The sequence below is a fragment of the Cervus elaphus genome, chromosome 19 (genome assembly GCF_910594005.1).
Source record: "Cervus elaphus chromosome 19, mCerEla1.1, whole genome shotgun sequence".
Classification (NCBI taxonomy): domain Eukaryota; kingdom Metazoa; phylum Chordata; class Mammalia; order Artiodactyla; family Cervidae; genus Cervus; species Cervus elaphus.
Window position 1 is genome coordinate 61516474 of NC_057833.1, and position 144179 is coordinate 61660652.

General features: G+C 42.4%; 1 protein-coding gene across 1 annotated transcript; it reads left to right on the forward strand.

Annotated features, from left to right (window-relative positions):
• The first annotated feature begins 7377 nt into the window (after positions 1 to 7377).
• EFHB (EF-hand domain family member B) lies at positions 7378 to 67539 on the forward strand. The gene is made up of 13 exons (XM_043874513.1): positions 7378 to 8298; positions 23988 to 24050; positions 25795 to 25938; positions 28326 to 28506; positions 30701 to 30811; positions 35396 to 35525; positions 45742 to 45825; positions 46418 to 46485; positions 50687 to 50841; positions 58036 to 58243; positions 60715 to 60927; positions 62719 to 62900; positions 67206 to 67539. Exons 1-13 carry the CDS (start codon positions 7378 to 7380, stop codon positions 67377 to 67379), a joined length of 2634 nt encoding a protein of 877 aa, XP_043730448.1. The 3' UTR covers positions 67380 to 67539.
• The last annotated feature ends 76640 nt before the right edge of the window (positions 67540 to 144179 follow it).

Consider the following 144179-nt stretch of genomic DNA (forward strand, 5'->3'; position numbering starts at 1 on the left):
TCTGGGGAGAATGGATACACATATATGTATGCTGAGTCCCACTTGAAACTATCACAAACAATGTTAATTGGCTGTACTCCAATATAAAATAAAAAGTTAAAAAGTGTTTCACTACAATCTCAGACACCAGGCAGTCTGGGCATCTGAAACCAAACAAAACAATATAAAATAAAAAGTTAAAAAGTGTTTCACTACAATCTCAGACACCAGGCAGTCTGGGCATCTGAAACCAAACAAAACAAAAATCCTTTTGGAATTTGGTAGAGTGTTAAATTGATTTTTCCTCAGGCTGAGGGATGTTTTTTTCAGTTTGCTGTTTATTATTTATAGCCCTGTTGTGAGGTCATCAGTATTGATTGCCTGACAGCTGGGATTAAGGACAAATCTTGCTTCAGTGCCACCTGTATTCTGGAATTGGTAGTTTAGGGTCAGGATATGTACGATGTAAGCATTCTATTATACAGTGTGTGGTACTTGACAGATACAGAACTCCCTTATGTATTGATTTTTAAGGAAAATAAGACGAAAGTATTTTTAAATAAAAGTTCAAGTCTCTCACGTTCCAAAGTTAGCACCACTGTGTTCATTTTTATGCCATCCACACGTTTCACATTTTTATTTTGTCATTAGTTTGTTCTTGTGAATCAAAATTCAAATGATTTATGTTGAAAAGTCTCACTTCTATCTTCTGACTACTTAGTTCTTTTTCCAGTTTTTTTCCCCAGAGGTAGGTAGCGTTAACTTTGTTTTTGCAAAGTTACTGTTAAATTCAACTTTATATGTTTTCTCCATTTTATGCAATTTAAAACGTATCGGACTCACTGTTACATATTTTTTTCTCTTTATTACTGTCCCAGTTATCTATTGTTCAGAAACAAATGACTCCAAAGCTTAGTCACTTAAAACAATTATTGTCTCTTGGTTCTGGGGGTTGAGTGGGCTTAAGTGATTTTCTGATGTCAGGGCAGGGGGGGGTCAGTCCTGGGGCTCGAGTCACCTCAGCATGTCTGGGTGCTCAGCTGGGGCTGTCGGCCAGAATACCTGCATGCGGCCTGCCTCCTGGTCTGGGTTCCTCGCAACATGGTGCTGGGTTCAAGCATGAATGTCCCCAAGATACCAGGCAGAGGCTGGGTGGCTTTTTATGACCTACCCCCAGAATTTCACAGAGATAGTATCAGTGATGCTCAAGTCATAGGCTTGTACCGATTTGAGGAAAGAAAGCCAGTGTCATGTTTTAACAAGAATATGCATGAAATCTTGTGGCCATCTTGGAAAATACACTGATTTTTCGAATCATTTTATGAAAAGTCCTCATTTTTCTTGGCTATTTCAGCAGTCTATTGAATGAAACATATCAATAGTTTTATCAATTCTAGTTTCAGATTTGCACAATTTTATATTTTCGGGTGTTAGTGCTGCAGTGATGGATGAAGCACAGATTGGAATCAAGATTACCAGGAGAAGTATCAATAACCTCAGATAAGCAGATGACACCACCCGTACAGCAGAAAGCGAATAGGAACTAAAGAACCTCTTGATGAAAGTCAAAGAGGAGAGTGAAAAAGTTGGCTTAAAGCTCAACGTTCAAAAAATCTAAGATCATGGCATCCGGTTCCATCACTTCATGGCAAATAGATGGGGAAACAGGGTAAACAGTGACAGATTTTATTTTCTTAGGCTCCAAAATCACCAAGGATGGTGACAGAAGCCATGAAACCAAAGACGCTTGCTTCTTGGAAGCTCCTTGGAAGACAATCTAATACCTAGACAGTGTAGTAAAAAGCAGAGACATCGCTTTGCTGGCAGGTCCATATAGCCAAAGCTATGGCTTTTCCAGTAGTCATGTATGGATGTGAGAGTTGGACCATAAAGGAGGCTGAATGCCAAAGAATTGATGCTTTTGAACTGTGGTGTTGGAGAAGACTCTTGAGAGTCCCTTGGACTGCAAGGAGATCAAACCAGTCCATCCTAAAGGAAAGCAACCCTGAATATTCATTGGAAGGACTGATGCTGAAGCTGAAGCTCCAGTACTCTGGCCACCTGATGTGAAGAGGCGACTCATTGGAAAAGCCCCTGATGCTGGGAAAGATTGAAGGCAGGAGGAGAAGGGAATGACAGAGGATGAGATGGCTGGATGGCATCACTGACTCGATGGACATGAGCTTGAGCAAGCTCCGAGAGATGTTGAAGGACAGGGAGGCCTGGCATGCTGTGGTCCATGGGGTTACAAAGAGACAGACACGACTGAATAACTGAACAACAAAGTGCTGCAGTGAATAATTTAATACATAGTCATTTCTCATGTATTTCTGTAACAAATTTCTCCAAGTTGATTGCTGTTAAAAGTTCCATACTTTGTAATTCTGATACATTTTTCCACACTGCCCTCCAACCAGCAATGCATGAAATGTCTGTTACTCTATTTTACTAACTCACGGTAGTGTCCTACTTGTAGATCTTTGCCGTTCTTACATATATTGATCTCTGCATTTTTGGGGGTACATTTTTCACATAATAGGGGTAAGGTCAATCATTGTTTCCATTTTCTGTGAACTATAACTTCATGGTATTTTCATATAGAATCATTTGCCGTAATCATACTATTGTATTTGTTTCATTTATTAATCCAGATAAACTCTCTGGATTGTATTCATATTTATTTTAGAGATCCCCTGGAGTAGGAAATGGTAACTCACTCCAATATTCTTGCCTAGAAAATTCCATGGACAGAGGAGCCTGGTGGGCTACAGTCCATGAGATCGCAAAGAGTCAGAAAAGACTGACTGACTAAGCATGCACACACGCACGCATGTACTTGGGCTAAGGTACCCTGTGGGTGCTCAGGCAACATTTTGCAATGAAGGTAATTTGAATCCTTGAGCAGCCAGTCTCTCAGATCAGCTCCCCAGTTACTAACCCTGAGAGCATTATGTGTCACGTGTAAATGGTGTCTCTGGCACTTTATCCTCAGGGGTGGTTCCAATATGGTGTGTTAGTCATGGTGATACCTGTTGAACAGTCCTGGGAAGAATCAGGAAATAGGATATGTCATATTAATTTTGGCAAGTCAACAGTATGTCTAAAACGAGAGCTATGCATCCCAAACCTGCTTCTGCTTGATGACTGGTATTCACAGTCTCTGTCACCTAGACCTGAAAAAGAATCATTTTCAGCTCTTCATTGTCCTTTCTATCACCCAAAATTCTCTAATCCCCAAATCTGAACTATATTCCCAAAGACTTGGCCATGATAGTATTCATATAAACTGGAGTTAATGCACACTCCTGCCTTTTCAATCCATTTTTTACCCCTTGGCGAGTCGCGCCTACTCAGAAACATTCAGTTGCTAAACAGAGTTTAGCAAAGTTCTTCAACTCTGGTCCCAGCCCATGTTTCTTTCATTCTATTTCTAAGTCCTGCCCCCTACCCACTACTTGCCTTGTGCCCTAATCATACCAATCTACTCTGTGATCCACAGTGTCACCATTTTTCGTTTTGGCATCTTGGATCACTTTTTTCTCTGCGTCTGGAACACTATGCCTTCTCATCACTGAAGGTCTCATCTTGGCCAGGTTGCAGGCTCCTCTGGATGGCATCTGAGGATTCTTCTACTAGAGTGATCTTATTCCTGTAATTTCATGATACTTTACTCTCTATAATAGTTCTGATATCTATCTGCCTTATTTTATAGTTAGAAAGTGTCTGCCTAGCCTTTCCTCCTTAGGCTTTCATTCCATTAGGATTTTAAGGTTCTTAAGGGCCAGGGCCATAATTTATTTGTGATTTCAATTCCTCCCAGAGGAACTTTGATTGATATAATAGGGACCACCAAAATATTTGTGAACTTCATTACTTTTTTTGGCAGTGCCATGTGGCTTGTGGGATCTTAGTTCCCCAACCAGAAATCAAACCTGGCCCTTGACAGTGAAAGCACAAAGTCCTAACCATCGGACCGCCAAGGAGCTCCTTTAGAATGGTGAACATCTGACTTAAGAAGACCTTGCAGGTAATACATGGACGCCGAGATTTATTCATTGATAAGGAATTCCCCATCATTGTTCTATGCTATAGCTTCCTTATTCATTTCTTTTTACTGATTTTGTCTATTAACTCACCTCCTTCATGAGGGAATTTCCTGGCATTTCCAGTCATCCAGTCACTACTGGGGCCCATGTTCAATGGTCGGGGAACTAAGACCAGCAAGCCACAGGCCACGGCCAAAAAAAAAAAACAACCAAAAAACATCTCACTTCATTCATGAATACATTCCATAGTATTTTATAGTTTAGCCACAATGTTTGACTGGGGAAGTGCTGTTCAGTGGCTGGTACTTCAAAGATGCAGTGGTAATTTTGGAGAGCTGGAAATGCCAGAGTAAAGCTTTGCCCTTGTACTACCACTCACAGTATGCTGTGTCTTTTCCTAACCCAGGATACCTGAGGAGGACAGATAATTGGATACATTTTTGTATCAAATGTAAGATCCTATCAGTTGATAAAATTTCTTAAGGAAGCTACAAAATGGATGAAGCCTAAATACAGGCATACAGAACTCAACACAGCATTCAAGGGCTGCCTTTGCCCCCAGATCTTGTAAGCACGGACTGGAGAATTCCCAGTACCTTGCATCTCTCACTTGATCTTAGCCAAAAGGCCGAGAAGCGATACCTTGCATCTCTCAACCACCCACAACACTCTATGTCTTCTTCCTTCTTCTCCAGGAAATCTGTCTTCCCTTGATTGTGTAGCTGAAGAATGACTCTTTGCATAGATAGTGATGAATGGTAACGTTTGCTTTTAACTGGGACAATTTGGAGAAAAAAGGAAAGGTAATTCTGACAGAAGGAATTGTAGGCCTGGTGGCAAGGCAGTGAGAAAGAGTGGGAACCTGAACTGGTCAGGTTTCAAAAGCTTGTGTGTTTGCAGGGCATCCTGCAGCCTCTCAGCTTAGTGTCACCCACCAAAGGGATTGCTAAACCTGCTGATTCTAAAGGAGCTTCCCTCTATATCACAGTGTTCCATTTTCTTCATAACACTCTTCACTCATCTTGTGAAATGACCTCATTCATTGGTTTACTTGATGGTTATCTATCCCTTATTGTACTGTGGAAAATTCTGAAAGAGATGGGCATATCAGACCACCTTACCTGCCTCTTGAGAAACCTGTATGCAGGTCAGGAAGCAACAGTTAGAACTGGACATGGAACAACAGAGTGGTTCCAAATAGGAAAAGGAGTACGTTGAGGCTGTGTATTGTCACCCTGCTTATTTAACTTATATGCAGAGTACATCATGAGAAACGCTGGACTGGATGAAGCACAAGCTGGAATCAAGATTGCCAGGAGAAATATCAATAATTTCAGATATGCAGATGACACCACCCTATGGCAGAAAGTGAAGAGGAACTAAAGGACCTCTTGATGAAAGTGAGAGAGGAGAGTGAAAGAGTTGGCTTAAGACTCAATGTTCAGAAAACTAAGATCATGGCATCTGGTCCTATCACTTCATGGCAAATAGATGGGGAAACAGTGGAAACAGTGTCAGACTTTATTTTTGGGGGCTCCAAATTCACTGCAGATGGTGATTGCAGCCATGAAATTAAAAGATGCTTACTCCTTGGAAGGAAAGTTATGACCAACCTAGATAGCATATTAAAAAGCAGCGACATCACTTTGTCAACAAAGGTCTGTCTAGTCAAGGCTATGGTTTTCCAGTGGTCATGTATGGATGTGAGAGTTGGACTATAGATTAAGCTGAGTGCCAAAGTATTGATGCTTTTGAACTGTGGTGTTGGAGAAGACTCTTGAGAGTCCCTTGGACTGCAAGGAGATCCAACCAGTCCATCCTAAAGGAAATCAGCCCTGGGTGTTCATTGGAAGGAATGATGCTGAAGCTGAAACTCCAATACTTTGGCCACCTGATGTGAAGAGCTGACTCACTGGAAAAGACCCTGATGCTGGGAAAGATTGAGGGCAGGAGGAGAAGAGGACGACAGAGGAAGAGATGGTTGGATGGCATCACTGACTCGATGGACATGAGTCTGGGTAAATTCCAGGAGTTGGTGATGGACAGGGAGGCCTGGCGTGCTGCGGCTCATGGGGTCGCAAAGAGTAGGACACAACTGAGCGACTGAACTGAACTGAACTGAATTGTGGTTGTTTAGTTGAAAAGTCATGTTTGACTCCTTTGGGACCCCGTGGACTGTAGTGCACCAGGCTCCTCTGTCCATCGGATTTCCCAGGCAAGAATACTGGAGTAGGTTGCCATTTCCTTCTCCAGAGGATCTTCTCAACCCAAGGATCGAACCCAGGTCTCTTGAATTGTGGGCAGATTCTTACCAGCAGAGCCACCAGGGAAGCCCCCAATTTATGTAGAACATGACAAATATTCAAATACACATTCATTAAAACTTGAAAGAGTTTAAAGAAAATCCCATACGTAAGTTTGAGTTTGCCACATTATTTTAAAAATCCAATATTTGGGGCTTCTCTGGTGGTTGGGAGTCCATCTGCCATTGCAGATGACACCAGGTTCGATCCCTGATCCAGGAAGATCCTACATGCCTCTGGGAGGCTAAGCCTGAGCCACAACTACTGAGCCCTGGAGCCCGTGCTCTGCTACAAGAGAAGCCCTCGCAATGAGACGCCCTCACATCGCCACTGGAGAGTAGACCCCACTCACTGCACCTGGAGAAAGACCGTGCACGACGGAGACCCAGCACAGCCAAAGATCACTAAATAAATTAAAAAATCCATCATGCATTATTGTATAACTCATTCCAAGCTTTAATATATTTACTTGACATGCTCTTTAAAGTATAGTTACTGACGTGTAAGTCACACTTTTAAGATGGTCCTTACTGCAGCTGCCAAACATAACTTCACAGATTTTTTTAAAGGAGTTCTTAAGCACTGAAAGAAATGCAGTTTGCAGGTACTTTCACAAGCCAGGACGTAAAACTGGTGCTCACCACCAGAGAGAGGGTTATTTATTCCTTGAACACCAATGAAGTTAACAGGCCCGCAGCAGGGAGGAGGCCCCTGGCTGAACACACTCTGAGTGGACCGCCTTGTTTGGGAAACAAAAGAGAAGTTGGGCATCATTTGCTCTAGAGCCCAGAACCACATATTTCAAGTAATTTTCTTGCCCTCCAGTCTACAAAAGAGGGGTGGAAGGAGAGGATAAGAGAGTAGGCAAAGATAAGGGAGTAAGAAAGAGGAGATGGGGGAGAGAGAGGAGGGAAGAGATGGGCGTGGCTCGCGCGCAGCGCTCCGCTCCAAGCCCCGCCCCCGTTTCCCAGGTAACCGGTAAACAGACCTCGTCTCCTCTTTCCTGTGAACCCCGCTAGGTGTTGAAGGGGCAGGGACTCAGGGTGGAGATGTGCTCTTTTCTGAGAGTGCCGTCCCCCAAAGGGTTGGGGCCCTCCAAGAGGTTAGGAGCTCCCCTTCAGCCCGGTACAGCTTACCCCTCAGAGATGAGTGCCCTTGGACCGGGAATGGCGGTGTCTGGGAGGAAATCTCCCCTGAGCATGGAGGTGGAACTCGCCCTGGAAGGAAAGAATGACTTGGAAGAGAGGAGAGTCATCACGGGAACAACATCTCCCACGGAGCTGGGACTCAGAGTGGGCTTAGGAAAAGATTTCCCATGTAGTAAGACATATGAGGAGAGGATGGCATCACCAGAAATAAGACCTCCTTCGAGCAAGGGGCTTGAACTGAGATTGAAAAGACAGAATATTTCTAGGACTTTCATGGATGGGAGTAATTTAGGAGACAACAGGATCTCAGCCTCACAGGAAACAAAACCTCCTCTGGGTGCCTTGCCCGGAAGAGTGGGTTTAGAAAAGGAGAGTTTTCTGGCAGGGTATTGTCCTGGAAGGGTAACACAGCCTCCGCTGGGCCGGGTGTGTGGAAGTCCACAGGCTTCAGGGGGCAGGAGATGTCCTGTGACTGGTGATCCTGAAGGGTTCGGGGCGTCAGTGGGCAAGCTGCCTGCTCTGGGGATGGAGGGTAGAGGGGAACTGGGAGGAGAGCCCACCTGTGTGGTGATGAAGCCCAGTGCAGAGACGGAGCCTCCTGTGGAGGTGGACATGGGGCTCACCCGCCCAGGGGAGCTGGCTGAAACGGAGCCTCCAGAGCCTCAAATGGGCTTGGTGATAGAACCTTCTGAGTGCCAGTTGGCCCAACAACCTGAGGAGCAAAGGGAAGCTGAGAACGCTGAACCAGGAGCAGAACCTCCAGATCGCATCAGACCCATATACTCTGGGAAATTTTTTGATCGGATGCCGTGCTGGCCAACTGTAAGTTTTTTCCTAACACCTTCCCCCTTTCTTCTTTGACTTACATTCCATCCCTCAGTCTGCATCTTTTCAATCTTCTTTCTGCAGTACATGTTGTATCCTAGTATTCATGTAACTTTTTTCAGAAACATTTTTCTTTTTCCATTCATAATTCTGTGACTTATTTATTCTTTCAGTTAAGACTTGTGACCATTATGCTGGGTCCAGGGCACTAACAAATGAAAAGTGCATGGTTCCTAACTCTGTGGGTTTAGGTTGTCACTCCAATGTTGAAGACGATAACTAAACAAATATTATATAGATGTCTAAGTGAATAGAAAACAAATGTGATTCTTCCTTAATAGAGGTACACTGTAAACATGGAGCTCAAAGGAAAATTTAGACAGTTTTGTTTGGAGGAGATGGGAAAGTCTTTACAGAGCCAGTAGTACTTGAGCTTATTTAGAAAGGTGTTAGGGGACTTCCCTGGCAGTCCAGTGGTTAAGACTCTGCGATCCCAATGCAGGGGGCATGGGTTCCATCCGAGGTTGGAGAATTAAGATCCTGCATGGACTGCAAGGAGATCAAACCTGTCCATCCTAAAGGAAATCAGTCCTGAATATTCATTGGAGAGACTGATGCTGAAGCTGAAGCTCCAATAGTTTGGCCACCTGATGCGAAGAACTGACTCACTGGAAAAGGCCCTGATGCTGGGAAAGACAGAAGGTGGAGGAGAAGGGACGACAGAGGTTGAGTTGGTTGGATGGCATCACTGACTTGATGGACATGAGTTTGAGCAAGCTCCAGGAGTTGGTGATGGACCAGGAAGCCTGGTGTGCTGCAGTCCATGGGGTCAGTTGAACATGACTGAGTAGCTGAACTGATGCCTTAAAAAACGTGTCAGTATTTGTCAGATGGAAAAAAGGGTTGAGGCATCTTGGGCCAAGAACAGCATACAGCATGGCCAAAACTTCTTGAGTTGGGAGGTATAAGCAATTCTGTTTAGCCAGCATAGCAGTAGGAGATGAAGAGGAAATCGAAAGGTCCACAATGCTGGAGTAAAACATATGGGTAGAGAGCAATGGTGGATCTTCATGAGGGAGGAAATAAATACAATTTGCCTTTTGAAAAGATATATATGTTATCAATAATAATGGTGGACTGGAAGGGGAAGATATTGGATAGTTAGAAGGCTATTTCAGGGTAATGATGGCCTGAAATTAATGCAGAGTTAGAAAGAATGGATAGGAGAGAGCCATTCTGAGAAGTTTTTAGGAGATGGTATTGTTAAGAATTGCCATCCGGTTGTGGATCTACGTGGTGAAAGACAGGGAAGGTGATGGACAACTTAGGAGTTTCTCCGTTGATAATGAGACATCTGGTTTGGTGGCCCATGAGTATCTGATGAACAGCTGGAGCTTGGCCTCCTGAGTGTGATACGTCTGCAGGGTACCAGATGAAACAGCCAGAGCTCTGGGTGCAGGTGGGACGAGAAGGTCTAGGCAGGAACCTTGGGGAACACGTGAGATGGTCAGAAAAAGAAATGTCAGCTAGGTAATTATTTTATTTTTTAATTTTTTAAACATTTTGGCCTTGCCGTGTGGCATGTGGGATCTTAGTTCCCCTACCAGGGATTGAACCTGCTCCTCCTCTAATGGAAGCGTGGAGTCTTAACCACTGAATCACCAGAGATGTCCCAACTATGTGAGTTCTTGAGGACAAGGATTTTCTCGTATTTATCGCATAGCTTCAAAGCATATCACAATGCCCAGCTTACAGTGGCCATTCAGTAAACATATGTTTGATAAATAGAGGGAGGGCTGGATGAGTGAGTGGGATAGAATAAAAAGGTGAGTTGAAGAGGGTGGTATTGAGGAACAGAAAGGGAGCATCATTAAAATGTTCCGGGAATAAAGGAGAGATCGGAGAACAGAGTTTCGCTGAACTGGTCACAGGGATTCTGCAGAATTTTCTCTTTTTGCGTCTGCAGACTTCTGTTCCCCTTGGGGCTCAGGGCGTTCTTTTGCCTCTGACCCCCTTACTCTCTGGTTCCCTTGTTGGGTTTCCCCAGCCACTCTCTTCTCACTTGACCGTGCCTGCTTCTCCTTTCTGGATGGGTTCTGCAGTCTATGGCTTCAGACCCGACCTCACGTAGGAGCCGAGACCAGCTTCCGGTTTCCGATACAGGCAATTCTAAAACCCCTGCTTCCTCCTACCTTTCACATCCTCCTTTCTAAATGTGAAAGGATAGGGAAGAGAGCTTCAAGGAGAAAGTGACCAGCAGTGTTAAAAAAGTCTTCGATAGGGGAAATAGAATAAAGATAAACCTGCTTTGGATGTAAAGGGAACTAGTGACATTGTTAGAATTCAGATTCCAATATACTGAAGAGTGAAATTAGGATTAGAGAAAAGTATTGTGATTTTTTTTTTCCTCTGAAGAAATGTGACAGTGAAGGGAATGGAGTAAAGATTCGTTTAGGGATACCTTTATTTAGTGAATCAAGAGGGGAGCTTGAGATAACTCCAACGAGGTGATGAGCGGAACCAGACCCTAGATAGGCAAGAGGGAGTGGAAATGGGATCACAGGCAAGAGGAGTGATGAGCTAAGACTAGAAATGAGGCTCTTTTTAAAATACACGTGTAAATATTAAAATATCTGGGACTTGCTTGGTGGTCCGGTGGTTAAGATGCTGCCTTCCAATTTAGGGTGTGTGGGTTCCATCCCTGGGCAGGGAGCTGAGATCTCACTTGCTTTGTGGCCGAAAACCCAAAACAAAACAGAAGCAGTATTGTAACAAATTCAATAAAGACTTAAAAAATGGTTCACATAAAAAAAACTTAAAAAAATTTAAATATCTACTTTCATTATAAAACAAAGATAATAACATGGAAAATTGAGAAAACAGGAATGAAAACAACACATAATCTCATTACCCTAACTCTATGCCTACTGGCACTTCATTGCGTTCACATCAATTAACAGTTGTTGGTGGTTTTACTGTATCTACAGTGCTACCCCTGTTGCTTTCAGGGATTAACTCCTTACAGGTGATGAAAATGAGGCAAATTAGATAATCTGGCCAAAGTCTTTCAGCTAAGAAGTGGTAACCCCAGGATTTGAAGTCACACATCCAATTTAAGAGTATAAGTTTTTGTGGCTTCCCTGGCAGTCCAGTGGTTAAGACTCTACCCTTCCAATGTAGGGAGTGAAGGTTCAATTCCTGGTCAGGGAACTAAAGTCGCACATGCCATGTGGCATGGGTAGAAAAAAAGAATCTGAGCTCTTGACTGTACTATACTTCCTGGAACATTTTTCTCCAAATTCATTTTCATGTAGTTGTGACAGCAAGCATTAAAACTGTCTTTATTTTCACTTATTACTATTTCATACATTTTCAGAGTTGTTACAAAGAACTCAAAGAATTTTTTAGTGATAAAAACAACATTTGTTTAAGTTGATATGTGATTCTTTAGCTAATCCCTTCCCTCTCTTTTTGGACAAAAGATTATTTCCCCACTAATTTTCTGTAAAAATAGTCTATAAACTTCTTCAGGTATTATATGTCTTAGAATATTTCCTTAGGATAGAGTTTCAGGAGAAGTCAAAGGATGAATCTTTTTCTAGTTATTGCCAAATCACTTCCTGTAAGATTGTACCACTGAATTTTAAAAATTAATAATGATTTGTAAGGCATTGTTTTAATTCACATTTATTTGGTTTATAATGAGACTAAAAGCTGTTTCATATGGTTGTTTTCATTTTTTTTTGGTTTTCATTTAAAAAAAATTCTTATATCTGGTCATCTTGCTGAAAACTCTGATTAGTCTTTATCGCTTACTGTTTCTCTTAGATTTACTCGGTAGACAATCGTATTGACCCTATGGTCTTTCCGTCTCTGATGTTTGCAATTCTCACTTTAATTTCCTATCTCACCGCATTGCCTATGATCAATAATACAATATAGAAAGTCTCTTTTTAGACTTTAATTGGAATGATTCTAATGGTTCACCATTAAGTATTATATTTGTAATATCCATTCCCAGTTTGCTAAGTATAAAATCAGAAATAGAGCTTGAGCTACGAAGAGCTTTCTCTGAGTTTGTTGAAATACATCTTTTCTGAATTAGCATGGTCAATTTTCTAATAGTGAACCATCTTCATATATTTGGGCTAAGCTCTACTTGGTTGGGATACATTATTATTATAATATACTCTTGGATTTTATTTCCCAGATATTTACTAGGCTTTTTGTATCAATTGTTGTTCAGTTGCTAAGTCATGTCTGACTCTGTGACCCCATGGACTGCAGCACTCCAGGCCTCCCTGTCCATCGCCAACTCCTGGAGTTTACTCAAACTCATGTCCATTGAGTCAGTAATGCCATCCAACCATGTCATCCTCTGTCGTCCCCTTCTCCTCCTGCCCACAATCTTTTCCAGCATCAGGGTCTTTTCTAATGAGTCAGTTCTTTGCATCAGGTGGCCAAAGTTTTGGAGCTTCAGCTTTAGCATCAGTCCTTCCAATGAAAATCCAAGGTTGATTTCCTTTAGGAGGTACTGGTTTGATCTCCTTGCAGTCCAATTGGACAGGGTTTTCCTTTTTGTGTTATCTTTCTCTAAGTTTGGTGTTAAGGTAATGCTAATATGTGAAAAGGATTGGGAAGCCTTCCATAGTTTCATTTTCTTTATACTTGCGACAGTTTAGAGATTATGTGTATTGTCTACTTCTTGTAGACTTGGTAGAACTCATGTAGCTGAAAGGAAAAGAACAGGGGATCCCCAGTGTGTTCCCCCAAGGGGTGGGATGGTGAAGCATTTTATGCCCTTGAGTTCATCCAGCCTCAGAGGAGGGAGGAGGTGCATGTGGGTGGGGTCAAAACCCATGTTCAAGTTTGGCAGTGAGGACACCTCAGGTGGAAATATCTAGCACTGAATCTGCTGAAACCACCCCCTGAGGACACCTGCTTTACATCAGGGCATTCCAGCATCCAGGGGACGAACGCGTCTCTTGTAAGGACTCCCATCCTGTGGCTGCAGGCGAAGGTCTGCCCTGACGGGTTACGAGACACCCGGGGCCTTCCTGTCCTGAGCGACTAGTGCACTGAGCCCGAAGCACAAAGAGGAGAAAGGAAGGAACGTGTCAAAGAAAAGTTTAAGCAGATTCTGCTGTCTATGAGACTAGACAGTAAGTTAGGTGCTGAAGTGAAGTGAAGTCGCTCAGTCGTGTCCAACTCTTTGTGACCCCATGGACTGTAGCCCACCAGGCTCATTGGTCCATGGGATTTTCCAGGCATGAATACTGGGATGGGTTGCCATTTCCTTCTCCAGGGGATCTTCTCGACCCAGGGATCGAACCCAGGTCTTCTGCATTGTGGGCAGACGCTTTACCGTCTGAGCTACCAGGGAAGGTGCTAGGGTTGTGCAAAGATGAGAAATGATTCAGTACCCACTTTCAAAACATTCTTATAATCCAGAGACTTGTGACCAACAGACCAATGATTTTACACTGTGGTGAATGTCATGCAGAGAGATGCCTTTTTTCCCCTCCTTGTTCTACACTAAGATAAAGTGAAACTGAAAGTGTGACTTGCTTAGTCACATCTGACTCTTTGTGATCCCATGGGCTATAGCCTGCCAGGCTCCTCCCTCTGTCCATGGAATTCTTCAGGCAAGAATACTGGAGGGGGTAGCCTTGCCCTTCTCCAGGGAATCTTCCTGACCCAGAGATTGAACCTGGGTCTCATGTGTTGTAGGCAGATTCTTTACCATCTGAGCCACAAGGGAAGCCCCTGATGGCTATTCAGGGAGTGGGTAGAGGCAAAGGGGTCACCCATTTGTAAATTTTATGAGACCCTGATAATCATGCAAACCCTGATACTCAAAAAAGAGTCACAGGGCTTCTCTGGTGGCTCAGTGGTAAAAGAGTCTGCCTGCCAATGCAGGAGACACAGGTTTGATTCCTGGTCTGGGAGGATCCCATATGCCATGGAGCAAGTAAGCCCATGAGCCACAACTATTGGGCCTGTGCTCTGGAGCCCAGAAACTGCAGCTACTGAACCCATGTGCTGCGACCACTGAAGCCCCCAGCGACCACTGCAGCCCCCAGCGACCACTGAAGCCCCCAGCCTAGAGGCCACGCACTGCCAAAGAGAAGCCTCTGCAGTGACAAGTCTGCACTGTGCTAGAGAGTAACCCCTGCTCACTGCACCTAGAGAAAAGCCCAGCACAGCCAAAAATAAATACATAAATAAAAATTTTTTTAAAAACTCCCACTTTTTGTCTGAATTTGCAAAGAACCAATTTGGGCAAAATTCTCAGAAGTGGATGGTTTCATTTGCATAATGGCTTTAGGGTCTAATGGGCAGAGAGATTGATGCTATCACTCCTCTTTTTTGATGAGATGTTCCAAATTAAGGACATCTATGCGTAAAACAGTGATCTTGACCAAGGGGGAGATGGAACCTTTGTGTTAGCCTACGCTGCATTTGGAGAGTGGACAGTTATGGGCTGGTGGATCTTTCACAGCTGAAAATGGTCTTGTATCAACCTTTCTGAGTTGACTTGAATCTTGGGAACCAATGATGTGAAGTGAGAGGGGGACTTGGTCCCTGAAACTTGTGTTTTGAGGGCTGACTGACGAGGTGGCCAAGTGAGGTGGCCCAGGTGTGGTGAGGAGGGAGTGCGGAGCTGGTCAGCGGGCTGGGAGTTTGTTTGCACACAGAGGGCCTGAGCAGGCAAGTAAAGACAGGATGGTAGGAGGCTGCCAGGCTTCTCACTAGCAGAGAAGACATTTACAAATACAAAGAGGAGAAGGTGGAAGGAATCCTGCTGTGTGAATTGTAACTGGACATATCAGTGGAAACTCATGGTATATCTGCATATCTATATCTAGATAGCTCTACATTTATAGAGCTTTATTTATTTATAGGGCTTCCCTGGTAGCTCAGCTGGTAAAGAATCCGCCTGCAATGCAGGAGACCCTGGTTCGATTCCTGGGTCAGGAAGTTCCCCTGGAGAAACGATAGGCTACCCGCTCCAGTATTCACGGACTTCCCTGGTGGCTCAGATGGTGAAGAATCTGCCTGCAATGTGGAAGATCTGGGTTTGATCCCTGGGTTGGGAAGAGCCCCTGGAGGAAGGCATGGCAACCCACTCCAGTACTCTTGCCTGGAGAATCCCCATGGACAGAGGAGCCTGGTGGGCTACAGTCCCTGGGGTTGCAGAGTTGGACACGACTGAGTGACTAAGTACACACTACAGTTATGTCTGTATCTATGTCTATATCCTTGTCGATATCTAAACTAGATACATTGAGCTGAATAGAATATTATAGAACTGATATACCTGCAAGTGTGTGGGGGTGTGTATATATCACACATTTCCTAACTTCATCCTCTAAGAGGATCTAGAAGTAACGTTTATTTCGTAGAAATGAGCACACCAGAACCTGGATCTTGATTTCTAATGAAAGGGAATCAGGACTCTGGGGGAATCAGGACTCTAGGGCTGGTGTATTATAATATGAACTTGGAACACTTTTGAGAGCCAAAAAGTAAGAAAATGCTCAGAGAATATTGCAGATATGTCAAAGTGGTGCGGAAACAAGTCTGAAAGGGCTCCTGGAGGGGTTCCACCAAACTATTACACTTTGAGCATTCAGTACCACTGCCGTTGAATAAAGGGGAAGGGGGGAGGGATAACTTCGGAGTATGGAATTCAGATACACACAGTGCCATGCATAAAACAGGTAAACAAGGACCTGCTGATAGCACATGGAACTGTAGTTCAACACCCTGTAATAACCTATTATGGAAAACAATGAAGTGAAATTTTTATATAAAAAAGAATTTATTGAAAATTCCTTTATGAATTGAAAATTCATAAGCATTTTATGAATTGAAAAGAATTAATATATATATAAACTGAATCACTTTGCTGTATACCTGAAACACAGTATTGTAAATCAACTACTTCAATTAAAAATTGCCATTGAATAAAATAGAAATCCATACACTTAATACTGATATAAAAACATGAATGATTAAGTAAATAGTAAGGAGAGTTTCCTTTCAGTTTAATTTCAATTAATAAATGTAGATGAACTGATGGAATTAAAAAAATCACAATTTTGCAACCATCACAGTAGTAATGGTTTAGACAAGAATCATCAGTGGATGTTAGAACAGTAGGTAAACGTTTAGGGATCCTTAGGGAGATCCAGTGGTTAAGAAGCTGCCCTTCCACTGCAGGGGTGGGGGGTGGGGCTGGTGAGGGTGCAGGTTTGGTCCCTGGTTGGGGAACTAAGATCCTGTGTGCCGTGTGGCGTGGCCAAGTTTAGTGAGGGACCAGATATTTACACAGAATATTTTCTTTTTATTTGTAGTATAGTTGATTCACAGACTTTATTTTTTTGGGCTCCAAAATCACTGCAGATGGTGACTGCAGCCTTTAAATTAAAAGACGCTTACTCCTTGGAAAGTTATGACCAACCTAGATAGCATATTAAAAAGCAGAGACATTACTTTGCCAACAAAGGTCCGTCTGGTCAAGGCTATGGTTTTTCCAGTGGTCATGTGTGGATGTGAGAGTTGGACTGGAAAGAAAGCTGAGCGCCGAAAAATTGATGCTTTTGAACTGTGGTGTTGGAGAAGATTCTTGAGAGTCCCTTGGACTGCAAGGAGATCCAGCCAGTCCATTCTGAAGGAGATAAGTCCTGGGTGTTCATTGGAAGGACTGATGCTGAAGCTGAAAGTCCAATACTTTGGCCACCTCATGCGAAGAGTTGACTCATTGGAAAAGACCCTGATGCTGGGAGGGATTGGGGGCAGGAGGAGAAGGGGACGACAGGGGATGAGATGGCTGGATGGCATCACCGACTCGATGGGCATGAGTTTGAGTAAACTCCGGGAGTTTGTGATGGACAGGGAGGCCTGGCGGGCTGCTGTCCATGGGGTCACAAAGAGTCGGACACGACTGAGCGACGGAACTGAACTGAACTGACTGATAGTTGATTCACAGTGTGTTAATTTCTGCTTTATTGCAAAGTTATTCAGTTATAAATATGTATGCAATCTTCTTTATATTCTCTTCCATTGTGGTTTATCACAGGATATTGAATACAGTTCCCTGTGCCATACAATAGGGCCTTGTTGTTTATCCATTCTATGGGATAATTATTGATTACAAACTTTACTGAGGAGAAACCTGGATGGCTTCCCTTTGTTTAGGGAGCAAAGCTGACCCCACCAGTAAGCAGACAAATCGACCGTGTTTGCTCCCCGACGAAAAACACAGCGTTGCCTCTGTGGTGTCCCTGACAAACGTGTAACTTTAATCAGGAGGGAACACCGGTCAAACCCAAACTGAGGCACAACGAACAAAATCACTGGCCTACACTCAAACAATGTGGAGGTCACAAAAGACCAGAGAACATTAGGAACCATTCTCAACCAGAGAAGGCAGAGATGTGAGCAGTGAAGGCCGTGCGTGTGTGCTGGGCACGGCCACCGGGGCCTGACCCCTGGGGGCCCGCTGGGCGGGGGGCGCAGGGGCAGGGGGCCGGCTGACCGCTTCGCCCGCTGTCCCAGGGGGCCTACAGTGCTCCTTCTGCAGAACACTCCCCGTGACACAGCAGGGACCCCAGATCCGAGCCAGTGTGCCCAGCGCAGACCCCTGGCACCGACTCAGGGACCACGCCCTGGCCTTGCCCGAGTGTTCCCAGAGCCGTGCTGTGGTCCGGGGCTCTTCCTTCTTAACGCCGCCCCCTGCCCTCCCTTCACAGGGGACAGTCTGACGCCTCCCTGCCCACCCGGCGCCCCCCCATCTGTCACAGACGCTGCGCTTCAGAAGCCTCTGGCACGGCCTCCAGGGCGTCTGTCTCAGAGGAGCCAGCCAGTCATCACCCTGCGACCCTGGATTTGCCCCCTTTGCTGGGAAGGACAGCACTGGGGCCACTGGTGGTGTTTGAATGAGGTCTTTACAGTAAATACTTTTCTGAGTTTTGTGGCCTGTAGTAGTTGTTTTTTTTTAAGTTTTTTTTTTTTTAAGATAATAAACCATGAGGAAAAAGAAAATAAAAGAGGAGACAGCACTTTTAAAATTATCAACGTTTTGGAAAATAGGAAGATGGCGATATGGCCACTGATTTTGCATGCGGAGGTGAAATCTGAGGGAAATCGGGTAGTCATTTCTACCTGAAATGATCCTATTTGCCCGGAAAAATCCCCGAGAAGCTCAGCCTGCAGAATCAAATGTAGTAAAGCTTGGATCTAAACACTGAAGGAGGACTGGATGGAAGTCCGAATTCCGTGTGGCTGGGTTTTGGGCCCCCTCCTCCACCCGTCTACCACATGCCCACCTCTCCGCACCAACTCGTGCTCCCTTCTACCGGAACCATGGATTCATTCTCCCAAAGTGGCTTTTGGAATCAAAAGACACCAAGCTGAAGATAAGGCAGGGGCTGGAAAGGAAATGTGCGCCTTCTGTCCTGCGGTTTCCCCAGCACAGCCCCCGAGAGCCAGAGGCAGGGTGGAGCCCACCCTCTCAGAGCAGGCAGGGTAGAGAGACAGGGAGCATCACGGATCAGAGGAGAGTCGGAAGCAACCTGCTTGGGTTCAGATGTCTGCCGGTATGTGAGCCATGTAACCCCGTCACAGCCTCTCTGTGCCTCCGTTTGCTCACGAGGGGGATGATGATTGCGCCTACCTCCTGGAGATCTCCCAGATGTGAACTAACATACAGGAGGCCCTGAGAACCGCGTCCAACATAGATGCTGTGCTTTACAATCAGATTACCACTGGCACTATTCTCTGGAAATTCTGAACAACCTAGAGGGAGAAAAAGATACTGGGGACTCTCCTGAGATAAAGGCAGCCTCATCATCTGATCACTTTACAGGAAAGTCCAAGACTCAACAAGCCCTGTAACACAGCCATCTGTGGGGAGCCGTAAACTGGGTGAGGATCAGAGGCCGGCTTGAAGGGAGGGGCCCAAACAAGCAAACAGAAAACCCAGACAGAACAGGGAAAAAGTAAGCCCATAGGAAAGTTACTTGAGAGATAAAAGAGGTTGCATTTGTAAGACAAGATTGGAACTTTTAAAAGAACAGCCAAGGAAGAAGGAAGAACATCTTAGAACATAAATATAAGGTATTTGGATAGTCTAAATGAAAATTCAGCAGAGGATTGGAGGATGCAATCAAAGACATCTCCTAGAAGTGAAAGCAAATGCCCTTGAGGCAAAAGGGAAAGTCTCAAAGTGGATCATTGTCCCATTTCTCAGGTTAGGGGGTCACTAGGATCAGCTGAGGCCCCCCGTTCAGAGCTGAGGAGGGGAACTTAAGGTGGTCATCACAGCTGCTTTTCTTCAGCCTGTTTTTGGCTGCCCCAGGTCTCCGTGGCTGCATGACGGCATTCTCTGCCTGCAGTGACGGGGCTGCTCTCTGGCCGCGGGGCAGCTCCTCGCTGGGAGCATGGGGCCCTGGGCGTGCGGCTGCATAGCTGAGGTGCCCGGCTCAGCTGCTCCCAGGTGCATGGGATCTTCCTGAGCCAGGGCTCCAATCCGTGTCCCCGGCGTTGGCACATGGATTTGCAAACACGGAACCACCAGGGAAGCCCCTGCGCCTGCGTTCTGTTCTGGTTCTGCATGCACTTGATGCTCATTTTTACTTTTAGTGCTCTTGCAGCTGTTTCCCTCCTATTTGATATTGTTTACAGACTTTTATCTATTGTTTATAGATAACCCTTCATTGCTTTCTTTTGCTTAATAAAACAATATGTAGTACAATATTGAGAAAACAACACAGAAGAAAATAAAAGCATGTGTACGTTCACCACTACAGCCATGAAATGAAGACACTTGCTCCTTGGAAGGAAGGCTATGTCAAATCTAGACAGTGTATTAAAAAACAGAGACCTCACTTTGCTGACAAAGGTCTTTATAGTCAAAGCTATGGTTTTCCCAGTAGTCATGTATGGATGTGAGAGTTAGACCATAAAGGAGGCTGAGCACCGAAGAACTGATACTTTCAAACTGTGGTGTTAGAGAAGACTCTTGATAGTACCTTGGACTGCAAGGAGATCAAGTCAGTCAGTCCTAAAGGAAATCAACCCTGAATAATCATTGGAAGGGCTGATGCTGAAGCTGAAGCTCCAATATTTTGGCCAACTGATGCAAAGAACTGACCCATTGGAAATGACCCTGATGATGGGAAAGATTGAAGGCAGAAGGAGAAGGGGGCGACAGAGGATGAGGTGGTTAGATAGCATCACCAACTCAATGGACATGAATTGGCGCAAACTCTGGGAGATAGTGAAGGGCAGAGTAGCCTGGTGCGCCACAGTCCACGGGGTCTCGAAGTGAGACACAACTTAGTGACTGAACAACAAAAAATGCACCACTCAGAAATGGCAATCACAGCTCACACCTTTTTGTGTCTGTTCTGTGCGTATTGCCAACAGACATGAGGTTCTGTGAATTTGTATGATATAAATTTATATCTCTGTTTTAAATTCATGTTGTTTCATGAACATTTAAAAATGGTTTATATACATGATTTTAAACAATTCAGTGATAGCATATCATTTGAAGGTAATGTATTTTATTTGACCATTTGCCTATTGTTGTGTATTTAGTAGTTTATACAACTAAGACAAAAGTTCATTTTGCTTGTCTGTTACTGCACCACATGAAAAATTACACAACAGATTTTCACCAAACTGGGGGATTATGTTTGGTATTCATTCAAATACATAGATTCAAAGTGTAGGCTATGAAGAAGAGAGTATATTCATGTCTTGGAACTTGACAGAGAAATGATAGGGAAGGGAAAATAATTTTCCTTCTATCTTTCTGAGTTCTAGACTAGAACCTTATGTGATGAAAGACATTAACAAGAGAAAAACAAACATATTTATTAACATGTATACCTCATATGTACACAGAAAAAAAACAGGAAAACTGAGTAACTCCAAGATGGCTCAAGCCACCACTACAAGTACCATTTAGCTAAAGACAAAAAAAGATGTTAACAGAGAACTATATTCAGTATCCTGTGATAAAGCATAATGGAAAAGAATATTTTAATATATATGTATAACTCAATCATTTTGCTGGACAGCAGAAATTAACACATGGTAAATCAACTATATTTCAATTTTAAAAAATAGCTCATGTAACTATGAAAAAAAAAACCAATTGGTGCAAAAAGAAGGCCAGCTATGGCAGGTTACCAGAGGAAGCGTGGTAAGCAAGGGTAAGGTTTATTATACAGTTTAAATTGGTATCTTCTCCATTGATAAGTTTCTGGACATTTAGATCCAAACTTCTCTTCCTCATACAGAGAAGGAGACACGTTTACAAGTAACCTCTTTTGTGAAATGCATGCAGTCCTTACAGAAGGGCAGCTTCTACTCTGTTTTCAGAGCTGTGCTCATGTCTGCTACTTATTAAAGCAATCAGTTCAACATAATCCTTATGCCCAAGAGGCATGTTTGAGGGTGGTGAGTTCTGCATCCTTCATACCTCAAGCTGATGAGCAGGCATCCTTGAGAACAACTGAAATAAGAAGAGCTCCGTGACTGGAGGCGATGAACACATGTATTATGTATGATGACGCCACAGACGGAAATCAGATATGATGGCTTCCATCTTTGTGCCCCGCATCAAACAACCTGAGGACATCCAAACCTGATTATAGCTACTGGTTTGGAGTCAAACTGCTTTCCAAGTGGGCAACTCTGGGAGGAATATCAAGGGTATTTCTGTCCAATAAAATGTTTGCATGATGGAAACCTGGAATATCTACTGCTAAACACTTGAAGGGAAGTGGATGAGGGACATCAGGCCATGGACTGATGGACCTGTCAGTCTACCCATCCTTCCTTCCATCTCTCTAATCATCTGTCATCTGGAGAGTAACTGCCCTGGGTGTCCCCAGCTTTAGGAAGTAATCTTCCCATTAAATATTTAAAAGAATGGTTGGTGCTTATATAACATGCATGGTAAGAGAAACTTCATGTTCCCTGATACCTCTGAGATTTCTTCTAATTTCCAGCTGAATTAAAGAATTACTTGTCTATCAAAATTAAAGGAAATGGAAAAGGTCACATATCTCTCCTCTCTTTTCCCCACTCTCTTCAGCTCAAGTTAGAACACAGTCCCTTTCCTTTTTTACACTGGATTCTTCTCCCTTTGTGTCGTTATAAGTAGAATTTACTCCAGATTTGGCATAAAGGCTGGGCTGCATGTCACTGGCCAGTTCTCATACTGGGTCCCTGGCCTCTGACCTTATTGTTTCATCTTTCCCTCCACTCACTTTTTGCTCAAATTTTCTTTTCTTTCTTCCTATTTTATTCTATTTTTTTTTTTTTTTTTGCCATACCATGCAGCATGAAGGATCTTAGTGTCCCAAAAAGGGATCACACTTGTGCCCCTGCATCGGGAGCACAGAGCCCTGCCCAGTGGACCATCAGGCAAGTCTCCTCTCAATCTTACTAATCACCTCCCTCAATCCTTCCTTACTCTGTCCCATCAAGAGTTCCTATTTTCTTCCATTTGTTGCTGTTGTTGGTTTAGTTGCTCAGTTGTGTCCGACCCTTTTGCAACCCCATGGGCTGTAGCCCACCAGGCAAGAATACTGGAGTGGGTATTTCCTTCTCCAGGGGATCTTCCTGACCCAGGGATTGGATCTGCGTCTCCTGCACTGGCAGCCAAATTCTTAACCACTGAGCCAGGAGGGAAGCCCCACTCTTTGGCAAACGAATTAAATTCTCTGTCTGAGCATGTCTGTGGGCATCCTCTTTTGTACTCAGATGTCATCAAGATACTCTCTTAATCTTTGTTGGTTCTCCCTCTAAGGGTAATTCTGCAGTTAATGTTCATCATAATAAAAAACTTCCACCTATTCATCTGTATCCATCTGTCTGTATTGTCATCCAGCCATCCCTCATTCATCTAATCTGTCTACCCCCTGCCAACGCCTGTACAGTCATCCCTCCACCCAACTCTCAGCCTCTCTGCTTTTCCCCATTCTCCCCCGCCCCCTCCAGAGACCTAGAACCTCTTACGGGATTTCTTTCTCTTTGTTTTTTAAAGAGAAACTTATGCTTTGCAAAAACAGCTATCAGCTGCCTTGAAATGATAAAGGGGAAATGATAAAGGGCTGGGAATGAGCAGTTATAATCTTTGCTTGGGCAAGAGAAGGACAGATAACACCCAGATTAGAAATAAGTGAACAAAGCCAAGTGAGGTTTGGACCATTCACAGAAGGAGCTGGCCAGGGGGCACATGTTCGCATATATCAAAAGCTAGGGTGTCGGCGGAAATACACCCATAATGCAAACACACGCATGCACACTCAGAAATACTTATAGTTTGTATTTAGCTTGAGTTCAGTCACAGTCCCACTGAATTGATGGTAATAGAATAGCTGATAATTAACCTGTGAACTATGACAAGATATTTCTGAAAGCGGAATCCCGTAGCGAGTTGCAGAGTTCCTAAACTGTAAAATAAATAAATAAATAAAGGTAAACTTAAAATATACATAGCATATAATGTTTGTATTATACATCAGGATGGTTTTAGATTTGCTATTTGCTATTCCTATTTTTTCTTGTGTTAAGTAGTTGAAGTGTTAGAAGCATAGGCCAAATTGGAAATACATTCCCTGTACCCTCACAATGACCAATTACTGCTTTTCTCCCCTTAGGCAGGGAAAGTTCTTCCGATTGGATACAGAGTTGCAACCTGCTTGACTGAAAAATTTCCCAGGGTAAGTGTTTTCAATATGCATTTGTCTGAACCTAACGTAAACAATATTCAACATTCCTTATGCGAGTTGCATAACTTTAATGTAGTCCATTTGGATTTTTGTTTTACTGTATTTTAATAACCTCAGATATGCAGATGACACCACCCTTATGGCAGAAAGTGAAGATGAACTAAAAAGCTTCTTGGTGAAAGTGAAAGAGGAGAGTGAAAATGTTGGCTTAAAGCTCAACATTCAGAAAACTAAGATCATGGCATCTGGTCCCATCACTTCATGGGAAATAGATGGGGAGACAGTGGAAACAGTGTCAGACTTTATTTTTTTGGGCTCCAAAATCACTGCAGATGGTGATGGCAGCCATGAAATTAAAAGATGCTTACTCCTTGGAAGGAAAGTTATGACCAACCTAGATAGCATATTAAAAAGCAGAGACATTACTTTGCCAACAAAGGTCCGTCTGGTCAAGGCTATGGTTTTTCCTGTGGTCATGTGTGGATGTGAGAGTTGGACTGGAAAGAAAGCTGAGCGCCGAAAAATTGATGCTTTTGAGCTATGGTGTTCGAGAAGACTCTTGAGAGTCCCTTGGACTGCAAGGAGATCCAGCCAGTCCATCCTAAAGGAGATCAGTCCTGGGTGTTCATTGGAAGGACTGATGCTGAAGCTGAAAGTCCAATACTTTGGCCACCTCATGCAAAGAGTTGACTCATTGGAAAAGACCCTGATGCTGGGAGGGATTGGGGGCAGGAGGAGAAGGGGATGACAGAGGATGAGATGGCTGGATGGCATCACCGACTCGATGGACATGAGTTTGAGTAAACTCCAGGAGTTTGTGATGGACAGGGAGGCCTGGCGTGCTGTGATTTATGGGGTCGCAAAGAGTCGGACATGACTGAGTGACTGAACTGAACTGAACTGAACTGAAGACCTTCTGTAGAGTTTGAATGAGGAAGTGAAAATCCAAGGCTTACGATTTCCAGCTCTATGAAAACTACTGGATATTTCCATTTATTTAGATAGAAAATAGTCTTTAATGGTATGCTTCCTAACCTAAATACTTCCTGGTTGTTTTCTAAATATAACTCATTTTTATTGGAGTATAGTTGATTCATGATGATTTATGATGTTCTGTTAGTTTCAGAAATACAGCAAAGTGAATTATATATATATACACACCTATATCCACTCTTTTTTAGGTTCTTTTCCCATGTAGGTAGAGTTCCCTGTGCTATACAATAGGTTCTTACTAGTTACCTATTTTATATACAGTAGTGTGTATATGTTAATCCCAAACTCCTAATTTATCCCCCACCTCCTTTCCCCTTTGGTAATCATAATTCTACATCTATGACTCCATTTCTGCTTTGTAGATAAGTTCATTTGTATCATCTTTATAGATTTCAGATATAAGGCATATCATGATATCTGTCTTTCTCTGTCTGACTTAGTGTGATAATCTAGTATGATATTTTCTAGATATAAGGCATATCATGATATGTCTTTCTCTGTCTGGCTTACTCAGTGTGATAATCTCTAGGTCTATCCATGCTGCTGCAGCTAAATATAACTTTAAAAATACGTTGCTTATTTCCATTAAAAAACCTTTCAGGATGTTTTATTATTGGGTGCTGGAGTTCCCCAGGTGCTTGTTATACTCACGTATAATTAAGTTCATTGATTGGTATAGATCAGCCTTGCTGATATCAATCAACTGTACTTGATGATTCTATTTTCTTCTCACTGTTGGCAGCTAATGACCCCACCTGAGGCAAAAAAATTTTTCAACTTCAGATATCCACCCGCTGGAGCCGAAAGAGTATTTTACGGCAGAGCAAATGATCCACAAATCGCACCTTCCTTGACACACGGAATAAGATCGAAAACTTCGATACCGGTAACTTCTTTTCTGTTTTTCCCTGCATGTTATTCACTTCCAAGGGGAAAATGCACAAATGGAGTGTTAGTGAAATCATCAGTCCCAACCTCCTTCCTGCTCTTAATGAAAAAATCCAAGCACCCGTAGGCAAGAGCGAGTGCGGGAAAGTCAACGGCGTAAGCCCCAAACTGCGTGTAGTCCCCTTGGATGATAAAAGCCGAGCCGCATTTCATTTTCCCACGGTAAAAAGGGGTGGGCTTCCCCAAGATAGCTCAGCTGGTAAAGAATCCGCCTGCAATGCAGGAGACCCCAGTTCCACCCCTGGGTCAGGAAGGTCCCCTGGAGAAGGGAAAGGCTACCCACTCCAGTATTCTGGCCTGGAGAAGCCCATGGACTGTATAGCCCATGGGGTCGCAAAGAGTCGAACACAACTGAGCGACTTTCACTCACTCACAAAGAGAGGTGCTGTCAAGGTTCGGTAAAGTGCGGCGACGACAGAGGCTGGGTGCCGCTTCCGGAGACGTCAGCGCGCTGTGTGCGCTGTGTGTGCGCTGTGTGTGCGCTGTGTGCGCTGTGTGTGCGCTGTGTGCGCTTTGGTGCGCTGTGCGCTGTGTGTGCGCTGGTGCGCTGTGCGCGCGCTGTGTGTGCACTGTGTGTGTGCTTGTGCGCTGTGCGCGCTGGTGCGCTGTGCACTGTGTGTGCGCTGTGTGCGTGCTGGTGCGCTGTGCATGCGCTGTGTGCGCTGTGTGCGCTGTGCGCTCTGTGTGCACTATGTGTGCTGTGTGTGTGCTGGTGTGCTGTGTGCACTGTGCGTGCTGGTGCGCTGTGTGCTTGCTGGTGCGCTGTGTGTGCACTGTGTGCGCACTGGTGGGCTGTGCGCGCTGTGTGTGAGCTGTGTGCGTGCTTGTGTGCTGTGCGCGCTGTGTGCGCTGTGTGTGCGCTGGTGTGCTGTGCGCTGTGTGTGCGCTGTGTGCGTGCTGTGTGCGTGCTGGTGTGCTGTGTGTGCGCTGTGTGCGCGCTGGTGTGCTGTGTGTGCACTGTGTGCGCACTGGTGGGCTGTGCGCGCTGTGTGTGAGCTGTGTGCGTGCTTGTGTGCTGTGCGCGCTGTGTGCGCTGTGTGTGCGCTGGTGTGCTGTGCGCTGTGTGTGCGCTGTGTGCGTGCTGTGTGTGTGCTGGTGTGCTGTGTGTGCGCTGTGTGCGCGCTGGTGTGCTGTGTGCTGTGTGTGCACTGTGTGCACTGTGTGCGCTGTGTGCGCGCTGGTGTGCTGTGCACTGTGTGTGCGCTGTGTGCGTGCTGGTGCGCTGTGTGTGCGCTGTGTGCGTGCTGGTGTGCTGTGTGCGCTGGTGCGCTATGTGTGCGCTGTGTGCGTGCTGGTGTGCTGTGTGCATGCTGGTGCGCTGTGTGTGCGCTGTGTGCACTGTGTGCTTGCTGGTGTGCTGTGTGCGCTGTGCGCGCTGGTGCGCTGTCTGTGCGCTGTGTGCGCTGTGTGCATGCTGGTGCACTTTGCGTGCTGTGTGCGCTGTGTGTGCGCTGGTGCGCTGTGCACTGTGTGCGCTGTGTGTGCTGTGTGTGCTGTGCGTGCTGTGCGTGCGCTGTGTGCACTGTGTGCGCTGTGCGCGTGCTGGTGTGCTGTGTGCGCTGTGTGTGTGCTGTGTGCGCTGTGTGCGTGCTGGTGCGCTGTGTGTGCGCTGTGTGCGCTGTGCGCGCTGTGTGCGCTGTGTGCGTGCTGGTGCGCTGTGTGCACTGTGTGCGCTGTGTGCGCTGTGTGTGGGCTGTGTGCACTGTGTGCGCTGTGTGCGTGCTGGTGTGCTGTGTGCGCTATGAGCGCTGGTGTGCTGTGTGCGCGCTGTGTGCGCGCTGGTGTGCTGTGTGCGCGCTGTGTGCGCGCTGGTGCGCTGTGCGCTGTGTGTGCGCTGTGTGCGCGCTGGTGCGCTGTGTGCGCTATGTGCGCTGTGTGCGCCGTGTGCGTGCTGGTGAGCCGTGTGTGCGCTGTGCGCGCTGTGTGCGTGCTGGTGCGCTGTGGGCGCACGGGGTCTCCGTGTCACCTGCCCCTGACTGAGTGGACAGTCCAGGAGCACAAGGCCGGCTCTCGCACCTGCAGGGAACCTATGGGGCTCTCTTGGCTCTTGTGCTCGTCATTCCCACTCCTCTGGAATATTCGAGCTGCGGAACCAGGGAGCTGCCCTCGTAAACACTTTAGCCCCAGTGAAAAGTCATGTTTCGACATGTCTAAGCTGCACAGTCCCAATCCGATGGTGGGTTTGAAGGTGAACCAAGGCAACGATCATGAAATGTTTTTCCACTATCATATTCTCTTCTCCCTGGCTGTTGAGTTTCAATGTTCAGATTTCTTTCTTTCTTTCTTTTTTGGTTGTTACATCTTTGCTTTGTATGACTTCTTTAGGCAAAGGTATTGATCAACCCACAGCCTATAACAACGTTTCAACAGAAAATGAAAGATAAAAAGGAATCAGTATATTTTAGCAATCGACGGGCACCGTTAGGAAAATCTCATGATCAGACACCAGGATTGCCTAAAGGCCTGGACTTACTCAATACGACATTTGGGACAGCAATCGTCAGAGGTAGTGAAAATAAGGGGTGGGAGGGAGTGATAAAATGTTTTCTTAGAAAATGGGATTCAGTATCCTATTGGGATTTATTTAGTGCTGGTGCAGATGACGTCAGGAATGAAAGGATCATAGCAAGAAAGTTACTCTCAGGCCCAGAGGCCTTAGAGCTGATGTATGTCAAGGCCGTGGGTTCAGGGCGCAGAGCAGAGACGCTGCAGTTACAGGAAAGGGACTCAGGAACGCTGAGACCAGCTGTGAGGGCTGCCATCCCTTCCCCCTGGGCATCTACTGATGGGTTTTATTTCCACCAATGCCTCTGATGTGCTTGTAACTCTCAACTCTTTTTAAAAAATTTCTTTTTAAATTGAAGAGCAGTTGATGTACAAATGTTCTGTTGATTCCTGCTGTATATATACATTCTTTGTATATACATTTTTTGTATTCTTTTCCATTGTAGTTTATCCCAGGAGATTGGATATAGTTGCCTGTGCCATGCCAAGGACTTTGTTCCTTATCTACCCTGTATGTAACAGCTTCCCTCTGCTAATCCGAAACTCCCAATGCTTCCCTCCCCCAGACCCCTCGCCCTTGTCTGTTCCCTAGGTCAGTGTGTAACTCTCAACTCTTTATGAAACTCGGTTTCATACAATAGACCACGGAACAGATAAGTTTGGCAAATGGTGCATACAGCACTCATTCATGCCGGTCCACGATGTGTACCTGCTTATTAAGCGAACAGGCAGTGTCAGGGCAGACTCCTCTCTCATCTGGAGAGGGGGTGGCGCATCTATTTCAACAAGTGACTTACCATTAGTTACAGGCCATTTTTTCCTCTGCCTCCCCGCCTCCTGCCCCCTTGGGTACTTTCCTTTAAATACCTTCTCACATTCTGCCTTTTTAGGTCCCTACCCTCCCCCTACAGTGCTATCATTACAGGGGACCTCACATTCCGTCTCTTTATCATCCTGCTGAGAAATGTGCTCCTCTCTTTGTCTTTCTGCACCCGCTGAGGCTTTGCTCCAGGAACCTTATCTTTCTTACCAAAAGGTCCATTAGGGTGTTTTTTCGTTCACATTGTAGTATCTGTTCTGGAGATAAATTATGCCTTTGTCTTGGAAGGCAAAATCTTCAGTTGTACTTTATTGTATCACATATAAAGTTAAAATTTGTTAATATTTGAAATATTAAAATTGTATTTTAGAAGAGGTAAAATCTTTTTTTCCTTTTAAATAGGATTAAAAAATTGTATTTAAGCAGACGGAACATTACAGAATTACCATAGTTATATCATAACTGCTATCTAGGATTAGCTCATTTAATATGAAAAGTACTCATTTATATATGTAATAGAAGGAATGCTCCAGAACACGTGTATGTGTATTAATAGGTGTAATGGTTCCTACGTCAAAAGAGAAGCACTGCTTTACAAGATTATTCTGCACAGGACCACCTTCCAGATTCTTAACGTTTTGTTTACAGACCCTAATTCTTGGCAGACAGTCCAAAAGAAAGAAAACACCTCAATGTATGTTGTTAGGTACAAAGAGAAAACTGCAAATGGGATTATATTAAAAATCATTACAGAAAATAATAAAGACAAAATAATTCACTGCATATATGGCCAGGAACTACCAGTCCTGGGAAAGCAGCTATTCAACGAAGACCTTCTAGCTCTAGGTTTGGGGCCAGAAGGAAGAAGAGTTTCTTCCTGATGCCAGTGATTTCCCTGGCACCTTGGGCCTGTTCAAAGATAGATATTAGCATCTACAGATTCAGGATGTGCACTGTAGTCTATAGCTGTCAAAATTTGCATCAAGGCATCCCCACAGGGCACCAGGGCTTATGAAGCTGATTTGTGATTCAAATTTGCCTAGATCATCTTGGAAGTCTGGAGCAAACTGAAATAAAAATTATCCTGAGATCCTTAAAATTGGGCATTTAATTGGGCTTGGCATGTGGCTCAGGACAACCAAAGTGGTTAACATTCTTCAGAACTCTAGGGAGGGAGCCTATTCAAGTGGGGGTCCCTGAGACCGTAACGCCTGGGCTATTCCTGTCTGTGGTGGTCAATCTCTGTGTGTGCTGGCTTTGTGCCCGTGGAGCTTATGCAGTCAGCATACCCAGTTTGTCATTTGCTCTAGTCAATTTAAATGTTACAAAGAGATGAAAAGTAGCTTAAAACTGACTTCATTCATTCTTTCTTCAGAAATGTCCGCTCGAGATATGGTGAATCCACCAAAACCCTATAAAGAGGTATTTGAAGCAGCACAGGCAGGCCACGATCTGTATATTGTATCTCACAATGATTATTTTGTGGGTAAGTCTCCTCCAGTGTAAAATATGACATTCAGACTTGTGAAGAGGGACAGGGAGATGATGAACTTAAAGATGAAATGCCTGGTTATGCTACAGAATAATTCTAGTAATGCATGCTAAGTCACTTCAGTCCTGTCCGACTCTGTGTGACCCTATGGACTGGGGCCTGCCAAGCTCCTCTGTCCATGGAGATTCTCCAGGCAAGAAGACCAGGGTGAGATGCCCCCCTCTAGGGAATCTTCCGACCCAGGGATCGAACCCGCATCTCATTATGTCTCCTGCATTGGCAGGTGAGTACTTTACCTATATCGACATCTGGGAAGCCCAACTTATAAAGTTACAAACCCTGATATCTGGGAACATATACCCTTATAAAATGTATGAAAATATATATCATTAAAACAACAAAAAGAAGAAGTTAAGATTAAATGCTAGGTAGTCTAATCTTGTGTGAGTGGATTTAGGCTTAAAAAATACCATTCTTAATATCAAGATTATTCTAAGTGCTTAACTTTATATAAGGAATATTAGTTACTCGTCAAGTGCAGTAATTTTCGAATCATCAAGTTTAAGGTATTGCTTACCATCTATTATCTTTTAGACCTTGAATATTTTACTTATCATCATCTATTTTAAATTTCTTAAATAGGTAGGGATAATAATATTGTGCGGATGAAGTGAGTGCCTGCAAAATGCCAAGCATGGTGTCTGGAACATAGTTAGGGCTCAGTAACTATTATTATTAGTAGTAATAGTAGTGTTAGTATTAAGTAATGTGACTAAAAGTAGCTTATTATTAGAACTGGGGCTTCCCAGGTGGCAATACTGGTAAAGAACCTGCCTGCCAATGCTGGAGACATAAGAGAGGTGGGTTTGATCCCTGGGTGGGGAAGATCCCCTGGAGGAGGAAATGGCAACCCACTCCAGTATTCTTGCCTGGAGAATCCCATGGATGGAGGAGCCTGGTGGGCCCCAGTCCACATGGTCACAAAGAGGCAGACACGACTGAAGCAACTTAGCTTGCATTAGGAGAATTATTCTATAGCATAACCAAAAGGCATTGGATGTTTAAGTGCTGTAAAGTGCAACTTAATTGTTGACCTGTGTGAGCTAAGTAGAAATTTTATTTAACAGAGGATTGAGAATTAGACTCTAATACACGTCCTGAGAATGGATAAGGGCATGGCTACCCACCCCAGTATTCCTGCCTGGGAAATCCCATGGACAGAGGAGCGTGGTGGGCTCCAGTCCAACGGTCTGCAAGGAGAGGACTGGGCACTGAGCGACTGAGCGACGGGGCACACTCGCTTGAGAGATCGGCTGGGTTGCGCCCGATTCACTAGCTGGTCAGCCTCCCCCTGCTCTGTCTTACTTTTTCTCCTCACCGCCCCTCCGGTCCCCTTCCTCCTGAACCCCGCCGACAGCCGGGGCTGTCTCCCAGGCGCTCCACTCCACACGCGGCTTCTCTTGGTCTCTGCGGGTCGTTACACTGACACCGGGCCCCGGGTGGGCTCCGCTGTCACGCGCCCCGGACCCGGGCCCTGGGTGGGCTCCCCCGTCACGCGCCCTGGCTCCGGGCCCTGGGTGGATTCCCCCGACAGGCGCCCCGGACCCGGGCCCCGGGTGGGCTCTATCTTCACGCGCTCCGGACCGGATCCTGGATGGGCTCTGCTGTCACGCGCCCTGGCTCTGGGCCCTGAGTGGGCTCCGCCGTCACGCGCCCCGGACCCGGATCCTGGATGGGCTCCACCGTCAGGCGCCCCGGACCCGGGCCCCGGGTGGGCTCCACCGTCAGGCGCCCCGGACCAGGGCCCGGGTGGGCTCCCCCGTGTCAGGCGCCCCGGACCCAGGCCCCGGCTGGGCTCTATCTTCACACGCTCCGGACCCGGATCCTGGATGGGCTCTGCTGTCACGCGCCCTGGCTCCGGGCCCTGGGTGGGCTCCGCCGTCAGACGCTCCGGACCCGGGCCCTGGGTGGGCTCCGCCGTCACGCGCCCCGGCCCCGGGCCCCGGGTGGGCTCTACCCTCCCGCCCGCTGCACTCCTGCTCCCCCCGCTCCTTTTCCTCCCGCTAGGCCTTTTGTCTTTATGTCTTTTTGTCTTCCTTCTGTCCATTTCTTGTGAAAATATTTTATTCCTTTTTGGAAAAAGTTTAGTATGGATAGCACAGTCTAATCCAATGCCGTTTAACTGTTTTAAAAAGAACCGTATCAATGAATATATATAGAGACAACCTTTTAGGAGACATCTAAAATACCTTTAGCAGTTGGAGGAAAATGAGTCTAGTTTTAAAAATATTTCATTATTTACTTATAATGTTTATAAGTTTCCTTATAATGTGTTAGTTTCTGGCGTACCATACACTTCTGGCATACAGCAAGTGATTCAGTTATACACATGCGTGTTCTTTTCCATTATGTCTTATTGTAGGAAATTGAGTATTCTTCCCAGTGCTATACAGTAGGACCTTTTTGTTTATCCATAATATATATAATATATAATTTTCATCTGCTAGTCCCATACTCTCCAACTTTTTTTTCTTATATTTAGAAAAGCTCTCATGGACTATAACATGGCTGAAATTATTTTTATTTTTTGATTTTTATAAGAGTTTCACTAGCCTCTTGAAAAGAAATAGAATCCAATCCTTTAAATATCTGTTTTTACTTTTTCCCATTAATGAAAGCATTTTATTTTTTATTTTTTTAAATTAAATTAAATTTTTTTATAATCACTGTTTTATTTTTATTTTTTTCATTTATTTTTATTAGTTGGAGGCTAATTACTTTACAATAGTGTAGTGGTTTTTGCCATACATTGACATGAATCAGCCATGGATTTACATGTGTTCCCCATTCTGAACCCCCCTCCCACCTCCTTCCCCATCCCATAGCATTTTATTTTTTCAATAAAATATATAATAATTGTCGAGAATGTAAAACAAAAATAATTGTCGAGAATGTAAATATCATGGAAAAATGGAGAAAAAAATAAATGTATCCCTGAAATCCCATTAGCCAGAGGTCACCACACTTGATATACTGAACATGTTTCTAAGCCCATCCACTGAGCTGTTGTCTTCAGTTAAATGTGATAATAATCTCTATTCTTTTGGGGAAGCTGCCATATGCATTTAAAATTTTTTATTTAAAATAATGTGTCAAGGACACCATTCAATAACAACCTCTTTAAATATACTTAATTTAGATTACTACTAAAGTTATATTTTCTTTTATAAAATGCAGGCTGCATACAGACTTCCTTGGCAGTCCAGTGGTTAAGATTCCACTGCAAGGGGTGTGGGTTTGAGCCCATCTCAGGAGGCTAAGATCCTACATACCTCGAAGAGTGGCCAAAAAAAAAAAAAAAAAAAAATACAGGCTACATAGAAATACATAAAATACAAAGAAAATCTTCCAAAATCCCCAGTCACAGATGATACTTTGATTTATGTTTTTCTTTGCCGTTTAGAGAGGAGTTAATGTGTTTATGCTTGTCTTTTCAGGTCACTTGCCAATATTGTATTTTTCAGTGTTATAGAAGTGTACTGATTATCTATCTTCATGAACACAGTTTGCTTCTTTAGGACTCAGCCCTAGATTTCTGTAGCTCTCACTCTTGAGCCGGGCCGCTCCCCTGAACCACGCCCAGCTTGCCCTTGTGCCTGCTGTGTGTGAGACTGCCAACCGCGGCATCCTCCGCAGTGACGAGCTTTGCCAGTCTTTAGGTTTTGCTCAACTGAGAGATGAATTGTGACTGCATGCTATTGCTTTTGCTTACCTCATTTGTGTTACTAGTGAGACTGAATAGCTTTTTCCTTATCATTTCATAACCTCTTGTGTGCATGCATGCTTAGTCATGTCTGACTCTTTGCAACTCCGTGGACTGTAGCCTGCCAAGCTCCTCTGTCCAGTAACCTTTTAGCTCACCTCTAGTTTCAGTCTTACTTTCTTACCTATAAATAGAGAACTAATACCACTTCATACTTGAAAAAAATACAGCATTAGATCTTGAAGACCTCCCTGCTGGGTTCTCAGCCCTCAATCACTCTTTGAATGTCTCTGCGGTAAGCGATTATAATGAAATGTGAGGGTTGTAATACAAATCTCACTGAGAGCGACTCTAACATACCAGCCTCTCAGGGCTTCCCAGGTAGTCCAGGCTAAGACTCCCTCTGCAGGAGCTGGGGGGGTGGGGGGATGGGGAGGGAAACAGTAAAATTAAAAGACCGACCTCTCAGATCTTAGCAGAGCGCAAAGCACCACTGGGGGCCCAAAGCCCCGCAGCACTTCCCCTGATCTTCAGAATCTCTTTAACATTGATGGGGCCTGAATTTTTCATTTGTATGTCTTTCTCTACATCATTTTTCTCCTTCCTGAGTATCTACACGAGGAACTCTTGCTCCACTGTCTCCCAGCTCTCATGGGAGAGTGCCTCTGTCATCTGTCACCAAATCTGGAGTTTCCTGCACTGTTATAATGTCACTCTTTCTCCCACTGGCATATTCCTTGTTACTGAGAACATCATGTGCCTCTTGCATAAAGCTGTGTTGCTTAAGTCAGAAGTCTTCCCTTTTCTTTTCTTAGGAGAAGCAAAGAACCGGAAGTATAACCCATCAAGTTTTCATAGATTTAACTTGTATGGGATCCCAACACCACATTTTAATGATGGACGAAACATGGCAAAAACTTTACATTGGCTTCATGAACTACAAATGTAAGTGTGTTGTGTCTTGGAACAAGTGTTAGATAAATGGTATATAGACTTAAAAGTTAATTAAATTTGTTTTTTTTTTAAAGAGGTAATGCATTGACATGGTTCAAACATAAAAATAATATAAAAAGATACACAGTGATATGTCTTCTAAACTATCCAGTTTCCCCAGAGATCACCATGATACTGGTTTTTCGTTTGTCTGTTTTTGACCATGTGGCTTGCAGGACCTGATTCCCCCACCAGGGATTGAACCTAGGCCCCTTGCTGTGGAAGCACAGAGTTCTAACCACTGGACAGGCAGGGAATTCCTTGTGTGTGATTCTGAAGTTATTTCATGCCTTTTCAGCGGATCAGAGGACTTCCTTGGTGGCTCAGACGGTAAAGCGTCTGCCTACAATGTGGGAGACCCGGGTTCAATCCCTGAGTTGGGAAGATCTCCTGGAGAAGGAAATGGCAGCCCACTCCAGTATTCCTGCCTAGAGAATCCCATGGATGGAGGAGTCTGATAGGCTACAGTCCATGGGGTCACAAAGAGTTGGACATGACTCACACTTTCAGCCGATCAGAAGACATACATGAATTGTTTTTTATCCACGCGACCCACCCTACTACGTTCCTTAAATATCGTGGACTTTTGGGTAGATTGTCTCTACAAAGACACGTGTAGATTCACGTGTCATCTATCATTCAACTTTCTTTAGTAGTTAGTTGGGCACCTGACTTAGCTCTTACAAACTGTGACCTGTTTACACCTGCATTCTACACTTGACTACTTTCCTAAGATATTAAAATAAGTTTCCTTAGTTTTTCATTTCTTGTCTTATATCTAAGGCAACAAACAAAGTAAAATTCTCTATTTCCTACTATGCTGAAAAAAATCAGAGGATTGAAAATGCTGGTGTAGTGGGTTGAATAGTGGCCTTCAAAGATGTCCATGTTCTAATTCCAAGAACCTGTGATGGTTATCTTATATGGGAAAAGGGTCCTTGTAAATGCAATTCAGTGAAAGATCTTGAGATGAAGAGATCATTTTGGATGATCTGTGCATGTGTGCTAAGTCGCTTCAGTCATGTCTGACTCTTTGCATACTGCAGCCTTCCAGGCTCCTGTGTCTGTGGGATTCTCCAGGCAAGAATATTGGAGTGGGTTGCCGTGCCCTCTTCCAGGGGATCTTCCCCACCCAGGGACGGAACCCATGTCTCATGTCTCCTGCATTGGCAGGCGGCTTCTTTACCACTAGCGCCACCTGGGAAGCCCCCTAGATGATCTGGGTGGGGCCAAAATCCAGTAGCAAGTGTCCTAATAAGGGAAAGGCTGAGGGAGATATAAGACAGAAGAGAAGACATGTGGAGTAGGCCGTGAGGTGAAGATGGCAGAGACGGGAATGATGTGGTGTCGAGCAAGGAAGGCCAGAAATGCAGCAGCCTCCAGATGTTGGAGGAAGCGATGAACAGGGTCTCCCCAGAGCCTTCAGGGGGCATGTGGCCTGGCTGTCACCGCGGTCTCAGACTTCTGGTCTCTCGACCTGTGGGAGAATATGTTTCTACTGTTTTAAGCCACAAGCTTGTGGTAATTTGTCCTCACAACCCCAGGAAATGAACATACGGGACCTGCATTTCTATACATTCAGTGGTGGGAGTGGATTTGTTTTGCCCTCTACCCTCTGTTTTTAAAAAGTTTTTTCACTTGTAATTTTTTAAGATTAATTTTTAGTGGCGCATTGTTGACTTACAGTGTTGTGTAGTTTTGGGTGTACAGCAGGGTGAATCCGTTATACATACACCCACATGTAGATTCCTGTTTCTGTAAGGTCCTTTTCCCGAATAGGTCATCAGCGAGGACCGGGCAGAGCTCCCTGTGCTGAGCAGTAGGCCTTCTTGATCATCTGGTTTATAGACCGTGGTGTCTGGATGCCAGTCCCAATTTTCCAGTTTACCCCCTGCTTTCCCCCTGGTGACCTTCAGTTTGTTTTCTCCCTCTGCTTCCCAGGTGGCGCTAGTGGTGAAGAAAGTGAAAATGAAAGTCACTCAGTCGTGTCCGACTCTTTGCAACCCCATGGACTATACAGTCCATGGAATTATCCAGGCCTGAACACTGGAGTGGGTATAGAACCTGCCTACAAACGCAGGAGACGTAAGAAACATGGCCTCGATCCCTGGATCAGGAAGATCCCCTGGAGGAAGCCATGGCAACCCACTCCAGTATTCATGCCTGGAGAATCCCATGGACGCAGGAGCCAGCGAGCTACCGTCCATGGGGTCACAAAGAGTCAGACACGACTGAAGTAAGCTAGCATGCAAGCTACATCTGTGACGCCGCTTCTGTTTTGTGAATAAGTTCATTTGCACCAGGTTTCGAGCCTCTCTGCCCTCTTTAAAGAATACACTGCCCTCCTCCAAATTTCCACGTGCCCCATCAGGCATACATGTTTCCTTCCCCCAGGCACCCAATATGCCTCGCTCACTTGCTTGTCTGATAGCTGAGATGGCAGCTCCCAGTTATAGAGGCAAAGTGCTAAGTACTTTATATATGATTAATTTGACCCTACCTACAGCAACTCTAGGAGGTAGCTGTACTGTAATTTTTAGCCTTTCCATTTTACAGATGAAGAAACTGAGGTACAGAGCAGTTAAGTCCTGTGCCCGAGATCACACAGGTAAGTGCTAGGGGTAGGGCTGAAACCCAGCAGTGTCTCTCCAGAGGCCGCCCTTAGCACTGCACCAAGGCTGTAGGCACTGACTCTGTGATCACAGGCCTGAAACCGGGATTTCCATTCTTCTTCCACTCCCTTTTTATTTAATATATGAATTTCTGATATTTGAATTATTCAAAGCAATAAAGGTAAAGCACAAAGAGAAGAAATTCTTTCCTGGGTAACCTTTCCCTTCTCCAGGGGATCTTCCTGAGCCACAGATCGAACCCTGGTCTCCCGCGTGGCAGGCCTTCTTTACCATCTGAGCCACCAGGGAAGCCCTTCCATATTTTAGAAAAACTATAGGAGACAGTGTTTTTTTTTAGGATATAGAAGAGCTCCTAAAACAAACATTCATTAATTTATCACTATTAAAGTGGTGAAAACATACATAAAGGAAAACATGAAGAAATTATTTAAATACTTGCCTAGATCAGTTCAGTCAGCTCAGTTCAGTCGCTCAGTTGTGTCTGACTCTGCGACCCCGTGAACTGCAGCACGCCAGGCCTCCCTGTCCATCACCACCTCCTGGAGTTTACCCAAACTCACGTCCATTGAGTCAGTGATGCCATCCAACCATCTCATCCTCTGTCGTCCCCTTCTCCTCCTGCCTTCAATCTTTCCCAGCATCAGGGTCTTTTCAGTGAGTCAGTTCTTCGCATCAGGTGGCTAAAGTATTGGAGTTTCAGCTTCAGCATCAGTCCTTCCAATGAACACCCAGGACTGATTTCCTTTAGGATGGACTGGTTGGATCTCCTTGCAGTCCAAGAAACTCTCAAGAGTCTTCTCCAACACCAGTTCCAAAGCATCAGTTCTTCGGCGCTCAGCTTTATTTATGGTCCAACTCTCACATCCATACATGACTACTGGAAAAACGATAACTTTGGCTATATGGACCTTTGTCTGTAAAGTAATGTCTCTGCTTTTTAATATGCTGTCTAGGTTGGTCATAGCTTTTCTTGCAAGGAGCAAGTGTCTTTTAATTTCATGGCTGCAGTCACCATCTGATTTTGGAGCCCAAGAAAATAAAAGTCTCTCACATTGTTTCCCCATCTATTTGCCATGAAGTAATGGGGCCGGATGTCATCATCTTAGTTTTCTGAATGTTGAGCTTTAGGCTTCCCCGGTAGCTCAGGCGGTAAAGTGTTCTACCTGAATGTTGAGCTTTAAGCCAACTTTTTCACTCTCTTTCACTTTCATCAAGAGACTCTTTAATTCCTCTTTGCTTTGTGCCATAAGGGTGGTGTCATTTGCATATCTGAAGTTATTGCTATTTCTCCTGGCAATCTTGATTCCAGCTTGTGCTTGGAATTAAGCATATTCATTTACAGCTCATTGTTTTGGTTTCTATTTTCTTCTTTTTTGTCTTATTTATTTTTAATTGAAGTATAGAAAGAAAGAAAGTGAAGTCACTCAGTCTTGTCTGACTCTTTGCGACCCCATGGACTATCCCACCGGCTTCTCCGTCCATGGGGTTCTCCAGGCAAGAATACTGGAGTGGGTTGCCATTTCCTTCTCCAGGGGTTCTTACTGACCCAGGGATCGAGCCTGGGTCTCCTGCACTGCAGGCAGAGCCCCCGGGGAAGTGCAACTGAAGTCTGGTTGATTTATGATGTTGTGTTAATTTCAGGTACTCAACAAAGGGATTCAGTTATACATAAATATATATATATATATATAAAATATATAGTATTTCAGATTCTTTTCCATTGTAAGTTATTAGAAGATATGGAATATAGGGCCTACTGTATAGCAAAGGGAACTATATTACCTGTTATATATACTGGTTATCTATTTTATATATAGTATGTAGTATGTATATGTCAATCCCAAATTCCTAATTTATACCCCCATTCCCCTTTGGCAACTGTTAAGCTTGTCTTCTGCGTCTGTGAATCTATTTCTATTTTGCTTACATCTTAATGTGATATGCACTATTCAACGTACATTTGCCTCCAGTTCAGTTCAGTTCAGTTCAGTCGCTCAGTTGTGTCTGACTCTTTGAGGCCCATGAACCCCAGCATACCAGGCCTCCCTGTCCATCGCCAACTCCCGGAGTCCACCCAAACCCATGTCCATCGAGTCAGTGATGCCATCTAGCCAACTCATTCTCTGTCATCCCCTTCTCCTCCTGCCTTTGATCCTTCCTAGCATTAGGGTCTTTTCCAATGAGTCAGCTCTTCACATCAGGTGGCCAAAGTATTGGAGTTTCAGCTTCAGCATCAGTGCTTCCAATGAACACCCAGGACTGATCTCCTTTAGGAAGGACTGGTTGGATCTTCTTGCAGTCCAAGAGACTCTCAAGAGTCTTCTCCAACACCACAGTTCAAAAGCATCAATTTTTCAGCGTTCAGCTTTCTTTATAGTCCAGCTCTCACATCCATATGTGACTACTGGAAAAACCATAGCCTTGACTAGGCGGATCTTTGTTGGCAAAGTAATGTCTTTGGTTTTAAATATGCTATTCAGGTTGGTCATAACTTTCCTTCCAAGGAGTAAGCGTCTTTTAATTTCATGAGTGCAATCACCATCTGCAGTGATTTTGGAGCCCCAAAAAATAAAGTCTGACACTGTTTCCACTGTTTCCCCATCTATTTCCCATGAAGTGATAGGACCAGATGCCATGATCCTAGTTTTCTTAATGTTGAGCTTTAAGCCAACTTTTTCACTCTCCTCTTCACTTTCATCAAGAGGTTTTTTAGTTCCTCTTCACTTTCTGCCAAAAGGGTGATGTCGTCTGCATATCTGAGGTTATTGATATTTCTCCCAGCAATCTTGATTCCAGTTTGTGCTTCTTCCAGCCCATTGTTTCTCATGATGTACTCTGCATATAAGTTAAATAAGCAGGGTGACAATATACAGCCTTGACGTACTTCTTTTCCTATTTGGAACCAGTCTGTTATTCCATGTCCAGTTCTAACCGTTGCTTCCTGACCTGCATACAGATTTCTCAAGAGACAGGTCAGGTGGTCTGGTTTTCCCATCTCTTTCAGAATTTTCCACAGTTTGTTGTGATCCACATAGTCAAAGACTTTGGCATAGTCAATAAAGCAGAAATAGATGTTTTTCTGGAACTCTTTTGCTTTTTCTATGATTCAGCGGATGTTGGCAATTTGATCTCTGGTTCCTCTGCCTTTTCTAAAACCAGCTTGAATATCTGGAAGTTCACAATTCAAGAGTTATTGGGGATATATACTTGGGGATATATACAATGAAGGAATATATTTCCTTCATAAAATTACCTGTATCTATATTATGCTTATGACCTGGCCAGAAGAATCAGTTACAATCTAGAAATGATAGACTGTGTGTGTGTGTGACTGTGTGACTGGCACGCAGAAGACTTGATTGGTGAGTGAATGAGGTGAGGTGTGTAATGATTACAGCTGTTGATTCTCTGACATACACGGCTGCTCACAAATAGTTCCCGATTCTCCCAGCAACATGTCCTAGGCGGTGTTAGGCTGAGAAGCGAGGGCTATGTGGCTTAGAATCCTCCTTTTTGCCGTCCGGGCATGTTCCTAATTAAGCCCCTTGGAGCTGGTTTCAGACTGTCAACTTTATATGTTCAAATTATGGCCTTCAAACTGCCTTTAATTTATTCTGACTTTACCCCATTGTTCTTTTTCTCTCTTTTTGAACTAATGGGAAGTAAATAAATAAGAGATGAATTACTTAATCTTTCATCTTTTGTTTCTCCACAGAGTGTCACTCTTCTCCCAAATTTTATTCAGCTTTGTATTTCTCCAGTACAGGGAATAGTTTTAAAAGCAAAAGGAGTTTAAGAATTTTAAGTTCCCTGTTTTTAGTCTTAGCAAAACAATAGAGGTTTATTAATGTTATTAAATAGTGGTGTTGTAATTTTACAGTTCTCAAAAGAAATTCTTACTCAATCACAGTGGTGGAAGTAATGAAATTATATTACAGAAAATTGGCAAAATAAAATCAAATCACCCATAATCCTGTCACCTTAATTCAACCTTTATTATCTTTTTCATTTATTTCTTTCTACTGTGGCTTCCTGTGTCGATTTTTGCATACCTTTTGTTTTTGCATAACTTTAATCAGAGTGCAATTCCACTTTATATCCTGTTTTGGCACTTAACATAAAATAATTTTATATGGCTGTGTATTCTTAATAACCAACATTTAGAATGCACATAGAGTGTGTTCTTGTTAATGTGATGTGATTAATCACCCTCCAGGACTGAACACTTAGATTCTTTTCTTTTTTTTCCGTTATAGTCAGTGAGACTACAAGCATTTTTATAAACATAATTTTTTCAGACTTTTAATTATGTGGATTATCTCCTTATGATTGGTTTTCAGATTGGGTAAAAGGGTGAATATTTTTATGCTGTTTGAATCATATTGCCAAATTATTTCTAAAAGAATTATCATCATTTGCACTAGCAACTGCAAGTGTTTTGCCATACTATTTGCCAATGTTAGATATTCTTTCTTTCTATCTATATAGTTATGTATTTAAATATGTACTATGTTAAAAATGATATTTTGTTGTTCTTTTTATTTCTTTTGTTACTGTAGAGTATTATAATTTCTCCATATATTTGCTTACTAGTTGTAAATTGTTTATATCCTTTGGTTATTTCTTTAATGCTCACTTTTCTGTTATAAATCTTAGGAGTTATATGAATGATATTAACACTTTGGTTTTGTTTACTGAAAAATTTTTGTCTTACTTTTAAATCAAAATTTTGTATTCTGTTACTTTATAAAGGAATATACATGATAGAAGATTGAACACATAAAGCTTTCTTTTTAGCATATAATTTCTTTTGAAATTGAATTTAGTTTTTGATGATCCAAATGATCATGGCATTTTGCATGATGTACTCTGCATATGAGTTAAATAAGCAGGGTGATAATATACAGCCTTAACAATATACAGTACTCCTTTCCCAATCTGGAATGAGTCTATTGTTCCATGTCAAGTTCTAACTGTTGTTTTTTGACCTGCATAGAGATTTCCCAGGAGGCAGGTCAGGTGGTCTGGTATTTCCATCTCTTTAAGAATCTTCCATAGTTTGTTGTGATCCATACAGTCAAATCCTTTGGCGTAGTCAATTAAGCAGACACAAATATTTTTCTGGAACTCTCGTGCTTTTTCGATGACCCAAATGATGTTCGCAATTTGATCTCTGGTTCCTCTGTCTTTTCTAAGTACAATTTGAACATCTGGAAGTTCACAGTTCATGCACTGTTGAAGCCTGGCTGGGAGAATTCTGAGCGTTACTTTGCTAGCATGTGAGATGAGTGCAATTGTGTGGTACCTTGAGCATTCTTTGTCACTACCTTTCTTAGGGATTGGAATGAAAACTGACCTTTTACATTCCTGTGGCCACTGCTGAGTTTTCCCAACTCGCTGACATATTGAGTGCAGCACTTTCACAGCATCATCTTTTAGGATTTGAAATAGCTCAGCTGGAATTTCAACACCTCCTCTAACTTTGTTCATAGTGATGCTTCCTAAGGCCCATTTGACTTCACATTCCAGGATGTCTGGCTCTAGGTGAGTGATCACACCATCGTGATTATTTTGGTCATGAGGATCTTTTTTGTATAGTTCTTCTGTGTATTCTTGCCATCTCTTCTTAATATCTTCTGCTTCAGTTAGGTCCATACCATTTCTGTCCTTTACTGTGCCCATCTTTGTGTGCAATGTTCTCTTGCTATCTGTAATTTTCTTGAAGAGATCTCAAACACAGTTCTGGGTGCTGGTACACACAAGGTTTGTTTGAGTCCTCCAAGTGTCTCTGTTGGGTTTGGGGTTTGATTCGAAACGTGATTTCACCTCTCCTACTGTCTTGCTTGGGTGTTCAGTGGTAGAATTCTTGCCTGCCACGTGGGAGGCCGGGTTCGTCTCCCGGCCCGTGCAGCCACAGCGTCCCCTTTTTGAGCTTCCTGGTGGCTCAGATGATAAAGTGTGTGCCTACAATGCGGGAGACCTGGGTTCAAGCCCTGGGTCGGGAAGATCTCCTGGAGAAGGAAATGGCAACCCACTCCAGTATTCTTGCCTGTTAAATCCCATGGATGGAGGAACCCGATAGGCTACAGTCCATGGGGTCACAAAGAGTCGGACACGACTGAGTGACTTCAACTTCACTGTCTTGCTGGGGCTTCTCATTTGTTCTAGGATGTGTGGTATCTTTTTTTGCTGGGTCCAACATTCTCCTGTCCATGGTTGTTCAGCAGTGAGTTGTAATTTTGGAGTTCTGGCAGGAGAAGATGACTACACGTCCTTCCGCCATCTTCCTCCGCCACACCATTCTGCTCCTTCTTGCTGGCCGGCTAGAGTTTGCTGCTCAGGCTGGACTCAGCCCAGGTTCTGTGTCTCTGGCTGGCTTCGGAGAAGCCCGCAGAGGAGCACTAGGCTGAGCGGGTGGGCGTGGGGTCCGCGGGCGCCGGGGGAGCGGGGCTCGAGCCGGATCAGCGCTGCTGGGGCGGGCCGAGCCGGGCTGAACGCACCGCGCCAGGTGACCAAGCTGCACACCATTCCCACTCGTTCTCCTAAAATGACCAGTTTCACTCTTCAGAGAGTGGATAAAGCCAGGCTGGATGGAGCACAAGCTAGAATCAAGATTGCTGGGAGAAATATCAGTAACCTCAGATATGCAGATGACACCACCCTCCTGGCAGAAAGTGAAGAACTAAAGAGCCTCTTGATGAAAGTGAAAGAGAAGAGTGGAAAAGTTGGCTTAAGACTAAACATTCAGAAAACTAAGATCATGGCATCCAGTCACATCACTTCATGGCAAATAGATGGGGACACAGTGGAAACAGTAAGAGACTTTAATTTTGGGGGCTCCAAAATCACTGCAGATAGTGACTTTAGCCATGAAATTAAAAGACGCATGCTCCTTGGAAGAAAAGCTATGACCAACCTAGACAGCATATTAAAAAGCAGAGACACTACTTTGCCAACAAAGGTCTGTCTAGTCAAAGCTATGGTTTTTCCAATAGTCATGTATGGATGTGAGAGTTGGACTATAAAGAAAGCTGAGTGCCGAAGAATTGATGCTTTTGAACTGTGGTGTTGGAGAAGACTCTTGAGAGTCTCTTGGACTGCAAGGAGATCCAACCAGTCAATGCTAAGGGAAATCAGTCCTGACTATTCATTGGAAGGAATGATGCTGAAGCTGAAACTCCAATACTTTGGCCACGTGATGCGAAAAAAGACCCTGATGCTGGGAAAGATTGAAGGTGGGAGGAGCAGGGGATGACAGAGGATGAGATGGTTGAATGGCATCACCAACTCCATGGACATGAGTTTGAGCAAGCTCCGGGAGTTGGTGATGGACAGGGAAGCCTGGCGTGCTGGAGTCCATGGGGTCGCAGAGTCAGACACGACTGAGTGACTGAAATGAGCTGAACTGACCCAAATGATACTATGGTATTCTTCAATATATGTATATTTGTATACATATAGTATACAAATGTATACAAAAGTAGCCAAGAATACTTTGAGTAATACAAACACCTGACAATTTTCTAATTTTATAGGAAAAGAGGAGCTAAGATTGTATCCAAGAGAGTTGATGATTTCAAAGAAAAGTTTCAACATAGACTTGGAAGAGTTTTAGATCCGTAAGTTCATGAGTAACTTAAAATTGGTAATGTGTTTGGATCAAATTTACAAAGTACTCCTGTCATAAATGTTGCTTTGTGTTCTATTAGAGTCTATCTATTAAAGAAGAATCATCATTTTGTGTTAATCAGAGAACCCTGTTAGCCACCTAAGAGCTTGGGGTTCCAGGAAAGTACTGAGTCTCCAAAAGGGAGAGGGCATTTGGAAAAGAAAGGGGAAGAATTTTATGTAAAACTTTTATTTCTAGGATCTCAGAAATTTAACTTATTGTGTTACATTTTCCTCTCCTCTCTCTCTATAGATAGAGTATGTTTGTATACCTGGATACTTCCATAATTCTACTTTGGGACCATGTTCTGTTTTTTCTTTTTCCATTTGGGCCTTTTCACTGAAAGCCAGTGAAAGCATTCAGCCGTTGCTAACGTGAGTTGGAGATTAGAGAAAAGATCTGTTGGAGAACTTCTGTTTGATCTTTATAGTTTGGTTATAGGAGAATATATAGGTGATTAAAAACGTATGGAAAACATATTTTAAATTCCAGGGATGCCATGTGGTGGGAATTTTCACTAAAGAAACTTTTTTCTTTGATAGAATTGCGGAAACAATGAATGTTCCCCCAGACCACACATTTGGGGCTTGTCTCCGTCCTGAGGACTACGGTAAATAAACAGTTTCTTTTAAAAAAGCAAACAAAGACAAAATCCTGCCCCCCCCCCCCAAATTATGCAGTGAAGTTCACCATCTCATTCTCTCAAAGCTTCCAATTTTAAAGGCTTAAAATATTATATTAACATTAATGAGAACAATTTGTAGCACAAGAAAGAAGCAACATTTTCATATTGTATTTGAAACAGGTACAGTTTAAAGCCCTGGTAATGAATTCTTTAAGTGTAGTTAAGGCTTAAAATTTTATTTAGAATATAAATAAGGCCTATATTAAACAAGCAAAAGTGAACTGAAGCAACTTTTTAATGATTTCAAATATTGTACCGGGTCCTTGCACTCAAAATGTGGTTGCAGACAGGCAGTGTTAGTGTCCCTGCAAGGCTCTTAGAGAAGCAGACTCTTGGGTTCTACCCTCAGACCTCCCGAATCAGATACGGCATTTTCACAACATTCCCAGATGAACCGTAGGGGCATTCAGCTTCCAGAAAGCACTGTGCAACCATACACTGAAGAACCACTCTTCCCACCAGTCGATCAATGAACCAATCTACGAAGTAGCCGAAGAAACTTACCAGGATCTTGTCTTTGATGCTAAGTGATCAAGTAGTAACCTTCCCCAGGGAAAACTATTTGAAAGCTTATTAGGATTGAGCTGCGTATTAGTGGTTTTCAAAATATAGTCTGCAGTCTACCTGCATTATAATCCCATAGAATTATAGAGTTTATTAAATATGGGTTCCTGGGACCCATGCCCAGATAATTCTGATTCAGTAGGCTCTCATGTACACTAAATTTTAGGGACCTCCCAGGTGGCCCTCGTGGTAAAGAACCCATGTACCAGTTCAGGAGGCGGAAGAGACATGGGTTCGATCCCTGGAGGAGGGCATGGCAATCCACTCCAGTACTCTTGCATGGAGAATCCCATGGACAGAGGAGCCTGGCGGGTTATGCAGCCCGTAGCATGGCAAAGAATCAGGCACAACTGAAATGACTTAGAACACACACTGAAAGGGTGTTAGCTAAAGTCTACTCACTAACAAATAAAATACTTATTTGCTAATGCAACATGATGTTCTAGAGCATCGTGAGTCGCCACGTTAGGAGATCATACTTCTTTTTTAGATCAACTGTTATGTGTTTAATGGATGTCTGCCCATCTCAGAGGCTCTTCATACTCCTAGGAGAGGGTAAGGAGTGGTTTAGGAAATCCATCAGTTAGTCTGAAAAACAAGTAGATAATCATGGTCAACTGCCTACTTGAGGGCAGTTTCATGCTGGTGGGTGCCCCAACTTGCTGTCTGTTGGATTCGTGGGGTCTTGTGCACAGTACATTGTTTTCCAGGTATTTATAGCATGAATCAATGAATCCAACACATAGTTTATCATGTTGATAGTGAAACACAGACAAATTTTCTAATGCCCTCCTCCAGGGATGGAACCCATGTTTCTTCCATCTCCTTCATTAGCACGTGGGTTCTTTACCAGGAGGGCCACCTGGGAAGTTCCTAAAATTTAGTGTACATGAGAGCCTACTGAATCAGAATTATCTGGGCATGGGTCCCAGGAACCGGCATATTTAATAAACTCTATGGGTGATTTTAATGCAGTTGAGCTACGTTATCCTTATAAATTGAGTGACAAGACAGTGTCATAAAATGAAAAGGAAGAACATTGCCATTAGTAGTTTACAAGTATGTATGTGTCAGTAGCAGCCTTGGCAGCATAGGGTGTAATGGGGGAAGGGGACTGTCAGTCCTCTCTAGACTTTTCAAGGAGCTCACGGATGCAGAGACTAACCCTAACTGTCCCTTGTGACTACTGTTAGGGTTAATTCACGTTGTCTGTTCTGTGGAAAGCTTCAGGGTCTGCCTGCTTCTGAGGACACAGGTTTTTCTACTGGATCTGGATTACTCCCTTCGTCTTGCTTGGGGAAATAAAGGCAACGACACAAAGGATGCCTCATGCCCGGGCCTGGGGTTGTTGGTTCTGTTAATGTGCCTCTGGGAAGAGGGCCCGGGCTGTGTTCAGCTCCCAGAATGCACCTGGGCAGGGGTGACTGAGGGGGCACCAAGGGCAGGCGGGCCGCGGGGCATCACGGGAGCTGGTCGTGGGCAGGGGGCCGCCGCGGAGCTGGCCTGGCTTCTCTCACGTCCTGGGTGTGGTGGTGAGGGCGGGAGTGTCTCCGAGGGCCGGAGCTAGTACTCCCGATTTCAGCTCTTTAGCGATGGGTCTTGAGTAGTCGTCAATGATTTGCCATGAGCTTCATAAGTATTCTCTCAGGGCCGGGCTGGAAGAGAGTGTCAGCCTTCATCTTACCCGCAGGCTGACCATTCAATAGTTATTTTTGGATGTTAATGGAGATTGAAGGCCTCTCAAGATAAAAAACAAAACCAACTCAACCAAGGGCCGTCTTGTGGAAGAGCGGGGTGGGGGGTGGGTGGAGGGGTGGTGGCAAGGGTTTCTTATACAGAACAGCCCCCAGGGGGTTGACAGCAAGGGAAGAAATGTGGAGGGGAAGAGCAGCCATGCTTTGTCAGAAATCACCCTCACCCAACCACTTCGATTGCCTCTCAAAGAGCCTTACTCAGGTTTTGCCCACTTTAGGATGGTCTGATGGACGCTGACTCCATTTCAGATGATCTTACTCTGAGCACTTGCCTTGTTCCTGGAACCAGCACTGGTTGTAGGCTTTTCACGCATACGAGTAAGGGTCTACCCTTAGAAAGAAGGCTTTTATCAGAATATGCAGGATTAACTCCTGACTTTATAATAAACTTAGAGGTGCTACTAATACCTATTAAAAGAGACCCTTGAGAGACCCTAATAATATAGAGCCTTGCACAAAGTAGGTGTAAATATTAGTTGCTTTGAAGTGCAGGCAGATTTGCAATTTTTTCAGTTTTTAAACATTGAAGTATAGTTGATTTAAAGCATATTAATTTCCACTGTATAGCACAGTGATACAAATATGTACATGTATATATATATGTGTATATATATATATATATATATATATATATATATAAAATTCTCCATTATCGTTTATCATAGGGTATTGATCATACTTCCCTGTGCTGTATAGTAGGACCTTGTTGTTTGTCCATCCTGTATATAATAGTTTGCATCTGCCAATCCCAACCCATCCCTCCCCACCTCCCCCTTGGGCAACTGCCAGTCTCTTCTCTATGTTTGTGATTCTGTTTCATGGATAGGTTCTTTTGTGTCATATTTTAGACTCCTCATACATATGATATCAGATGGGGTTTGTCTTTCTCCTTCTGACTTACTTCACTTAGTATGATAATCTCTGGTTGCATCCATCAGTGTTGCAATTTAAATTAACCTACTCAGGATATCACAGCCAGTTGCCAGTAAAAGCAGGAAGGGTGGGGTATAGGCCACGGGGAAAAGAACAGAGGGAGAGGTTTCTTCTGGTGACATCCACCAAACTCTCACATCTGAAGCACCGTGGTCACCTCTGGTCTGATCTCTGTCACCATAAACATCCCAGGAATGGGGTCTAGAGGCAGTGTGCATATACTTTGTGTATGCTGCAGCTGGTGGATTGGAGGGGTTGTTACTGGGGTTGTGGGTCAGGACTCAGTTAATGGACTGTGAATGGAGGCAGGTCTCCCGTGCTGGTCACAGTGTAGGGGAAGCAGGACAGAGAAATGGAGACTTGATGTGCAGGGTGAAGGCAGAAACTTCTACTAGGAAGGAGTGGGGAACTCGTGTCCAGTTTCTTCAAGATTTCCCAGAGGTCTAGTGGCCCTAAGGCACACAGAGTGACCCCCCGCATGGAATCAGCCCCAGCTTTCAGGTCCTTGGCCTTGTAGACAAATGTCTGCTAAGACAAATATCTGCCTGTCTCTTTAGACAGGCAAGAGCTTTACTGTCTTAGGAGAGGACTTGATAGCTGAGTGGGCTCATGATTCTCTCATAAAATTCATTTATTCAGACTTTTTTTCATTGAACGGAGAAGTGGCATATAGCAGAAGTATTCATTTTCATCAGTTACTGTGTGTTTTTTTTTTTTTTTTTAATACAAAAGGGTTTTCTGTCATGCTGCTTAATAGTCTTGGCATTAGGTTTTTTCATTCACAGAAATTGCTAGGTCTCTCTCTCTTTTAGGATGTGAATAATAGTGACAGACTTTAAATTCAGATAAAAGACTTTTCTTTCCCTCTTCAATAGGAGTTGGTGATCTCATCCACAGAAGGCTTCCAGGGGAGTATCTCCGAGGCAAGGACAGACAGCGAGCCCTGGTAGCGGCAGTGCGGCATCACTTGAAGAAAGTTAACTACCAAAACTTTGACACTCTGCTGGCAGCCTTCAGGCACTATGACAAGGCCAGTAGTGAAGGGGAGATTTTTGGTCTATGCATGGGCTTACAGGTCCAGCGAGCTGGTGTAGAGCAGGATCAAATTTGCCGTACACCAGAAACTAACACAACATTGTAAATCAACTATTTACATAGGTGTGTAAAACTGTTTACTAAAACAGGTGGTGGTGGACTGGATTTGATCCTGGCTTTCCTGGTGGCTCAGATGGCAAAGAATCTGCCTGCAGTGTGGGAGACCCAGGTTTGATCCCTGGGTCAGGAAGATCCCCTGGAGAAAGGAATGGCCTCCCACTTCAGTATTTTTGCCGGGAGAATTCTATGGACAGAGGAGACTGGTGGACTACAGTCCATGAGATTGCAAAGAGTTGGACACAACTGAGTAACTAACATACACATACACACATATATTTATAGAACATAGTTCCCTGTGCTGTATTATAAGTCCTTGTTGTTTATCTACTTTCTATGTAGTAGTTTGTTAATCCCAAACTCCTAATTTGTCCCTCCCCCACCTCCTCTCCCCTTTGGTAACCATAAGTGTGTTCTCTTTGTCTGTGAGTCTGTTTCTCTTTGGTGGATAAGCTCATTTGTGTTGTATTTTAGATTCCACACATAAGTGATATCATATTGTATTTATCTTTCTCTGCCTGACTTACTTTAGTTAGTATAATCATCTCTAGGTCCATCCATGTTGCTGCAAATGGCACTATGCCATTCTTTTTTTTATGGCTGAGTGGTATTGCATCGTATATACGCACCACATCTTCTTTATCCATTCCTCTGTTGATGGACATTTAGGTCATTTCCATGTCCTGGCTGTTGTAAATAGTGCTGTAGTGAACACTGGGGTACATGTTTCTTTTTGAATTAGAGTTTTCTCTGGTATATGCCCAGGAATGGGATTGCTAGAGTATATGCATGTGCCCATGTATTTTAAGTATTGTCTGTGGCTGATTGTGCAATTACACATGCAGAGTAGTGCATCAGAAACTGACTGGACTTTTTGGCCCTTGTCAGAAAAAGTTTGCTGACCCCTGGAATTGATCTGTGTTGTCAAAATATGGTTCTTTAACCACCAGCATTGTTACTTGGGGATATATTAGAAATGTACCTTTTAAGGCCCACCTCATACCTACTGAATTAGGAACTTGGGATTGGGGTCTAGCGATTGTGTTCTAACAATCCTCAGTGATTCTGCTGTGTGTTCAGGTTTGAGAACCACTCTTATAGATCATTAAACTGGAGTGTGCTGGGAACCTGGGGGATGGACAGTCTTTGCCTCACTCTGAACTTGCACACATGGTACCGTCAGTCTGGTCTAAGTCAAGCTTAGAACACTTCTCCCCACGGGGGAGCAAGTGTGGTTTCAGTTTTTGAGAGAGCAAAGTCATTCCATTTTCAAGCTACTCTAAACATTTTATGCTTTGATCAAATCAGATCAATGTGAGGCTGTGTAATTACCTGACATCATTTTAGGCCATTGCAGGATTTACCAAGCTGCACTGCCTTTGGCTTGCACTTAGGACTCCTACTACACAAATGTGAAATGTGGCAGACTTTTTATTAGTACTCCCATGCAGCTGTTATTTTCGTCACATACATCCTCCTTATAAGGAAACCCAGTCTTTCTAGAGCAAATAACCATGCTTTGTCTAAATATCTGGTTTGTTCTTACCTCTTGTGCAGCATGAATCTTGTACCGATCGTACATAACTTTTTGACTTGGCCACCAGCAAGTGTACAGCCAACCCAGGGAAACACGTCTAGTTTGTGAACATGGTCTGACAGCATACATTCTGTGCACTCTTTTTGCTTCAGGTTTCATCTTATTTCATTCCAACTTCATTTTTCTCTTTGCCCTGATTTCCTCACTTTTTTTTTTTTTTTGGCTCTCTTTATACTTATTTTTCTAGGCAGCCTCAAAACCATTTTAGAATGAGTCTAAAACAGACAAATAAAAGCTCATAAAGAAACCTGTGATGATGTAACACATCATCATCTTGACAGAAGAAAAGAAAGAACAGAATGATTTTAATTTATCTCAAAGGGAAAAGATGATATTCTTATCTCCCTTCTGATGTTGAGTACAGTTTTAGAAAAGTGACACTTCACACTTTTTATCTTATAAAAAAATCTTGATCACTCATTGGCTAATTCATTTTAAGCTCGTTCATTTTATTTTAGATTAGGGGGTCTGTATGTCTGTGATGTACTGATGAATAAAACATGGGTTAAATATCTCATCTAAGTTTATACTAATTATGTTGGGACAAATGCCAGTCATCAACAACATTTCTCACAAAGTCGTGTTTCTTTTTTTTAATTTTTTTAAATTTATTTTTATTAGTTGGAGGCTAATATCTTTACAATATTGTAGTGGTTTTTGCCATACATTGACATGAATCAGCCATGGATTTACATGTGTTCCCCATTCCATCCCTCTGGGTCTTCCCAGTGCACCAGCTCTCAAAGTTGTGTTTAAAGAAAGTATTCAACTGTTTCTCTGATTTTTAATAAAGTCTGATTGCTATTTACAGGTAATTTGAAAAGTATTCTTTAGAATTAATTACATAAGTGAAAACAAGTATTTTATATTTTTAATTTTTATTGAAGTATAGTTGTTTTACAATGTTGTGTTAGTTTCTGCTGTATAGCAAAGTGAATCAGCTATTAATATAATATGTATATATATATCCCTTCTTTTTTGGATTTCTTTCCCATTTAGGTCACCACAAAGCACTGAGGAGAGTTCCCTGTGCTGTACAGTAGGTTCTCATTAGTTATCTATTTTATCCATGGTCTCAATAGTGTAAATGTGTCAATCTTAATCTCCCAATTCATCCCCCCCTCCCCCTCTTGGTATCGATGCATTTGTCCTCTGTGTCTATATGTCTGCTTTGCAGATAAGTTCATCTGCACCATTTTTGTAGATTCCACATAAAATCGATATTATAGAGTATTTGTTTTTCTCTTTCTGACTTACTTCACTCTGTATGACATCTCTAGGTCCATCTGCATCTTTGCAAATAGCACTGTTTCATTTCTGAACAAGTATATTTTCAAATTTATTCAACTCTGAGTATCTATAGAGATGACACTGGAGAAATTCACACAGTAGTGATGTGACTAAGGAGACTAGCAGGATGCACAGTGCTCTCCTTTCTGAAAATTCTTCACTTCAGATGTAATTATAGGCAAGATGATCATCTTAATAGCTGTTGATTATCTTAGTGAACCACCAGGCACATTCCTTATGATAAAATTAAATTAAGCAGGGAGAAAATTACTGAGAATTATTTAATGCTGATATACCTTTTAAATAGTTAACTGTTAATACGTACAACATAGTGCTCAGGGTTCTTGAGGAGCTTTTTTCGGCAAGGATAATAAAATGGGGGTCTTCCTGGTACAGCTGTAGGATGGTTTTTGATTGTTTGAATCTTAACTGTTGAGCGCCCAGATTTAATTTAATTGAAAAGCAAAACAAAACAGAACAAATAAACTGTGATTTCCTAAATGAATCTTCTTGGCTTAGAGGATTAATTCTGTTATTTGCTGAACACTCATAGTGCATCAAATATTATTCCAGATAATGTGCAGGCTTTTTACTCAGGGAATGTAAAATCTAGAAGGAATAAAAAAGAAAAAAACTCATCATGTCCAAGAATGGTCACAGCAGCGTCTTAGATTTTCAAAATTCGTATGTGTAATTCCAACTCCTTTTATTCTAATTATTATCCAGGAACTAGCTGATGTGGGAAGATTCCTTTTAGGGGACAGTTCCGTCAGTGACAACACTGGTGTACTCAGACGTGAGAGCCAGGAGCTGGGGAGGAAGGTTCAGTAACCAGGCGGCTGTGGGTGCCTGGGGGCAGGGAGGGCTCATTGAGGGCCTGGACTGACAGCTCATTGCTGAGGAGCCTCTGGGCTGTAAGTCTTGCCACCGCCAGGCTGAGTGCATGACTCAGATGCACTCCATGGCCACGCTTCTGTGACTGGAGCTGGCTCACTGGCCTGAACTCTCGACTCCGTAACTTGAAGATGTGTCAGCAGCGACAGGCGCCGCCAGCAGTTCTGGGAGGGGACACAGGTTCACCTTGTCAATGTGGCCGGAGCGTGGGGCAATGCCTCCTGCGCGGTGAGTCTCTCTCACCACGAGACAAACGTCGAGGCTGGAGGCAGGAGTCGCCAGTTCGGCCTGTGGTGGAGCCTCTGCTCAGGCCGGTGGCTTTACTTGGCGCCTGGTCTGATGGTAACTGTACTGCCATGTCTGGTGCAAGGATGGATCCCCGCAGTGACAGTGGCCCCCTGGGTGGTCCAGGCGCCCTCTGAAGCTTTATCCCAGCCATTCTTATTGGAGGATGGACCCTTATTATGGGCAGCTGTGTGAATTATTTGGATGGTTCACTCAGCAGCTGTGATTTGTTTCCAGGGTTTTCTTTTTTAAAAATTTTTATTGGAGTAGAGTTGATTTATAATGTGTTAGTTTCAGGTGTCCAGCAAAGTGAATCAGTCATGCATACACATATGTCCACTTGTTTTTAGATTCTTTTCCACATAGACCATTTCAGAGGACTGAGTAGAGTTCCCTGTGCTATACAGTAGGTCTTTATTAGTTATCTATTTTATACATAGTAGTAAATGCAGGTTCAATCCCTGGGTCGGGAAGACCCCTGGAGGAGGGCATAGCAACCCCCTCCAGTATTCTTGCCTGGAGAATCCCATGGACAGTGGAGCCTGGTGGGCTGCAGTCCACAGGGTCACAATGAGTCAGACACGACAGAAGTGACTTAGCACACGCAGAGTGTGTACATGGCATTCTCAGTCCCCAGCTTATCACTGTGCCTCCATCCCCTGGTAACCATGTTTGTTTTCTACATCCATGACTCTACTTCTGCTTTGCAAATGAGTTCATTTGGATCTCCTGCTTTTTTTTAGATTTCACATGTAAGTGATGTCATACGATATTTGTCTTTCTGTGTCTGATTCACTTCACGCAGTATGACAGTCTCTAGGTCCATCCCTGTTGCTGCAAATATAGCATTATTTTGCTCTTTTTTGTTGCTGAGTAATATTCCACTGAATGTATGTACCACAGTTTCTTTATCCATTCCTCTGTTTATCCACCTATCTGACGCGAAAAGAGGCGTCTTTAATCTTCCAATCAGTAGTTTTCCATGTGGCAACGAGAGTGACAGGCCACTGGCAACAATCCAAGAGTCAGTAAAAATATACAGGTTCATCAAGGGGAGTGCTGGCTGGAACCATGAAAATAAACAAGTTCCACCCACTGAGGAGAGTGACTGCTTGTTTTGGTCCTTAATAGCTCTCACTGAGGTTGAAAGCCACAGCAGACCAGTAAGGACCCTGGGCTTCAAGTTCGTGAAACCGATATTCATAGAGACTTGCTGTTCAAAGGGGTCATGAGGCTTGTGAGGCCCCAAAGGTCCTAGCTTGTCTCCATGTGGCTTCTGATCAGAAATGCCGTAATATTCCCCAGACGGGTATGGAGAGCAGCAACACAATTATATATCCAGCAGTGGAAGCCACAGAAATAATACACTGTGAACCTTCCTTCTCTACTTTGAGCAAACCCTGCCCAAGCCCCACCAGCGGATTCCTGACATCTCTGCTAGTTACAGACTGAGTGGGATGGCAGCTTTGGCACCCACAGCCTATGAAGCCAGAGCAGTTTGAGTCCCTGCCTCCTGAAGTTGCACATATACCTGCGGCCTGTTGTCCCCCTGGGGACGAGGGGACTTTGGCTTGCACCTAGTCAACGTCCTCCTTAGAACAGCTGGGTTTTGTGTGTGGGGGAGGGAGAAATAAAGGATGCAGAGGCAGAAGTGGCTCTGTCCCTGGTGAGTAAGAAGCATTTATTTTCATTATTGCCACCATCTATTTTAGTTTGGGGGACCCTTGATTCAACAGCCATCCCCCTTATCCCCCATTGCTTTTCTGTTAGGACTGTAGGGTCTGCATTTTTTGTTGACTTGGGCATGCAGCAGAGAATTTCATAAAGCAGTCTGCTTTATCCAGGACATTGCAGCTCCCTGCTAAGATAATATATTTTACATTCTAATTCTGTTTCAACAGGAGGGTTAGGAACGTTCTCCAGGCCTGTGGGTCTGGCTGCAGGAACTTATCTAGAATTCATCTGGAATTCATGGGTCAGTTTCTCATTTTCCAAGGGATTGCCTTTGTCAGCGTTGTGACTCCAACTCTGGGCCTAGGAGCCGAATACTAGCCAGTGAGTCATTCATGGTTTCCCTTGGGAGTTTATCTGTCTCAGGGAAGTCTCTCTAGAGGGCAAAGCTCCTTTGTGGCAGCTGGCAGGGAGGCTTGGACCTTTCACAGTCAGCTTGGGTGGATTTAAGGTGGGCTTGACAGGCTGCAGCAGGGCTGAGTGGCAAGACGTCTGCTCTGGCCATTCCTCCTTAACAAGCATTCTGTGCTCCAGGTCCTCACCCCTCCAAGTGAATCAGCCAGTTCTGTCCACAGCCTTTCTAAATTTCCCTTTCCTGCTTTGCAGCTCACCTTAAGTGCTTCTGTCTTTAACTGTTGCCTGAAATGGTGGAAACTTCCCCTCTTGCTCAGGGGAGTGTTAACAGCTAGAGTGTAGCTGGATCTTAGATCCTTGACCAGGAATTGAACCCATATTCCCTTCAGAGGAAGAAGCGTGGAGTCTTAACTGCTCACTGTACCGCCAGGGAGTTCTCCAGAGGCAGCTGTCTTTGAACCCACCTCTCTGTGCTCAGCCTGCAGTCACTTCCCACTTTCTCCTCTTTATCAGGCAGTGGCGTGGAGGACCATGGGCTGCCCAGTTGGAACACCAGAGGTTTTCAAAGCTTTGGAAGCATGGAAAGTTGTAGGAAGTTGTGGGAAGTATACAATGCTGGTCAAATGAAATGTCAAGCATGGATCATGCTTGGGCCTGTTCCACCAGAGTGTAGGCAGCACGATTTAAAGACAAAGATACTAAAATGAAGAAAGTGTTGAAATTACTGGGTATGTATCAGATGGACACAATGAGGACCAATCTCACTTAAAGTTTGACTCTTCTTACGTGAAAAATAAGACAGATTCTTGGAATTTATGTGACAGACTTTTTTTTTTTTTTCTCAAGGGAAGTAACAGATGTTGCCCACTCTGCTCTTGAAGACAATGCTCATGTCACCTTTTCTTGCTTTGTGTCTAACAGAAGGGAGATGGGGTGATAGACAAAGCTGAGCTTCAGGAAGCGTGTGACCAGGCCAGCTTGCACTTAGACGAGAAGCTCCTGGACCAGCTATTTGAATACTGTGATGTGGATAATGATGGGCTGATTAGCTACCTCGAATTTGCGAATTTTCTTACCTGGAAAGATAAAACCCCCCTTAAAGAGTATGAAGAGAGGGTCCTCATTAAAGGTATTTAATTTTTGAAGGTTTGCTAACTTCTTAAATGTACTTTCATGTTTTCTTTGTCCTGGGAGTTCAACTCTTGTCAACTTTAATATTATGTATTTAGAAATATGCACATATATACATATTTATTTTCTTTTTCATGCATAGAATATCTGGGAAGGACAGGAAAGAATTTGATAACATTTATTATTTCTGGGGAGGTGAGGTAGGGATAGATTGCTAAGGGACAGTCTATGTTTTGGTATCTCTTGAGTTTGGAATGATATATTACTTACTCAGAACAGTTATGAGCAAAGCAATTTACACAGAAGCCCAAAATATGAAAGAGAGTTCCTAAGAAAGATGTTTGAAAACCATATTCTTAGAGAAATTAGCTTCCTTTCCCTGGAAAAGTCAATTGTAAAATAGAACTTGATCTTTTACATTTTTAAAGAAAAGGACAACCATAATCTTGACTTTATTCAAATATTTTCATGTTTACCCATTATCTTCCTGTGTCACTAACCACATATAGATATGCATATATACATATGTAGAAATACATATGTGCATGTGTGTATGGAAATACTTTAAAATAGCTAAAATCACAGTGAATGTACCATTTTTATTTGGCTTAAAAAAAACTCAGGTCTCAAATTTCTATGGAACAAAGAGATACTTTCACGATTTCTGTAAACTTCATTTTCAGTTCCTTCACACTGATGTATTGTAAATTACTAAACCATTTCCTCACTCTCTAGAACTTAGGTTATTTCCAGATATTTCAAGAGTAATATGAGTGACCGTCTAACGATTATCATCTTTCAGAAAGCTTTCTGTTTCTAATTATATCTCATTTCTTTTTTTTAATACCTCATTTCTTAAGAATATCATTTTTGTCCCAGAAGTAACTGTTTTCATTTTGCCTTTTTCAATGATTGTACCAATTTGCAGTTTTATCAGTCAAGACTGTGAGAAGGTTTTACTCCAATCTAGTTACCATTGAGTGTTATTTCAAACATTCTGGTAATTTAGTTGTTATATAATGATACCTCATTTGCTTTAATTTTCAAGTCTGGATTATTAGAGATGATTACCTTTTAAAAGGTTGTTTGCATTTTTATCTCCTCTTGGAATATCTCTCCCTTTAAAAAGTTTTCACTTTTATTCCTGCAAAACCAATGCCACATTTTGGGCTTTATTGAGGATGGGCGCCCTTACCAGTTTCTGGGATGGCTTTTCTACTCTATCCACTAGAAGGAGAGCAGGAAGATCGTTTTTTACCTAATGAAGCTTCTTATAGAAAACAGCTCTACCCTAATCCTCTCAGAAATAAGCAGAGGGTGACAGTATTCTTCTTGGCACAACTCATGAAGTAGTAGGGAAAGCAGAAGCCTGTTTTCAAACCAGATGGTTCTTCAAATTGTTCCTGGTTTTGCGGTCCTGACTTCAGCAGCCCTTTTCAGTTTTGGGGTTTTTCCGCTTTCCTTTTCTTCTAAGGTGGGTCAGTCAGCAGGAGCTTAGGAATGGTCTGTCCCAGTGTTGTCGGCTAGAGAAAAGGGGCTGGGTTCTTCAAGGAGCTGGCTTTCTGGAAGTTTTCTAAAACCTTTTTCACCCTTGTTCCGGATTTCTGCCTTTAGGAGGAGGGGCGCGCGGAGGGCATTAAAGGATCTGGGACCCTGGGCCTGACGCTTTCGAGGCCGCGGCCGAAGGAGCTGAGGGAGGGGCGGGGCTCAGGTGTCTTCCGGTCCCGGCGGACGCCGGGCGCCGCCCGCCTTCGCTCCCGCCCCTCTGCTCCCAGCGCGGGCGGCCGCGCGCCCCCTAGCGCAGGCGGCGCACACTCTGCGGCAGGACTGAGTCCTCGGCCGCGCAGCTGCCTGCGCGAAGCGCGGCTGCGGAGGAGGGCCGAGCCTAAGCAAGGCGGCCGAGCCTAAGCAAGGCAGCCGCGCCTCAGGCTTTTGTACGCTGACTTGGAGGGGGCTATTTATAGAACTGGGCGCGCCCAGCGAGTTCTCCTCACTTCTCCAAATGTTGCAGTGCGTGGCGCCCCCCCGCCGCGATCCAGGGCTTGTGTGGCGTTTGTAACTCCAAATACATCTTCTCTTACCTTTCCCAGGGCATAGTCCTAGCAACAGCTCTGGTAATCCTGTATTCAAGTCAAATATGAAAATGAGCTCCAATTTTAAAAGAGAAGAAAGAAAAAACAAGTTTTCTGTTTTCTTTTGGTGTTTCAGACTGAAAAGCTTTATTCTAGAGTGAAATGAGCAGAGTGGTGACTAGAAATTGTAGACGTTGTTCCCATTTCCTGGTGTATGAACTTGGGCTTCCGCAGCGAGTTCTGGTGTCAGTGACATGTCTGCACCAGCTCAGGCTCCCGTTCCACCAGCAAGAAGAGACCAGCTGCGAAAACTCACCTTGCTACAGGGCGAGCTCTGGGGTGTAACTTTGTCCTGTACTCCCCCCCTCACCCCCCCCATTTCCCTCTTTGTTTGAAGGTAGAAAACCGGATTGTGCAAACCCTGGTGAGGCTAATGTAGAAGAATCTGAACCAGCTCTCCTGTTAAAGCCTGAAGATATTGTCTTAAAAGAACCAGGGAGCTCAGAAAAGACTCTGCGGACACTTCTGAGGCCAAGCGATAAAGTTTCTAATCACTACAAGACGACTTCTTCCGAGATCAGTGCGGTTGTAGGCGCTGTTCCTTCTACTTGTAAGTTTGTCACCTTATATGCTGAGCTTTAAAAGGAGCAGCAAACGCAGAAGGGGAGTGCCCTTGTATTGTACCCAGCCTCCATTAGACTCTTAACTTTCTCAAAGCCTAGGACCTTTCATTCAACCTTGTGTTCTAAGCAGCCAGGGGGGCTTACTTGATATAGGCTGAATTGAGCTAGTGTTCATGGTGACCCAAGTAAAATGATTCTCTCTGTGTTAATGAAATTGAAACCATTATAGCTCAGAAGCCCGAATGTTAGATATTGTCATAATTCAGAATTCACCAAGTGGTAGGAGACTCCTTTTGGCTGCACCATGAAGCATTTGGGATCTTACTTTTCCGACTAGGGATCAAACTGATGCCCCCTGCATTGAGAGCCTGGAGTTTTAACCCCTGGACCACCAGGGAAGTCCCAAGTGGTAGGAGACTTAAATCAAGTGATTCTTAGCTAGAAACAGATTTTCCCTCAAATATTTGAGGAGCTGTTAGAGAAGAGTGCCTTCAGTTTCATTCTCCATCTGTTAGTCTGCTAGAGCTGTCGCAACAAATACCACAAACTGAATGGTTTAACAGCGGAAATTGATCATCTCTTTTTTGGATTTCCTTCCTATTTAGGTCACCACTCAGATTCACTTTGCTGTTGCAGTAGAAACTAACAGAGCGTTGTAAAGCAACTGTATTGCAATAAAAATTAAAATAAATAAAATTTAAAAAAAAGAAAAAAGAAATTGATGATTCCACGATGGCTGGAAGTCCGAGATCAGGGTGTTGGCAGGCTGGCTTCCTTCTGAGTCTGTGAGGGGGCCTTTTCCTCAGGCCCATCCTGGCTTCTGGGTGTTTGCTGGCAGTCTTTGGTGCTGCCCGCTTTCTGCTGCATCAGCCTGATCTCTGCCTTCATCTTCATGTGGTTTTCTCCCGTGTGAGTGTCCATGCCCCTGCGTCCCCTTTTTATAAGAACTCCAGGCGTATTGGACTAAGGGTCCATCCTTCTCCAGTATGACCACATTTTAATTATTCCTGCAATGACCCTATTTCCAAATAAGGCCACCTCTTGAGGTACTAGGGTTAGGACTTTAACATTAGAGTCTGGGGAGGATACAATTCAACTCATAGACCCCAAAATCTCAGTACCAATCATGATGAATGCTGGTTATTTAGAAAGGCTCTTTTATGTTGGTCAAGATCCCTTTTTTGGAGTAAGGCCATGATTAAGGATTTACATGTTTTTCTTTACTGAATTTCATAGACACACTTTATATTCTGTTGTGATGAGATCTTGCTGTTCTCTGTGGAATAGTCCTGTCCAACAGAAATACAGTCGTCATCATATGTATTTAAAATTTTTAGTAGTCACATTAAGAAGAAGAAACAAGTGCAATTAACTTGGATAGTATATTGGGAATTCCCTGGCAGTCCAGTGGCTAGGACTCCTTGCTTTCACAGCTGTGGCCCAGATTCAGTACCTGGTTAGGGAACTAAGATCCCGAGAGCCACATGGAGCAGCCAGAAGTTTTCTTTTAAATAGTACATATTTGTACTATTGTATGTATATATGATACACAATATGTATCTCCAAAGCATTGTCATCTCAACAAGGAATCAATATAAGATGACTAATTAAATGTTCTACATTCTTTCTTTGGGTACTAACTAAATCTTTGAAATTGTGTATACCACACTCACAGCACATCTCAGTTTGGACTGGCTACATTTCTAGTGCTCAGTGGCCCTGTGGCTGGCAGCTGCTGTATTTAGAATGTCTGTTTTCCCCCTTGATTGATGTCCTAGGTTACCCCACGTATGGTGTTCCAACCATTCGGTCCGATATTCCTGCCCCCCAAATTCGCCGAGTCAGCGACAGGACCAGTTACGGTGAGGAGGGAAATGCCTACTCACTGCTGCATCCTACCATCTTTGCCCAGAAAGGCGTGTTTGAAAGGGACTTCTTCAAGACCAGATCCAAACAAGAGGTACCGCATGGGATCTCAAAAGTGTTGAAAGAAAGGCCAACTTCACATTGGCACACAAAGATGGAAAGGTTATTTACTTGAGCTCTTACATTACAGAAGTCATCAGGAGCCCCTCACATTAGGATTCCCGAGGATCATATGCAATTTGGTTGTGATATTTGGTACAGTTCTTCAAGTAGAACTTACTCTGATGAGAGGCATTTCACTCATGTCATATATTCACCATGACCTATGTCTAAAAAGAAAAATGTTTTCCTAACATTCAACACTCTTCTTTGCTGAGTAAAAGCAAAGAAGCTCAGGACTTCCCTGGTGGCCCAGTGGTTAAGAATCTGCCTGCCAATGCAGGGGACATGGGTTCGATCCCCGGTGGGGAGAGTCCACATGCCAGGAGGCATCTAAGCCCTCACACTGCAGCTACCGCCTGTGCTCTGGAGCCCACGCTCCATGACGAGAGAAGCCCCCGTAGTCAGAAGCCCCCACTGTGACTGGAGAGAAGACCTGCTCACCACACCTGGAGAAAGCCCGCATGCAGCAGCGAAGACCCAGCACAGCTGAAGATAATTTTTTTATAAAAGCAAAGATGCTCAGTCCCTTCCTTGTGTGAGTCTCCCTGTGGTCGTCCCAAAAACCACAGAGTGCGTGTGAGGAGGGCCCCTCTGCCTTCTCTGTGAGCTGTTATCTCAGGTGATGGCAGCAAGCCCTGATGTAAAATGTTCTGCCCTGTTTTCATTTGTCAGTCCCACATGTGTCTCATTTTTTTCACTTGGAAAACTCGGTCGTCACACCCCAGGTGATTTTATTCCTATGTTGTGTTTCAAGCAGGTGCAACTGGCTAGGCCAGAATAGCCGCTGGGGTTCTGAGGGCCGAGAAGTAATAGCAGGTCTGGGTCAGAGCAGCCCGTCTGGATCTGCCATTGTGGAAGGCAAGTTGTGATCTAGGGAGCAAGTCCTTCTTTGAGCTCTCAGATCCAGAGCTGGGAATGATGTGAACAGACCTAGGATGCTTTCCAGGACTTCAGACGAAGGGTCCCTCACTTACAAACTTGCAGACTTAGTCACAGATTCATTGCAGTGATTCATCCCTACTGCATGGGGGTGGGCAGAAAGACAGAGGACGATGCCTGCTGGCTGGTCCCAAAGAAGGGACCCTCGATCCATCACAGAGCGGGTGGAGAGGAGACACCCCCAGACTGTATTTTTCTCTTCCCTCAGTCACTCTAAAGGGCCTATGAAATAGGCTGTTAGGGCCGATAAAAGAAATTAAAATCTCCTGCTTGTTTCCTGATGCTTAAAATTCTTTTAACTAAAAAAAACCAAAAGTTCTTTTAACCAGTAAGTCATTGTTTATCTCATGATTCTGGGTAGAAAGAACCCAGAGGCTTGCACATATAGTATTCCAACCAAATGATATTCTAGAAAAGGCAAAGCCATGGAGACAGAAGACCAGTGTGCCAGAGGCTTGGAGGGAAGATGGGGGATAAATAGCTGTAGCACAGAGGATCTCTAAGGCCGTGAAACCGTCCTGTATGATACCATAACGGTGTGTGCTAAATCGCTTCAGCCGTGTCCGACTCTGCGACTCTCTGCACTGCTGTTTGCCAGACTCCTCTGTCCATGGGATTCTCCAAGCAAGATACCGGAGTGGGTTCCCATTCCCTTCTCCAGGGGATCTTCAGGACCCAGGGATCGAACTCTCGCCTCTTACGTCTCCTGCATTGGCTGGCGAGTTCTTTACACTACCGCCACCTAATGGTGGATACACATCATTATACATTTGTCAAAATCCATAGGTTATGCAACACAGAGAGTGAACCTTAACGTGAACTGTGGACTTCAGTTAATAATACTGTATCAATCCTGGCTCATTGCTTGTAACAGATATACTACACTTAATGCAACGTTTCTGGTGGTCCAGTGGTTAAGACTCTGCACTTTCAATGCACCAGGGGTTTGATCTCTGGGAAATAAAATCCCACATGTCGTGTGGCACAGCTAAAAAAAGAAAGAGATATTAAAAGGGGCTTACCTAGTGTTCCAGTAGTTAAGAATCCACCTGCCAATGCAGGGGACAGGGATTCGATTCCTGGTTCAGGAAGATCCCACATGTGGTGAGCAGCTGAGCCCAAGGGCTACGACTACTGAGCCTGTGCCCCGGAGCCTGAGCCACGTTACTGAGCCTGTGCCCCAGAGCCTGAGAGCCACGGCTACTGAGCCTTTGCCCCGGAGCCTCGGCCACAACTACTTAGCCTGTGCCCCGGAGCCTCGACCACGGCTACTGAGCCTGTGCCCTGGAGCCTTGGCCACAGTTACTGAGCTTGTGCCCTGGAGGCTGGGGCTGCACCTACTGGACTCAGGTGTCACAGCTACTGACAGGGCTACGTGCCCTGCAGCCCGAGCTCCACCACAAGAGAGATCCCCTCACTGAAAAGCCAGCACACCGCAAGCAGAGAAAGCCCTTGCACAGCAACGAAGACCCAGCACGGCCGCAAATAAACTTTTAAAAAGAATTAGTAATAAGGGAAATGGGGGTGCAAGTGATAGAGCATATGGGAGCTCTCTGTAATTTCTGCTCAGTTTTTCTAGAAACCTAAAACTGCTCTAAGAAAAGTTTATTAAAAAAAAAGGACCTTGAGGCCTGGTTGGAGGACATCACCCTGAGAATAGATGTGTGTGCTCAGTCACTCAGCTCAGTCGTGTCTGACTCTTTGTGACCCCGTGGACTGTAGCCTGCCAGACTCCTGTGTCCATGGGATTCTCCAGGCAAGAATGCTGGGGCCGGTTGCCATTTCCTTCTCCAGGGGATCTTCCCTACTCAGGGATTGAACCTGAGTCTCCCGCATCTCCTGCATGGGCAGGCAGACTCTACCACTAGCGCCACCTGGGAACCCCTTAGAATGGATGGGTTTCTGTTTCTGTTAGCTAGTCAATACACAGGATGGAGTAGAAATGCCTCCCAAGGAGCAGAGGAGGAAGCCGGGGAGGAGACCTGGAATGCCCAAGACCCCCTCCTGGGTGCACTCTGCAGGGACATGCTCTCCCCGACGCTGGGTGGGAACAGAAGCTGTGCCCGGCCTTGAGTCACCTCTGCTGTAGCTGCCGCTGCCGGCAGCCCTGCTCTTCTGAATCTCGAGTGTGGTTGATTTTACTGCTAGTTTCCCACAAGACACATCACGTCCAGGGGACCTTTTGGTTGTTAGGGTTCCGTTCAGGAGGTGTGTTCGGCAGCTGTGCCACTTCTTTGGTTTTGCTGTTCACTGTCTAACCGCTCTTTCCATTTCCTTCTTTGCTTCCCTCCTGTTGACTTTATAGTAAATGCTTTTCCTCTTTTGGTTTCATTTTCCCCCCCAAATCTTTTCTCCTCTCTACTCATCCTAATGTTTCTTCCCACTACTTGTTCTTCTCTCTCCCTTCTTTATTTTCCCTGGGACATTTAAACCGTGTTTCTCCCCCTCCCTTCTCTCTTTTACTATTTATCACTGCAGAGAGATGACTAATAAAGTTTGCTGGTTTTCAGCTTACTCAGGTTTTTTTTTGGCCATGCTCCGTGGCTTGTGGGATCTTAGTCCCCAGACCAGGGATTGGAACCCAGGCCTGAGTCCTAACCACTGGGCTGCCAGGGAGCTCCAACGTGCTCAGGTTTGAGTCCACTCACTTGCTCAAGCTTACACTGTCTCTCTGATATTGGCATACCCACAAGTATCGTTAAAGTTTACAACAGGCCAGTTAGAGATGTTTCATAAATGTTATTTTAAAGAAGAGAAACTAACATGCTAGGGGTTTAGATAACACACATAAGGGGTCACCGGAAGAGAAGTCAAATCTAGTGAGGCTGCCATCTTTAATTCTTTTACTCTTTCTCCTTGAATTTGGCTGTCTCTCTTTATTTAAAGTTTTTTAAATTTATTTTTTATTTATCTATTTTTCCCTGTGGATCGAACCCACACCCCCTGCATTGGAAGATCAGAGTCTTAACCACTGGGATGCTAGAGAAGTCCCTGGCTGCCTCCTTTTAATCAGAAACACTTAGAGTCGAAAGGAGCTTTGTGTATTGGCTAGTACAGCTGAACACCCTCATATTCATTCACGTTTACAAAATGATTCCTGAACCGAGAGGCCTGGAATTTTGGTATGTGCTTATATGCAATAAGTGCACACACAGACACATATCCACACACACATCCACACACTTTTTAAGGGATAAACGTCCATAGTCTTAGATATTACAAAGATATTTAAAAAAATACAGACTAAAATACCCATAAATCTTGGTCTGATTTCAATGTTTCTTCCCCCCCCCCCCAGATTTCAGAGATACTATGTAACATTGGTGTCAAGCTTTCTGAGGATGAATTTGAAAATGTATGGAATCTTGCATCAAAAAAACACCACAGAGGAGAAGTTTGTGTTGAGAGCATCAGAAATGTTCTGGATGAGTTAAAACATGCAGACCGAACCAAGTGCAAAACGGCCACATGATCTTTGTGGAGTTCATTCATTTAGATCGAAGAATTGCTAAATCTGTGTTCACCTAATATGTTCAGTCCATTCTGGTTTTAGATATTATAATTCAGCAATCACTGTGGTAGGGCTCATATGCCTGGATGCATTGCTAATAAATTCGATTTTGAATTTTAAAGCTTATTTTCTTGTTTCCTATAAAGCACCAAAGAACTTGACAAGCACTAGGAGTTAACTAATGCACCCAAGGTGTAGCTCAGAATATATTGGAAGTTTGTCCATGTTTAGTATGCTTAAGAATTCTCAGCATTTTAGTGGGTGGTCTGAGATTCAAAGTCTGGTTTGTGATACCAGGTTCACAAAATTTTGCCTTCAGCATTTTGTTGTTTTTCTCTGTAGGCGTCACTATGACACAGCTGAAGCTTGATGGGCTTTTATGTCTCTGTCAGCATCTGAGGAAAACAGATTTAATTACAAGGAGTGGATTCAGGGAGAAAAAACTTGACTTCAACAAAGACAATGGCTGGTGGCTTTTCACATCTATGTCCAGAAAAGCATTTTGTCCTTGAAGTATCTGAAGAGGACACAGCTGACCACAGCGTTAGATATGTAGCTCTAGAGAACTGTTAGTAGCAAACTGCGCAGAATCATTCCCTCCCTTATGCCTCATCTCTTTTTTCAATTTTTATTGATTAATTAGTTTTTGGTGGTGCTGGGTCTTCCTCACTCTGCGCGAGCTTTCTCCAGCTGTGATCATCGGCTGCCCTCTAGTTGGGTGCGTGTGGCCTCTTTGCAGTGAGAGGGATCTAGAGTGCACTCAGGGGCTCTGTCGTTGTGGCTGTGGGCCCCAGAGTGCGTGCTCGGGGTGGTGGCCCAGGGGCTTAGCTGCTACTGGCGTATCGAATCTTCCTGAACCAGGGATTGAACCCACGTCCCCTGCACTTGCTTTGGCTCTCTGATATGCAGATGTGATGCGGGAGCCTGGATGAGCTCCAGGTGGGGATGGGTGTGACCCAGGCTGGGTGTGCTCTCTGCGTCAGGTGGGTTGAACCCATGACAGAGGCTTTCTCAGTAATATCACTTGATGAGTTGAATGATCAATAACATGTATTCTACCTTGACCTTTTGTCGCTTGCTGCTTTGTCTGTTAGTCTGAAACCTCACTCTCTAACTTAGACCTTGTGCTTATGCTGTAGTCTGTTGTGCTGTTCCGTTGCTCAGTCGTGTTGGACTCTTTGCAACCCCATGGACTGTGTGTGCAAGCCAGGCTTCCCTGTCCTCTGCTATCTCCTGGAGTTTGCTCAAATTCTTGTCCATTGAGTTGGTGATGCTACCTGACCATCTCATCCCCTGTCACCCTCTTCTTGTTCTGCCCTCAATCTTTCCCAGCATCAGGGTCTTTTCCAGTGAGTCAGCTCTTCACACCAGGTGACCGAAGTAGTGGAGCTTCAGCTTCAGCATCAGTCCTTCCAATGCATATTCAGGGTTGGTTTCCTTTACAACTGACTGGTTTGATCTCCTTGCAGTTAAAGGGGCTCTGAAGAGTCTTCTCTAGTTCAAAAGCATCAGTTCTTCAGCACTCAGCCTTCTTTATTGTCCAGCTCTCACATCCGTATGTAACTCCAGGAAAAACCATAGCTTTGACTATACAGACCTTTGTTAGCAAAGTGATGTCTTTGCTTTTTAACACCCTGTCTACGTTTGTTCATAGCTTTTCTTTCAAGGAGCAATTGTCTTCTAATTTCATGGCTGCAGTCACCATGCGCAGTGATGGTAAGTTACATTTCTTACCTTTGGCTATAATAAGACGGTATGAAGAACTGTAACCTCAGTCAAGTTTCATGCCTTCGTGATTTCTAATTCATTGTTAATGTCTTTTCTGCCTTTTGCTACAGTGACACATTTCCTAAATTGTATTGCATCGGGTATTGAGAGCTGATTTCTTGATTCCCATTTGCAGAGATCGTGGTCCCTAGTATGACATACTCTTCACGCCCTTATGCTTCTCTGACTACAAAGTGTTTTATTTGTTTTTAAAGTTTTATTTTTTATGTATATATTTATTTTTGTCTGTGCTGGGTCTCCATTGCTGAGCGGGGGCTACTCTTTGTTGTGGTGAGCGGGCTTCTCATCGCGAGGGCTTCTCTTGTTGCAGAGCGCAGGCTCTAGGTGCTTGGGCCTCAGTAGTTGCAGGCCTGGCCCTAGAGTGCAGGCCTCAGTAGTTGCAGCCCCTGGCCCTAGAGTGCAGGCCTCAGTAGTTGCAGCCCCTGGCCCTAGAGTGCAGGCCTCAGTAGTTGCAGCCCCTGGGATCTAGAGTGCAGGCCTCAGTAGTTGCAGCCCCTGGGCCCTAGAGTGCAGGCCTCAGTAGTTGCAGGCCTGGACCCTAGAGTGCAGGCCTCAGTAGTTGTGGTGCACATTGCTCCACAACACGTGGAATCTTCCTGGAGGAGGGATCAAACCTGGGTCTTCTGCCTTAGCAGGCAGATTCTTTACCACTGAGCCACCGGGGAAGCCCGTGAAAAGTGTTTTAAAGCTTAGAAATTTTGGCTCATCAATCATTTCCCTTCTGAGGAGCAAATTGGGAGCGTTAAGACATGATTGGTGTGAATAATAAGTCTGTCATCCACTGCATCTGTGCCTGGGAAAGACAGCTACCTACCCTTACAAAGCTGTGGTGTTCTTACTTACAAAAGGGAAATTCCAAGGGCTTCCCTATCAGCCTGTCAGCTGGTTTCGATGGTTATGCAGATCTTAGGCACGGTCTTAGCTCAGGAAGTATCATCAAAAGGCCTGCGTTTCGGTTGTAGCTCGTCTCACCCACTTGTAAGCAGCCTCTGTTCCCCACCTGTTCACGGACTCCTTATAGCGGCCTCTCAGCTCTGTGTACATCCTCCTGATTCTCGTTTTCCTTAACTAGGCGTCCACGCTTTACTTTTTGTATTTTTTGTTTTGTTTATTAATTTATTTTTTATTGAAGGATGATTTGATTTTGGCAGATTCAACAATTCCTCTTGGCCTACTGCTCTAGGTAATTCAGAGTACCTATCATGGCCAGTCTATCACTTTTCTATATGCTTTGAGCAGAGCTCCTCATTCTATTTTTTTTTTTTTAATATGCACATCCACACAGTCTGCTGGGATTTTTTTGTTGTGATCATATTGACTCTAAAGATTAACTGGGGGAACTGACATTTTGATAATGTTGTGACTTCCAAACAATAAATATGATCCATCCATGCATGCATTTAGCTTTTGTTTATTTCAGTAAACACTTTCTAGTTTTCCATTTTTTAAGATTTTTAAATTTTTATTAAAATTTTGAAGAATTTATAAAAGTAAAAAAATTGTAAAAACCCTATATACCTATTTCATAGATTAAAATATTTTTAACACTTTGCTAGTTTTATTCCATCTATTCCCCCTATCATTTTATGGTTTTAGTTTTTCATGATAATGTTGTGACTTCCAAACAATAAATATGGTATATCCATGCATTTACTTAGCTTTTCTTTGTCTCAGTAAACACTTTTTAGTTTTTCATATATATTTTGGGGGGACACTGTGAAACTTGTGGGATCTTAGTTCCCCAACCAGGAATTGAACCCAGACCCTGGCAGTGAAAGCAACAAATTTCAACCTTCCATGTTGAGATATTTCACATCTTCTGTCAGACTTGTTTCTGTATTTTTTGTTTTATTACTGTGATAAATTCTATCAACTTTTAAATAGATTTGTTGACATATGTTTACATACATTAAAGTCTCCTCTTTTAAAGTATGAGAGTCTATGAGTGTTGACAAAGGCATGGAGGTGTGTAACCACCATCGCAAACAAAACATAAGGATGTTGTGCCGCTTCCCAGAATTTTGTCACGTTCCCTTCCTGCTCTGGCCCCTACAACAGCTCATCTGTTTTCTGTCCTGTATTTCACCTTTTTCAAAATGTCCTGTGGGTGGAATCATGGAGATTGTAGCTAGCCCTTTGAGACCAGCTGGCTTCACTTAGTAAAATGCTTCTGAGATCCATCCGCATCGCTGCGTGGATCAGCACTGCATTCTTCTCAGTCCTGAGTGGTTTCCCACTGTGTGAAGAGACCACAATTTGTCTATCCATTCACCAGTTAAAGACATGCCTTGAGTTGTTTCCAGTTTTTGGCAAGTCTGAAAAAAGCTGCCATGAATAATCATGTATAGGTTTTGCTCAGAGATAAGTTTTCATTTCTCTTGGAGAAATACCTGTGGGTAAGGTTGCTGGGCCATATGGTAAGTACATGTTTAATTTTATGAGAAACTGAAACTCTGTTTTCCAGAATGGCTGTGTCATTGTGTGTTATCACCAGCAGTTTAAGGACTTTTAGTGCATCCTAGTAGTGTCAGTTTTTTTTTCTTTGTAAATTTTAGTCATCCTATTTGGTGCACAGTAATAGCACATTGTGGTTTTAGTTTGCATTTCTGTGATAACTTAATGATATTAAGCATCTTTGATCCTCATTGTTCACGCCAATACCTTCTTTGGTGACGTGTCTATTCTAATATGTTGTCTTTTATTTTCTTTAAAAATTGACTTATTATTATTAATTTTGAGAGTTTTTAAAATGCATTCTGGATATAAGCTCCTTATCAGCTTTGTGTTTTGATATTTTTAAATTTAAAAAAGAAGTTTTAAATTTTGATGAAGTCCAGTGTTATCAATAATATACTTAAGTTGCCAGCCTTCTTGAATTTGGAGATTACAAATGTAAGGTGAGATCACTTGGTTTTGTGTTTATGTTCAGTTAGTTTCTTTATATGCAGCCACTGAACTTCACATCTGGAGTAAGTGGAGCTCTGGATTTAGTGAGGGTAGGAATTTCACCTGGTGAATAAGATGGTGGGAGGAGAAATGAGCTGAGTGCATGCAAGAATGTGATTGTAGTGACTACCATGGAAACTAAGATGGGTAAAGAGGATGTTCAGAAATGAAAGGGTGGTGAAAAATGGCAGAATCAATGGATTGGACCATTATAGTGGGTCAAAGAGTTGTGGAGAAATATCACACACACACACAAAATCTAGAAAGATAGGAGGTGGGGATCTGAGAGTGGAACGCTTGCATCTGAGATCCTGGAGGTGAGGAGTTGGTGGTAATGATGTTTGGTATGTGATAGTGGGCATGGGTGACTGAAGTTGGTGGATAATAAGATTGTTGAAGGAGAGGTGCTCAAAATGTGGGAAGTCTGGAGTTAAGGAGGAGGACCGCCTTCAGGAATGTTGATGTTACCAAAAAAGGAACATGGAAGGTGGCAGAGAGAGAGTGATACTGGTTACATGTACCTTTGAAATCATGATGAAAGCTACACACTCTCATTTTATTTTGTATTGGAGTATAGCCAGTTAAAAATGTGATAATTTCAGATGGACAGCAAAGGGACCCAGGCATACATACACATGTATCCATTGTCCCCACAAACCCCCTTCCATCCAGGCTGGCACGTATCATTGAGCAGAGTTCCATGTGGTATACAACAGGTCCTTGTTGGTTATCCGTTTTTCCAACCCTAACCCTAGCTTGACTTTCCCAAACTCCCTGACTATTCCCTCCCCCAACCCCCCACCCCCAACAACCATAAGCTCGTTTTCTAAGCCCGTGAGCCTCTGAGTTCATTTGTATTATTTCTTTATAGAGTCCGCATATAAGGGATGCCATATGATATTTCTCTTTCTTTGTCTGGCTTACTTCACTCAGTATGACAATCTGTACATCCATCCATGTTGCTGCAAATGGAATTATCTCATTCGTTTTAATGGCTAATATTCCATTATGTGTAATATCCATTATATATATATATCCATATAACATATATATATATATATATATGCCACATCTTTTCCCATTCATCTGTCGACTGTCACTGAGGTTGCTTCCATGTCTTGGCTATTGTAAATAGCGCTGCAGTGAACGCTGGGTACACAGCATTTTAGAAAAGTGCAGACAGACGTACTTTTGGTTGTGTAACATTCAACCCCTCATGGATGGGTACCTAGACCAGGTTGAAGATGAAAGTAGCTCTACTCCAAAATCTTAAACTTATCCTCAGACAGGGTGATCATCTCCCTCCCTCCATCTTGTCTTCCTTTGTCCCTTCGTTGCTTCCTTCCGCCTGACTAACTCCTCTGAACTTGGCTTCAGTCCCTTTGAGAGTCCTGTCCTCCGAACGGCAGAGCGAAGACGCGTGCTTCCGCGCCGGCAGCGGCAGGGGGCGCCCTAGCATTTCCAAACCTGGCGCCGAGGCTCAGCCCGCAGCTCAGCTACGCTTGCAGTATAAAGGAGGTTCGCTGGACGCGGCAGACTGTGACTCCTACACTTTCTGAAATCCAGGGTGATCCGTCGAGTGTCTCCTTTACTTATTTAGTGGCAGCAATTAGACTGTAAAGGAACATTTTCAATAGTAGGCTAGCGGGGAGGTCTGTTTGGATTGCATGCCATCTCTCAGTGAGACAAGTGCAGCAGGATGAAACACTCAGGTGAGGTATGCATAAACACCCAAATATATCACCATGTTCTCATCTAAGTCACGTTTCTACAGAGTTCAGGATGCTCTTGTTAATAGTACAGTATGTTTAACTCGTAAAAGCTTTAAAAAGCCAGTTTCCTAGCCCAGATAAACTCAATAGATTTCCTCACAAAATAGCTGTTAATAACACAGGGTGAAACTTGTTGAAAATATTGTGTGGACCAATAAAAGGTGATTTTGTTTTATGTAATAACCACTGATAAAAACTCACTGTGGCTTGCTGTGAAGAGCTGGGCTGCTTGGAGGTTAACACCCTGGTCGTAAACCAACAGTGAGGGTAAACCTGAAGGGCGTTCCTTCTATTATGAAACATTTACAATAATAACCTTGTAAAAAATAATGGGATCTTTTTAAAGCTCATTTATTTCCTGGCTAAGTGGCAATTTCCCATCACTCAAAATGCTAATACTTACTCCTGAAACATTAGGGATAATCCAATTCATGTTTGTTTGAAAAAAAAAATCTGGTTAAAATAAGCAGGTGATTCTGTTTTAATAATATCTGTCCTGCCAGCAATAAGACAGTCTCAGGTGCAAATAAATACATCAACAAACAGATTTTCTTTAAAGCACATGGGGTCTCATATCATTTCCAAATTAGCCAATTAGCATGATGCTATTGGAAGAGCTAATTAAAAAGTGCATTTAGACTCAGAAAATGTTTCCTGAGAGTAATCTAGAGCTTACAGTCCTTTTTCCGTTTGTAATTACCTGATTTTCCACTCTGTAGATAGAGGTGAATACACCTTCATCTGGGCAGCAGGAAAGTTTTTTTCTTTCTCTCCTGGGTTTCTTTGTTTTAGCAGCTAAGTCATTTCAGACTCTTTGTGACCCCATGGACTGTAGCCCACCAGGCTTCTCTGTCCATGGGATATCCTAGGCAAGAACACTGGAGTGAGTTGCCATTTCCTTCTCCAGGGGATCTTCCAGACCCAGGGATCAGACCTGCATCTCCTGCATTAGCAGGTGGATTCTCTACCACAGAGCCACCAGGGGAGTAAGTTTACATTTATTAATACCAATACTTCAAACTGATCAATAAACACTTACCTTTTAAAAAGAGAGCTCCCCACACTAACTCTCCCAACCATTTGAGGGATAGTTAACTAGTACAAAATTTAAATTAAGACTGAAAGTGCTGTTCAGAAATCCAGCCTGTAATTTGTCCCGTTAGAAACATGTTCACAATTAGAATCCCTGGTAAGTTCATCAGGTTTTTAAAAAATATATATTTTTAATTGGAGGATACTTGCTTTACAATATTGTGTTGGTTTCTGCCACACATCGGCATGAATCAGCTGTAGGGGTATGCATGTCCCCTCCCTCTTGAAGGCTCACCTCCCACCCCATCTCATCTCTAGTTTGTCACAGAGCACTGGTGTGAGCTCCTCGTGAGTTCATCAGCTTTTGTAGTTAAGTGATGTCTATCAGAAAAGCTGAATTATTGAACTGTATGAGAGCACTTATGTGTAGAATCTAAAAAAGACCACAAGCTAGTGAACGTAATAAGAAAGGCAGACTCATATATGGAGAGAACAAGCTAGTGGTCACCAGTGTGTGGGGGCAGTATTAGAGTGGGGGGTGGTGTGCAAACTCTTGGGTATAAGTCAGGCTTCATACAACATGGGGGAGGGTGTAATAACAATAAATGAGAAGTAATCTTTAAAAATTGTATAACAAATATATTTTATTTTTAATTAATTAATTAGTTTATGGCCCCCCCTGGGTCTTTGCTGCTGCACGGGCTCTCTCCAGTGGCAGGGAGCAGGGCTGATCTCTGGTGTGGCGGGTTTCCTTGGGGTGGTGTGCAGGCTTAGTTGCCCTGGGACATGTGGGATCTCCTCAGACTAGGGATTGAACCTGTGTCCTTTGCGCTGGCAGGTAGATTCTTCACCGCTGGACCACCAGGGAAATCCCTAAAAATCTTGACAAAGTTAAAAAGATAAAAATAAAATTGAAAAACTGAGTTACTGAGATTTATAGGTAGAAGAATTTTGCTGGGGTGGAGTTGGGGAGGACAGAAGATGAATAGGCAATCCATATTTGATAGTCACTGAACTAGTGCCTTTTAAATCTTAATGTGCATATGAATCACCTATATAGAGCTTGTTAAAATGCAAATTCTTTTTGTAGGTAGGTTGGGGTGGGCTTGAGACTCTGCATTTCAAATGTTTCTAGGTGATACAATGTTGCTGGCTAGCGATCACTCTTAGAATGACAAAGCTTTAAGCTTTCCGGTAATCTGCCAGTTCTTCGGTTGTCACCCTGCTGGTTGGTATCGCTCTGATTGTTCACCCACCTGCTCTCTTATCAGGCGTGCACGCATTCCCTCTCTCTGGGTAGCATTCACTTCAGTTTTAAAAATAACATTTTAAGTTTAGAATCATTTTAGGTTTACAGAAAAATTGTGAAGATAGTCCCTCCACACTGTTTCCCTTAGTATTAAATTCTTAAAAATTAAAAACCATTACAAGAAATTACAAGGTCTGACAAACCTAGACAGCGTATTAAAAGAGAAGAGACATCACTTTGCCGACAAAGGTCCATAGTCAAAGCCATGGTTTTTCTGGTGGTCATTTACAAATGTAAGAGTTGAACCATAAAGAAGGCCAAAGAATTGAATTGTGGTGCTGGAGTAGATTCTTGAGAGTCCCTTGGACTGCAAGGAGATCAAACCACTCCATCCTAAAGGAAATCAACCCTGAATATTCCTTGGAAGGACTGATGCTAAAGCTGAAGCTCCAATACTTTGGCCACCTGATGGGAAGATCTGACTCATTGGAAAAGACCCTGATGCTGGGCAAGATTGAAGGCAGGAGGAAAAGGGGATGACAGAGGATGAGATGGTTGGATGGCATCACTGACTCAATGGACATGAATCTGAGCAAACTCTAGGAGATAGTGAAGGACAGAGAAGTCTGGCGTGCTGCAGTTCACAGGCTCAGAAAGAGTCGGACACGACTTAGCACCTGAACAACAGCCACAGCAGTTACAAGGAATGAACCAATACTGATACATTATTATTAACCGAAATCCCCACTTTGTTCAGATGTCCTTGTTGTTCAGTGGCTCAGTTGTGTCCAACTTTTTGCCTCCCCGTGTCTCCTTAGTCTTCACCTAATGCCCTTTCTCTGCCCCAGGACTCCACCCAGGACACCACTTTCCATTTAGCTGCCATGTATCCTTAGGGTCTTCTTGGCTAAGGTAGTTTCCCAGACAAGACCTTGTTTCTGAAAACGACCGTTTTGAGGAGTGCTGGTCAGGTATTTTGTAGACTATCCCTCAGTTGAGAATTGTCTGATTTTTTCCCCCTTGTGATTAAATGTTCTGGGAGTTATATGTTCTGGGTGGGAAGACCACAGGAGGTAAAAGTTTATCCTCATCACATCTAAGGACCATGCTGTTAAGATTACTGATCACTGTTGTTGTTGGCCCAGATTACTTGTCTATGGCAGGCAGGCACCATGTGCAGCCCACACTTGAAACTTATATTCTACCTCTCTGAGGGTGGGGTATGTCCATAAGTTATTTGCAGTTCTGCATGGGGGATTTGCATATTTCCCCCATTTATATGTCTATTTCATTATTTATTTATATCATATTTATTTTATACTCAGGGTTATAACCTCATACTACTTAATTCTGTCATTCAAGTTTTCCAAGTGTTTTGTGCATTTTTTTTTTTTTTAGCACTTTTAAGTTTTCTGGCACTATAAGATGCTCTGGGCTCATCTTGTTTTTTTTTGTTTTTTTTTTTTCTTTTTTCTTTTTTTAAGTCATTCATTTTTGGATGCCCTGGGTCTTCGCTGTGGGGCTCGGGCTTTCTCTAGTTACGGGGGTGGGGCTCCTCTGGTTGTGGTGAGCGGATTCCCACCGCGGCGGCTTCTCTTGCGGAGCGTGGGCTCCAGGCTCACCGGCTTCAGTCACTGTGGCTCCCAGGCTGCACAGTGCGGGCTCAGGCGCCCCTCGGCACTTGGGATCTTCCCAGACCGGGGCTCAAACCCACGTCCCCGCCAATGGGAGGCGGTCTTAACCACTGGACCACCAAGGAAGTCCCTCATCTCGTCTGTTTTCTGCCCCGGTCACAGAATAAGCCATTTCTCCGAAGAGCTCTAACTAGCCCTCCTAATAGAGAACGCTTCCAGAAACCAACTTCTGGGCGCTAATTATGAGAGTTGCTGGGGGTTCCTTTGCTTCTGTGCCCTCCTAGCTGACGGAGCAGGCATGCATATTAACCTGCGAATATACACACATCTACAAGTATTTCCGTGTGTAAACATTCATGTCTATGTTAAGCTAAGCTTGAGTTTGTGTTGAGGTCTCTGATGCTAATCCATCACTGTATGGATCAGTCTAGACTCTGTTCCTTGCCTGTTTGTAACCACCCATGCCACAGTGAAAACCCGGGCGCCAGCCTTCTGCCGTCCCCCGAGGTCCCCCGCGCGGTGACTGAGGGCCTGTGGGTGGGTGGGTTTCTAGGAGGCTGTCTGCTTGTCCCGGAGGGCCGTGAGGCTAGGCTGGTCGCGGGTAGGCGAGTATGCCTCTGGCGCTCACAGGCTGGATGGAGCCGTCCACAATGGCACGTGCGGATGCTGGTGTCGCAGTAGAATAAGCTCCCTGACGTGCCTGCCCCCAGCGTCGTCATCCCCAGGGCAGGCCCCGGTTGCCTCCCGTCTCTCCGGGGGGATCTCAGAGATCTGCAGGTGGGTCTGACCCAGGCTCCTTCCCAGTTACCGCCTCTGCCTGCGGACTCAGAGCATGTGAGGTTCTGCACATGTGTCCTGTAGCCCTCGGCTCCCAAACATGAGCCCTGCTGGTTTGCAAAAGTAGATTATTTTTTGGCTGCACAAGCATGTAGGATCTTTTATTTTAAACATATTTTTTGTCAAGCAGCATGTGGGATCTTAGTTCCCTGACCAGGAATTGAACCCTTGCAGTGAAATGTAGAGTCTTAACCACTGTACAACCGGGGAATTCCTTAAGCCCTACTAGTTTTCAAAACCAGATTTTCTGGGGGCTTGTCCTCCTGGTGTAGGACCCCAGTCAGGGAGTCCAGTGGGAGGCTATGGCTCCTTGCTTCTCGGGGAGAACCTCCAAAATTGTGCTGTTCCTCTTGTTTTGGGATTACCAGCTCAGGGGGTGTGCGTCCTGACTATACTGTGTCTCTGTATCAGACCCCCACCCCGTCACCTCACGGGTGGGTGAGGTTCCTCCGTTATATCTTTGATTTTGGAAAATCTTTTCTGCTAGTACTCAGGTTGTGCTCATAGACAGTTGCTCTGTAAGTTGTAATTTTGCTGTGCCCGTGGGAGGAAATGAGTTCAGGGTCTTCCTACTCTGCTGTCTTGGGCATACCCTAAATCACATTTTATTTTCAGTCACATGTTTTAGTTGGATGTGGACGTTTTCTTGACAATTTGATAATCATTGTCACTCAGCATGTTGGCAGTATTCTCTGTACTTTAGTTTACATTGTTACTTTAGAAACAACTGCCTTCTGACTAATTATTGTTTATCTGTATGCCATATGTCTTTTCTCTCTTCTTGCTTTCAAGACTTGCTCCTAGTTTTTGTGACTCTATTTTGCTTAAAACTTATCTATTCTTTTTGTTTGGATTCACTTTTGACAAGCGAACTAAAAAGAAAGCCCAAGAGTTTCTTAAGCTTTATTCTCTCAAGTTACAAAATTAAGAATAAACTGATTTAAATTTTGGTGGAGATTTTTGCCAAATCAGACTGCAGTTTCAGAGATAAGGAACAGGGTTGAAATCTTGTGTGGGACATGAGGAATGGACTGACAGTGTTTTTCATCCCACTGCTAACACATAGGCCTGAAGGATGAAATACGAGAACAGCAACAGAACTAAATCAGCTTAGATATGGAGATCCACGGGTGCTTCACGTAAAGGTCATTTGAAGTCAGAGAAACATATTTGCAGCGTGATATCCTGATAACCTGGGCCTGTGTAGGGTACACGTCAGAAATGAAGCTCATACATCCAGCCAGGGCCCTGTGAGGGTTGCTGTGACAGATTGCATTTTCCAAAGATGGCCAAAAACTATATCCCCGTAGAGAATAGACTTGCAAACTAGGGGGCTGGGGCTAGGGGTGGGAGGAGAGGGCAGGAGGCACGGAGGGGTCAGGGGAGACACACGCACGACAGAGGCCGGTAGGGATTTGCCGTATGCCCCGGGGAGCTTGGACTGGGGCTTGGTGAGTGCCTAGGAGGGTGGGCTGAGTTGGGAGGGGAGAGGGACATCTAGGAAGATGGGGACATGTGTTCCCTATGGCTGATTCATGTTGATGTGCGGCAGAGACCAACGCAACATTGTCAAGCAATTATTCTTCAATTAAAAATAAATAAATAAAAGACTACCTCTCCATCTACATGGCTTTGTGGACGTGCCCCCTCCTTCGTCACAGGCAGAGTCTGATTCCTCTTCCCTTGGGCCTCTTCTGTCTCCCTTGTAACCAACAGCATTGGCCAGTGGAAGTGATGCTGCGTGCTCTCCACGTCTTGGTCAGAAAATGGAATGTGTTTTTACCTGTTTGTGGGAGCACTCTTATGGGGGCCTGTTGCCAAGGAAGCTACATGCCCTGAGGTCACCGTGCTACGAAGCAGCCCAGTTATCCCAGGTGGAGAGACTGCAGGCAGTGGCCCTGGAACCACACCGAGAGGGACCCTGGCGCCCGCCTGCTCCTCCTTCCCCTCCCCATTCCGGCTCCAGTCACTGGACACCCCAGCCTCTTGAGCCCTCCTGAGTCAGAACCACCCGACAGAGCCAGCCTCAAGTTTCTGACCCACAGAAACCATGATATAATAAAATGATCATTTATGTTATTTTAAGCCACTTAAAATTTAGCAATTTGTTATGCAGGGTTAATGACACTGAACAGCTGTTCTCTTAGTGAAAAAGACTAAAAGGATCCTTCCCACAGAGCCACAGATGTGTCTGGAGATGTCTCCTGTCTGGAGACTCTGGGCAAACAGTCTCTTTTGGGAAATTAAAGTCAGGGGAGAGCTCTAACCTCTTGAGTTTGTAAGGTGTGAAGACGACTTAACTATGTACTGTTGGTGATTTTTTTCATTACACAATGATTGCCTTTCAGGAAATAAAGCTAACATGGAATCAAATAGGGTCAAGAGTTAGAGAGTCCTGAATACAATATTTGAGCACCTAGATCCAGCTATGCCTGATTACAGTCACAGGAGTCAATTTGTTTTGCTTTTGCTTTAGTTTCTCTGAGTCAAGTTTTTGTTATGTCTATTAAAAGTATCCTGACTTTTACAACAACAGGCTTTTGGACTAGTTCATATTCAAAGAGATAAGAAGGGGAGGCAAGTAAGCCAGTGAGTAGATGATATACAGCGGCTTAAATGAAGCCCAGCTCCGGCATTCATGTTCTCTGTTTCCCCTCCTGCAGTGAGCCTGGGTTTGACCAAATGGCTACCATTAGTGTTTGCATTTCTCTCTTCTGAAACCCAGCTGCCAAGCTGAATGTCCAGGATACACTGCCGCAGTTGAGAGTCCATTTGGAGAATGCCCAGAGGAGGAGATACCTCACTGAGCAATAAAGCTTGTGGAGGAATGTCAAGGCAGCCCAGCCCAGCTCCTAGCTGAAAGCACTCACATGAGTGATCCAGCTGAAGCAGGAAAACCTCCCAGCTGAGCTTAGTCAACCCACTGAATCATGAGGAAAAATGCACTGTTAATTTTTTTTTTTACCAACCAAGTTTTTGAGTAACTTCAGTTCAGTTCAGTTCAGTCACTCAGTCGTGTCTGACTCTGCAACCCCATGAATCACAGCAGGCCAGGCTTCCCTGTCCATCACCAACTCCCGGAGTCTACTTAAACTCATGTCCATCGAGTCAGTGATACCATCCAGCCATCTCATCCTCTGTCGTCCCCTTCTCCTCCTGCCCCCAATCCCTCCCAGCATCAGGGTCTTTTCCAATGAGTCAACTCTTGGCATGAGGTGGCCAAAGTATTGGAGTTTCAGCTTCAGCATCAGTCCTTCCAATGAATACCCAGGACTGATTTCCTTTAGGATGGACTGGTTGGATCTCCATGCAGTCCAAGGGACTCTCAAGAGTCTTCTCCAACACCACAGTTCAAAAGCATCATTTTTCGGCACTCAACTTATTAGGTAGCAAAAGAGAACTGAAATAGGAACAAGATGGCGAAGGAGTAGGTGGATGTGGAGTACGTCTCTCTCTGCGGATACATCAGGAATACATCTTCAGGCACAGAAGTGCATGCAGAACACCATCTGAGAGTGGACAGGAGGACCTGACCCACGGAAAAGAATATATAGAACCACGCAAAACTCAGTAGGACAAAAGAACTAGGGGGAAACACAGGAGTGTTGGTAGGACTGCACCTGCCTTCGGCAGGTAGGGGAACTGAAGCAGGGGTCTGATCCCCCCATCAGGGCAACTGTCTGAGTCAGAGGAGAAACATTTAAGGCTGAGAGTGAAACAGCTGAGCTGTGGCAGCATGAATGGAAGGAGAATGAGACAGTCCTTGCCGAAGCCATACATACGATGGGCAGGAACGCGGGTCTCCTGGAAGGCGCAGTGGCTGGGAGCTGGAGTTTAGGGATTGTGGAGCAGTCCCAGGGCGAGGGCTGCTGCTGACTGTGGAGGGACGGATCGAGGAGACATGAGGGAGGAGATTGTGGTGGGAAATGCCTGTGGAGGAAAGCCAGGCAATCACGGAAGCAAGGCGACACTGCTGAGTCACGCGTAGGGGGTGGAGCCATCACCATAGTCTCTCTCCCCACACGCCAGCATCGGCAGCTAAACAGTAGAGAGGCTGGCCCATCGAACGCTGACACCCTGAACTACAGAGCAGGGCCACACCCAGGGCGTCCCTTCCAGTGACTGATGCACCGCTCTGAAGAGAAGGACCCTGGGCAAGGGAGCCCCTAGGTGCCTGAATGGGCGGAGCTACAGAGAAACTGGCCGAAAAGGCCTTCTGATTGCCAGCTACAAGAGACTCAAAAAAGACTCCTGAGAGAGCCTGTAGTGGAGGCAGTCTGTGTACCTGCTCACTTGGAGCTGCCAGGGTCCCTGCAAGCCAAGCAGCTGGGCCACCTTCACACTCAGCCCTCAAGGGGCAGAGGTGCCACAGGCGGAAGAAGTCTTGCGTCTGGGCACGCAGGGCCCCTTCAGTCATGTCCAACTCTGTGACCCTGTGGACTGTGGCCTGCCAGGCTTCTCTGTCAGGGAAGGGGGTTTTCCAGGCAAGAATACTGGAATGTGTTGGCCAATACTGGTTGCATTACCCTTCTAGGACACCATATTTTCTGCTGCCCTATCTGCCAACCCCCCTGAGTACCTGGTGCTGCCAGAACCCCTGTGACACAAGCAGCTGCCCCACCTCCACGCCTGGCCCTCACTGGGGCAGACCCAAGTCCTCCAGGGCAGCCTCAGGAGCAAACGCCAGTGGACGACCTCATGCAGAGCTGGAAATAAAACCACAACTGAAACCCAGGGGCAGTGTGGCTAAGGAAGAAGACCCCAAACCTTCCCACCAGCTGCACAAGCTGCAGATTAAATCCACACGATCAACTAGGCAGACTCTGTGTCTATGGAATCTATAAAAGGCCATTGAGAGCTCCCGCAAAAGAAAACACACAGTTCTGATAGCTGTGGACCTTGGAGGCAAGAACACACAGGAGCGGGACCAAATTAGAGTCTGAGCTGCCCCCACAGCAGGTCCAGAAATCAGCACAGTGTTGGAGGGCATCCTGGGGAGGTGAGGTGGACAGTGACTCCCAGCGAGGGAGAGGACTCTGACAGCAGTGACTCAAGAAAAACCTTTACTATTCTTATCTTTTGACTTGTTCTGTAGATTCTTTTGGATTTTTTTTTTTTTTTTTTTTTTACTTTTTTCCTTCCCCCCTCCACTATTGTAGTTGTCATAGATTTTATTGGCACTATGAAATCCAATTAAGCTATTGAGCTTTTTTTTTTCTAAGTCACATGTTTTATTGTTATAAACCTCTGCCTTTACATTGGGCTTTTGCAGTTCTGTGGAGTTTTCCTTTTAAAAAAATTTTTTTTTTTTAATTTTATTTTTTAAGCAATTGTTATTTTTCTACATTTATTCCTTTCTTTGCTTTTCCTGTTGTTCTTTTCCCCTTGCAGTTAACCTTTAATGTATATAAATCTGCTTTATCTACCTCTGTTTAACTTTGTGTATCCTTTCTTTATTTTCTTTCTTTCCTTTCCTCTCAACGTATTTGTTAGTTTTGTTGTCATTGCTTTATTCTGCACTTGGCACCTTGCTTTAGTTTTGTTTTTTAGTTTGTTGTTTAGTTAGTTTTGGTCTTAACTGGTAGATATAATTTTTGGTTTCTTGTGTTCACTGGGTCTATTGTACTTTATTTTTGTTGGACTGTTTTGATTTTGCTTATGGATGTATATGTATATGTGTATATTCCATTATTTTGATTATTATTTGCCTGATTTTGGAACTGCCATTTGTCTGGGGTTTATCTTTGGTTTCTTATTTTTGGGTATTTGTTTTAATATCACTCAATGCCATAACAAACCACTTGTGGAATCTTCATTCCTGACAAGAGATCAAGACCTGAGCCTTTGGAGTGGGAGAGCTGACTCCAAGACTGTAGACAACCAGAGAACTAACCCCAGGGAGTATCAAATAGTGAGAACTCACACAAAGGAAACCATTTGAATACAAGGCCCAGCATCACCCAACCACCAGTAGCACCCTGGGCAGGACGCGTCATCTAAGCAACAAACAAGACAAAAATACAAACCCAGTCATCAGCAGACAGGATTGCCACCTCACTCAGCCTTGCCCATCAGAGGAAAAACAAACTAACAAACAAAAAACTCAGCACAAATCTCACCCTATACGAAGCTTATACAAACCACTGCAGCAACCTCAGAAGGGCAGAAACCAAAAGGAAGAAAGAATTCAACCTTGCAGCCTGGGTAAAGGAGACCTCAAACACAGTAAGTTAAAAAAGTGATGAAAAGGCAGAGAAATACTACAAAAATGAGGGAACAAACTAGTAATACAGAGTCCAAATAAATGAAGAGGAAATAGGCAAACTATCTGAAAAAGAATTCAGAATAATGATAGTAAAGATGATAAAAAACCTTGAAAACAGAATGGAGAAAATGCAAGAATCAATTAATAAAAACCTAGAAGAATTAAAGAATAAACATACAGAAACAACACAATTACTGAAATTAAAAATACTCTGGAAGGATTCAATAGCAGAATATTTGAAGCAGAAGAAGAAATCTGTGAGCTGGAAGATAAAATGGTGCAAATAACTTCTGAAGAGCTGAATAAAGTAAAAAGAATGAAAAGAACTGAAGATAGTCTTAGAGACCTCTGGGACAATATCAAACACACGAACATTTGAATTATAGGGGTCCCAGAAGAAGAAGAGAAAAAGAAGGGTATGAGAAAATTTTTGAAGAGATTATAGTTGAAAATTTCCCCAACATGGAAAAGGAAATAGTCAATCAACTCCAAGAGGCACAAAGAGTCCCAATCAGGATAAACCTAAGGAGAAACATGCCAAGACACACACTAATCAAACTAACAAAGACTAAACGCAAAGAAAGAATATTAAAAGCAGCAAGGGAAAAGCAACAAGTAGCATACAAGGGAAGCTCCATATGTTTTAACAGTTGATCTTTCAGTAGAAACTCTGCAGGCCAGAAGGGAATGGCAGGATATATTTAAAGTACTGAAAGGGAAAACTCTGCAACCAAGATTACTGTACCCGGCAAGGATCACATTCAAAATTGATGGAGAAATCAAAAGTTTTTCAGACAAGCAAAAGTTAAGAGAATTCACCACCACCAAACCAGCTCTACAACAAATGTTAAAGGGACTTATATAGTCAAGAAATACAAGAAAGAAAAAGATCTACAAGATCAACCCCCAAAGAGTTAAGAACATGGCAATAGGAACATATAATAACTTTAACAATAATAACTTTAAATGTAAATGAACTAAATGCTCCAACCAAAAGACACAGATTGGCTGAATGGCTACAAAAACAAGACCCATATATATGCTGTCTACAAGAAACCCACTTCAGACCTAAAGACATATGTAAACTGAAAATGAGGAGATGGAAAAATATATTCCATGCAAATGGGAAGCGAAAGAAAGCTGGAGTAGCAATCCTCATATCAGACGAAATAGACCTTAAAGAGTATTACAAGACAAGGAAAAACACTATGTAATGATCAAGGGATCAATCCAAAAGGAAGACATAACAATTGTAAATACCTATGCACCCGACATACAGCACCTCATACATAAGACAAACATTAACAGACATAAAAGGAGAAACTGACAGCAACACAATAACAGTAGGAGACTTTAATACCCCATTGACACCAATGGACAGATCATCAAAACAGAAAATTAATAAAGAAACACAAGTCTTAAATGATATGCTAGATGATAAGGATCTCATTGATATCTTCAGGACATTCCATCCAAATGCAGAAGAATACACCTTCTTCTCAAGTGCACATGGAACATTCACCAGGATAGACCATATCTTGGGTCACAAATCAAACCTCAGTAAATTTAAGAAAATTGAAATTGTATCAGGCATCTTCTCTGACCACAATGCTATGAGACTAGATCTCAATTACAAGGAAAAAAACTGTAAAAAACACAAACACATGGAGATTAAACAATATATTTCTAAATAAACAACAGGTTACTGAAGAAATCAAAAGGAAACCAAAAAATTTCTAGAACACAATCCTACCTCAAGTAACAGGAAAAACATTGACTAGACAACCTAACTTTATACCTAAAGCAACTGGAAAAAGAAGAACAAAAACCCTCCAAAATTAGCAGAAGGAAAGAAACCTTAAAGATCAAAGGAGAAATAAATGAAAAAGAAATGGAAGAAACATAGTAAAGATTAATAAAACTAAAAGCTGGTTCTTTGAGAAGATAAACAAAATTGACAAACCTTTAGCCAGACTCATCAAGAAAAAAAAGAGAAGAATCAAATCAACAAAATTAGAAATGAAAAGGGAGAGGTTACAACAGACAATGCAGAAATGCAAAGAATTATAAGAGATTATTATGAACAACTATATGGCAATAAAACGGATAACCTGGAAGAAATGGACAGATTCTTAGAAAAGTTCAATCTTCCAAGACTGAACCAGAAAGAAATAGAAATTATGAACAACCCAATTACAAGCTCTGAAATTGAAGCTGTGATAAAAAATCTCCCAAAAAACAAAAGCCCAGGGCCAGATGGCGTCACAGGAGAATTCTTTCCAGCATTTAGAGAAGAGCTAATGCCTATCTTTCTAAAACTATCAAAAAATTGCAGAGGAAGGAACACTTCCAAACTCATTCTATGAGGCCACCATCACCCTGATAACAAAACCAGACAAAGACAACACACAAAAAGAAAACTACAGGCCAATATCACTGATGAACATAGATACAAAAATCCTCAACAAAATTTTAGCAAACAGAATTCAGCAACACGTCAAAAAGCTCATACACCATGATCAAGTTGGGTTTATTCTGGGGATGCAAGGATTCTTCAATATACACAAATCTATCGGTGTGATACACCATATTAACCAACTGAAAGATAAAAACTATATGATAATCTCAATAGATGCAGAAAAAGCCTTTGACAAAATTCAGCACATTTATGATTAAAACTCTTCAAAAAATGGGCATAGAAGGAACCTACCTCAACATAGTAAAGGCCATATATGATAAGCCTATAGCAAGCATTATTCTCAATGGTGAAAAACTGAAAGCATTCCCCCTAAGACCAGGAACAAGACAAGGGTGTCCACTTTCTCCACTATTATTCAACATAGTTTTGGAAGTCCTAGTTATAGCAATCAGAGACGAAAAAGAAATAAAAGGAGTCCAGATCAGAAAAGAATAAGTTAAGCTCTTATTGTTTGCTGATGACATGATACTGTACATAGAAAACCATAAAGATAGTATCAGAAAAATTACTAGAACTAATCAGTGAATTTAGCAAAGTTACAGGATACAAAATCGATACACAGAAGTCACTTGCATTTCTATATACTAACAATGAAAATATGGAATTTTCACTAACAATGAAAAACAACAGAAATATAGACCAATGAAACAAGAGAGAAAGCCTAGAAATAAACCCATGAATCTATGGGTACCTTGTTTTTGACAAAGGAGGCAAGAATATACAATGGGGCAAAGATAAACTCAAAATGGGTTAGAGACCTAAATGTAAGACCAGAAACTATAAAACTCCTAGGGGAAAACATAAGTAGAACACTCTCTGACATAAATCACAGCCAGATCCTCTTTGACCCACCTCCTAGAGTAATGGAAATAAAAACAAAAGTAAATAAGTGGGACCTGGTTAAACTTAAGTTTTTGAATAGCAAAGGAAACTATAAGCCAGGTAAAAAGACAACCCTCAGAATGGGAGAAAATAATAACAAAACAACTGACAAAGGATTAATTTCCAAAATATACAAGCAGCTTGTACAACTCAATACCAGAAAAACAACAACCCAATCAAAAAGTGGGAAAAAGACATTTCTCCAAAGAAGACATATAGATGGCTAACAAACATAGGAAAAGATGCTCAACATCACTCATTATTAGAGAAATGCAAATCAAAACTATAATGAGATATCACCTCACACTGGTCAGAATGGCCATCATCAAAAAGTCTACAAACAATAAATGCTGGAGAGGGTGTGGAGAAAAGGGAATGCTCTTGCACTGTTGGTGGGAATGTAAATTGATACAGCCACTATGGAAGATGGTATGGAGATTCCTTAAAAAACTAGGAAAAAAACCACTGTATGACCCAGCAATCCCACTCCTAGGCATATACCCTGAGGAAACCAAACTTGAAAAAGACACATGTATCTCCTTGTTCATTACAGCATTATTTACAATAGCTAGAACATGGAAGCAACCTAGCTGTCCATCGACAGATGAATGGATAAAGAAGCTGTGGTACATATGCACAATGGAATATTACTCAGCCATAAAAAGGAATGCATTTGAGTCCATCCTAATGAGGTGGATGAACCTAGAGCCTACTATACAGAGTGAAGTAAGTCAGAAAGAGAAAGATAAATATCATGTACTAAAACATATACATGGAATCTAGAAAAATAGTTCTGAAGAATTTATTTACAGGGCAGCAATGAAGAAACAGACATAGAGAACAGACTTATGGACACGGGGAGAGGGGAGGAGAGGGTGAGATGAATGGAGAGAGTAACATGGAAACTTACATTACCATATGTAAAATAGATGGCCAACGGGAATTTTCCATACATCTCAGAAAACTCAAACAGGGGCTCTGTGTCAACCTAGAGGGGTGGGGTGGGGAGGGAGGTGGGAGGGAGGTTCAGGAGGGAGGGGATATGTGTGTACCTGTGGCTGATTCATGTTGAGGTTCGACAGAAAACAACAAAATTTTGTAAAGCAATTATTCTTCAATTAAAAAATAAGTAAATTAAAAAAAAGAGAGAGAGAACTGAAATAGCCAAGGATCAAAAGACCCAGTCAGGGTAGATCTTAATTGCCCAAGACAGAGAATCCATGATATCCATTCATCTACCCATCTATCTATCCATCCACCCAACATCCATTCATCCATCTATCATCTCTCCATCCATCCAATCAGTGCAGCATTTAGTATATAGCAGCATCTACTATATACTGGCCAATAAAAAATTAAAAAAAAAACCTCCACAAATGACAAGTAAATGTACATGATCACTATGTAAATAAGGGACTTTAGAACTAGATGTTTATTTTTTTCAGAAGATTTCAAATGATCTTGATTGTGAAGGAAATGGCTTCTGACTAATCAGTACTGAAAACTAAATTTTCCAGCATATAAATGGAGGTAGAAGTTAGGTTTTAAGGCCACATCCTCCCAAGGTGTATCACAATTACTCACATTTATGAGTTCAGTTCAGTTCAGTCGCTCAGTTGTGTCTGACTCTTTGTGACCCCATGGACTGCAGCACACCAGGCCTCCCTGTCCATCAGCAACTCCCAGAGTTTACTCAAACTCATGTCCATCAAGTTGGCAATATCATCCAACCATCTCATCCTCTGTCGTCCCCTTCTCCTTCTGCCTTCAATCTTTCCCAGCATCAGGATCTTTTTGAATGAGTCAGTTCTTCGCATCAGGTGGCCAAGGTACTGGAGTTTCAGCTTCAGCATCAGTCCTTTCAATGAATATTCAGGACTGATTTCCTTTAGGATGGACTGGTTGGCTCTCCTTGCAGTCCAAGGGACTCTCAAGAATCTTCTCCAACAGCACAGTTCAAAAGCATCAATTCTTTGGTGCTCAGCTTTCTTTATAGTCCAACTCTCACATCCGTACATGACTGCTGGAGAAACCATAGCCTTGACTAGACAGACCTTTGTTGGCAAAGTGATGTCTCTGCTTTTTAGTATGCTGTCTAGGTTGGTCATAACCTTTCTTCCAAGGAGTAGGTGTCTTTTAATTTCATGGCTGCAGTCACCATCTGCAGTGATTTTGGAGCCCAGAAAAATGAAGTCTGACACTGTTTCCACTGTTTCCCCATCTATTTACCATGAAGTGATGGGATCAGATACCATGGTCTTAGTTTTCTGAATGTTGAGCTTTAAGCCAACTTTTTCACTCTCCTCTTGTCACTTTCATCAAGAGGCTATTTAGTCCTTTGCTTTCTGCCATAAGGTGGTGTCACCTGCATATCTGAGGTTATTGATATTTCTCCCAGCAATCTTGATTCCAGCTTGTGCTTCATCCAGCCCAGGGTTTCTCATGATGTACTCTGCATATAAATTAAATAAGCAGGGTGACAATATACAGCCTTGACATATTCCTTTCCTGATTTGGAACCAGTCTGTTCCATGTCCAGTTCTAACTGTTGCCTCTTGACCTGCATACAGATTTCTCAAGAGGCAGGTCAGTGGTCTGGTATTCCCATCTCTTTCAGAATTTTCCACAGTTTGTGGTGATCCACACAATCAAAGGCTTTGGCATAGTCAATAAAGCAGAAATAGATGTTTTTCTGGAACTCTCTTGCTTTTTCAATGATCCAGCAGATGTTGGCAAGTTGATCTCTGGTTCCTCTGCCTTTTCTAAAACCAGCTTGAACACCTGGAAGTTCATGGTTCATGTACTGTTGAAGCCTGGCTTGGAGAATTTTGAGCATTACTTTACTAGTGTGTGAGATGAGTGCAATTGTGTGGTAGTTTGAGCCTTCTTTGGCATTGCCTTTCTTTGGAATTGGAATGAAAACTGACCTTTTCCAGTCCTGTGGCCATTGCTGAGTTTTCCAAATTTGCTGGCATATTGAGTGTAGCACTTTCACAACATCATCTTTAAGGATTTGAAATAGCTCAATTGGAATTCCATCACCTCTACTAGCTTTGTTCATAGTGATGCTTCCTAAGGCCCACTTGACTTCTCATTCCAGGATGTCTGGCTCTAGGTGAGGGATCACACCATTGTGATTATCTGCGTTGTGAAGATCTTTTTTGTATAGCTCTTCTGTGTATTCTTGCCACTTCTTAATATCTTCTGCTTCTATTAGGTCCATACCATTTCTGTCCTTTATTGAGCCCATCTTTGCATGAAATGTTCCCTTGGTATCTCTAATTTTCTTGAAGAGATTGCTAGTCTTTTCCATTTTATTGTTTTCCTCTATTTCTTTTACTGATCACTGAGGATGCCTTTCTTATCTCTCCTTGCTATTCTTTGGAACTCTGTATTCAATTGGGTATATCTTTCCTTTTCTCCTTTGCTTTTTGATTCTCTTCTTTTCACAGCTATTTGAAACATATTTATAAGTAGAGACACATTTATGATACACATTTATGAGTAGATGACTTATTTCAAGGTTTAAAGGTTTTCACTGCAATAAGAAATGTCATAATTTTCTGTTTTGAAATTCCTTCCTTCCTTAGAAGCATCTGACTACCTGAATTCAAGTCTTATGTCCATCGCTTTGTAGATTTATGACCTTGCAGTCAAGTATTAACCTTTCCAAGCTATGATTTCTGCATTTGTTTGACTTTGGAAATTTGGCCTGAAGGCAGCTTTGGTTGAGACCATGGTTTGTAATTTATTTGGGCTTCCCTGGTAGCTCAGTAGGTAAAGAATCTGCCTGCAATGCGGGAGACCCTGGTTTGATTCCTGGGTCAGGAAGATCTTCTAGAGAATGGGTAGGCTACCCACTCCAGTATTCTGGCCTGGAGAATTCCATGAACTAAAGAGTTGGACACGACTGAACAAGTTTCACTTTCACTTTATGCCTTTAAAATCAGAAGTGGTGTTCTTGGTGATAGAACTTTGGTCCTGAAGGTTGTAGGATTGGCTATCTGGGTAGGGCTGAGTCATGGGAACTAAAGAGTCAAAGGGGAAAGTGTGATGCTTATGAGCTGCCAACCAAGCAGGTGGGATATCAGGGAAGAGTGATAGGCTTCCTGAGAATCCTGTTCGGCATGAACTGTGAGGGTGCAGGCGGAGGGTACAGCAGATAATGGGGATGTTTGAGAGCTGGTGACACCTGGACACCGGGGAGGCAGATAAACAGCAGTGCCAAGTGTTGTATTGGGTTACAGGTAACACTGTCTCCATTGTGGCCTCCGGACCTAGAGTCTAAGGTGCAAAGTAGGCACTGGAACTCAGAACAAGTCAGAAACACAGTAAAAAAACAAAACAAACCCCAAAGAAACAGGGGCTCAGAGCCAGAGGCCAGTGACCTCAAAGTCAGCATTGTCAGGTGTCTGCTTTACCTAACACTTTATACACCATGAAGTAGCTGTTATCTTTATTTATCGATGTGGAAACAGACAGGGAGATTAAGGACTTTGCCCAAGATCACACAGAGGCAGAGCAAGAATTCTAATGCAGTTTATCTGGCTCCAAATCCAAGGCTCTTAGCCACAGTACCTTGTTTGTGGCCCCTGGGCACAGAGAGCTTAGAGTATGGAGAAAAATATTCTCACAACTGAAAAAACTACAGTGGGATTTGTTTGCTTGCTGAGCAATGGTGGAACTGGGGACCCCAGAGACTGAGAAACCTGGATCTTGCTCTGGACTTGGATGGGTAAGAGACTGCTGCTCACTTGGGTGTTCATAACAGGGCTCTTAACTGCTCCCCGCTCCTCACCCCAAATAAATAAATGGCGTCCTGGTAGGGAAAACCAGAGAATGTGGCTGGTGAGCTGAGCCTTGGCAGATCAGTATCAATGCACGTCTGTGGTTCATGGGGGGTGGGAATGGGGCATTCCAGCTAAATGGTCAGGGTAGAGAATTAGGGAAGAGGTGGGTGGGGAAAGGCAGGATGTGGCCTGAGAGGTAGAAGAAGTACGATGCAGACATCTGAAGGCCGTGGATGGTCTGGGAGGTGTGCGCTGCTTCTCAAGAGTGGATTTCTAGTTCCTGTGGCACTAAATATGGAAGATCACGGGTCTGGTTGATTCACAAAGATAATGAGCCAAGAGGGCTACAATCTTGACAGCATGCCCGTTAGTTATGCTGCAAGGGAACTATCTCATTCATTCATCCATCCTTCCATCAACCTACAAGTTAATTCATCCAGTTAATATTAATTGGGCACCTAGTATTCAATCAAACTCTGTGCAAAGCTCTAGAATTGCAACGATGTTAAAAAAAAAAAAATCTCATGTCCCAGTCCTTATAGTCTAGTGAGGGAGACAGATTTAATCACACATGGAGACAAAGCTGAAACTACCACGGTGACCAGTGGGAAAACTGCAGCTGTATAGAATGCTAAGACAGTCTCTGTATTTCATCAAAACGTAGAGGCAGTTTCTATACAATGCCTTGTTATTCTAGTGTTTCCCTGGTGGCTCAGTGGTAAAGAATCTGCCTGCCAACGCAGGAGACACAGGTTCAATCCCTGGGTCAGGAAGATCCCCTGGAGAAGGAAATGGCAACCCATTCCAATATTCTTGCCTAGAAAATTCCATGGATGAAGGAACCTGGTGGGCTACAGTCCATGGGGTTGCAAAGAGGTGGATGTGACCGAGCGACTGAGCACACATGTGTGGGCAGCCTAAATATTTTTGGAGGGAAGTTTGAGAGAATCACATTTGTGTTTTAGAAGCAATGATTTTGGCTGCAGTAAGAAAGATGGCTGCAGGGTAGGTGGAAGCTTAGTGGATGGTGCCGCAATCTACCCTATAATTTTATTTCCTTGCATGAAGGATAACCTGGAAAGACTGAGGCCCACTCTGGACCTAACTGATGAAAGGGGATATTCCTTAGACCTGGTGAGTTCAGAGAGCATCACCCATGCTGAGAGGTCCCTGGGTGATGGAGGGTCCCGGGAAAGACCCTGGAGGACTCTGGCAGTGTGGTCTGGCTTTCTCTATCTTATAACATATTATTTGCCACTTTTTGTTGTTGTTGTTCTCAAGTGAGCTGCCAAGAAGCTGTAACTTTTTTGAAAGAGATTTTCACAGCCCAGATGATAATGTTTTCCTTAAATTCTCACCTGTCTTATTTTTTTAATGAAAATCTCCTACAATTCAATAACTTGGGACTGGTTCTATGCTCAGAGAAAGGCAGGATGTATAGTCTCAGTGGGTAAATTTGCTTTGGTTGGTCTTTCTGCAGATGCCCTAGCTATGGCTTTTTATTAAGAGTATTTTATTTTTAAACTCTCAAGGTAGTGTTAGGAGAGAGCAATTTCCAACACTTTAAAGAGATTTAAAGTTTGTTAATGTTTTACAATTTCACTTTATAAATAAGCATATGATTATATAAATAGGCATTAGTGGGATCATATCACACATACTGGGATTTTATTTAGTGAAATTATATTTTTCCTTGTTTCTTTTTCATTTGCTTTTCTGCATTACCTGGCCTTCCTGGTCCATAACTCTGTAACCACCTGCTGGCCAGTAACCCATGAAATTTATTTTTATTTGTTTAATGAAAACTTATGTGTTGCTAAGAGGATGTAGGCATGTTTTAAGCACTTGACGAACTTTAGGAATCTGGTGAAAGTGGTGAGTTTCTTTTCAGAATAATGTTTTTAAATACATAAAACAAATGTATAGGAATACAAAGTAAACCAATTCTACTGAAATATAGTTGTTAAATCTTAAAGAAAACACGGTGATACAAAATATCATATTATTTAATAACATTAAGAGGATTCAGTGTCAGGTCAAATAGCTGGTATATTTCTAAAATAATGAGCATAAATAATATTTTGACATACCGGCAACACCTCTGATGTGATATGAAAATATTTGTAATTGTATTTTTAACACAATCACAGGTACTGTGAATAATACTGCAGCTTGTTGTCTACATTCATAGTTGGAGGAAGTGCTAAACTTCAGTTGGATGTTGTGAAAATAATTTTTCTATTCTAATTTGTGCACCTACCCCAGGTTAGGATGACACCTTTTGGTGGAGGAATTCCTTTTCTGCTAAAGGAACGAGGTATCTTGTATTCTGTCTTCAGAGCTCATAAGAAGGTAGTTTGGTATCCAGAGAGATCAAAGTTCATGTTTACCATGTTGGTGGAGGAACAGGTGGGAATTGCTTTTGTGCTGAATCTTAAAAAATGATACAGATGAACTCATTTACAAAACAGAAACAGACTCATAGACATAGAAAGCAGTTTATGGTTACCAAAGGGGAAAGGGGGTGGGGAGGAATGGAATAGGAATTTAGGATTAAAAGATACTCACTGCTTAAAACATTTTTTTAAATTAATTAATTTGTTTTAACTGGAGGCTAATTACTTTACAATACTGTGGTGGTTTTTGCCTTACACTGACATTAATCCACCACAGTATACATGTTTCTCCCCATCCCGAACCCACCTCCCTCCCCATCCCATCCCTCTGGGATGTCCCAGAGCACTGGCTTTGAATGTCCTGTCTCATGCATCGAACCTGGACTGGCGATCTGTTTCACATATGGCAATATACATGTTTTAATGCTATTCTCTCAAATCATCCCACCCTCACCTTCTCCCACAGAGTTCAAAAGTCTGTTCTTTACATCCATGTCTCTTTTGCTGTCTCGCATATAGGGTCGTTGTTACCATCTTTCTAGATTCCATATATATGTGTTAATATACTGTATTGGTGTTTCTCTTTCTGACTACTTCACTCTGTATAATGGGCTTCAGATTTATCCACACTAGTACTGACTAAGTGCATCCTTTTTAATAGCTGAGTAATATTCCATTGTGTGTATATACCACAGCTCTCTTATTCATTCGTCTGCTGATGGACATCTAGGTTGCTTCCATGTCCTGGCTATTATAAACAGTGCTGTGATGAACGTTGGGGTACAGGTGTCTCTTTCAATTCTGGTTTCCTTAGTGTGTATGTCCAGCAGTGGGATTGCTGGGTCATATGGCAGTTCTATTTCCAGTTTTTTAAGGAATCTCCACTCTGTTCTCCATAGTGGCTGTACTAGTTTGCATTCCCACCAACAGTGTAAGAGGGCTCCCTTTTCTCCACACCCTCTCCAGCATTTATTGTTTGTAGACTTTTAGATGGCAGCCATTCTGACTGGCGTGAGATGGTACCTCACTGTGGTTTTGATTTGCATTTCTCAGATAATGAGTGATGTTGAGCATCTTTTCATGTGTTTGTTAGCCATCTGTATGTCTTCTTTGGAGAAATGTCTGTTTAGTTCTTTGGCCACTTTTTTGATTGGGTCATTAATTTTTCTTGTATTGAGCTGAATGAGCTGCTTGTATATTTTTGATTAATTCTTTGTCAGTTGCTTCATTTGGTATCATTTTCTCCCATTCTGAAGGCTGTCTTTTTACCTTGCTTATAGTTTCCTTCGTTGTGCAAAAGCTTTTAAGTTTAATTAGGTCCCATTTGTTTATTTTGCTTTTATTTCCATTAATCTAGGAGGAGGGTCATAGAAGATCTTGCTGTGATTTATGTCAGAGAGTGTTCTGCCTATGTTTTCCTCTAAGCGTTTTATAGTTTCTTACATTTAGGTCTTTAATCCATTTTGAGTTTACTTTTGTGTATGGTGTCAGAAAGTGTCCTAGTTTCATTCTTTTACAGGTGGTTGACCAGTTTTCCCAGCACCACTTGTTAAAGAGATCATCTTTTCTCCATTGTATATTTTTGCCTCCTTTGTCAAAGATAAGTTGTCCATAGGTGCGTGGATTTATCTCTCAGCTTTCTATTTTGTTCCATTGATCTATATTTCTGTCTTTGTGCTGGTACCATACTGTCTTGATGACTGTAGCTTTGTAGTATAGTCTGAAGTCAGGCAGGTTGATTCCTCCAGTTCCATTCTTCCTTTTCAAGATTGCTTTGGCTATTCGAGGTTTTTTGTGTTTCCATACAAATTGTGAAACTATCTGTTCTAGTTCTGTGAAAAATACTGTTGGTAGCTTGATAGGGATTGAATTGAATCTATAGATTGCTTTGGGTAGTATACTCAATTTTTACAATATTTATTCTTCCAATCCATGAACACGGTATATTTTCCCATCTATTTGTGTCATCTTTGATTTCTTTCATCAGTGTTTTATAGTTTTCTATATATAGGTCTCTGGTTTCTTTAGGTAGATTTATTCCTAAGTATTTTATTCTTTTTGTTGCAATGGTGAATGGAATTGTTTCCTTAATTTCTTTTTCTGTTTTCTCATTGTTAGTGTATAGGAATGCAAGGATTTATGTGTATTAATTTTATATCCTGCAACTTTACTTTATTCATTGATTAGCTCTGGTAATTTTCTGATGGAGTCTCTAGGGTTTTCATGTAGAGGATCATGTCATCAGCAAACAGTGAGAGTTTTACTTCTTCTTTTCCAATCTGGATTCCTTTTATTTCTTTTTCTTCTCTGATTGCTGTGGCTAAAACTTCCAAAACTGTTTTGAATGGTAGTGGTGAGAGTGTGCACCCTTGTCTTGTTCCTGACTTTACAGGAAATGCTCTCATTTTTCACCATTGAGGATAATGTTAGTTATGGGCTTATCATATATGTGGCTCAGACAGTAAAACATCTGTCTGCAATGCTGAAGACCCGGGTTTGATCCCTGGGTCAGGAAGGTCCCCTGGAGAAGGAAATGGCAACCCACTCCAGTACTCTTGCCTGGAAAATCCCATGGACAGAGGAGTCTGTTAGGCTACAGTCCATCAGGTCGCAAAGAGTCAGACACGACTGAATGACTTTACTTTACTTTATCATACATGGCTCTTATTTTGTTGAGGTATGTTCCTTCTATGCCTGCTTTCTGGAGAATTTTTATCTTAAATGGGTATTGAATTTTGCCAAAGGCTTTCTCAGCATCTATTGAGATAATCATATGGCTTTTATCTTTCAATTTGTTAATGTGGTGTATCACATTGATTGATTTGTAAATATTGAAGAATCCTTGCATCCCTGGGATAAACCCAACTTGATCATGATGTATGATCTTTTTAATATGCTGTTGGATTCTGTTTGTTAGAATTTTTTTAATGATTTTTGCATCTATGTTCATCAGTGATATTGACCTGTAGTTTTCTTTTTTGTGGCATCTTTGTCTGGTTTTGGTATTAGGATGATGGTGGCCTCATAGTATGAGTTTTGGAGTTTTCCTTCCTCTGCAATTTTCTGGAAGAGTTTGAGTAGGATAGATGTTAGCTCTTCTCTAAATTTTTGGTAGAATTCACCTGTAAAGCCACCTGATCCTGGGCTTTTGTTTGTTGGAAGATTTTTGGTTACAGTTTCAATTTCCATGCTTGTGATGAGTCTGTTAAGATTTTCTATTTCTTCCTGGTTCAGCTTTGGAAGGTTATACTTTTCTAAGAACTCATCTCTTTCGTCCAAGTTGTCCATTTTATTGGCATATAGTTGCTGATAGTAGTCTTTTATGATCCTTTGTATTTCTGTGTTGTCTGTTGTGATTTCTCCATCTTCATTTCTGATTTTGTTGATTTGATCCTTCTCCCTTTTTTTCTTGATGAGTCTGGCTAATGGTTTATCTATTTTATTTATCTTCTCAAACAACAAGTTTTAAGTTTTGTTGATTTTTGCTATAGTTTCCTTTGTTTCTTTTTCATTTATTTCTGCACTAATTTTTATGATTTCTTTGCTTCTACTAACCCTGGGATTCTTCATTTCTTCTTTTTCTAGTTGCTTTAGCTGTAGAGTTAGGTTATTTATTTGATTTTTCTCCTGTTTCTTGAGGTAGGCTTGTATTGCTATGAACTTTCCCCTTAGCACTGCTTTTACTGAATCCCATAGGTTTTGTGTTGTTTTGTTTTCATTTTCATTCATTTCTATGCATATTTTAATTTCCTTTTTGATTTCTTCCATGATTTTGTGGTTATTCAGAATCATGTGGTTTAGCCTCCATATGTTTGTATATTTAATAGGTATTTTCCTGTTCAGTTCAGTTCAGTCACTCAGTCGTGTCCAACTCTTTGCAACCTCATGAATCACAGCACGCCAGGCCTCCCTGTCCATCACCAACTCCCAGAATCCACCCAAGCCCATGTCCATCGAGTCGGTGATGCCATCCAACCATCTCATCCTCTGTCATCCCCTTCTCCTCCTGCCCTCAATCTTTCCCAGCATCAGGGTCTTTTCAATGAGTCAGCTCTTCGCATCAGGTGGCCAAAGTATTGGAGTTTCAACTTCAACATCAGTCCTTCCAATGAACACCCAGGACTGATCTCCTTTAGGATGGACTGGTTGGATCTCCTTGCAGTCCAAGGGACTTTCAAGAGTCTTCTCCAACACCACAGTTCAAAAGCATCAATTCTTCAGCGCTTCACTTTCTCTATAGTCCAACTCTCACATCCATACATGACCACTGGAAAAACCATAGCCTTGACCAGATGGACCTTTGTTGGCAAAGTAATGTCTCTGCTTTTTAGTATGCTATATAGGTTGGTCATAACTTTACTCGCAAGGAGTAAGCGTCTTTTAATTTCATGGCTGCAATCACCATCTGCAGTGGTTTTGGAGCCCAGAAAAATAAAGTCAGCCACTGTTTCCACTGTTGCCCCATCTATTTGCCATGAAGTGATGGGACCAGATGCCATGAGCTTAGTTTTCTGAATGTTGAGCCTCAAGCCAACTTTTTCCCTCTCCTCTTCACTTTCATCAAGAGGCTCTTTAGTTCTTCAGTTTCTGCCATAAGGGTGGTGTCATCTGCATATCTGAGGTTATTGATATTTCTCCCAGCTTGATTCCAGCTTGTTGATATCTAATCTTACTGCCTTGTGATCAGAAAAGATGCTTGAAATGATTTCAATTTTTTTGAATTTACTAAGGCTAGATTTACAGCCCAAGATGTGATCTATCCTGGAGAAGTTTCTGTGTGCACTTGAGAAAAAGGTGAAATTCATTGTTTTGGGGTGAAATGTCCTATAGATATCAACTAGGTGTAACTGGTCCACTGTATCATTTAAAGCTTGTGTTTCCTTGCTAATTTTCTGTTTGGTTGATCTATCCAAAGGTGTGAGGTGTTACTGTTAAGTTCCCCTTTCATACTTGTTAGCATTTGCCTTGCATATTGTGGTGCTCCCACGTTGGTGCATATATATTTATAATTGTTATATCTTCTTCTTGGATTGATCCATTGATTATTATGTAGTGTCCTTCTTTGTCTCTTTTCACAGCCTTTATTTCAAGGTCTATTTTATCTGATATGAGTATCTGTTAACTCCTGCTTTCTTTTGGTCTCCATTTGCCTGTAATATCTTCTTCCAGCCCTTCACTTTCAGTCTGCATGTGTCCCTTGGTTTGAGGTGGGTCTCTTGTAGACAGTATATATAGGGGTCTTTTTTTTGTATCCGTTCAGCCAGTCTTTGCCATTGGTTGGGGCATTCAACCCATTTACATTTAAGGTAATTATTGATAAGTATGATCCTGTTGCCATTTACTTTGTTGCTTTGGATTGATTTTATAAACCTTTTCTGTGTTTCCTGTCTAGAGAAGATCCTTTAGCATTTGTTGAAGAACTGGTTTGGTGGTGCTGAATTCTCTCAGCTTTTGTTTGTCTGTAAAGCTTTTAATTTCTCCTTCATATCTGAATGAGATACTCAGTACTATATAGATGAACAGTGGGGTCCAACTGTATAACACAGGGAGCTGTATTCTGTATCATGTGATAATCTATAATGGAAAAGAATCTGAAAAATATTATGTATATATGTTTGTATACTATATACTGAATCACTATATCACTGTATACTAGTAACTGAGTCACTTTGCTGTACATTTGAAACTAACACAGCATCGTAAATCAACTACAGTTCAATAAAAGAGAATCCTGGGTTTGCAGACAGACATCGGCACATGGCATCTGAAGGGCAGCTGGATGCATTTGAAGGAGTCCTGCGGTTTCCCATCTCCTGTTTTTTGTCCGCCGAATTCCTTCCCCATCTCAGTAAGGGCCATCTGATTATAAAACCCACTCACTCAGTTGTAGAAACCTTTTATCCAACTGTGAAACTGTAAAAATGAGGAACCAAGAATCACCTTTAGCTTTCTCCTTTCCCTTACCCTCATACCCAGCCCATCACCAGGGACCACCAGCTTCCTCTCTGAAAGTCCTCTCCAATCCATTCATGTCTCTCTGTCCCCACTGCCATCTCCCAATCCAGTCCCCATCATCTCTGACAGCCTCTGGGATTCCAATTTTCCTTCTCTATAACTTGTTCTCCATAATGATTTTATAACCCATTCAATTAATTATGATCAATTAATCTATGACAAAAGAGGCAAAAATATACAATGGACAAAATGCAGTCTCTTCAAAAAGTGGTGCTGGGACAATTGGACAGATACATGGAAAAGAATGAAACTACAACATTCTTTAAAACCATACACAAAATAAACTCAAAATGGAATAGCAACCTATATGTAAGATCTGAAGCCATAAAACTCCTAGAAGAGCACATAGGCAAAATACTTTTTGACATATATTGTAGCAATGATTTTTTTTGTCTTCCAAGGCAAAGGAAGCAAAAGCAAGAAAAAAACAAATGGGACCTAATTAGACTTAAAAGGTTTTTTTTTTTTTTTACAAAAAAGGAAGCCATCAGCAATATGAAAAGACAACCTACTGAATGGGAGAAAAGATTTGCAAATAATATGATTGGTAAGGGCTAATATCTAAAATCTATAGACAGTTCATACAGCTCAACATCAATAACCAAACAACCCCATTAAGAAATGGGCAGAAGAACTGAATAGACATTTTTTCCAAAGAAGACATACAGGTGTCCAATAGCCATGTGAAAAGATGCTAATCTTCAGATAAATGCAAGAGAAGTACAAATACTGTATATTACTTACATGCAGAATCTAAAAAATTAAACAAACCTGTGAATACAGCAACGGAGAAACAGACTCACACATACAGAGAACAAGCTAGTCATTACCATTGGGGACAGGGAGCGAGGAGGGGCAAGATGGGGGAACTAAGAACTATGAACCACTATGTACAAAATAAATGAGCTACAAGAGATATTGTACAACACAGGGAATACAACCAATATTTTATAATAACTTTAAATGGAGTATAACCTTTAAAAATTGTGACTCAGTATGTTGTACACCTGAAATGTATGTAATATTGTAAATCAACTATATGTCAAACAAACAACAAAAACCCACTTCAAACAAAAAGTGCTTTCGTGGATCACTGCCTTGTCATGGCAAAGGGGCTTGTATAACTCAGTGAAGCTATGAGCCATGCCGTGCGGGGCCATCCTAGATGGATGGGTCATAGCAGAGAGTCCTGACAAAATGTGATCCACTGGAAGAGGGAATGGCAAACCACCCCAGTATACTTGCCGTGAGAACCTCATGAACCATATAAAAGGCTAGAAAAATATGACACCGAAAGATGAATCCCCCCAGGTCTGAAGATGTCCGTTGTGCTACTGGGGAAGAGAGGAGGAGAATTACCAATAGTCCGAGAATGAATGAAGCGGCTGGGCCAAAGTGGCTAGGACTCTCAGTTGTTGGTGCATCTGGTGATGAAAGCAAAATCTGATGCTGCAAAGAACAGTATTGTATAAGAACCTGGAATATTAGGCCTACAAATCAAGGAAAATTGGACATGGCCAAGCAGGAGATAATAAGAATAAATGTCAACATCCTAGGGATCAGAGAACTAGAATGGACGGGAATGGGTGTATTTAACTCAGATGATCATTATATCTACTTCTGTGGGCAAGAATCCCAGAGAAGAAAGAGAGTAGCCCTCACAACCAATGAAAGAGTCTGAAACATAGTACTTGGGTCCAACCTCAGAAATGACAGAATGATCTCAGTTCATTTCCAAGGCAAGCCATTCAACATCAGAGTAATCCAAGTCTATGCCCCTACCACTGATGCTGAAGAAGCTGAAGTTGATCAGTTCTATGAAGACCTAGAAGACCTCCTAGAACTAACACCTAAAAAGATGTTCTATTCATCATTGGGGATTGGAATGCAAAAACAGGAAGTCAAGATATACTTGGAGTAGCAGGAAAGTTTGGCCTTGGAGAGCAAAATGAAGCAGGGCAAAGGCTAACTGAATTCTGCCAAGAGAATGCACTGGTCATAGCAAATATTCCTTTTCAACAGCATGAGAGATGACTTTACATATGGACATCACCAAATGGCCAATACCAAAATCAAATCAATTACATTCTTTGTAGCTGAAGATGGAGAAGCAAAACAAGTCAGCAAAAACAAGACCCGGAGCTGACTGTGGCTCAGATCATCAGCTTCTTATAGCAAAATTCAGGCTTAAACTAAAGAAAACCAGGAAAAACACTAATCCAGCCAGATATGACTTAAATCAAATCCCATATGAATTCACAGTAGAGGTAGCAAATAGATTCAAAGGACAGGATTAGATAACCGTGTGCCTGAAGAACTATGTACAGAGGTCCATAACATTGCATATGAGGCAGTGAACAAAACCATGCCAAAGAAAAAGAAAAGCAAGAAGGCAAAGTGGTTATCAGAAGAGGCTTTACGAATAGGGGAAGAATGAAAAGAAGTGAAAAGCAAGGGATAGAGGGAAAGATACATCCAGTTAAACATGGAGTTTTCAAAGAATAGCTAGAAGGGACAAGAAGGCCTCCTTCAATGAGCAGTGTTTAATAATCGAAGAAAACAACAAAAAAGGAAAGACTAGAGATCTCTTCAGGAAAATTGGAAACATTAAGGGAGATTTCCAACCAAAGATGGGCACAATAAAGGATAAATAAGGTAGAGACTTAGTAGATGCTGAAGAGATCGAGAAGAGATGGGAAGAATACACAGAAGAACTGTATAAAAAAAATCTTAAAAAAAAATCTTAATGAACCAGATTATTATAATGGTGTGGTTAGTCACCCAGAGCCAGACATTCTGGAGTATGAAATCAAGTGGGCATTAAGAAGCACTGCTGTTCATAAAGCTAGTGGATGTGATGAAATTCCAGCAGAACTATTCAAATCCCTAAATAAGGATGCCATCAAAGTTTTGCATTCATTATGTCAGTGAATCTGGAAGACCCAGCAGTGGCCACAAGACTGGAAAAGATTCCCCAATTCCCAAGAAGGGTAGTACCAAAGAATGTGCTAACCATCGGACAATTGTACTCATCTCCCATGCTAGTAAGGTTATGCTTAAAATCTTGCATGCTAGGCTTCAGCGTTTTGCAAACGAAGAACTTTCAGATGTTAAAATCTGGGTTTAGAAAAGGAAGAGGAACTAGAGATCAAATTGCCAACATTCGCTGAATTATAGAAAAAGGAAGGGAATTTCAGAAAAACATCTATCCCTGTTTTATTGATTAGGCTAAAGCCTTTGACTGTGTAGATCATGACAAACTGTGGAAATCTCTTAGAAAGATGTGAATACCAGACCACCTTACCTGTCTCCTGAGAAACGTGTATGTGGGTCAAGAGCAACAGTTAGAACCCTGTATGAACAACTGACTGGTTCAAGATTGAGAACAGAGTACAACAGGGCTGTCTGCTGTCACCCTGTTTGTTTAACTAATATGCTGAGCACATCATGAGAAATGCTGGGCTGGATGAGTTATGAGCCAGAATAAAGACAGAGAGAAGCATCAACAACCTCAGATACGTGGCTGATACCACTCTGATGGCAGAAAGTGAAGAGCCTCTTGATGCGGGTGAAGGAGGAGAGTGAAAGAGCCAGCCTAAGACTAAATATTAAAAAAACTAAAACCATGGCATCTGGCCTCATTACTGCATGGCAAATAGAAGGGGAAAAACTGGAAGTAATGACAGATTTCCTCTTCTCAGGCTCCAAAACATCACTGTGAATGGTGACTGCAGCCATGAAATCAGCAGATGATTGCTTCTTGGCAGGAAAGCAATGACAAACCTAGACAGTGTGTTGAAAAGCAGACATCACTCTGCCAACAAAGGTCCATATAGTCAAGGCTATGGTCTTCACAGTGGTCATGTATGGTTGATAGCTGGACTGTAAGGAAGGCAGAATGACAAAGAATTGATGCCTTCAAATTCTGGTGCTGGAGAAGACTCCTGAACATCCCTTGGACAGCAAGGAGATCAAATCAGTCAGTCTTAAGGGAGATCAATCCTGAATATTCACTGAAAGTACTGATGCTGAAGCTGAAGCTCCAGTATTTCGGTCATCTGATGTGCAGTGATGACTTTTTGAAAAAGTCCCTGATGCTGGGAAAGATGGAGAGCAGAAGGAGAAGAGGGCGTCAGAGAATGAGATGGCTGGACGGCATCACCAATGCAATGAACATGAACTTGGGCAAATTCCGGGAGATGATGAGGGGCAGGGAGGCCTGGTGTACTGCAGTCCACGGGGTCACAAAGAGTCAGACACAACTGGATGACTGAACATCAACAGCAATGTTGTATGCCTGAAATGTATATAATATTGTAAATCAACTAAATGTCAGTAAAAAACAAAAACCCACTTCAGGGTCATCCTCAACATTGCTCATTACTAAAGAAATGCAAACCAAAACTGCAATGAGGTATCATCTCACCATGGTCAGAATGGCCATCATAAAAAAAATGTACAAACAATAAAAGCTGGATAGGGTGTAGAGAAAAGGGAACTTGCCCTATTGGTGGGAATGTAAATTGATGCAGCCACTATGGAGAACAGTCTGGAGATTCCTTAAAAAACTAGGACTAAAATTCCCATATGACCCAACAATCCCACTACTGGGCATATACCCTGAGGAAACCATAATTGAAAAAGACACACGCACCCAAATATTCATCGCAGCACTGTATTTATCAATAGCTAGGATATGTAAGCAACCTAGATGTCCACTGACAGCTGAATGGATAAAGAAATTGTGGTACATATGCACAGTGGATTATTACTCAGCCATAAAAAGGAATGTGTTTGACTCAGTTCTAATAAGGTGGATGAAACTAGAGCCTATTATACAGAGTGAAGTAAGTCAGAAAGAGAAAAACAAATATCACACATTAACACATATATGGAATCTGTTAATAGAAAGGTGGTACTGATGAACCTATTTGCAGGGCAGCAATGGAGATGCCGACGTAGAGAACAGACTTGTGGACACAGCTGGGGAGCGGGATGAATTGAGAGAGTAGCACTGAAACATGTGTTACCATATATAAAATCAGATAGGCAGTGGGAATTTACTGTATGATGCAGGGAGCTGAAAACTGGTGCTCTGTGATAACGTAGAGGGGTGGGATGGGGTGGGGGGTGGGAAGGAGGTTCAAGAGGGAGGGGACATACATACACCTATGGCTGGTTCACGTTGATATATGGCAGAAACCAGCACAACATTGTAAAGTGATTACCCTCCAACTAAACATAAGTAAATTTAAAAAATAGAATAAAATCTAAACTTTTTGTTTACAAAACTTTATTTACTTATTGACACTTGCTCTGGGCTGTCATTGCTGTGCGTGGGCTTTCTCTAGGTGCGGCCAGTGGGCTTGCCACCGTGGTGTCTTGTTTTACTGCAGGGCACAGGCTCCAGAGCCCAGGGTCAGTAGCTGTGGTGCATGGGCTTAGCTGCTCCCTGGCACGTGGGATATTCCCAGACCAGCGATTGAACCCATGTCCGCTGCATGGGCAGGCATATTCTTAACGACTGGACCACTAGAGACGTCTCACATGCTTTAACACTGTGTAAACGCCTCCCATGGTCTGGCTCTTTCCTGCCTTTCAGATCTAAGTGCGTCTTTCTCACTCTTGCTTGGCTTCTCCAGCCATACTGGCTTCCTTTCTGGTTCTCAAACATGCCAATCCTTTTGATGCCCCAGACCTTTCACATGCTATTTCCTCTGCCTAAATAAAATGCTTTCCCTAGATCTTTGCATCGCAAGATCCTTCTCAAGCTTTGGGTCTTAGCTCAGATATTACCTTCTGATGATGGCTTTACCAAACTGCTCTGATGCGGTCTCCACTTTTTCAGTTTTCAACCATGATTCCCTTGACTTTAACATGCACACTTAAGTGTATTGTTCTAATATGTAGAGTTAAGTAGTATTTCTATAGCTTTTCTTTAAATAAGATGAAAAATATAGTATGTTTTTTGTCTTCTTCTTCCTTCCTTTTCTCTGTGTCCAATCTTGATTTCAACTAGAATTTTAGTTTCAGATCATTTTGAATATCTTAACAAACAAAAAAACTTAAAAAGTCTACTTTATTTAGACTTAAGAATATTTTCTATAATATTTATACAAGTATCTATTCCTCTGGGTTTCATTTTCTTTTTCCTGAAGTTCATTTTTTTAAAATTCTTTCAGCATGGATCTGTGGGTAATAAATTGAGTTCTTGGATAGAAAGGTGGGTATATACATTTGCTAAAACTCATCAAACTCTATACTTTACATTTGCACTTTTCACTGTACGTAAGTTAGAGATATAGTATTGGAAAAATTTAATAGGTGAGCCAGTGGATACTGGTGAGAACCCAAGCTAAAGACATTTGTCTTAGAATACAGCACAAAGAAATAAAGAAATGGAAAGCATGAATATGAATTCAGGAGAGAAAGAGAGAGAAGAGGGAGAGAGAGGACATATTTAGACGGTGTAACGCTAAATTAGTGTCAGTTTTAGGAGGAAAGGCAGTGTCTTGGAATGAGAACTGAAATGAAGGATGCTGGTGGTGGTGGTGACGGGTTAGTCACCAAGTCATGTCTGGCTCTTGTGACCCCCGGGACTGTAGCCGGCCAGGCTCCTCTCTCTGTGGGATTTCCCAGGCAAGGATTCTGGAGTGAGTTGCCATTTCCTTCTCCAGACAATCTCTCTGATCCAGGGATTGAACCTGCGTCTGCTGCGTTGCAGGTAGATTCTTCACAGCTGAGCCACCTGGGAAGGGTATACTCGGAAAAATAAAGGAAATTACCTAGAACAGAAGATAGCAAAAGCCAACTGAGCAATATAATAATATTCATATTTGGGGACTTTCCTGTTGGCTCAGATGGTAAAGAATCTGCCTGCATTGCAGGAGACCTGGGTTTGATCCCTGTTTTGGGAAGAACCCCTGGAGTAGGAAATGGTAGCTCAGTTTGTATCCTTGCCAGGAGAACTCCATGGACAGAGTGCTCGGCAGGCTACAGTCCACGGGATTGCAGAGTCTGACATGACTGAGCAACTAACACACACACACACAATATCCGCGTTTAGGCACACAGCAGTTATTAAAGTTAAGGAGAGTAAAGGTTAGGGGTCAGACCTGGTTTTACTCACTGGACAGTGTGTAAACACTGCGCCTGGGGCCGTGCGTTCAACACAAACTTTTGAGCATTTCCCGCGCACCAGGCATTGTGTCAGATGCCTCGTGGTTTAGAGACATGTGAGAGAAAGAAACTTGGTCTAGAAGGCGCAGTAGACGGTCAGCGGATAACCGCACCTAAAGGCTGATGTCAGAACCCGCGCACGCGCACGTGGGGCTCAGCGCCAGGGCTTAGTCAGCCCGGTTAGTGGAGGTCAGCGTTCCATCCGACTGAAGTGAGAAACCGCGAAAGAAAAGGTAACACGCAAAGGGTTGTTCTTTCCAGAATACCGTCTTTAAATTGCTTTAGTAATCAGGTGTGGGCGTGACGGGCTGGCAGCGGGGAAAACACAGGTGTGAGATGCGGTGGCTGCCGTCTACTCACTCAGGTTGATGTGAGACCCAAGTGGGCTTAGACAGCTTTCAATCACAGGCAGCCCTGAGAGTGACCGCAGGCAAGGGAACACATCTACATCTCTCTGGCTCTCAGCTGTGCTTGTGAGAAAAGGATTTATATAGAATTTTCAGGGAAGAATACTTTCATTTTTATTTTAAAATTGAAGTGCAATTGACTTGCAATGTTGTATTAGTTTGTGGTGTACAGCAAAATGATTCAATTTATATACACACGTTGGTCACCTGATGCAAAGCACTGATTCATGGGAAAAGACCCTGATGCTGGGAAAGATTGAGGGCAAGAGGAGAAGGGGACGACAGAGGATGAGATGGTTGGACGGCATCACCGACTCAATGGACATCAGTTTGAGCAAGCTCCAGGAGACTGTGAAGGACAGGGAAGCCTGGCGCATTGCGGTCCATGGGGTCGCAACTCAGACACATCGGAGCGACTGAACAATAGCAACAACAATATGCACATATAAGCATTCAGATCCCTTTCCATTGTATGTTATTATGTGATACTGAGTAGTTCCTGGGCTATACAGGAGGCCCATGTTGTTTATCTATTTTAATAAATATTTATAAATACATATATTTGGTGGTGCGTGTCTGTTAATCCCAAACTCCCCCTCTTCCCCTTTTGGTAAAGGTAAGTTTGTTTTCTGTGTCTGTGAGTTATTTGTTTAGAATACATTATTTCTTAATAGAATGCTTGGACTTAATGTTTTATGGCTTCTCTCTTCGAAAGGGATAGAGTTTGGTAATATGTGTGGAAAATCCTTTTGTGGCTGAAATCTGTAAGATGATGTTTAGCTAAACTTTTCTTTGTTATTTAGCAGTTCATTTCTCAAAAAAAGATAACACTGGTACTGAAGGTAATTTCAAGTTTCATAAAGTAATTTAGCTGGAGACCAATATCCCTAAATCTATTTATGCAAGGAGCCAGAGACAATAGCTGAGTACACAGCAGAGTCTGGATGACACAGAAACAAGACTATGCTCTTGGCTGCAGCTTCTTACACAGGCCCTAGAAATACTGGCTGTGTCGGGCTGCCCAGGTGGTGCTAGTGGTCAAAGAATTCACCTGCAATGCAGGAGACCGGGGTTTGATTCCTGGGACCGGAAGATTCCCCTGGAGAAGGGAACGGCCACCCACTCCAGCATTCCTGCAGGGAAAATCCCATGGACAGAGGTGCCTGGCAGGTTACAATCCATAGGGTTGCAAACAGTCAGACATGACTGAGGGACTAACACATCACTCCTTAGGTTTGTGAGAAAATGCTGAGTGGAATTGGATGTCTTAAATTCTACCTTCCAAACATGGGTTCCCATGGTGGTTCCATAGTGATGTGGTGGAGTGAGAGGGTATAATAAGCTGGTGGAGAGTTGTACCTTCATGGTCCAATCTGATTTCAGAAAGAAAATGCACAGGTGATTTTTATTAGCGTAAATGAGCTTCTAGCATTTCATCTTGTGGCATTTAGGACTGAAATAGAGGACTGCTTGTTTTCCATCTTAGGCCGTTTGATGCCAAGGTCTGTGTTTTATCTCATGCTCTGTCTCCCTAGGAGGCTCCCATCTTGAAATGTGTACTGTGTTAGCCATTTCCACCTTACCAAAGATAAGCTGGTCATATTATCTAGTTTAGAAAACACAAGGGGGACCATCGTGTGACAGCAGACAGGTGAGTTTGTTAAGAAGTAGGAGTGCAGGATACAAATGAGATGATTCTTTGGGAAATATGGAGCAAAATGGTGAAATTTACCTTTTAGTCCTACCTCCTCTTTCTGAACACACAATCCTTCTTCCCACAGCCAGCACACTCTGGAATCGCATGCTGCTGAATTTCTGATCTGTTAACTTATACAAATGGGTAGCAATGTGCTTTCCTTCCTAAAAAGCATATTTGCCTTTAGTAACAAGCTATTTTGTTTAACTCAAGAAATCCATTCCTAATAGGGCCATTCAAGGCTACAGGGAAAGAGTCATTTGAAGGACATTTAGGGAAGACCAGCCGTAGAAAGTTCAGCTGGAGTCCCCAGGTTGGTAGAAGGAAGTTCAAAAGGAAAAGGGAAGCTGTGTGTGGTGGGGGAAGGGACTGATAAGTGGGAACAGAAAAGATAAAAATGAGGGATGACACCAAAGGATGCAAGCGGGGAGGAGGCAAACCAGGGGAATAATGTTGGAAAAATAATCACCTTTAGCTCTGGAGACTGTTCAATAACTCCTATCTTCAGACTTCTGAAGGACAGGGTCACCCTTTCCCAGATTTGTGATGTTCAGCACAGATTTCAGAGCGGACTCATCCCAGGGCTGGAGAAATGTTGACGTCAATTTTTTGACCGTGTGTTTAAAATATTAATATTTAATTAGTGTTAAAATACTTTTCTTAGTGGAGTTGACCTTTGTTACAGTCTAGAATAACAGTAGGGACAGAAAGATTTGTGGTTCCCTGGAGTTGGTGGTGGGAATGGAGATGAGCACAAATGGCAAGAGATTTGTTTTTGGAACAATGGGAATGTTCTGAATTCTGGAGGTAGTTGTATAATTCTGTAATTCGATAAAAACTGAGTTGTACATATACAGTGAGGGGATTCTGTGATATGTAAGTTATCCCTCAGTAAAGCTGCTTTGGGACTTCTCTGATAGCTCAGTTGGTAGAGAATCTGCCTGCAATGTGGGAGACCTGGGTTTCATCCCTGGGTTGGGAAGATCCCCTGGAGAAGGGAAAGGCTACCCACTCCATATTCTGGCCTGGAGAAGTCCAATAGTTCATGGGGTCACAAATAATGACAGAGCGACTTTCACTTTCAAAGCTGTTTTATGAAAGAAAAAAGTCATGGCCATTTTAATAATTGAATATATAGGAGTGAGAATAAAGTGGATCATTATGGTTTACATGCATTAAGTTCCGTGTCCAGAGCTCTGTATTAAGCCTTCTGTATTGTGCCGTGTCCTTCTTTCATTATCTAATCATCTAGGCATAGCTGTTCTCACTTTTCTGATGGGGAAACTGAAGCTCCAAGAGGCACAGTAAATTGCCAAAGATCACATAGCTAGGAAGTGATGTAACTAAGATTCATTTTTTTCCCCCCTACCTATTCTGGATCTTGTATTCTTAACCACTGTGTACAAATGCCTCACCTCTACGACACATTTGACTTTGGAAAACAGACCCACCCTTGCGCATGTGAGATAATTCTTTTGCATAAGACTGTATGCTTGGTTGTGCTGTGCTGCGCTCAGTCACTCACTCGTGTCCGACTCTTTGCGGCCCCATGGACTGTAGCCCACCAGGCTCTTCTTGTTCGTGAAATTTCCCAGGCAAGAACGCTGGAGTGGGTTGCCACTTCCTACTCCAGGGGATTCTGTTGTTTAGGGCCCTTAAATAAATTCCTTGTTGACTGAGAATCTGGGGGTGGAAGGAGTATTGGCTTCAAAGTCATACAGCTTTAGGTTAGTTAGGCATACTGTTCCATCACTTTCTGGAATGAGACTCTGGTTGAGACTCCAGCTCTGAGTCTCCACGTTCTCATCAGGTCCTGTGAAGACGACAGGAGACAACTGAGGGGCTACAGCAGCTCGCTGTCAGGAGCTGGAGCCCGTGGATGTTAGCACCCTGCCCCTGCTCTCTCTCTTTCTGTCTCTTCCATCTCACCATGAGAGTGCTTTCTCCTCCTCTCCCACCATCTCTTCTCCACGCTATACTGTTTAGTCACTAAGTCGTGTCTGACTCTTTGGGACCCCATGGACTATAGCCCACCAAGCTCCTCTGTCCATGGGACTTTCAGGGCAAGAATCCTGGAGTGGGTTGCCATTTCCTTCTCCAGGGGATCCACCTGACCCAGGGATCAAAAATGCATCTCCTGCGTTACAGGCAGATTCTTTACCCCTGAGCCATCAAGGAAGCCCCCATGCTACTTAGTCAAGGTTATATTTATATCTATATACCCTAGGCTTTCTCACTTAGGGTTTTTGGGGATTTAATTTCTTCTACTTCACCTTCTCCTATATACATTTATATGGTGACTCAGATGGTAAAGAATCTGCCTGCAATGAAGGAGACCCAGGTTTGATTCCTGGGTCAGGAAGATCCCCTGGAGAAGGGACTGGCAACCCACTCCAGTATTCTTGCCTATGCAATCCCATGGACCCAGAAGCCTGGTGGGCTACAGTCCATGGCGTTGCAAAGAGTCAGACACAGCTGAGTGACTAACTTTCTGTCATATACTTTTAATAATGCTCAAGTTTGGCCATTACCTTGTTTTAATTCTCAGTGCATTTTAAAATGTAAATTACCTATTTTAGATGGCTGGATGGCATTACTGACTCAATGGACATGAATTTGAGCAATCTTCGGGAGATGGTGAAGGACAGGGAAGCCTGGCATGCTGCAGTCCATGGGGTCACAAAGAGTTGGACAGGACTGAGCAACTGAACAACAACCATCTATTTAAGGTAACCTTTCAGAAATTTGGAAGGTCTACAAATGACCTATCTCATCATTCAGCGTCACATTCTCTCTGGGATTATGAAGTAGTGTGTGCTGCATGAGCCATGACACATTTTTGTCATCGTTGTGTTGTCAATTTCAATTAAGGCTGAGATCATCCGATGAATAGATGGGGGTGGTCAGGGGAGGGTCAGATAGGCTGATGGTCGCTTTGGCAGCCTGGCATATTCTTCAAACCAATTTACAAGGCTGTTTTAATTACCTTGGCAACTCTCCTTGAAACCCTCTCCAAGTTCTTCACATTAAAGTCTTCTCATCGGCAACAACCCAAATTATCAGTGATTAAAATGTCATAAACCTCCCGTTCTGTGCTGGGCTCATCATATGGATGAACTCTAAGGTTTTCATAGTCTGAGATGTCAAGTTGATTCTCTGGTTGCCACTGGAAACAGTTTGGATCTTTTAAAAACACCAAATCAACTCTCCAGGTCAATTCGTATTCATATTGTGACTACTGAATAAATAAAATTGGATTAAAGAATCTTTTATGCAGAATTAAAAGGGGATTTTTGTCAGAAATTGGTACATTATTAGTTGGCTCTGAGAGATTTATCATAAGAGGTAGACATCTAGGTTGTATTACTCAAGTATATATACAATTAAATGTCATTTTGACTTGATTGAGACTTAGGGGATATAAACAAAAATAAGTATGTGTTTACACATATATATACACAACTTTCCAGATCTTCCTTATGCCCAAAAAGAATCATATGTAAATTGTGATTTTAGGGTCTCTGAAGTAAGATTCAAGCTGGATATGATAGTGGACTTAGCAGGAGATACAAGTATTGCAAAATAAAGCATAAATGGGGGAAATTCCTAGAGGTTTATCTGAGGCAAAGCAGAGTGGAGATGGGAAAAGGCTGGCTTGGGAGACATGGGCAGGAAGCAAGCCTGCAACCCGTTTTGGCTCCAGGGAGCTTTTACTACCTGGCGTCCCTTCCTGGCTTCCTTAGCAGACCCAGACTGATGATTCCGGAAGGCAGTTGAGTAATGGAGATAAGGGGGTAGGGGACAGAGATGGCTTATGAGGCCGCTGCACCACAAGTCTCCCCCAGAACTAGTGCCTAAAGCAACAGCATTTACTGTGTAAAATCCTGTGGGTCAGAAAATCCCGGCAGGACTCAGGAGACTGCGTGCCTCCGCTCTGCACACCGTTGGCTGAGCTCACTCTCGCGGCTGCAGCCGTCCGGGCTGGAAAGGGGCTAAGGCCCGAGGTGGCTGCACTCACACCTCCGGAGGCTCGCTGCTGCCTGCCAGCTGGGTTGCTTCTGTTTACCTCCATTTTTGCCTTTCTTTTTTTTTTTTTTAAATTTTTATTTATTTATTTATTTTTTAATTTTATTTATTTTTTATTAGTTGGAGGCTAATTACTTCACAACATTTCCGTGGGTTTTGTCATACATTGATATGAATCAGCCATAGATTTACACGTATTCCCCATCCCGATCCCCCCTCCCACCTCCCTCCGCTGATTTATACTATGTTAAACTGTACAGTATAGTGCTCCAGTACTTTTATAGAATATACTCCACTTACTATAAAATATCAGCTGTATTCCCTGTGCTCTAAAATATATTCTTCTAGCTTATTCATTCTGCACGTAATATTTTGTATCTCTTTGTCACCGACTCCTCTCATGCCCTTGCTCCCTCACTCTCTCTCCTGGTAACCACTAGTTTGTTCTCTGCATCTGTGAGTCCACTTCTCTTTTGTATATTCATTTGCTTGTTTTAGTTTTTAGATTCCACATATGAGTGATAGTGTTAGTTACTCAGTGATGTCTAACTTTTTGTGACCCCGTGGACTGTAGCCTACCAAGCTTCTCTGTCCATGGGGCTTTCCAGGGAAGGATACTGGAGTGGGCTGCCATTTCCTTCTCCAGGGGATCTTCCTGACCCAGGGATTGAGTCCGGGTGTCCTGCATTGCAGGCAGACTCTTTACCATCTGAACCACCAGGGAAACCCCACATATGAGTGATATCATACCGTATTTGTCTTTGACTTATTTCACTAAGCATGATACCCTTTGGTCCAGCTGTGCTGTTGCAAATGGCAAAATTTTGCTCTTTTTTTATGGCTGAATAGTATTATGTTGTATATCTATACCACATCATCTTTGTCCTTTCATCTGTTGATGGACACCTTAAGCTGCTTCCATGTCTTGGCTATTGTAAGCAATACTGCTAGAAACACTGGAGTGCAAATATCTTTTCAAATTAGTGTTTTCCTTTTCTTTGGGTATGTACCCAAGAGTAGAATTGCTGGATCATATGGTAGTTGTATTTTTAGTTTTTTGAAGAACCTCCATATTATTTTCCATAGCAGCTGCACCAATTTACATTTACAACAGTGTATTTCACCACATTTGTTATTTATGACCTTTTTATTGATAGTTATTCTGACAAGAGTGAGATGATATCTCACTGTGGTTTTGATTTGCATTTCCCTGATGATTAGCTATATTGAGCATCTATTCATGTGCCTGTTGGCCTCCGCATTTCCTCTTCGGAAAACTGTCCCTGCAGGTCTTCTTCCTATTTTGTAATCGGGGTTTTGTTTTTTATATTGAGTTGTTTATACATTTTGATATTAGCCCCTTATCAGTCATATCATTTACAAATGTTTTCTCCCATTTAGTAAGTTGTCTTTTTGTTTCATTGATAGTTTCCTTGGCTGTGCAAAAGCTTTTAAGTTTAATTAGTTCCTGTTGGTTTATTTTTGCTTTTATTTCCTTTGTTTTAGGAGATACATCCAGGAGATATTACTCTGATTTATATAAGAGTGTTCTGCCTATTCTTCTAGGAGTTTTATGGCTTCCAGCCTTACGTTTAGTTCTTTAATCCATTTTGAGTTCATTTTCATATATAGTGTGAGACAATGTTCTATTTTCTCTCTTTTGCATAGAGCTGTCCAATTTTCCCAGTGCCAGTTCCTGAAGAGACTGTCTTTTCTCCATTGTGTATTCGTGCGTCCTTCGTCATCAGTTAATTGGCCGTGATGGTGTGGATTTATTTCTGGGCTGTCCATCCTGTTCCACTGATCTGTGTGCCTGATTTTGTGCCAGTTTTCCGTACTGTTTTTTTTCTAACAGTTGTTTTCTATTTTTATTTGTCTATTGCTTTCTTTGCTTATTTTGGCTGTGCTGGGTCTTCACTGCTATGTGGGCTTTTGTGTGGTTGTGGTGAGCAGGGGCTCCTCTCTGGTTGCGGTGCAGGGCTTCCCTTGTGGGCCATGGGCTCTGGGACATGGGCTGCGGTAGTCGCTGCGGGAGGGCTCAGTGGTTGCAGACTGAGGGATCCAGAGCTCGATAGCTGGAGTGCTTGGGCTTAGTTGCTTCATGGCGTGTGGGATCTTCCCTGACCCGGGACCACACCTGTGTCTCCCGGATTGGTGGGTGGATTCTTTATTACTGAGCTGCCGGGAAAGCCCCCACACTGTTTTGATTACTGTGGCTTTGTAGTATAGTTTGAAGTCAGGGAGTTGATTCCTCTAGTTCTGTACTTCTTCCTCAAGATTGTTTTGGCTATGTGGGTCTTTTTTTTTTTTTTGGCATGTGTGTTTCCATAAAAATTTTAAAGTGTTTTGTTTTAGTTCTGTGAAAAATGCCATTAGTATTTTGATAAGGGTTGCATTGAATCTATAGATTGTCTTGGGCAGTATCGTCATTTTCAAAAACTTTATTTTTGGCTGCACTGGGTCCTCACTTTTTTTTAGTTGCAGTGAGTGGGGACTCCTCTCCACTGTGGTGCACAGGCTTCTCATCATTGTGGCTTCTCTCGTGGAGCATGAGCCCTAGAGTGCATGGGCTCAGTAGTTGTGGCGTATGGCATAGTTGCTCCAAGGCATGTGGGATCTTCTCAGACCAGGAGTCGAACCTACACTGTGTCCTCTACACTGGCAGGTGGATTCTTAACCACTGGACCACCGGGGAGGTCCAGCATGGGCATTTCAGCATTTACTTTTCCATGAACATGTATTTTTGCGTCTGTGTTGCCTTCAGTTTCTTTCATCAGTGTCTTTTTCTAAAACTGTAGTTGGTTGCAATGTTGTATTACTTCCTGACATACAGCAAGGTGATTCAGTTCATATATGCACATATTCTTTTTAATATTCTTTTCCATTCTAGTTTATTATAGGATACTGAATATGGTTACCTGTGCTATAAAGTAGGTCCTTGCTGTTTATTTTATGTATAATGATGTGTATCTGTTAGTCCCAAGTGCCTAACGTATCCTTTCCCCCACATTGCCCTTCGATAACTACACATTTGCTTTCTATGTCTATGAATCTATTTCTATTTTGTAAATAAGTTCATTTGCATCATTTTTTACTTTCCACATATAAACAATATCATCTGGTATTTGGTTTATACCTGTGCCTGGCATGCAGCCATCTTGAGGTTCAGCTGAAAGTCCAGATGATGTGTTTACTAGAGCCCTTATACTTTCTGGTCTTGAATTCTAATTTTTGCCTCCTTAGCACTTGAGACTCTTCAATATTCTTCCTTCTTTTTGGCATCCTTGTGTTTAACCCCTTAGATTTCTGCCCCATGCAGTGAAGCACTGAACACAAACCTTGGGTGGAATAGCACTGTGTGTCAGCCCCAGACCTCTCCATTTCCTTTCTGCTCAGGAACTTGGCTTTTGAATATTAGCTGCCTTAGGAGGCCCAGGTTATAATTTTTCTAACTGAGTCAGAAGTTCTACTTCTGTAGTTCTCTCCCTACACCATTCTTACACCATGCAAAGTATTTGCAAATGCTTTGAAGGTAAAAGAGGTTTACTTGGTTTAACCTTTCTGTGACCTTGGCTTCTCAAGTCCTAATTGCCTTGGTAGCTCTTTATGCTTTCAGACAGATATTCTTTGGTGGTGTATTAGATATTTTATAGTTGTTCTTGGAGGACGAACTGCTTTTCCACAAGCTACCCTTTCCTATCAAGAAGGTAAAGTCTCTTATGTATTTTTTGGTACCTGAATTTTACAGTAACATGAATTTAAAAGAAGTTATCATATATATATAGGTTTGTGTGGATGTGTGTGTATGTTTATAGCAGTAGAGGCTTATGTTTATAGTATGTGGAGGCTTTTAAATTTCATTTTTGCTTTTCCCAGAACTCCATTTTTGTATTAGTTTTCATATTAGTTTCTGTGACTGGAATTTCCATGTGTGTAGGTGGTGCATGTTGAATCTCACCCCGTGGATAGTACAAGATCTAATTTCTCTCAGGTTCTGTTTCCAACATGGCTAAAGTTGGGTGACTGATTTATGCTGCAATCTTGGCCTGGTGGATTGAGATTTTCTGATCTTCATTGACTGAAGATAGACTGTTTTCCTCACGTCTGGATTCAGCAGATGAAATTATAGTTTGGCTCATGTTAACAAATTTGTGCAATAAATCACCATGTGTTAAGAAATAGAGTGAATCCATTGACACGATGCAGCAAATTTAGAGCCATTATATGGAAATACTGTTCCTTATAGAAAACAAACCATCAGAATATATTTTCCACAGGAGATTTATAGGCTGAAAATAGAAATACATGACAGAGTGGTTAGTATAGAAATTAGTGAAAATGAGGAGATTAATAATGAATCTAATATACATGAATATTTCTATCTTCAAGTCATTGTTGGAAGGGGAAGAGAGGAGTGGGAACCTTGAAATATTAAGTCCTTACTATGTGAAGGTACTTTAAACATGTTATTTCATTTATTCCTCAAAACAATCTTATGAGGTAAAGATTAGTTTTTCCATTTTACTGATGGAGAAAATATGACTTAAAGAAATAGCTCATTTAAGGTCACAGAATTCCTATAGATGCATCTTATATTTAAATTTGTTTGGTTTGATCATCATATATTGGATGGAAACTGGGATACAAGTGTGGAAGAAGACTGTCATAAAAGGATGAGACATCCTCTTGGCCTCTCTTGAAGCACTTGCTCTCTTGTACTATTTTGTATGTGATAATCTTTTTTAGATATCTGATAGAGGATGAGATGCATCATTGACTCAATATATAAGAGTTTAAGCAAATTCTGGGAGACAGTGAAGGACCGGAAAGCCTGGTGTGCTGCAGTCCATGGGGTCACAAAGAGTCGGACATGACTGAGCAATTGAACCACAGCTCCCACTCTGGGCTGTGAGATCCTAGAGTGTAGCGACAGAAACATATCCATCTCTGTATCCTGAGTATTAAATGAATGGACGGATTCCTAAGTCCGATGTTCAGATGGAAGTGGATCTTATAGCAAAAGCTGTGCTGTTCGCTTAATCCTGGAGTCACAGAAAGAGGGAACATGCTAGGAAAATCCGCCTAAAGAAATATGCCAATGATATGTTTTTGAGTGCATCAGCTGTATATCTGAGGGGATAGGATGAATCAGTGTTCACTTTGATTCTGGAAACAGAGTTGGCCTTGATGATTTATACAAATAATTTTTCCCTTTATGCCACATATCATCTTGTACTGAATAACTGAAAATAAAAATGACTGATAGTGATACAAATAACTATCTTCTCCAATTTTAGTTGTATGGCCTTTAAATACATTTCTGTTATTATTTAAAGCACAATGATTTAGCAGTTATAAAAATGGCTAAATTCTCCAATCTCCTTTAAATATGTTTGCCCATAAATATATCTATTTTATTATTAAAAACAGTAAATTTTAATGCATGGTTGATATAACTTTTCTAGGAAAGCGTGAAATTGCTTCATCAGATTAATTTAGTAAGACTTAGTTTTTGACAGCTTCTTCAGAAGGCTACAGCAGTAGATAACATACAGGAAAAGTTATTATAACAGAGGGACTAAATTAGGTGGTTTAAAGAAGAATGTGATTTATTCAAGTCTCATACAAGAGTTAAAATTTTTTTAAATAAATTTACAATGTTGTGTTAATTTCAGGTGTTCAGCACAGTGAATCTGTTATACATATAAATATATTCACTCTTCATTTTGATTTTTTTCCCCATAGTTCATTACCGAGTGCTGAGTAGTGCTCCCTGTGCTACACAGTAGGTCCTTATTCGTTATCTGTTTTATAGAAAGTAGTGTGTATGTGTCAGTATCAATCTTCCAATTTATCCTTCCCCACCTTGCTCCCTGGTAACCATGTTTATTTTCTACATTAGTAACTTTCTTTCTGTTTTGGATCTCTATGGTCCGATCACCTTTTTTTTAGAGTCCACATATAAGTGATATCATATGATATTTGTCTTTCATTGACTCACTTCACTCAGTATGACAATCTCTAGGTCCATTCATGTTGCTTCTAATGACATTATTTCATTCTTTTTTATGGCTGAGTGATATTCCACTGTATATGTGTACCACATCTTCATTTGTTCTTCTGTTGATGGACATTTAGGTTGCTTCCATGTCCTGGTTATTGTAAATAGTGCTGCAGTGAACATTGGGGTGCATGTATCTTTCCAAACTATGATTTTATCCATATAAATGCCCAAAGTGAGATTGCTGGATGGTATGGTAGCTCTATTTTTAAAGTTATCTCCATATTGTTTTCCATTCCCACCAACAATGTAGGAGGGTTTCCTTTTATCCACACTCTCTCTAACATTTTATTTGTAGGTTTTTTAATGGTAACCATTCTGAGTGATGTGAGGTGACCCCCTCATTGTAGTTATTATTTGAATTTCTCTAATAATTAGCTATGTTGAACATCTTTTAATGTGCTTTTGGGCCATCTGTATGGTCCGATCACTTTGTGGCAAATAGATGGGGAAACAATGGAAACAGTGAGAGACTTTAATCTTTTGGGCTCCAAAATCACTGCAGATGATGATGAATACAGCCATGAAATTAAAAGATGCTTGCTCCTTGAAAGAAAAACTATGACCAACCTAGACAGCATATTAAAAAGCAGAGACATTGCTTTGCTGACAAAGGTTCATCTAGTCAAAGTTATGGTTTTTCCAGTAGTCATGTATGGATATGAGAGTTGGACAATAAAGAAAACTGACTGCTGAAGAATGGATGCTTTTGAACTGTAGTGTTGGAGAAGACTCTTGAGAGGCCCTTGAACTGCAAGGAGATCAAACCAGGTAATCCTTAAGGAAATCAGTCCTGAATATTCATTGAAAGGACTGATGCTGAAGCTGAAACTCCAATACTTTGGCCACCTGATGCGAAGAGCTGACTCATTGGAAAAGACCCTGATGATGGGAAAGATTGAAGGTGGGAGGAGAAGGGGATGATAGAGGATGAGATGGTTGGATGGTATCACTGACTTGATGGACATGAGCTTGAGCAAACTCTGGGAGTTGGTGATGGACAGGGAAGCTTGGTGTGCTGCAGTCCATGGAGTCAAAAAGAGTCGGACACACTTGAGTGACTGAACTGACTGTATGTCTTCTTGCAGAAATGTCTATTTAGATCTTCCTCCCATTTTTCGATTGGGCTGTTTATTTTTTTGATGTTAAGCTACATGAGTCATTTGTGTATTTTGGAGATTAATCCCTTGTCATTTGCTTCAATTGCAAATATTTTCTCCCATTCTGAGGGTTGTCTTTTCATTTTGTTTATGGTTTCCTTTGCTGTGCAAAAGGTTTTAAGTGTAATTAGGTCCCATTTGTTTATTTTTGTTTTTATTTTCATTATTCTAGGAGGTGGATCAAAAAAGATTTTGCTGTGATTTATGTCAAAAAGTGTTGTGCCTATGTTTTCCTCTGAGAGTTTTATAGTATCTGGCCTTACTCTGAGGTGTTTCATCCATTTTGAGTTTGTGTATGGTGTTACAAAAACAAGAGTTTTGAGATGAGCACCCACATGAGGACAGCTCAGCTCCGCACAGGTGTCTTTCATCTCCGCATCCTCTGGCTTTGTCTTCACCACATGAACAAGCTGAGTCTCAGGCACAGGAGTCTGGGATGAGGGGACATCTCAGGCAAGCTTTCTTTTCTCATGAGTAAGTGAACTGTAAGTTGCACACTTTACTTCTGCTCATGTTAAAATACTGATAGCAGTTACATGGCTACATTTAGCTTCAAGGGTGGTCAGGCAATTTAGTGTTAATTGCTTAAGCTCTATTATTGTAGAAGCACAGGAGAACAGATTCTGTAAGGCAGCTAGTAGTCTCCACTGCTAATGGTAATTCTGCAACTGACAAGACAAAATGAAGTTTTGGATGGGTTCTGGAAAATCTTTGTTGTTGTTGTTGTTCAGTTGCTCATTCATGCCTGACTCTTTGTGACCCCATGGACTGCAGCACACCAGGCCTCCCTGTCCTTGACCATCTTCTGGAGTTTGCTCTAACTCATGTCCATTGAGTTGGTGATGCCATCCAACCGTCTCATCCTCTGTTGCCCTATTATCCTTCTGCCCGCAATCTTTGGTGTCTGTTTTTCATAAATGACTTAATGTGTTAAGTTGCTTTCATAAATTTTATGCATTTTAATCCTGAGAAGAGTTAGTTTAGCTTGTCCTGAAAAATCTCTATTCCAGTTTGGGGTAGCTGACACAATGTAGGGCTTCCCTGTTGAACAGTGGTAGAGAATCCACCTGCCAATGCAGGAGACGTGTGTTCTATCTCTGATCCAGGAAGATCTCTTGGAGAAGGAAATGACAACCCACTCCAGTATTCTTGCCTGGGAAATCCCATGGACAGAGGAGGCTGGCGGATACAGTCCTTGGGGTTGCTAAGAGTTGGACATGACATGTGACTGAACAGCAATGACACACTATAATCTCCTTTTGTCTCTCATCTCTTTTATTTTGTGTGTGAATCAATTAGAGCTATGTTACTTGCTTCTTACCCAGGTGTCCAGTGAGTTGGTTGTGGATCCCAAAGCATAGATACAAGGAGTTTTGATTTGCCAAGTGTTGAAATGATGGCAGACATGAATGACTTTCTGAGCCATTCAGGCAGAAGTGTGAGTTTATTGAACGGAAATTTATCATGTTTCTCATTAAAGATGAACCTTTTGACACTTGTGGGCTAAGTTGCTTCAGTTGTGTCTGACTCTTTGTTAAGTTATGGACTGTAGCTTGCCAAGCTCCTCTGTCCATGGAATTCTCCAGCAAGAATACTGGAGCTGGTTGCCACCCTTTAGTCCAGGGGATCTTCCCCACCCAGGGATCGAACCTAAGTGTCTTAAGTCTCCTGCACTGGCAAATGGGTTCTTTACCTTTAGCACCACCTGATACTGGCTGATATCAAACATTCTTGCCCCACCATTTTGTGCTCTTCAAGTGTTATGTTCAGTTCAGTTCAGTCACTCAGTCGTGTCCGACTCTTTGTGACCCCATGAACTGCATGCCAGGCCTCCCTGTCCATTACCAACTCCCAGAGTCCACCCAAACCCATGTCCATTGAGTCAGTGGTACCATCCAACCATCTCATCCTCTGTCGTCTCCTTCTCCTCCTGCCCTCAATCTTTCTCAGCATCAGGGTCTTTTCCAATGAGTCAGCTCTGCACATCAGGTGGCCAAAGTATTGGAGTTTCAGCTTCAACATCAGTCCTTCCAATGAGCACCCAGGACTGATTTCCTTTAGGATGGATGTGTTGGATCTCCCTGCAGTCCAAGGGCCTCTCAAGAGTCTTCTCCAACACTACAGTTCAAAAGCATCAATTCTTTGGCGCTCAGCTTTCTCTATAGTCCAACTCTCACATCCGTACATGACCACTGGAAAAACCATAGCCTTGACCAGACGGACCTTTGTTGACAAAGTACTGTCTCTGCTTTTTAATGTGCTGTCTAGGTTGGTCATTGTTGTGCTAAATCTTCTTAAATCTGAGTTGATGAATTAGAGCCCTTTTGGGCCCCCTGGTGCATCTCAAGTGGTATCTATATTTTGTCTTAAGTTGGACAAATTATCATTACTGAAAATATTGATAGTGTCTAGATAGAAAATATGAAAAGCTGACATCTTAGCTAGCCTGGCAATTCAGTGTGAAGAGAACACTTGCTTCTGTTGACCTCTCCTCGTTCCCTTCCATCTCCCCTGCTTTCCCGTCCACGTCAGCTTCAGATGCAGCTTTGGTTTTCAGTCAAGCCTGTTCTGTGCTGTGAAATGGGTTGGATGTTTGGGGTACATGCTGATAATGGTGTTGATAGGATAGACTCAGCTGCTTTATGCTTGGTCCTAGAATATTTTTGTGTAAATAATAGAATGAATGCTTTTTTTACTTTTGTCTTTGAAAGCGTTCTGGCTCTACGACAGCTTACTTACTTAAAATATGGCCTCTAGACCAGCAGCATCAGCATCATCTGGGAACTTGTTAGAAACTTAAAAGTTGACACTCTACTTTAGACTTGCTCAGTCAGAATCTGTATGCTAACAACATCTTCAAATGATTCTAAACACATGTAAGCTTGGGAAGCACTGTATTAGAAAATGAGATATGTGATAATTCTTCATATATGTAAGCACTGTATTAGAAAGCGAGGTATGTGAGGATTCTATGTACATGTCAGCTTGGGAAGAACTGTATTGGAGAATCAGATATGTGAGGATTCTATGTACATGTAAGCTTGGGAAACACTGTATTAGAAAACCAGATATGTGATGATTCTACATACATGTAAGCTTGGGAAGCACTGTATTAGAAACCAGATATGTTATGATTCTTCATACATGTAAGCTTGGGAAGCACTGTATTGGGAAACCAGATATGTGGGGATTCTATATACAGGTAAGCTTGGGAAGCACTGTATTAGAGAATCAGTTATGAGGAAGCTGGTTATCTAGGTGTTTATAAGAATTTAGTAGGACTACCAAGATCCATACCTACATGCCCTAATGTCTAAAGTTCAGTTTGATATTAGGGAAGTCTAATATCAGAGAAAGTCCTTACTACTGCCCAGATATTAGGAAAGTATCTGTCTGATCTTAGGAAAGTCTGGCATCAGAGCAAGTCCTTACTACCACCCAGATATTGCGAAAGTATCTGTCTGATCTTAGGAAAGTCTGGTATCAGAGAAAGTCCTTACTACCACCCAGATATTGGGACAGTATCTGTCTGATCTTAGGGAAGCCTGGCATCAGAGCAAGTCCTTACTACCACCCAGATATTGGGAAAGTATCTGTCTGATCTTAGGGAAGTCTGGTATCAGAGAAAGTCCTTACTACCACCCAGATATTGGGACAGTATCTGTCTGATCTTAGGGAAGTCTGGTATCAGAGAAAGTCCTTACTACCACCCAGATATTGGGAGAGTATCTGTCTGACCTTAGGGAAGCCTGGCATCAGAGCGAGCCCTCACGACCCTAATATTTCGCTACTTTTCCTTTATGGGACCTGGTGGTTTCCCTCTTTTTCCTGTGAACTCAAACAAAATAAAACAAAACCCAGCTCAGATATGGTTATATTTTATGTAGCATTTCTAGCTTTCTGTTGGCTAGGAAGAAATCAGATTATTTTAGTCCATCAGTTTTTTTTAATTTTTATTTTAGCTGACCATAACAGTGTGAAATTAGAAATCAACTACAGGAAAGAAAATCCTGCAAAACCCACAAACACAGAGAGACTAAAAAACATGCTACTAAGCAACCAATGGATTACTAGAGAAGTCAAATACGAAATAAAAAAATATTGGCGATAAAAGAAAACACAATGACCCTATTGTCACAGCAAAACCTATTGGTCACAGCAAAAGCAGTTCTGAGGGGGAAGTTTGTAGCAATATTAGGAAACAAGAAAAATATCAGATAAATAACCTACCCTTATACTTGAAGGAACTAGACAAAGAAGAACAAACAAAACTCAAAGTTAGTAATCACAACTACTAAGGAAAGGAAAGAAATCATAAAGATTGAAATGGAAATAAATGAAATAGAGATAGATATATAATTCTAAGAACTGATTCTTTGAGAAGATAGACAAAATAAACCTTTAACTAAAATCTTCAAGGAAAAGAGATGATCTAAATCAATAAACTCAGAAATGAAAAAGAAGTTACACCTGATACACAGGAATACAAAGGATCATAAGAGATTTCTATACCAATAAAATGGACAACCTAGAAGAAATGGACAAATTCCTAGAAATGTATAATTTCCTGAGACTGAACCAGGAAGAAATAGAAAATATGAACCATTCAATTACCAGCAATAAAATTGAATCAGTAGTAAATAAAACTCCCCAAAGCAAAATATCAGGTCCAGACATAGGTGAATTCTACTAAACATTTAAAGATGAGTTAAGACCTATTGTTTTCAAACAATTTCAAAACGTGAAGAGGAAGGAACACTTCTGAACTCACTCCTTGAGGCCACTCTGCTACCAACCCAGACAAAGATATTACAAACAAAGAAAATTACAGGTCAATATCATTGATGAACACAGATGAAAAAACTTCAAATAGAACCCAACAATACATCAAAGCGTCATACCCCATGATCAAGTGGAATTTTTCCCAGGGGTACAAGGATGGTTCAATACCCACAAATCAATCAGTGTGATACATCACATTAACAAACAGAAGAAATCATAGCATACTATCATCTCAACAGATGTATAAAAAACTTTTGGCAAAATTCAATATCTGTTTATGATAAAGACTCTTAATGAAGTGGATATAGAGGGAACAGACCTCAACACAATAAAGGCCATATATGATAAACCTAGGGCTTCCCAGGCAGCACTATTGGTAAAGAACCCGGCTGCCAATGCAGGAGACGTAAGAGACATGGGTTTTATCCCTGGGCTGGGAAGACCCCTTGGAGGAGAGGATGGCAACTCACTTCAGTATTCTTGCCTGAAGGATCCCATGGAAGAGGAGCCTGGTGGGCTATTGTCCATAGGGCGGCAAAGAGCCGGACATGACTGAAGGGACTTAGCATGATAAACCCACAGATAGCATCACGCTCAACAGTAAAAGGCTGGAAGCTTTTCTCAAATTCACCATTCTTACCACTTTGATTCAACACAGTAGAAAAAGTCCTAGCCTCGGCAGATGAGAAAAAGAGATAAAAAGAATTCAAAATGGAAAGGAAGAAGCAAAAGTGTCATTGTTTGCAGAGGACATGATACTATACATAGAAAATCCTTATAATGCCACTAAAATTTATTAGAACCAATAGATGAATTTGGCTCCCCAGGTGGCTCAGATAGTAAAGAATCTGCCTGCAGTGCAGGAGACCCAGGTTTGACCCCTGGTTGGGAAGATCCCCTGGAGAAAGGAATGGCTACCCATTCCAGTATTCTTGCCTGGAGAATTCCATGGACAGAGGAGCCTGGCTGGCTACAGTCCATGGGATTGCAGACAGACAGATATGATTGGGGGACTAGCACTTTTAACATAGTAGAATGCAAACTTAATATATGGAATTATGTTGCATTTCTATGAGTTAACAATGAGCTAGCAGAAGGAGAAATGAAAGAAATAATACTATTTACAATGCCGTCAAAAAGAATAAAATTCATGGGAATAAAACCATCTAAGGGTGTAAAAGGCTTGTACTTGAAAAACTATAAGACATTGGTGAAACTGACACAAACTGATGAAAAGATATATCATGCTCATGGACTGGAAAAATTAATATTGTTAAAAAGACCATAATGCTGACAGCAATCTACTGATTCAATGTAAACCTTATCATAATAACAGTGGCACTTGTCCCAGAAGTAGTGCAAATAATTTAAAATTTGTATGGAAACCCAAAAGACCTTATACTAGTAAAAACAAAACAAAATAAACAAACAAAACCTTGAGGAAAACAACAGCACTAAAGCTATCATGTTGAGAGTGTTAACCGCCTCGGTAGGGAGGCCAGAGATCCCCAAGCCGAAGGAGGAGATAAATGGCAAATGACAGACTCTTTTCCCTTCTCTGTTGATGACACCTGGTTCCGCCTGAACTTAACTTTTCTTAAACCTTGAGCTACCAATTCGTTTTTCTTATGGAAATGTTTTGCTTCACCTGTGTTAATGACACTATGTATTTGCTTTGGAATCTGCCTTTCTTCAAATTGGTTCTGCCTAAGACTAGCCTTTTTTTTTCTTTTCTCAAACCTTGGGCTGATAATGGCTCAACAAACAGTATCCATGTCAGTTGTTTTATGACTGGGGATGACAGACCTCATGGCATTCTATCTCAAAATGCATATTGTGGGAGAGCGGTCCGGTGAAACTCCTCCAGCCTTGAGGTATTTCTTTTATCTGATCAGAAGCTTGCTAACAGACATAAAATACCTTGCTAAAAACTAGCAAGCAGGCACTCTTTCTGTCCCCTCTTATGTCTGTGTCAGAAGCATTCCCTATCTCTATTATACTTTAATAAAACTTTGCTACACAAAAAGCTCTGAGTAGTCAAGCCTTGTGTCTGGCCCTGGATCGAAATCCTCTCCTCCAGAGGTCACGAATCCTGGCGTGGCACATGGCTTGCAACCACAACCTTTCAACGAGCTCTGGTGTCAGACTATGTTACAAAGTCACAATCATCAAAACTGTATGGCATTGGCACAACAGCAGACACATAGACCAATGGAAAAGAATAGACAGCCCAGAAATAAACCCACACACTTATGGTCAATTTATGGCAAAGGAAGTAAGAATATACATGATGGAAAAAATGGTCTCTTCAATAAGTGGTTTTGGAAAAACTTCAGTTATGTGCAAAAGAATGAAATTAGAACATTTTGTCACACAACATACAAAAATAAATTCAAAGAGGATAATGACTTAAATATAAGACTGGAAATCATAAAACTCCTAGAGGAAAACATGACAGGACATTCTTTGACATAAATTATAGCTATGTGCTAAGTTGCTTCAGTCTTGTCCGACTCTTTGCAACCCCTTGGACGGCACCCACCAGGCTCCTTGGTCCACGGGATTCTGCAGGCAATAATACTGGAGTGGGTTGCCATGCCCTCCTCCAGAGAATCTTCCTGATCGAACCAATGTCTCTACCTCTCCTGCATTGGCAGGTGGGTTCTTTATCAGTAGTGCCACCTGGGAAGCCCAAATTGTAAACATTAGTTCAGTCACCAGTCATGTCTGACTCTTTGTGACCCCATGGACTGCAGCACGCCAGGCTTCCCTGTCCATCACCAACTCCCAGAGTTTACTCAAACTCATGTCCATCACTTCGGTGATGCCATCCAACCATCTCATCCTCTGTTGTCCCCTTCTCATCCTGCCTTTAATCTTTCCCAGCATCAGGGTCTTTTCTAATGAGTCAGTTCTTTGCATCAGATGGCCAAAGTATTGGAGCTCCAGCTTCAGCATCAGCCCTTCCAATGAATATTCAGGACTGATCTCCCTCAGGATGGACTGGTTGGATCTCCTTGTAGTCCAAGGGACTGTTAAGAGTCTTCTCCAACACCACAGTTCAAAAGCATCAATTCTTTGGTGCTCAGCTTTCTTTTTTTTTTTTTTTTTTTTAATTTTTTTATTAGTTGGAGGCTAATTGCTTCACAACATTTCAGTGGGTTTTGTCATACATTGATATGAATCAGCCATAGTTTTACACTTATTCCCCATCCCGATCCCCCCTCCCATCTCCCTCTCCACCCGATTCCTCTGGGTCTTCCCAGTGCACCAGGCTGGAGCACTTGTCTCATGCATCCCACCTGGGCTGGTGATCTGTTTCACCATAGATAGTATACATGCTGTTCTTTTGAAACATCCCACCCTCACCTTCTCCCACAGAGTTCAAAAGTCTGTTCTGTATTTCTGTGTCTCTTTTTCTGTTTTGCATATAGGGTTATCGTTACCATCTTTCTAAATTCCATATATATGTGTTAGTATGCTGTAATGTTCTTTATCTTTCTGGCTTACTTCACTCTGTATAAGGGGCTCCAGTTTCATCCATCTCATTAGGACTGGTTCAAATGAATTCTTTTTGACGGCTGAGTAAAATTCCATGGTGTATATGTACCACAGCTTCCTTATCCATTCATCTGCTGATGGGCATCTAGGTTGCTTCCATGTCCTGGCTATTATAAACAGTGCTGCGATGAACATTGGGGTGCATGTGTCTCTTTCAGATCTGGTTTCCTCAGTGTGTATGCCCAGAAGTGGTATTGCTGGGTTATATGGCAGTTCTATTTCCAGTTTTTTAAGGAATCTCCACACTGTTTTCCATAGCGGCTGTACTAGTTTGCATTCCCACCAACAGTGTAAGAGGGTTCCCTTTTCTCCACACCCTCTCCAGCATTTATTGCTTGTAGACTTTTGGATAGCAGCCATCCTGACTGGTGTGTAATGGTACCTCATTGTGGTTTTGATTTGCATTTCTCTAATAATGAGTGATGTTGAGCACCTTTTCATGTGTTTGTTAGCCATCTGTATGTCTTCTTTGGAGAAATGTCTGTTTAGTTCTCTGGCCCATTTTTTGATTGGGTCATTTATTTTTCTGGAATTGAGCTGCAGGAGTTGCTTGTATATTTTTGAGATTAATCCTTTGTCTGTTTCTTCATTTGCTATTATTTTCTCCCAATCTGAGGGCTGTCTTTTCACCTTACTTATAGTTTCCTTTGTAGTGCAAAAGCTTTTAAGTTTCATTAGATCCCATTTGTTTAGTTTTGCTTTTATTTCCAATATTCTGGGAGGTGGGTCATAGAGGATCTTGCTGTGATTTATGTCGGAGAGTGTTTTGCCTATGTTCTCCTCTAGGAGTTTTATAGTTTCTGGTCTTACATTTAGATCTTTAATCCATTTTGAGTTTATTTTTGTGTATGGTGTTAGAAAGTGTTCTAGTTTCATTCTTTTGCAAGTGGTTGACCAGTTTTCCCAGCACCACTTGTTAAAGAGGTTGTCTTTTTTCCATTGTATATCCTTGCCTCCTTTGTCAAAGGTAAGGTGTCCATAGGTTCGTGGATTTATCTCTGGGCTTTCTATTCTGTTCCATTGGTCTATATTTCTGTCTTTGTGCCAGTACCACACTGTCTTGATGACTGTGGCTTTGTAGTAGAGTCTGAAGTCAGGCAGGTTGATTCCTCCAGTTCCATTCTTCTTTTTCAAGATTACTTTGGCTATTCGAGGTTTTTTGTATTTCCATACAAATTGTGAAATTCTTTGGTCTAGTTCTGTGAAAAATACCGTTGGTAGCTTGATAGGGATTGCATTGAATCTATAGATTGCTTTGGGTAGAATAGCCATTTTGACAATATTCTTCCAATCCATGAACACGGTATGTTTCTCCATCTGTTTGTGTCCTCTTTGATTTCTTTCATCAGTGTTTTATAGTTTTCTATGTATAGGTCTTTTGTTTCTTTAGGTAGATGTACTCCTAAGTATTTTATTCTTTTTGTTGCAATGGTGAATGGTATTGTTTCCTTAATTTCTCTTTCTGTTTTTTCATTGTTAGTATATAGGAATGCAAGGGATTTCTGTGTGTTAATTTTATATCCTGCAACTTTACTATATTCATTGATTAGTTCTAGTAATTTTCTGGTAGAGTCTTTAGGGTTTTCTATATAGAGGATCATGTCATCTGCAAACAGTGAGAGTTTCACTTCTTCTTTTCCTATCTGGATTCCTTTTACTTCTTTTTCTGCTCTGATTGCTGTGGCCAAAACTTCCAACACTATGTTGAACAGTAGTGGTGAGAGTGGGCACCCTTGTCTTGTTCCTGATTTCAGGGGAAATGCTTTCAATTTTTCACCATTGAGGGTGATACTTGCTGTGGGTTTGTCATATATAGCTTTTATTATGTTGAGGTATGTTCCTTCTATTCCTGCTTTTTGGAGAGTTTTAATCATAAATGAGTGTTGAATTTTGTCAAAGGCTTTCTCTGCATCTATTGAGATAATCATATGGTTTTTATCTTTCAATTTGTTAATGTGGTGTATTACATTGATTGATTTGCGGATATTGAAGAATCCTTGCATTCCTGGAATAAAGCCCACTTGGTCGTGGTGTATGATTTTTTTAATATGTTGTTGGATTCTGTTTGCTAGAATTTTGTTAAGGATTTTTGCATCTATGTTCATCAGTGATATTGGCCTGTAGTTTTCTTTTTTTGTGGCATCTCTCACATCCATGCATGACTACTGGAAAAACCACAGCTTTGGCTAGATGGACCTTTGTTGGCAAAGTAATGTCTCTACTTTTTAAAATGCTGTCTAGGCTGGTCATAACTTTTCTTCCAAGGAGCAAGTGTCTTTTAATTTAAAGGCTGCAGTCACCATCTGCAGTGATTTTGGAGCCCCCAAAAGAAAGTCTGTCACTATTTCCACTGTTTTACCATCTATTTGCTATGATGGGGCAGATGCCATGATCTTAGTTTTCTGAATGTTGAGTTTCAAGTCAACTTTTTCACTCTTTTCTTTCACTTTCATCAAGAGGCTTTTTAGTTCTTCTTTGCTTTCTGCCATAAGGGTGGTGTCATCTGCATATCTGAGGTTATTGATATTTCTCCCAGCAATCTTGATTCCATCTTGTGCTTCATCCAGCCTGGCATTTCTCATGATGTACTCTGCATATAAGTTAAATAAGCTGGGTGACAATATACAGCCTTGACATACTCCTTTTCCAATTTGGAATCAGTCTGCTGTTCCATGTCTGGTTCTAACTGTTACTTCTTGACCTGCATACAGATTTCTCAGGAGGCAGGTGAGGTGGTTTTGTATTCCCGTCTCTTGAAGAATTTTCCACAGTTTGTTGTGATCCATACAGTCAAAGGCTTTGGCAGTCAATAAGGCAGAAGTAGATGTTTTCTGGAACTCTCTTGCTTTTTTGATGATCCAATTGATGTTTGCAATTTGATCTCTGGTTCTGCTGCCTTTTCTATATCCAGCTTGAACATCTGGAAATTCATAGTTCATGTACTGTTGAAGCCTTGCTTGGAGAATTTTGAGCATCGCTTTGCTAGTGTGTGAGATGAGTGCAATGTGCAGTAGTTTGAGCATTCTTTAGCATTGCCTTTCTTTGGGATTGAAATGAAAACTGACCTTTTCCAGTCCTGTGGCCACTGCTGAGTTTTCCAAATGTGCTGGCATATTGAGTGCAGCACTTTCACAGCATCATCTTTGAAGAATTGAAATAGCTCAACTGGAATTCTATCACCTCCACTAGCTTTGCTCATAGTGATACTTCCTAAGGCCCACCTGACTTCACATTCCAGGATGTCTGGCTCTAGGTGAGTAATCAAACCATCGTGATTATCTGGGTCATGAAGATCTTTTTTGTATAGTTCTTCTGTGTATTCTTGCCACCTCTTCTTAATATCTTCTGCTTCTGTTAGGTCCCTACCATTTCTGTCCTTTATTGAGCCCATCTTTGCATGAAATGTTCCCTTGGTATGTCTAAATTTCTTGAAGAGATCTCTTGTCATTCCCATTTTATTGTTTTATCCCTATTTTATCCCTGTTTCTTTGCATTTATCTCTGAGGAAGGCTTTCTTATCTCTCCTTGTTATTCTTTGGAACTCTGCATTCAAATGGGTATTTCTTTCCTTTTCTCCTTTGCCTTTTGCTTCTCTTCTTTTCACAGCTATTTTTAAGTCCTCCTCAGACAACCATTTTGCCCTTTCTGCATTGCTTTTTCATGAGCATGGTGTTGATCACTGCCTCCTGTACAGTGTCATGAACCTCCATCCATAGCTCTTCAGGTATACTGTCTATCAGATCTAATCCCTTGACTCTATTTGTCACTTCCACTGTATAATCATAAGGGATTTGATTTAGGCCATGTCTGAATGGTCTAGTGGTTTTCCCTACTTTCTTCAATTTAAGTCTGAATTTGGCAATAAGGAGTTCATGATCTGAGCCACAGTCAGCTCCCAGTCTTGTTTTTGCTGACTGTATAGAGCTTCTCCACCCTTGGCTGTAAAGAATATAATCAATTTGATTTTGGTGTTGACCATCTTGTGATTTCCATGTGTAGGGTCTCCTCTTGTGTTGTTGGAAGAGGGTGTTTGCTATGATCAGTGCGTTCTCTTTGGCAAAACTCTGTTACCCTTTGCCGTGCTTCATTTTGTACTCCAAGGCCAAATTTGCCTGTTATTCCAGGTATCTCTTGACTTCCTACTTTTGCATTCCAGTTCCCTATAATAAAAAGGACATCTCTTTTGGATGTTAGTTCAAGAAGTCTAGTAGGTCTTCATAGAACCTTAAGCTTCTTCAGTGTTACTGGTCAGGGCATAGGCTTGGATTACTGTGATAGTGAATGGTTTGCCTTGGAAACAGAGATCATTCTGTCACTTTTGAGACTGCATCCAAGTACTACATTTTGGACTCTTTTGTTGACTATGATGGCTACTCCATTTCTTCTAAGGGATTCTTGCCCACAGTAGTAGATATAATCATCATCCTTAAATTCATCCATTCCAGTCCATTTTAGTACACTGATCCCTAAAATGTTGACGTTCTCTCTTGCCATCTCCTGTTTGACCACTTCCAATTTGCCTTGATTCATGGACCTAACATTCCAGGTTTCTATGCAGTATTGCTCTTTATAGCAGTGGACTTTACTTCCATCACCAGTCACATCCTTCTGGGGAGTTCTGGGGAGTTCATTATTCACTGTCCTATCTTTTTGCCTTTTTGTACTGTTCATGGGGTTCTCGAGGCGAGAATGCTGAAGTGGTTTGCCATTCTGTTCTCCAGTGGACCACGTTTTGTCAGAACTCTCCACATGACCCGTCCGTCTTGGGTGGCAGGTAGGTTCTTTACCAGTAGTGCCACCTGGGAAGCCCAAATTGTAAGCGTATATATACATGTTTGCATATATATATATATATATATATGTATTCATCTGTCTCCTAAGACAAAGGAAACAAAGGCAAAAATAAGTCAAATGGGACCTGAAAGTGAAAGTGAAAGTCACTCAGCTGTGTCCTATTTTTTGCGACCCCATGGACTATACAGTCCATGGAATTCTTCAGGCCAGAATACTGGAGTGGGTAGCCGTTCCCTTCTCTAGGGCATCTTCCCAACCCAGGGATTGAACCCAGGTCTACCACATTGCAGGTGGATTCTTCCAGGGAAGCCCTATAAAAGCTTTTGGACACCAAAGGAAATCACTGACAATGTGAACAGACAACATGCTGAATCAGAGAAAATATCTGCAAGTGATATGACCAATGAGGGGTTAATATCCAAAATGTATAAACAGCTCATACAATTCAATATAAAAAGAAACCCAATGTGATTAAAAATGGACAGAAGATTTGAATAGATATTTTTATAAAGAGGACATAAAGACATTCAACACATACATGAAAGGACGTTCAATGTTGCTATTATCGTGCATGCTCAGTCGTAAAGTCTTGTCTGACTCTTTGTGACCCCAAGGACTATAGTCTGTCAGGTTCCTCTGACCATGGGATTTTCCCAGTCAAAATACTGGAATGGTTTGCTATTTCTTTCTCCAACCCAGAGACTGAACCTGTGACTCCAGCATTGGCAGGTATATTCTTTACCACTGAGCCCAGGGAAACGCGAATCAAAACCACAATGAGACATCATCTCACATTTGTAAAAATGGCTATCATAAAATCCATAAATAACAAGTGTTGGTGAGGATGTGAAGAAAAGGGAACCCTCACACACTGTTGGTGTGAATGTAAATTGTAGCAGCCACCATGAAAAATAGTAGGGACGTTTCTTAAAAAACTAAAAATAGAACTACCATATGACCCAGCAATCCCACCCCTGGGTATATGCCTAAAAATACTGAAAATACTAATTTGAGAATTATTATTTACAGTAGTCCAGATATGCAAGCATCTTCAGCCGGTACTGTTGCTGGTCCTTCGCTCCGTCTCCCACGTGCTGCTGGCGGTCGGCGTCCCCTCCCTGGCCTGCTTGGAGTGCTCAGGCGGGAAGGCCACTTAGGACTGTGCTCCCGGCCTCAGGACTGCGCCGCTCTCTACCTGGCACGTGGCACCAGCCTCCGCGGACAGTGGCTTCCCAAACTGCAGTGTCCTCCACATCCACAACCCGTCAGCATGCCTGTCGAGACTCTCTGGGCTCCTGCGAGTGAGGAAGCCGGAGCCTGGGAATCCGCCTTCCAGGAGGGCACTGGTTTGCCTCTGCGGGCTCTCCACGTCCCCAGGGTGCTGAGTCCAGGGCCCCACTCACAGGTTGCAGGGGCCTCTGTCCTTTCTGTCGCTGCCTCCATTTCATTTTCCCAATCAGAGCACTCAGTAGGGCCTGTGGGAAGGTCTCCTGCCTCCATCCCTTAGGGGGCCCCCTGCTCCATCATTGGTTTGGGCCCTCAGCATAGCTGCCCTGGGACTGATCTAGCGGGACCTGGTGGCCAGGGATGTGGGAGGATTCACCCTGGCTGCTTAGCAGCAGTGGCACTCGTGATAACCCCCCTATGGCATCTTGTACATGGTCCCATTAGGAATCTCAGCCCCAATCATAGTTGGTTTAGATATCCGTCTCCCTCCTTACTCTATGAACACCTGGGGCCATCCATCTCATTAGAACTGATTCAAATGAATTCTTTTTAACGGCTGAGTAATATTCCATGGTGTATATATATTAGCCTCCAACTAATAAAAAAAAAATTCATTTCAAAACTTAGGGTGATGCTAAGGGTTGAATCTTTGCAGTAAACTGGTGTATTTCCTTCCAATAATAATGAAAGATCTGTACCCTAATCTCCTCCTTGTTAGAAACTTGTAGGAGTCCTTGTAGGTGTTTGTTTGCTTGTAGGTGTCCTTGGTTCTCTTTTAATTGTCTTTGATCTTATTCCACCTGTTTCTGTTATAAGCAATCCCAAATGTCTACTTATTTACTTATTTGGCTGCACAGGGTCTTCATTGCTACACTCAGGCTGTCTCTTGTTGCTGTGAGCAGGGGCTACTCTCTAGCTGCCTTGTGTGGGGGCTTCTCATTGCAGGGACTTCTCTTTTGCAGAGCACAGGCTCTGGGGCTCGGGTTCAGTAGTTAATTGTGGTGCACAGGCTTCGTTGCCCTGTGGTGTGTGGAATCTCCCCTGACCAACAGTCAAACTGTACCCATATAGGCAGGTTTTTAACCTCTGGACCACCAGGGAAGTCCCCAAATGTTTTTAAAGATGTAAAGACATAAAAAACCAAAGAACACCATGAAGTCGTGTTACCCACTGGGGTCTTTGGATACTTTAATCAAGTAGAAATTGATAAGAGGCCAGGCAAGAATTTCAAGAAGATTTTATTGAGGCTCTTTCTGGAGCTCAAAGGAGCAAAAACAAGAAAGAGGTGGCCCTGCTGCTCCCAGAGGGGAGCTTCTGTTCTTAAAGAGGATAATAACGGGGGCGGGCCTGTGGGTCTGCAGGAGGCCTGCCTTAGGGGGTCTGCCCACGCCTGTGGTGGGGCCCTGTGCAGGGATCTGGCCGCAGTGCCCTGCTTTTGCTCCTGGCATCTCAGAAATGGCAGTTGGTTTGTCACCTTTTGGTATCCTGTGCTGTGTTTATCCTATTGTTCATAATTACCCCAACTGCACAGGCACGTAGTTACTTTTAGTCATTCAGAGTTTCTTTGTATTCTGTTGTTGGAGGGGATCTTTGTCTCTGGTAGAGAATCCCAGGTCCCAGCCTATCTCATCTGGATTCAAGGGGATGCCCTTAGCAGCATCCTGGGACCAGAAGAGAAGGGAACCAGTGCCCTTAATGCTTCTGAAGGAGGTGAGAACTTTCATTGTTTTTAATCCATCAGAGGCAGAGAGGAATCTCCCTGAGCACTTTAAGTCCTTAATTAGGGCCAGTTTCAAGGAAGGTATTGAGAGTCTCTGTCCTGCTTGGTGCTTTAGTACAGCATATAGTCAAATTTGGATAATGTGATCCACTTGTTTTCCAGAAGGTATTGAATTCCAAGAATGCCTAATACAGTTACCAGCAATTTTTAGACTGTAAGGCAATTTTTAAAAACTGTAAGGCAATTTTAAGTTGGGAATACAACTGACTTTTCTAATACAAAGCCAAGGGGGATAAAAAAAAGACTAGTGAATTAGAAACTGAATTGAAGCCAAGTCTCTAATCTTTATTTCTTCTTCTTGTGTGCATCTACCTAGCCACATCACCTATTTTCTCTCCCCACTTGTTCTTTTTCTATTAATCTAACTTTAACATGTGGCCTTTGATTTTTGAATGCCTTTCTTGGAGTAACTCAGGAATGCATGCTCTTTCTACTCCAGAAGTTTCCACACCATCACCCAGGAGCCCCATGGAAGTTTGACCTGTTTGTCTTTTCATTTACCTCCTGGTTTGGGAGATGTGTAGCTCAGAGGAGTCAGAGAAGAAAGGGTCTTCATCTTCAAAGTTTCTAGATAATAATTTAATATACAATGAATTCAAGCCTTCGAAAAATCTGTGCCTGGAATCTAACTGCATTCTGAGTTCCCCCAAACCAAATTTATGTCATCTGATCATTCCTTCATTCTACTCCACATGAAATTTTTTTATTTGTCCCCTTTAGTCTGAAAAAAAACCCCAAAAACCTGTTTTGTTAAATAGTACACAAGAGTGTTTCATAAATCTGGGTGGGACAAAAAGAGGGGTGCAGAAGTCAGGAGGCCTGCTAAGGTAACTCAGAAGCTCCTTAGAGCTCACCATGTCTTTTTAAGAGTGCTTCCTGGAATTTTTATAGAAGTTACCTGCATGGTTGCAGATACAACCTTACCTTTATAGACTAGCATGATTTCTACTCCCTGAGACAGCCTGAAGATCTTCCTGTTGGAGGAGTGTGTAATTTCCTTGGTTCTATCTCATCACAACAAAAATTGGAAGCAATGGACCAGCATTACAGCCCTTGGACACACCGTGTCACAGCTCTTGGACAGATCATTGTTACAGCTCCATGTTACAGCTCAGTTTTATTTAGAAAATAAAGGAAAATACGTCCTCAAGGTGTGAGGGCATGCCAACCCAAAAGATGTGAAGAGGAGAGAGAGAGAGAGAGGGAGAGAGCGCTAGCGCACAGGAGAGAGACCCCCGGCCCTTTGGCTCCTCTCTTTATATGTTTTTGCTCCTCCCCCGGGCCTGCCCTATGTAAATTGAGCTAGCCAGGAGTGCTGTTTGTTTTACCTGAGGTCCTCACTCTGGTCCTTGGGCCTTCCTTTGTTCTGTTTTCAAGGGCTTTTCCCTTCCTTGTCTTTTAGCCACTGCCATTCTGGACTCCTTTTTCCTATTCTAACTCCCTAACACTCCCATGCCTTAACTGCCTTCTCATACCTCATATCTCAGGCCAGGGCATGGCAAACTACCACTCATGGGCCAAATTTTGCTTTTATATGGTCCACAACTTAAGAATGGCTTTTACATTTTTAAATGATATCCAAAAAGGTAAAGAATAATCTTTGTGACACATGAAAACTTATGTGAAATTCCCATTAAAAAATTTTTTTAACATATTGTCCACTATTGTTTTCCCACTGAAATGGCAGAATTGGGCAGCTGTGACAGAGACTGCATGGCTCGCAAGACCTAAGATACTTGTTCTTAGATCCTAAAGAACCTAAGATACTTGTTTGGTTCTTTATAGAAAATATTTGCTGACTCTGGGACTAGTGTTTCCTCTCTTGCATTCCCTTGTCTGCCTAGGCTGTTTCTAAATTGTTCCAGGATACCTTAGATGTACAGGCCCATCTGCTCACTGTTTCCACTGGAGAAAACCCATTCCTATCAAATCTTTACATGTGTTCTGAGAGTCTTTACACAATTTGGGGAAGGGACATAGAAAGAGCTCACAGGCATACTGCATCTTGCCATCTTGCTTGCTATAGCCTGTATTTCTTCTTCCTTCCCCACCCATCCCCTCCATCTGGCATAACTGAAGACTTCCTCCAGGTCACTTCCACAGACTCTGAGGTTCCCTGCAGGTCTCAACATCTACCCCGGGCAGGCTTATTGAAGAGTGATTTCCAAGCAAAAGTAGTGCTGTCCCTGAAAAAGAATTCTAGAGAATGTGGTTTTCTCCGAGTCATTATGATGGGAGAACAATAGTTCTCTAGAGATTTAGCTGAGGCTCAGAGCCTTCTCTAGGTGCTAATGACTTTGCTTCCTAATACTCTGAAGTTCAATCTCAGTTGGATCTGAAAGTCTCTTCATGGAGCATTTCATCCATGCATTCTTTCAGACCTCAGATCTCCAGTGGTCTTTCAACTTTAATTCTCTTGCCTATATCAATGAAAAAAGAGATCAGAGGCTATTATTTCAGGCATTTTCAGCTACTTAAACTCACAATTATAGAAGCCTGATTTTTATTGTACAATGCTGAGCAATTTAGTTTTTAATCAAAACATCACACTCAGAACTTTAGTTACAATGGTGTGGCAGTGATCTATTGTTACATGGGAAGATTGCCTAGTGAGTAGCTGGGGTTATTGAAATATACAGCAGCGTCAGAAATTCAAGCTGGAGCCTGATTGAGAGTGATTAGAGGATGTTTATCAAACTCTTCTGAAAGCTATTCTTTGTTCTCCTGATCAGGTTTTAGAAGATAATTCTTCTTGGGAGTGTAGTTTTAGACACTAAAATATGCATATGAAATATATAACTTATTTAATAACATAACATTTTATTTCTTTCAGCATACAGATGGAGAAATATAGGAAAAGTATTTGCATGTCACCATACACTTCTGATCCAGATAGAGTTGTAAATTTTGCTCCAAACATGTTGGAAAGATATATAAAATATAAAAGACATAAGTAGGCTCAAAATCTAGAGGAACATCTCTATGCAGAGAAAATCAAAGGTCTGATTGAGGTTAAAAATATAGATTTGCTGGCCTTTGGGTAACATGCATATAGGAACTGTGTGGGGCTAACTGTTTAATGTTCTCTGCTCTGGAAATGAGGCATAAAGAAGTATTGAGGGCTTATGACTAATAGGACTTTGTGAGCCTGAGGGGCTGCAGTACAGACCCTCAAGTCACTGGCTCAGTGACTGAACTGGATTTGTTATATTTCCCCAAATCACTCTGGATAAGGACTTTAAATCAGCAATATAAGTCCATCTGGGATGAAGAGGAGCAAGAGAGAAAGAGAAAGCGAAAGCTCCCACTCAACACATGTGAAACTCAAGATTCTACAACAGGCAAAGCAATTTTAAGCCAAGAATAAATCAACAATCAGATGAAAAAATCATTACAGTATGGATAAAACAATAGTACAACAAATCCTTAAGCCATAAAGCGGATTGACAATTTTGACTATATAAGGATAAAAGGAAATTTTTATTGCAAAATTCTCTATTCTGATTGATGGTGATGGCATTTTACTGCTAAAGAAGACTCATAGGCTCCTAAATGACAATGGCTTTCAGATCTACAGTTTATTGCAGGAAAACTATATAACATAGCAACAACATTAAAATAAAGATATGCATCATAGCTCAGGGCGGCCTGGAGAGGCAAGGTACAAACTTCAACTGTGTTCTGCCTGGGGGGGCTGCACCCGGATGCACTTTACCTTTCATATCAGGAACCACTGATGTGTGTACAAAACGTCTCAAAACCAGGGAGCCCCCAAGGAGTCTCAGATGGGGCTTATTCGCACCTTGCTGCTCACTTAAGCATATTCCTTCCACGTAAGAGCTTAAGTCAGAGCTCCTCCAAGAGCCTTAGTGAGGCTGGATATAAGTGAACAGTCTCCCTGTTACCAACCAACAGTGCTAACAAGCTGGCGTAGACTACTACACCAGAACTCACCTAAAACCTGCGGTTACGAAGCCGCACCATTAAGCGGTTCGTGTCATCCCTTCACCAATGCTCTGCACGTGTTCCAGTCAAACAGCGCAGGCTAACTCAGACTTGTAGGAATCGATCCTTTCAACAAAGCCACCACAGGCAGAGTCAAAACACAATGACAAACCAGGAAAGTGAAGTACAGCTTACAGTGTCGATAAAAAGTCAGTCCCCTAATATATAAAGAAGGTATGCAAATCAGTATTGAAAAGACCACTAGCTCAATTGAAAAATAGTCAAAGAATATGAAAAGATACCTTATAGGAATTAAATAATTCTTAAACATATGAAAGTAAGCTTGTGAAGAAATGCTTACTCCTGTTCATAATAAGGAAATGCATATTGAAACCACTGAAATGTCTTTTCTCACCTATCATTGGCAAAGATCAGAAAGTTTTTGTACACCTTAGTTGGAAAGGGTATCAGCCAATCACTCTCCTCACAGTTGGTGAGTGAGTCCTGTCTTGAAAGGGTATCTGAGCATCACGTTTCATTGTCTACCACAGTAAGACACTTTTTTTTTTTTTTTTAAATTTTTTTATTAGTTGGAGGCTAATTACTTCACAACATTTCAGTGGGTTTTGTCATACATTGATATGAATCAGCCATAGATTTACACTTATTCCCCATCCCGATCCCCCCTCCCATCTCCCTCTCCACCCGATTCCTCTGGGTCTTGAGGGAGGATTTTTATATCCACAAACTCTGACATCAAGAATGATTTCCTTAATGTATAAATCAGTCAATATCTTCCCATTGTACTCAGCTATCATCTTAAGGTCTCTACTTGTTCCTTGCATTCTAAATGTCTTTCACCTGCGATGCAAGAAATAAAAATGCAAACAAAAATTAATATATATTAATATATATAATTAATAAATAAAATTAAAATATTAATTAAAATGATAGTAAATGATTAAATAATAAATAATTATTTAATTATTTATTTAAATAAAAAATAAAAATAAAAATAAAATTAAAATATTAAAATAAAAAGTAAATAAAATTAATATGTATTATATATAATAATATATAATATATATAATATAATATAATAATATATAATATATAATAAGGTAGTCTACCTAATCAACCATTGACTAATAAGAAAGCCTCTCAATTGTAGGAAGTTTAAAAGATGAAAAAATTTATATTCTGGGTAAAAGTTACACAATTCAACTATATTTATGGATTTAACAAATCCATAAATTTATGGATTTAACACATGGGCCATTGTTTGCTCATACCCAAGGATATAAAGTAAAAATTTCATTTGGGAAGTTCTGGTCAGTAGGAGTTTATAGGAGGGAGGATCTGCGTCTGGTTAGCAAGCATCTGAGGAGTCTTCAAGGGATGGTGGCACCTAATTTGGAACCTTAGCATCGGGTGAAATTTCAATTTGGCGGTGTGGTAGGGAGAAAGGCGAGGGTGAGGCAGGAAGGATGTTCATGATAGAGGAAAATAGGTAAGCAGAAGCACAGTGGAGTTGGGTAATAAGAGGGTGTGCAGTAGCAACTCACTTGTTTAAGAACAGTATACATTAAGTGGACTAATATGGATATAGATGGGAAGTCTTTTCAATCAGACAGAGGAGAATGAGTTTATTATGTAGTCAACTTGGGTGGGTTGATGGTGGGCCACTGACTTAGAGATTGGCATGGTTAGTCATGCCTCCGGAAATATGGTGTGCTGAGGGCCTGAAGCTTAAATAATTATGGGGTGCTCCTCAAGAAAGAATTTGACATTAAGTACAGGACATTGGAAGGGGCTCTTGTGAATGCTGGGTCCTGAAATCTAAGTTTTCCTAGCCACCAAAACATCCCTCTGTGCAGATGATATTAAATGCAGTGGCTGCAACGCTAATCTTGGTACAAGATAAGAAGAACTAGATGTGGAAATGGCAGAGGGAGTTGGGAAGATGGGACAAACATCCGACGCTATTGAGGTAAAAGTTCAGGGCTTGACAACTGGGAAGCTAAAATTACACAGTTTACAGCATCTGCTGGAGGCAAA

What these genes read in the sequence shown, in the direction of transcription:
- EFHB (XM_043874513.1), top strand. Translation starts at nt 7,378, where the DNA reads ATGTGCTCTTTTCTGAGAGTGCCGTCCCCCAAAGGGTTGGGGCCCTCC. An exon ending in GATCGAAAACTTCGATACCG is followed by an intron (nt 25,939 to 28,325) that starts GTAACTTCTTTT and finishes TGACTTCTTTAG; the next exon opens with GCAAAGGTATTGATCAACCC. An exon ending in AGGCGCTGTTCCTTCTACTT is followed by an intron (nt 60,928 to 62,718) that starts GTAAGTTTGTCA and finishes TTGATGTCCTAG; the next exon opens with GTTACCCCACGTATGGTGTT.